The following is a 129,602-nucleotide window of genomic DNA, read 5'->3' on the forward strand; positions in this document are numbered from 1 at the left end:
TCAGCTCTGGGCCAACAATTAAGTAAAGAAACTTGTAATTTAGTGTTATATGATGTGATAGATAGATGAAATGCAAAGATTTTTGTTCTTCGTGCCACAGGTGCAGATAGCAGCAACTGCAGCTGTTCTTTCATGTCAAAACATGCAGCGTATATTCCTTTTTAGTTCCAGTCCCTGCAGTACAATTATTTTAGACCCTCGATTCACTCACACATTAGTGCCAGCCATATAACACGGCACAGATGGCGGAGAGCATGGTTGGATTTCCCAGTCACTTCAGTCTCTGCATAGTTTTCCAGCACGTCCAGTAGAGCTTTCCACAAAGACAAAGAAAACCACCTCAAGCAGCAGACGAATCATTTCCATACTTTCTGTTTGTATCTGCTGTACCATGTATCCTGCATGTGTGGTCCCAGGCCTGGGGGGTTTTGGCCCTGTCCTGAGACCATCCTTCCCTGTGGTCATCTTGTCTCCAGCACAATGTAACTACTGGGCAGAAACCCAAACACTCCAAAGACCATCACTAGCCAACAAGGGACACCAATAGAAGCATATGTTCACAGCGCAAAAAGAGGGGAAGGGAGGATAAAGAAACAGAGAGTATTTGTTAGCCACAAATATATTTAGAAGCTAATGACATATTACATCATTTAATGATATCAAATGACATGCGTAATGAAGTATGTAAGACCCATACATTAATGTGCTTTTATTAGACATATGTGGCAGCATCATCTGTTATCTCTGTGTCATTTTGAAGGCAAAGGGTGATTAAAATCAGCTTTTTTGTGACAAATTAAATCCTGCAAAATGCAATGTTTGCTAATCATGAGCTGATCCTCTTTTGTGTTTACTGCAGTTTACATAGTTAAAGCCCTTGCTGTAAAAACAAATATGCAAAGGCTTTATTTGCCGAAGCACATCTGAAAGTAAAAACAACCATTAGGAACTGTGCAACTGTGTGGTTCGATCCACGGCTCCTCCAGTCTGCATATCAAAGTGTCCTTGGGCAACATACTGAAGCCTCTGATGCATTTGTCTGTATGTGAATGCATGATAGGTAAAAAAGTGTGTAAAGGATATATAAAATGCGTTGTGAATGAGTGGATGCGGCTCATAGAGTACAAATGCACTATTTATATATTGATAATAATTGAATATGTCTAATTGTAGAAAAATTGATCAGTGCTATCTTCCACATTATTGAAATATTCACCACATTTGGTTTGATACAATATTATGATTTGCTTTTGTTTATACAGTAGTTGTTAGAGGATGTCAGTCAACACACGCGCGCACACACACACACACACACACACACACACACACACACACACACACACACACACACACACACACACACACGGAGTTATAATCTATTCACTGTACACTGGGTATTGGAGAGGATCAGTGGTGTGCGACTGCATATTTCTGCAGAGAGACATTATTTCTTCCCTCAGTTCCTCCTGGCAGAGATCTGAGTGTTTGACCTTTTTAAAATGCAAAGCGATTCTTCTACTCCAGAGAGTGAACGGGAGGCTCATGATTGTGCTACTAAATTTGAGGGACTTAATGCAGTAACTCAAAGAGAGGGAGAGCTGTTCTGCACCTGCTGAATTCTGACTTGGTTATGGGGATACAATAACACCTCCAAGGGTTATGTTAATCTTTAAAGGCGGGTTATTCTTATGCTGCTTCACTCTTTACCTCATTTGAATGAATATTTCACTGCAACCTTGACTCAGTCTCTCATGCTTAAATCACCTTATTGCATAGCATTTCCTTTTACTGGCTCTTGATGCTGTGTGCGTACTATAATACTTGGCTCTTTTGATTTATATGTCTTCTAATATCAACATAAACTGTGAAGATCTTTATTCATTCAGTCCATGCATCCAATATGTTGCTATTCAAAAATAACCTTGTATAAATCAGTGTGCATAACTCCGCTACTTTTACACTGGCTACATCATTTACATCTTTCGTCCTTCCCGAGGAGGAGAAGTGCATTTAATTTAAGTTCAACTTCACCACTAGAAGACTTTATCCACAGCTAAAATGTGGAGATCATGTTAAATTGAGATTTTAACAACTTGTGACACATTCCACACATTGTAATGAGCGGCTCATGGCAGTGTAATTTACATTTGATAATAATGTCAGATTCATGGGAATATGCCATTGTACACTTAGTAGACACACAGTGAAGCAGTTTGTGCTTTTTAGATGGCACAAAATCTCATGATAATAACAATGGCCACACTCACATCTAATTATATTTCTCTGCATTAAGGCTTCTGTCATATCCGTTAAAGGACATAAGAATGCCTTCATTGCCTCATATTTATGCCTTCAATAGAATGCAAATGAGGCAGATTTACCCGTTTGACTGGAAAATAAGTGTGAAAACGGTTAATTAGACTTGTTGTGAGGTCTGCAGCAGGAAATAGAATGCTGTGATTATGAGATGTTGAAGCAGTTTTCAGGGCTGACTATATAAACAGTTACATACAGTATGCGGCGGGGCTGAAAGCAGGAAGTTACACAGGCTCTCTGTCGGAGCAGAAAATAGAATCTCCGTATTTTAGCTGTGTCACTTTGCTCTTCCTATGAGAAGACTGAGGCAGCCTTCACTTGTTGACATATTTTTGATCAGCTTCCTGTATGAATGACCCCCTTTTGTTCAAGTATGAAACACTGCATAAGCACTCTTGGATGTGTGTGTGTGGCCTATCTCTGGTTCTGTACATTGCATTATGCCTTTTACTAATGAGATTAAAATGTGGTTATGAAGGAGCAGTGTGGTGGAACTAAGAGGTGGAGCTTCTTAAGCAGTGATGAAACACTTGGTAACATTGTGCACATGCAGCAATCGAGTCAAAGCTTTTGGGGCTATAAAAGTGTGTTTCTGAAGAAAACTATCCTCTGTGGTTTGTGCATTGTTTCCCCTTATTTTAAATATATAACAAAAGACAAAAAATCAAGAATGCATAAGGCTTATTTTGCTTGAAAAACAGCTCATTTTTCTTCATGTTGCTATTTAATTACAGATACAACAGCTATGAATGCCTTCATGTAAAGCATGCATTATAAATTCATCCATCCTTGTATAAACTACTTGCTTGTTCTTTCTCTGGTGGGATACTTGAACAGACTGCTGCTTGTAGGTCTTTGTTTACAACCAGGCTAATGTAATTATTCTCACCACCTACGCACAAATTAACATGCAAGCCTTGTCGGAGGTTTGAAAAATGCATGGGGGAATGTGATTTAATGCAAGGATAGGCCTGATCTTTTGAGGCAGCGTCTCGATCGGAGCCTGGCGGACCTCACAGCTGCAGCACAGAAAAGAACTGCAGCTAACATGCTCCAAAGTACTCTGTTAAGGCACACATGCACAGTGCAAAGACACACACACTCAGGCAAACACAGAGCTTCCCAGCTGGGTTTTAGCAGGGGAACTCTTATCTCAACTGAACAAACTCTTCAAGTGATGGGAATGTTCTCAGGATGTTATCTAGTCCTCTGTGGAAATGAGATAGCCAGCCACCTTTATCACCACCCTCAGACTCAGGAGGGCCCCTGACCGTTACTGCAACAAGGACCACTAAGGCTGCCAGGGGACACCAACCAACTGGCTGCTGAAAAAATAACACTGCCAGGGAATTGGAAGCACTGCAAGAGAAATGACTGACAGGAGATTGGAAGGAGTCTTAAAGTTTGGGTGTAGTTTAACCCAGCCAATTCGAAAGACTTTTGGACTCTATAGTTGCTGTTTAGACTATGTGCTGAGTGTTTGAACAAGATTAAGTGTTAGGCATAAGGAAAAGTCCTACTGTGAGCCTTGACATCGTATCAAAAAAGATATTGAAAGTGGGGTGAAAAATCGAAAGAAGTCAAGATAGCTAGACGTAGTTATAATTGGCAAAAGAATAAACAGAAATAAAAAATCTTTGAGATATGCGATTTAACCGCAGCATCTCCATAGCAACTCTCTTTCAAGTTACATCTTTAATGAATAGGTAATGCACAAAATGAAAAATGCACAACTTCATAATGTCAGAACGGATGCCAAAACTGATGTGGGATTTACAAAAAAAGGAAGGTAGATCTTGTTTGACAAAAACCAATTTTGCTGCACACACAACAGAATGTGTCAAAACAGCGCAGCAGCCTTTTTTTGAAAAGAAAACACACAAGCACACACGCATACACGCACACAATGTACCATGGCAACACAAATCTTCCTTCTGTTGCTGTTATTTTGACTGTCTGGCAAATCCACCTCTTGTTTTCAAAGCATTTTTTTCTCTAACAGGTGCAAAACCTCTCAACTCAACACATCAAAGAGACACATGCACCTGTGAATAAATCACAGCAAATGGTAAGAATCCAGACTAGGGCCTCCACCAACACCAAAGAGGTAGGATTCAAAGTGACTGATTTAATATTCATGAAGTGCAAGGCTTTGGTGGTTGAATGCTTGTTTACTGAGATGTGCCTTTTGTCCTTGGGAGAAGGATTGATTTTCTACCATGCAACTGTATTTACATATACTTGCCGGCTACGTGATGTAACAGGCATGCAGTAACACACTAAACATGGCACATACAGTACGCACGGCCTGACACGACTAATGATTGGCATGTTATTTCAGCGTTCTCACTCTTCTGTCGAGTATTAAAAGCCTTACTGCTCTTCTGACAGAGCTAATGAGACTTTATGATTTTGAAGTGTTGGTGGCTTCTGTGCGGAGGAGTTGTTCAAGTTGTGGCAAGTCCAAAGAAAAGTGCAGTCTGCGAAATGCACCCACAGGGACAGAGGTGCCAGACAACCAGTCGAGACCAGGAACAACCAACCGTCAAACCAGAGCACAGGTGTTTTTCCTTAATAAGCGCTTCTTTCTCTCTCATCAGCAACACTGCTGGCCTTCACAAAATATTTGACAATAGTTTAGGCAAAATAGCAAAATGCTCCAGGCTGTTGTCTCAGTGACATGGCAGAAATAGGGTTAAAACAGACCTGGAAACCATCAAAAGTAATCTCCTCATCAGACATCCCCCTCCTAATTGTGCACCTGCATCAGGGGATCGTTTTTTCTGACGGCGATGTGCCAGATAATCTCAAAGTGAAATCACAAAAGGCCCACAGATTCACACAAACATCTCTCAACCATCTTGTCTGAGAAAAGACTGAGGTCTGCTTCACCTTTTAAAAGTGAAACAAACGCCTACAAGGTCAGCGTGGTATGTGGATCAGCTAATTACAACAGCTGAAAGAAAGCTTGTGAGAAAAATCCATCTCCCCGGTGAGTATTTAAAGAAAGAAAGCAGCTGGTCAGAGCATGCTCTGGAGAAAACATCAGCTATTGGAGAGAGTGGTCGGGGACACTCTTCACTTAAGTGCTTTTCTCTGAGCAGTGCTCGCTGTCATTGGCTCCCACGCTTCCTCCTCTCTCTTTATGGGCTGCACACACACATATCCATCCTTTTCATCCCCTGGGGTGAAACAAGCCCATGCATTATGACTCAAATCAAACTTAATTTATTTCGCATGCTCTAATTGAATATCTCCATGTTGATATGTATTGAATAAAAATAGCAGGATCATTTTTCTAATTATTCCTCCCCCCCTCCCACATTTTCTCTCACAGAACATGCATATTACACAGGGGTTTTGTGGCTATTACATTTTTCATACAACTTGGCCCTTGAACAATGAACAACTCACTGGCTAGGCAGGCCAAATGGCTCATGTAGACCTGCTGCCCTCTGCTGGCAAAACTGTGAACCACCAACAGTCCTCACGTAGACTAATAGTGGCACTCAAATCAGGCCTGTGCACACTGATGTTCAGATGCATCCATAGCTACTTTAACTCAGCGTATGCTAACTTGAGTTCAAATAACATTGTGCTACATTGCTATATTGCGTTTATGAAATGTTTGTAGCAACTTTGGCATATTTAATAGAGTCAACATTAGCTGATAGTTCATTCTTCTGCCTGAGGCTGACTGAACTCTCAACAGTTGAGATACAAAAAGTACCTGCCATTGATTCTGATCATTTTATCACCAGCCTTACAATATTAGAAATACAGAGATAAAATCACTTAAGTACTAGCAAAAGTATTGAAGTAGTTTTTGCAGGTTCTAAACTTTGAAAGTAATCACTTTGCATAGTTTCTATGCAATAAATGTTACTTAAACTATGTTAATGCTTTTTCCAATCTTGGAACATTTGATATTGAGTATGCTGTGGGATAAATCTTGGTTCACAATTTTTAATGGATTACAGCTCATATGCAAGTGAAGGAAGCTCTGTGCATGCTATGGCCCCTAATGATGCCATCTGGGCATTAAATGTAAGAATATCTTAAGGCTTGAATGGTGTTGAGCAGTTGGTAGCCGCCAGCACTTGCAGGGTGTCAGACTGGTCAGAATCGTCTCGTCCGAACCACATAAACGTCTCCCCCGCCTGTGCCAAAGCTGCCTCTGCAGACTTCTGCCTGTGGTTGTGAGGGAAGCGCCTGTTTCTGGATGCAGAGTCAACAACCTCCTTCACTATGAAGTCACTCTGGTAGGCTGTGGCGTTCCCTCGAGTCTCTTTGGTGCTATTGTCAGTTCCACCATGGCACAGGCAGAAACGGGAGATATGCTGTCTGCGATCATCAAGACACTTCCTTCTTCCCACACTCTGAAGTACATCAACATAGAATAGACACGGTCCCCTTTTAAAGGTATAATGTGGTGAATCTTGTGTTCAGCAAAACCTTGAACCTTTCACTACATACTTACATGAGAGAATACAATGACGTCGTCTTTTAAGGCGTGCTTGTTGTCATGGTCTGAGAAGGGATACTCTCTGGATTTCTGCAAGTTAACCCATAAAACTCATACTGGGAGAGCAACTAAATACAGAACTGTGATAGCAAGTCCAAGAAAAACTATCAAGGCCACTGGCAGTGACTATGATATCAAAAGCAGTAAGGCCATGCCTTATCTACATACACACCTGCTGACTTTTCCATTTAGGATAGCGTTGAAAGTTTAAAGCCTGAGGCAACGATGACTTCACTTGAGTCAGCATGATCCCAGTGCTTGTACAGTTCTCTCCAGTCTTTGTCTCATTTTCTGATAAACCTGGATGAGCAAACTGGGAACAAAATGAAAGAAAACCTAATTACACATCTAGGTTTAGAATGCTATGATTTAATTAAACCAATGAAATGAAGACTTCTTACCCATTTGCAATCAGTGCTCACTGAAAAATGCCGCTTTCCGCCTTTTACCATTTTTCCACTACAGCTTGAGGTGTTTAGACCACAATCAGTAAAACCAAACACGCACTCCACAAACTGTGCAACTTAACTACTAATGCCAACACTGTGGTGACCATGGAAACAGGCAGCAAACAAACTGCAATCAGATCCTAGAGATCAGAAACTGAATTCTGATGATTAAAACAAAACAAAAAACAACCCCAAAACATTTTGAAATATTTCAGATTTGTAATCAAACAGAATGAGAAATACACCACAATGAAATTCTTAGTATTTAATCAGTTAAGGAATACAACATGCAATGTTTAAAATAATAGTCTTTGTTCAGGAGAGGGGATTTAAAAAAAAAAAAAAAGTCTCTTTATTTTCTTTTACAGGTGATAAAGAAGACAGTAACACATAATTACATACAAGAGTGTGCAGTAAACTAACACTGAGCTTGATTTTTCAAAATTACTAAATGTTTAATTCGTTGAACAGTAATTAAAATGTTAAAAAAAAAAAAAAACAACTGAAAACTATATGAAGTTGTTTCAAAGGTTAACTGATTAAAAGAATAATAATCGTAGAACCGGAAGGGTTTGATGCATTGATCATGAAGATGATGTCCACATGTGATCAGCTAAACTTCAGGGTGACTTGTGATGTGAAACTAGGCACTCTAACTATACGTCACAAACAAATTTGCATAGTATAGTGGATCTTTAAATATATTTTTAGATAAATAATAAAAATAGATCCATGTGAGCAATTTGTCCTAACATTTGCAAAGAAAAACCAACTACATTTTCATTATTTATGTCATCATTTCATCTATAAGCACTGGGGAGAAAAAAAGTGTTCTCCCTGCGATCTGAAGGGAATATTAGGCCTGTGGTGGACCTGAGATGTGACACTGGTCTGGGAGTCCACTGTGCATATCTGTTGGATTATTGATCCCTGAGGACAAGATAGGCAGACACAAAACAATTACCACTGATTCTTTTGACCAAACATTGAATTAAAGGTCTTGAGCTGTAGATTAAAGTGGTGGGGGAAAAAAAGACTTTAATGTATTCGCTATTATTGCAACATTCATACATTTTAGAATTCATTTTAAAATCTTGGTACTGACTTTTAAACCTTTGAATTGTGATGCCCCTGCCTACATTTCTGATCTGTTAGAACCCCACGCTCCCTCTCGCAGCCTGAGATCATCTAATCAAAGGCTGCTGCTAGTCCCACGAACACGTTTTAAGACCAGAGGAGAGAGATCTTTTAGAGCGGTGGCCTCCAGGTTGTGGAATGCTCTCCCTCCATCATTACGTTGCATTGATTGCATTTATTCTTTTAAAAAGCAGCTTAAGACTCATTTATTTAGACTGGCTTTTAATTAGATTTGTGTTGAATGTTTGATTGTGCTATTTTTTTTGTTTACCTGTTTTTATTTTACTGTGAAGGACTTTGTAGTTTTTATGCTGTGAAGAGTGCTATATAAATAAATTGAATTGGAAAAAAAATCTTGCTCAAAAATAGCATTATATCAAAGTGGTTGCATATGAATTTCCTATTAAATCCTTAACTACCATTAGATTTTATTAGTAGCTGGGTCCAAGAGTTCATATTCAGTACTTCATGTACTGTAACTCTTATGAAGTTGCCACTGCTATCTAGTTAGATGGTTAAAAGCAAACAAACAAAAAAATAGCATTTTGCACTATTGTCTCATTTTTTCATTAGCCTTTTGTGTATCATATTACCAGCTCACCACTAAGACACACTTGTCTTTAACCTACGACCTAAAGCTTCTTAATTTAAAGAGCAAAAAGGACGGCCTAAAAGTCAGCCATTTGTTTGCATCTAATGTGTGTTAATATCTATATGCAGATTCTTACTCTGAATGGCTGATGTAGACTGTGCTGCATCACTTGAAGAATTGGTCGGCGTGGGCTCATGCTCTTTCCCCACACCTTTCTGGAGGTGCTTCTTCAGATGTTTGGTCAAATGTTGCCACCTGGTAAAAGGGAGCAGTCCCAGACAACTTTTAAGCTTTAAAGTGTGACCATGCTATCATATAAAGTTAACATATTTAAATTTTTGAGCTTTGCAAGTCACACAGAAACTCCTGAACTCATTATCTCACCTTGCCTGAGTGACGTTGTAATTATTCAGCCTGTCTGCTTCCTTTATTTTCTCCTCCATCCATCGCTGTAATAGCCGTTCTTTCTCTCTCAGTGCATCTGCAAGAGCTTCCTTTAGGCACTGCTGATCCACACGCAGGGCTGCTAACTCTTTGGATTGACACTCTATGGTGAACTCATATTCTGAAAGGGCTTCCTTCAGGGTGTTACTCCCTTTAGCCAGAGTAAGTGCCTCTTGATGGAACTGAGACACACTGTAACAGCAAAGTATTATAATGGTGACGAACTGATCCCTTATATTCTGAATACAAAATCCCAGCAATCGGCCTAACCTGGAAAATTATACTTCTTTATTTCAGTGGTTCAGTATTCCTACGAATATAAAATAAATTTATTATATGACCAAATTAACTGTTTACTACTCTAGGATTCATTGGCAACATATTGACTAATTATGGGGAAACTCAATTTGAAAAATACCTTTACTAGATCTGAAATATACCGTGAATTAACACTTTCCTCAATCTGGTCCATCATGTGTTGCTTTTACATTGTCTGTGTCACCTAGTGTGTTTTTTTAATCTTGGAATCATAGTCAGTACTAACCAAGGTATTTGAATTACCGTGATTGCCAATACTGTAGTTCATCTTCTTTGAGATGGAGGACGGTGGTAAGGTCGGAGACAGTTTGAGATAACTGGGTAGGCAAAACAAAGGGTGAAGTGACCCTTTGATCAAAAGCAGACAACAGCACACACCCATTAAAGATGATTATTAAAGTATTTTCTCCACTCCTCTGAACCAGTTGCAATAATGAATGTTTATTTATTTATTCTTTTTTTTAAAATAAAGGTCAAATGCTCTGAAAGTTGTTTCATATTGTGAGATGTGGTGTTCATGCATATCAGTGCAAATATGCTGCTCTGCATTTTACGTAAACGTCTTCCCTGTAGTAGAAAGTTTGAGCCGCTGGGGCGTTTAATCATTGGATTACTCCTCATTTAACCCACCTTATCTACCAGGTGCTCACTCTCTCTCAGCCGGAGTCGAAGCAGTGTGGCGTTTCCCCCAACCTCAACTCCATGTCTTTCTAAACTGAAAATAAAAACAAGTGTGCAGATTTAAAATACTTTACAAAAAAAAAAAAAAAAAAAAAGCAGAGGACAAACCGATCAGCGCAAACGCCAGATGTAGGGTAAGTTAAATTCTGCATTTCTAACCTCTGAGACTGAACATCAGCCAAAATCTCGTCGCGAAGTTCAAAGCGTTCCTCCAGCTGAGACACTAAAAGAAAACAGGCAGACGTCCTTAGGCTCTGATAGAGAGAACAACATCAAGAGAGGCAGAGAAAAGTTAATCTTACAGCTTGTGAAAACGCCAACAAAGGGGAGCTTTTCTCTGTGGTCTCTATGCTGCAGCCCTTGGCGCACGTGATTCTTCCAACTTCCCATTATAATGGACACTTTAAGGAAAAACCTGTCACGTTTGCGCATCCAGTATAGACTATACTAAAGCAGTTGGATCACAGCGTCTTCTGCCCTCACATGAAGTCTGTGTCATCCACGCAGGAATTAAATGCACTCAGCAAAGTTTCACAGCTCCTCCCTTTTCACTCACCAGCTTGACATTCCACTACTGGCTAGACATTCTTACAAGGATCCCTATTATATTATATTATATTATATTATATTATGGACAGCAGAAACATTAGTACTCGAATATAATCATTACTTAGATGCTTAAATTGTCCCTCCACTGCTAATATTTTCATGACTTATCATCTCATAATTTATAAAAATATCCCTGCACCTAAATGCTTTTGTTTGAGATGCTTTTTTACATATTTAAAAAAGTATCACAACTTTTTACAGGTTTTTAACAGCTAAATACCTGAACAGAATTGCACTGGAATTGTTTGCGTACCTCACACTGAATCAAATTGTTTAAAAAGAGAAAAGTCACACCACATGCAAAGCTCACGTTAAATTAAAAACAATGGTGTGAACAGGGAATTTCAGAATAAAAGCTATCAGAAGAATGTGCTCCACTTTTCCAGAAAGAACTTATGAAAACACTTCCGGTTCATCTATTTTTCACAATAAATCGTTTCAGATAAAATATTTTTCCTTTACTAAAACAAATATCTAAAGTTATAGCTTTAAAATGTAAATGTAAAGATGTTATTATTATTGAAAAGTTTTATTCTTCGAAACAACTGATAAAATTAGTTTTGTAACTCTTTTTGCCTTGAAACAGGAAGTTGTTGTTGGCTTATTGCTAGCGCTTGCGACTGCTCTGTCAATAGACTGGCTGCAGGCTACAGGCTTGTGTAAGTAGTCACGGAGCTAAGAGCTAAACATTAGTCGTTTACAAAGCAATGAAAACTGTTCGCCTTCGTGTCGTTTAGGTTTAATTAGTCTAGTGAAACTTCCATTTTACAGCTTTACGTGCCAGGGTTTCTTTATCGAGGAGCTAGCTTGTCAAGCTAACTAACTTTGCCAACATGTTGACTTACCTCATTCGTTATTCGACTGATGTATAGACGGTCCACGGCTTGTCGAAGCCATGGACATGTTATTTGTTTATTAAATCGGAGTTGTTTGGTGAATTAGATCTTTGTATGTTCAGTATGAGCGCATCAGCTGGAGACGGAGAGCCTTGCACCCCCTTGGATAATGCAAAGGAAGAAGTCAGTGGTCCTACCTGCACTGGAGACAACAGTAAACATGTAAGTAACTAGTCTGCAAGGATAATCTACCATGTAGTATGTTGTCATGTATAACACTCTTTAATTAGTATTTGAAGTGCTAATGTTGAGTTAGGCTACAGTGGATTTATAGTGCCATCTGTAAACATCCTATAACTTTAGTGAGAGTGGGAAGCAGGTGAAGGAGAGCCTGATGAGGTGGATGAATGCTCTGGAGAGAAGAATGAAGGTCAAGAAAAGCAAGACATAATACATGTGAGTGAATAAGAGCGAGACAGGTGACAGGGGAGCGAGACAGTGTAGATGAAAGGAGCAGAAGTAGTGAAGGTAAAGGATTCCATATGCCTGGGGTCATCATCATCAAGTAACGGACAGTACACAAGAGCATTGAAGAAGTGAGTGCAAACAGGGTGGAGTGGGTGAAGAGGAGTTCCAGGTGTGATTAGTGATAAAAGGACATCAAAAAGGCCTACAAACCTACTGTGATATATGGTTTGGAGACCGCGACACTGACAAAAAGGGCATTTGGGCATTTGCAGGAGAGAGATAGTGGATTTACTGGGCAAAAGATGTTAAATATGGAGCTGGAGAAAAAAAAGACAACCAATGAGATTTGTGGAAGCAGTAAAGGAGGAAATGCAGAGAGTTGGTTTGACAGAGTATAATGGTACAGATGGGTTGAAAGGAGGCAGACGATCCACTGTGGTGATCCTAAAAGGGTGCAGCTGACAGAAGAACATCAGTGTGCATACTATACTCATGATAATCAACTGCCAGACATATCCTTATTTAAATGTTACTCTGTCAGTGCTGTCCATTCATTCTCACAAGCTTGATATTGTTATTTTTAGGAATCATCAATATGCTCAGGCAGCAGTGAAATAAAAAGCCGTGCTGTGGTCAAGTACTGCGCAGCCCCACCACCTACCAGCTATGCCCTCCTGCAGGAGAAGACCGACTTGAAGCTACCTCCTGCCAACTGGCTGAGAGAAAACCCCCAGCTGGGCAGCGCTGGGACCACTATATTAGGATCTAGCAGCAAGAGCAAGCCCTTTTCCAGGTATAATTTAGAAAAGGGGGCACGGGTTTAATTTTTATGGGAAAGATTGAATTTGAATTGGTGTCGAGCTCATGATTGAGGTAGATAGGCACCACTTTTATCATTACACCAAGTATTAAATCTTTTGCTTAAATGTAATTTGCGAAATGGTTAACTATATGGCAAAAATAACTAAAGAGGGCACAGCATGAGTCAGAACCAAATGCAGTTAAAATTATGGATAGGTACACACTGGACAATGCAAATGCCCAATGTATACTTTGGCTTTCACAACCACTGGTGTGGGTGTGTCTGAATGAAATCATAAGAAACAAGAAATTAAGAAAAAAATGTTAGTTATATCTTATTACCTTATTTAAAAAAAATGGTTTACTTCTCAAGATTACATTTATGAGGATATGCAGCTTTAATACATTCAGTTCTATTTCTTCGAGATGTTGCGACTATGTCTGGATGAGAGAAGAAACTAGGTAAAGTTTCTATTAGCAGCAGATATTCTTTTCCTAATTGTGAAAATCTGCTTAGCAGATCACCTGTGTTACTGGTCCTTATGCACTTGTGGAGACCCATGAAGACTGATACTCTATCCGCAATAAACGAGGTGTGGAATGGAGTATTGCTTAGTTGCAAAACTATGGTTCAAACTCACAGTGGAGGACTTTTCACTACATAATTCAAAGTACTAAAACCCCCCAAGCTGCTGCACTTTCATTTAGGATGTGAGTGGGTAAATTATGGATGCGCTTGAAGATGAAGACTTTAATTATTGCTATGCAGTTAGTTTGTATTGAGTAAACTGTTTTTCTTCTTTTGCAGTTTTGGGATGGCGTACGAGTTCATCGACTGCATCGGAGATGATGTTGATGTGGTTTCAGACTCAGAGGTTTGTGGAGCTGCTGCAGAGCTATTTCTTTGTTAGCTTCAGAGGCATGCAGTTGATGTTAACAGAATTCTTTTTTTACCTTCAGAACATCAAGAAGCTTTTGAAAATTCCCTACAGCAAGTCTCATCTGAGTATGGCAGTTCATCGTGTGGGGAGGACTTTGCTTTTAGATGAGCTGGACATTCAAGAGCTTTTCATGAGATCCTCTCAGGTACAGCCGAGCGACACCTTTTAAAATCAAGAGGATATTGCCTCCATTATTAATATTGACTGTGAAGTAACTGGCATCTATCAATGTTTAACATAAAAGCTTGATGAATAGGGAGTCCCAATGGATATTTTTCCAGTGATTGATTTATTTATTTTTGTGTTATTTATTTCCTGTTCCTGTTTCAGAGAAAATACATTTTTACAGAACTCTAAAACTGATGTTTTAGATTTAGTAAAAACATTTCACCCTGTGCAAAATTGATGTGACACAACAGATTAGTATCGCCCACTGAAATGTGTAAATGCAATTTTATTTGACAATATGCTGATGGAAGTGAATATTGGCCAGTACCAATATTAAAATTATTATTATTGTTATTAATCATGGTAGTAACTGTTAAATGAATATATTATTTAACTCTCAATGCAACTTATGTGTTGTAGACAGGAGACTGGACATGGCTGAAGGAGTTTTACCAGCGGCTAATAGATCAGAAGTGGCAGAGAAAAAAGAAGAGTAAAGAGCACTGGTATCAAAAAGCAATCCTGTCAAAGTTTCTCTATTATAGGTGAGGAGTTGGCTTTGCTCGAATAAATGCTGGAGTTGAACGAGAGTTATTCTTCAATCTGATAGTAAAACAACTTTTTTGTTTTCGTTATTGTTTTGTTTCTTGCAGTATAAATGGTGATGGGGCTGCTGAGCCTCAATCAGATGGCCTGAATGAAGGAGAGGAGGACAGTGGTGCTGATGAGTTCAGCTCTTCATGGCCTACAGCCTTCACTAGCACGTCTAATGCAGAAGAATCAGAAGCTCCCAAACAGGTAAGTTAAGCTTTTAGTCATCTCTGGAATTAAATTTTGTATTTGTTCCACATTCAAAAGTATTTTGTGTCACATGAGATGAAATAAAAATGAAGTGTGCTGTTAAATGTGCAGGAAAGTGTTACCGTCGACAGCAGTTTTGCTTTGGGCCAGGTGACCTCTGTTCCTAAAGAGCAAAACCTCCCGACAATCTTCAACGAAGGAGAGAACGGCCAGGTAACACAATCTTTTCATCCTTTCTTAATAGTATAATACTACAGCTAATAGCACATGCCCTGTGTCTACATGTATCTTCTGATTTTTTATTTTTTATTTTTTTACACTTTGATGTCCCTTGCATGACAGGGTTTAAGAAATGACTTTGTACGAAACATCATGTGGACTTTTGAAGACATACACATGTTGGTTGGGTCCAACATGCCTATTTTCGGTGGTGGTCGTTATCCTGCCGTCAGTCTGAGACTCAGGTAGGATTTTAATTCATTGGTTCCTACCCAGGATCTGAAATTAGCACTCGTTAGGAGCTAAATGACAGTGCAGTCATGCATTTTAATTGTATTTCAATTTGATTCTTTTAGCTCCTTCTGGGTATTTGTCTCACCAACATAATGTTAAAGTATTCTTATGACATAATGAAACAGTTATGTAATAGGTTGGTACTAGTTTTATTTTGTTGTATTTATCCGTGACACCTTAAAGGCTGGTCCGTGAAAATATTGTCGGGCATAAACGGGTCCGTGGCACATAAAAGGTTGGAGACTGCTGATGTAGGGCATCATAGCATGTATATATTGTTCCTAGAGTCATCTTTTAATTTAGGATAACTGACTTTAAGAGGTGAACCAGCATCATTGGATTCATCCTGCTACATCCTTCCTGCTCAGTCTCAAACATCGAACTCTGTGTTTTGTTTTTGTTTTTTTTTTTCCAGGGACAACAATAAACCAATCAACATTCTGACAGGTATCGACTACTGGCTTGATAATCTGATGTGTAACGTCCCAGAACTTGTCATGTGTTTTCACGTTAATGGCATTGTTCAGGTAAGCTAAAATATTTCATACAGTAGCCATGCCTAATAGAAAATGATTAGATAAGATGATGGTACTTGGTTGGTCTTGGTTATTTTATTACAATTTTAATATTGATTTGTTCATCTGAGTGGTGGCTGCTGGAATAAAGCTATTTGCATAATGTGTTTTTGAGAATTTGGGACTATAAGGCTTCATCCAGAAGGAGGAGACTGTAACTCGCTGCGCAGAGATATTTGAAATTGTTCTATACTGTATGTAAGAATATAATACAACAGCACAAGAGACATTAAGGGTGCAGTGGTAAATAAAATCCTGCTTGTCCTTTTGAGATTTAATTTAAGAAGGCCTCCACAGCTTAACAATCAGCAGGCTTATGGCTTCTTTTAATCAATAACACATGTTCATTAATTAAGTTCATTTTGTGTGTCGGGTCTAAGCTGCAAATGTCATTGGGGAGTAAAACACAAACCACAAGCCTAGGCAGTGCCTGTGCCTGTATGTAATGCACTTGGTCGATGTTTCCACCAAGTTTCACTAAAGAGCAGTGTGTACAGCATATATGATCCAATTAGTTTTTGGAGCAAATCTCTGCATAAATTAGTTTTTTAAATCAGGGGAAAAATTGCCCTTAGACTTAGTCTACAAGTTCAAAACGATTTCACATTAAAAGACAAACATGTTGGAATGAAAAATCTGTTAAATGTGAGCTAATTGGTTTAATTAAAAGGATATGTGTGAATGTAATATAGTGAGAGGAATACATAGTTCAACTTCATGCTTACGCAAGAGGTTCTCCCATATGCAATTGGTGATCCAATTAAATGGTGGTAATCCTTACTGAAACAATTTGCATATTAATTAGGATAAAGTTTTTCTTTGCTTGTGGGAAAAATAAATAAATAAATAAAACAACAAGTATTGTGAGCATAAGCAGTTTGTGCTGTGGTGCTCATGGTGGGAAATTTTCTCATTGTTTTTGATTTTTACTTCAGAAATACGAGATGATAAAAACAGAGGACATCCCTCATCTGGAGAACTCGACTTTCTCCACGAGAGTCGTGAAAGACATCGCCCAAAATGTCCTTTCTTTTCTGAAGTCCAACTGCACTAAGGAGGGTCACACGTACTGGCTTTTCAAAGGTGGGGGGAAAAGTGAGCAGGAATGATCTAAAAGTTGTATTATTTGAAAAAGTGTTTTCTAAAGTAATTTCTTAAATCCACAGCCAGTGGGAGTGACATAGTGAAGCTTTATGATCTTACAACTCTGTGTGAGGAGGCTGAGGAAGAGAAATATCAGAATCCCTTCACTCTTCCTGTGGCTGTATTATTATACAAGTAAGTATCTAAGACAGACAATACGAGCGGCCTTGTGTTGTAGGAGTCCTGCAGCTGTGAAAAGTGGTTGTAAAGTTTGAAGTGTGGGGGTGGGTGTTTGGATAGCACTTGACACCTCACGGCGAGAAGATTCAGGGTGTAAACCAGTTGAATAGATGTGTGGAGTTCGCCTGTTGTCACGTGACTGCAGTTTTTATCCAGGTGCAGTTTAACAGCTGTCATGTTAGTTTGATTTCTTCTAAATTGGCCGGAGATGAGGATGTGAATGACATCTGTCTCTGTGTGATAGCCCTTTGATAAACTGTTGAGCTTTGTAAGGTGTAAATCAAATTAAACCAGTAGTTACCGGGCATGCTAGTACGTCAGTGTGTTCTTGTTGTTTTAACTTTATGTTCATGTGTGTGTGACACAGAGTGGCCAGCAACTTGATGCTAAAAGCGCGACAAAACAGAAAGCACTATGGCACAATCAGAACTCTGCTGCTAAACTGTGTCAAACTTCTACATCAAGACAGACATCCTCAGGTAGGTGCAGATTTTCAGACAAATGAGAAAGTCGATACTCTTTCCAAGTTAATAACAGGTTGTTTTACGGTGGCCCTGAAAGGTCAAATGAACTGCAACTTAAGAAAACACCAGCAAAATAGAAAAAATGCTGCAAAAGGTGACAAAGCACAACAGAAGTTGAATAAAACACAAAGGAAGTAGAAAAAACCTGCGACAGACTGGCCACCTGTTCAGGTGTACCCTGCCTCTCGCCCTAAGACAGCTGGGATAGGCTCCATCACCCCCGAGACCCTGAAAAGGATGAGCGGAAGAGAATTGATGGATGGAAGTAGACAAAACAATGGAAGTGTTTCTGAAGGACTGCACTGAGACACGGTTAAAAGAAGCAGAGGCTTCATGAATGTTGTGAGGGAGAAGAAGTGTGCTTTTGCAGTGTTTTTCTATTTGCTGGTGTTTTCTTAAGTTAAAAATAATATTTAAATTTAATACTAAACACTAACAGTGTGAGCCTCTTAAAATGTGGAGCGATGGACTTGTGGTATAAAGAGGCAAATTTTAGATGACTTTGTCCAACTATTAATGGATCTAAGTCCTTACTATCTTCCTACTATCTTTCTCCTGCTTCTTCTTTGATATTCTTATTTTCGTATCTATATTCAAACAGTGGAGAAAATGCAATGTGAAACCACTTGACTAACTCTGAGTATTCCATTACTTAGATTTGATTGAACTTGACTTCAGCCCTGATCTCCTCTGTCTTCTGTCTGCTCAGATCATTGCCTCTGCCCACTATATGCTGTCAGAGCTGTTCCAGCTCGACGAGCCTCTTGAAGAAGATGGAGGGGAGTCGCTGCGGGCCGGTGGTTCAGAGGACAGCTACAGTGACGAAGACAGGGAGGAGGAAGAAGAGGAGGATCTGACGGAGGACAGCGATGATGATGGTTCCTACAGTAACTGCTCCAGCCCGCAGGATGATAGCAAAGCGGTGGCTGTGATCCGCTCTGTAGGGGAGCTCTCAGTCCCGGAGAAGTATAGATCCACTCACCAGATCAGAGTGAGTGAATCTGTAAAAGTTTCCACAGCCTTCTTAGCATCGACTGAATGGTGGAAAGTGGAGTACAGAAATAAATATCTTTATATACATAAAAACTAATATTTTCTTTTTCTTTTTTTTAAACTTCTTCAGCCAAGTTGTGCTTTCCCCGTTTCTCAAGACAAGGAAGAGAGATGCAGACTTGTCCTGAGCTATGTGCTTAAGGTGACTTTCTAAATGTTTAATGTGAATGTTTGTTTGCCTGCAGTGCAAAAAAAAATGTGACTTTTCAAAAAGTTTGACATTCTCTTCTATATTAAAGAGCAAATACACCTACACACATTTACACATCAAAGTCTCCTTGCAGCTCTTGGTTTATAAACTGTTTTGTTAAACTGCCTGAAGTGATCTCAGTGTCTGTTTGGTTTGTCTGATGTTTAAAAATGTGGGGGGGGAAGTGTGGTTTTGAAAAGAAGTGAGGTTGTCAGATGTCTGTAGACGGTGTCCCATCTCTGCTACAGACAAGCAGCTTCAGGCTACAATAACTGCTACTGCCTGGATCTGTTATTGGACTGTTGGTGGTCAAGATGCATTATGTATAAAAGTCTAGGTGTCAATTTGGACACGTCGAAACGATATGTTACTAAATTGATTGGATACAGTTTTGTAATGCTGTAACATAATCCACAGGGATTAAAGGCGGTGGATGGCAGCATCAAGAAAGAGAGCGATCTTCCAGCTGCTGACCCCAACACACCCATCCCTCTCAAATATGAAGACAGAAGTGCTACTGGAGCCTGTGCAACTGAGAAAGGCATCTCTCTCCTGCTTGAAAGGGGTAAAAACAACTTATAATACTGCAGAAAAAAACGTGACATAGACAAACATGGTTTTCACTGAGGCTTCCTTTTTCTGTCTTCTTGCTTTTTAAGCAGCAGGTCCCTTGCAAGGGGAGCAGAAGCACACAACACGCTCAGGGATGATCCCCGGCTCCTGGCAGCATCATATGAAGCTGAAACTCTTCTTCAAAGCCTCAAAGGCCTACTACGTCCTCTCTGATGCGGCCACTAACTTACTGAAGTATGGGCGAGCGTTGCGTTACATCAAGCTATCTCTGCAGTGTTATGGTGAGGTTCTTTAACTGTTTCATAATCAATTAATTGAAACTTAAACTACATTTCTTTGTTGTTTAATTTTAATCTCGACAGTGACAAGTTTCTTCAAAATTGTCTTCTTCCATCCCCTCATCTTCCAGATGCCTATTGTTCAGTGAGCGGTACACTGCACCCACATGTGCTGCTGTTTCACAGCCAGTGCCTGTCTCTGTGTGGGGACATCCAGCTGATGTTGGCTCAAAATGCAAACAACAGAGCAGCTTACCTGGAGGAATACAGCTACCAGACCAAAGAGGACCAGGAGATTCTGCACAGCCTGCACAGAGAGAGCAGCTGCCAGGGTCAGTCTCTAAAGAGAAATTCAGTATATTGATATTCCTGCTGCAATGGTGTGCAGTGTCTTAAATATTTCACTGTCTTCAAAGTCATTCACAATAAATTGTTTAGCAAAATGTCCTAAAAAGTATTCCATTCCTTTTATTCTCTATCTACTAGCCTTCAGCATGGCAACAGACCTAGCGATGGACCCAGAGTACCAGCTGTTTGTTAGCAGCAAGTGCTATGAGGCAGCATATGAACTACTTGTCTCTGAGCCTTTGAAAGATCTTACTTCAGATCAGCTGAGTCAGGTTCTCAAACGACTGGGGAACATACGCAATGAGATGGGAGTCTATTACATGAACCAGGCTGCAGCCATGCAGGCTGAGAAAGAGGGTAAGTTACATTACAGCAAATGCAGTTTGTTTAAAAGAGCACGGCGAGAGTTATTCTTTCTTTCTTTTTTTTTGTTTTTTTTGTAGTATATCACCAGCATTTTTATTCTCCTGTTCCCCTTCTAGTGAAGAAGTCTGTGTCTGCAGCAGAGCAGGAGATGTGGAAAAAGAGCTTTGGCTTCTTTGAGAAAGGGATGAAGGACTTTGAAGCCATTGGGGACAGCACTAACACAGCCTTACTGCTGTGTAATACTGGCAGGCTGATGAGAATCTGTGCCCAGGCCCACTGTAACCTCTCTGGCAATGAAGGCAGAGGAGAGTTTTCACCTGAAGAGGCTCTTTACTACAACAAGGTGCCACGCTGACGTTTTCTTAAATTCTTGATTAAGTGTTCTTACTAACACTCTGCTTTTTTTGTTTTTTCAATCATCTGTCTCACTGCATCTTGACTGTGCCTAATCATACTATCTTTGCAATATTACCTCAGGCTATAGACTACTACCTGCAGGCCATGAAAGCTTTGTCAAGCAGAGAGAAGCACTCAGCAGTGTGGGACAGTGTAAACTGGGAATTGTCCACTACGTACTTCACACTGGCCACCCTTCTGCAGGACTATGCCCCAGTATCCAGGAAGGCCCAGGAACAGGTGGGTTTCAACACATTTGGAGCTAGGTAGAATATTAAGGCTTTAACACATTTTACATTATTAAGGATATCAAAATCGTACTTGCATATATTTTTGGCTAGTTTACACGGTACATGCAATTTATATGCACTGCAGTTCTCCCTCTTTTGCTAATGATGCATGTGTGGACACCTTCCCTTTGTTATCAGATCACTTTGGTCTACTTGTCTGACTTGTAGCCTTTTTGTGTCAGGACCATGTCAGGACTCTGCGCTGATAAAGGGACACACACTGTGCATGAATTGGGTCAGCAAACACCACACACCCCACTTGAATAATCATTATAGTGAATCTTTGGCTGGAAAATGATTTCAGTCCATTAGTCACTCTTGTTGGTAGCACTTCAGTTTACAGCTTTATCCTTGCTATGCTGAATCTCTCACACTTGCAGCTGAGAAAGAATTCCTCATTTCGCCAAAAAAAGCAAGGACAAGATTTTTTTGGGGGGGTTATTTTTGTTTATCTGCTTTGTTTTGTTGTTTGTTTGTTTTTATCATATTGTATTATACCTGATATCATCATTTCTCAGCCATGAAAGTAAATAAATAGTGTTTTAATCATATTTTGATCACATTTACAAGTACATTTTATTTCTTATTTTTCATACACAGTAATTTTTTATTTATCCATTCCTGTTTGTCTTACCAGATTGAGCGAGAGGTGACCGAAGCAATGATGAAGTCTCTCAAGTATTGCGACCTGCAGACTGACTCTGCTCGGCAGCCACTCTACCAGTACAGAGCCGCCACCATCCACCACCGCTTGGCTTCTATGTACCACAGCTGTTTTCGCAATCAGGTGGGAAGTTATGTAAAATTATAGAACAGTAGAAAACCATTCTCCTTTCCAATGTCTTGGATGCTCTTTGTGTTAATAATTGGCATTTCTTGGCTCAATGCTTTTTGTGCATGCCAAAAATAAAATATGTGACTCTGGGTAAGGAAACGACGTTCACGCTGACTAGAAAAGAACAGAAGTGGGATACGCTGCCTGTCTTTATACTTGTAGCGGTATAATGAGCTGATGGATGTCTGTGTTTCTGGCTGTAATTGTGTGACAGGTGGGGGATGAACACTTGAGAAAGCAGCATCGGAGCTTGGCAGAGCTTCACTACAGCAAGGCTGTCAGTTTATTCCTCAGCCTCAAAGACGCACCCTGCGAGCTGCTCCGCACGTTGCTGGAGAGGGTGGCTTTTGCTGAGTTTACGATGGCAGGTGCGCAGCTATTCATTATGATGACTATCAAAATGTTGGCTGCAATGTTTTGTTTTATTTTTGTCAGATGAGGGTTGAATTGGAAAAACGGTGTTTCTTTTCAAAGCCTCTTTTGATAATTCTTCATGTTGTTTGTCCACAGGTCAGAACAGCAGCACAGCTAAGCTGAAGAGCCTGACTGGGGCAATAGAGATCATGACAGAAACCCGCCATGCTTTCCAGCTGATTCATAAAGAACTACAGGAGGAGCAGACAGAGGTGAGTTTCACAGTAGCTCATGGAGGATTTTTCCTGGCTCAGGGGTGTGATTTATGCACTTAAGCATACAGCACAGGCAGGGAGTTTCAAATTCCTTATTTAACAAAAATCTAAGTGTTTTCTGACCATTTAATAAATCGAATGAGTGTATATTATGTTAATGAAGCCCCAGTAACCCCATTACAGCTAAATTCTTCTGAGTAGTAAAAATAACTTGGTGGAAATGACTGAATTTGTAAAGCTTTGGTAACATACAGTCTTCTCCTTCTACTTCTTGTTCCATAGTTGAATGAACCAGATTCTGCTGAGTCAGCAGAGTCTTCCGACGTAGCCAATGGCCCAATGGCAGGACTGAACCTCCAGGAAGTGATGAAGTTAATTGGTGTATTTGAGCCCAGTTTCTCCTTCCTGCTCCTGCAGGTGATCAAACTGATGACGACAGCGAAACGTAAACCAAGGTGAGCTCCAGTATGAAAGCTGGTTAGGATATCTACTTAAATTTTACACAGACCTTTATTTTAATATCAGTCTTTAATGTCACTGCCTTATTGCTTACCATCATGAGATGGCAAGAAGCTATTGCTGTAAAACAGCCATAAAATAATAAAAGAAACCCATTGGGACTGGATCAAACTTTAATTGTGAATTTAAGCAACTTTTTCATCTGCCATTTTGAACTCTTTCATCTTTATTGCAGCAATAAGGACGAGGAGCTGCTGAAAACCTATAAGAATGTATACTCCAAGCTGCTTCGTGCTGAGAAAAACGCTCCTCTTGTCAGCCGCGTCGAACTCTACGTTGAGCTCCTGCAGCAGCTGATGCAGCGGACAGGAAGTGACGACACAGGCACACGCAAGCCATAACAAGGAAGACGCTCAAGAATCTGACTCTGCTCTCTGGACCTCGCCGAACTTCCAGGGTACATTTTGGAGAAGACTTGACATCCTCAAAGATGCGATGATATAAAATAATGGCTCGTAGTCACAATAACAGGCAAACACTCAGGCAACCTGTCTTACTCTGAATTACAGTCTCAAGGCTAACTTCACCTCCAGCGCCTTCATCTTTTTCTAACATTTGCATCACAGGTTTTAAACTGTACATTTTTGTGAAGACTTGTAAATTCAGATGCTATTATTTAATTTTATGATGGCTTAGCTAGTTTTAGGTCACTTCTAAAGCTCTTACGCATTTATGACTGTACCAAACATCTAAAATTATTATTATTTTATTTTTTTCTACAGACACAAAAAAAATGTGATGACAATTTAAAAGCGGTTATTACCAAATGTAAATGCAACACAAAGGAGCTTAAAAATAACAAGCTTAGCAAAATATTCTTTTCAATTTAATTGGCGTTTTTGATATTCAATAATGCCAGTGAAGCTGTGAATAAAATAAACTGATGTGTGACAGGCTTAAATAAGCTAAAACGTGTTATTTGCTTTTCCAAAAACTAGAATGTGCAATAAATTGGAAGCATACAGTGGAAGCTTTAGAGGTTAGTTCGTCCACAGTGCTGTTGAGGTTTTTTTTTTTTTTTTTTTTGGTTTGTTTTTAAACCAGCATGGTTTGCTGTGGGATGATAATAATAAAATGTTTTTGAATTTCATACTGTGATATATTGTTTCTCTTAAAATGTTGCTTGGCTAACGATATGCATTTAACACCAGTTTGCAAAAGTACTGTATCTCTGGGGGGGAAAAAAAAAAAAAAAAAGTACAGTGTGCTTTGCCATCAAACTAGCCCCTGCAATTTTCAAGGCAGCATGGCACCCTGTGGGTTATGGTCAGCCGTCCTTGATGCGCTGTTCAAGCCCACCAAAGAGGTGAAAGATGTTTTCACTGTGGTGTCAGTGAACTGGGTCAGCCCTCTGGTGTCAGCTATATTCACACCAGATGGAGCTGCAGACATGTCCAGACTGCTACTGCAACTCATTAATCAGGCCGGGGACACAGTGCTATCTGTCTGATGGCTGAAGAGAGATGAGGAGGAAGGGAAGTCAGAAAATCTTTAAAGGACTCGATGGCAATGTAAAAAATCTTGAACACGTATAAATGCGAATAATCAGGGCTTAAAAAGAGCAATATTTTTATTTCATATATTAGTTCATTTTGTATAGCTAATCAAATATAACATACAAAGACTATATTGGGATTGGGGGTTAGGGCACAGTAACTGTGCCACAAAAAAGTAATACAATTATAGGATTCTTTACTTGATGATCCAGTCTCTTTCTGTACTATATTGTGCAAAACTTGAAACAGTGGCTCCATCAGTCACTGTATAACACAGCGGTCAGAAGTCTGATCCTCATGGGATTCCTTTTGTGTTGCTGGTGGTTTCTCTTCTTGGTACTGAGAAGCCCCGTGGTTCAAAATGTTTTGCAGGATGTCTTTGCTCTCACTCGATGGTAAGTTGTAGAAAAAGTACTGTGGTGCCATCTGAATGAACCTAACGAAGGAGAGAATATTTTAGTGTTCTGTGCACTGAAAAAACAACTGTAGACCTTCTAATTTGTGATGAATTTAACTAATGCAAACTTAATTTCAATTTGCAAAGCTGTTTTCGATCTCATTTAGTGCTGAGCGGCACACGCCTTTGTTGGAAAGAAGACTTACGGTGTGTCTGCTCCTCATATTCGAGCTACAGTGAACGGATTTGCACATGCTCAGGATGTGAAACGTAAGACGGCATGAGAAAGGCTATAGAGCTTTCTCTCCCTCCATTAAGCTGCAGCTCCACATTCTTAGAGATCTGTGCAATCCATAATCCCTTCTTCAACTAGCAGATACTTAGAAAGCAGGATTATAGGACCTCCCTCCACAACCAGCATGACCAGTCTGAGCTGAACTAGGCCTTTAAATACATACGGTTCAAAGGGGAAGGGGAATGTGTCCATCTGATTACATTTAAGCCTCCCTCAGAAGGGTGGTCTAAAAAAAAAAACTGCATCTAGTCATTTATGCAAATGTTAAAGAAGTCAACGAATGAAAATGTTAAAGGAAGGAAATGGAAACAAGGCTGAGACTTACTCCTGTGGTGTTATGTGGGTTACGGTGCGGAGGCAGTTGTCCTCTGAAAAGGAGTGTTCGTGGAACAACACCCACTCAGGCAGGCCCAGCTTGGGACTCTTGGCTCCGTAGCCAGACAGAGGATGGATCTGCGCTATGTGCTTGTGGGTTATAATAAAGTAGTTCCCAGATCCATCCACATCACGTGCCACCTGGGAAAAAGAGTTGGTGCAGGATGTGATTTCATACTTGTCATTTTTACCTTTAAATAATACAGTTTTTAAAAATAAAAACCATAGTAAATGACACACAAAAAAGCTGAATTCACACTCACAATCTGGCAGTCTATATGCAAATATGGAAATACGTTGAAAGGGAAGGGGCGGTTAAATAAGCAGTGAGTGAAGTCAAATTTAAAGACGAGGAGTTAAAGAGTCTGATGAGGTGTTAAGATTGACAGAAGCTGAAATGTGAGCTCGAGCCAAAGCGACGTGATGAACGCAACTGAAGTGTGTGGTTAGAATTAAAAAATAAATACAGCTAAGTTCAATAACTGAAGTTAGTGTGCAAAGAAGCGAAGATGCAAACCAGTGAAGTCTTTAATTAATCAGTCAAAATCTGTATTCAAAGCTGAAGGCAACATGGTGGTAAAGCTGTTGGGGCTAAATAATATAATGATAATGTTTGTCAGCTTTGATTGTTTAAATTAGTCATAAAAAGCAAATTATTCAGCATGTCTTTAATCACCTACATGCTAAATAAATGGAAATGCATTAATATTCGAAATGGGCCCCATTCTTTGACCATTAATTATGGAGACTAAACTCTGAGTGAAATTACACATGATTAAAACACCCTTCATAATGCTGCCATTAGTTCCACTCAGGAGAGTTTAATGTTTTTAAGAGTCTTTAGAAGGACTGTGGGTGTTTGTTGTAAGCAGAGTATTTAAATTCTCACTGCAGATCGAATACAGTTGCTGTGCTTTTTGGGCTGGAATAAAAAAACAACAACAAGAAAACAGGATTTCTAACTTAACAGTTTATTCCAATATGGCCGTGTGCATGGATGGGTGCAGGATTCTCCCTACCTCCCTTGTGACCTTGACTCTGAAAAGCAGTAATGAAAATGGGAGGATGGACGCTAATAAATTACATTTTCTGACCTGCATGAAGAAACCTGCTAAGAGGGCTCTCTTAATGTTGACCGTGTTACTTCGGGAACCAAAGGCAGGCACTGAAATGGGCAGCTCGATCCTCTTCAGGGTGTCGGTGAGCTCACTGCGAATCCCGTCGGCCATCAACAAAGCATTGTGGTCCAGATAAAAGTCTTGACACCACTTCTCTATATTACAGTCTGACAAAACAGGAAGATGGGTTTGAATTACTGAATCGGTGGCAGTAATTAAACTCTTAAAACTGCCATGTGTTTAGTTTTTCTGCCTACTGTCTAAACCAGGGAAGTCGAGCTCATCTTACACTGTGGTTCAGCCCACTTTGATGTTAAATGGGCCAAACCAGTGAAACACCTCTTTCTGTCAGTGTAAAAAAGTTTAACTACACATTTAATCCAGGCGATATTTTAATATAAGAAAAAGACGTGCAGTTTCAAAAATAAATCTCACTTTTTCTACTTGATTAAAAAAATGTAATCGTAAGAAATAAATGTGTAATATTACAGAAAAAACATGTCAGCTCATTTTACACAGTCTAATAGAAAGCTGTGTTTTACATTTTTATAATTTTTTATCATTTTAAAATTTTATATTATTCATAACTTTTACTGTGAACCCACTGTAAAAATCCCAAATTTCTATAGTAGATGGTAAAAACACCAGAATCTTTCTGTTATTCATTTGTTTATCTATTACTTTTTTACTTTTAGTGTTGTATAAGCTGCCATGTAGGAAAAGCTGTAAAACTTATATAAATGCAATAAAAAGTCTAAAATTCATGTCCTTCCTCACATGCTCCAACAATGTTCAGTGGGCCAGAATGGAATCTTTGGCGAGCTGATTTTGGCCCCTGGACCTTATGTTTGACACCGTTGGTCTAAACTGTAGGAAACTTATCACTGGTATAAACATTATGAGATTGTGCGTGGCGATGCTCTGCTCACTCACATGGATCCTGCTGGCACTGTTTAAAGGCCTTGTAGATATTAATCAGGGTGAAGTGGTCTCCCTCTGGGTGCTGGAACTTCATGTAGCACTGGGTCGCCTCTGGTTTCAGCTCCACAGAAGGAACCATGAAGCAAGATGGCGCTAAAAGAATCCAAAAACAAAAAGCAAAGCACGGTTTTGTAGATCTACATGACTCTTTATAGCATATTTGTGCTAAAAAGCCACACAGTCACATTACCTGATAGCATAGCAGCAATGATGACCACCTCGCTGACGCAGTCAAACTCACAGGAGGCGAGCACGGTCTTTGCCATCTGTGGCTCCAATGAGAACTCAGACATGATGATGCCCATCTCAGACAGGTTGCCGTCATTATCCAGAGCTGCTAGGTAGTCGAGCTCCTCCAAAGCCTGCATGAGGCCTGCAGGATCTGGGTTGGACAGTGTTTTGGATTAAGCACCATAAAAAAAACATATGAGATAATTAATTACATTGAAATACATGTTGAGTAAAAGTGTTGTGTGCCATTTTTTCATGCCGTCCAGATAGTAATCCAAAGCACCAGGACAGCCCCCCACAGTGTACTGGCACCCCAGTGGGAATGCTTGGAGTGAATGGGCAGCAGCAGATTAGGATTTTATAATCTTCACCAACATCTGCCGTGTATCACTATGCAAAATAAAGCTGTTTATTTATTTTTTATTTTCTTTTTTAAACAAATGCATTTTTTCCCCTATAGAAATACAAACACGGACCTCAAGACAAAATGAGAGGAAGGGAAAAATTATGAAACCACAGCTGTCTATTATCTTGTGTTGTCCTTCATACCAACTCCGCCATGTCTGTGCTCTAATCAGCTAATGTGAGGCTCAGTGTCTGTGTGTTTGTGTGTTTGTGGGGGTGAATAAATCCGGGGGAACAAAAGCAAACGAAAGCAGGTCAGCTCTAAAAGGATGCACGCAGAACAGGAGCTGTCAGTTTAGCTGAAGCATGGCTCACTGCCCTCCAATACAAAAAGTTCCTGTGTGCTGGAACAAAAGGCAAAGAACTGACTGAACCCGAATTTTTAATTAAGTTAGGGAACAATGGTTCAGACAAAAATCAGTTTTTCTACAGTCATTTTATGCAGAGCTCACCTGGTCTGTCTATGAATTCGCAGTGACCCAGTCCGGCGATCTCCATCCTCTTCAAGAACAGCACAGTGGATGTGATGTCAGACTCCACAATATGCGGGCGTATCTGAGTAGGAAGTTGTCTATCCTTTGGATACAGACGGAAACACTTGCCTACAGGAAGCAAACATAATTTTTTAGATGGGACAGCTGCAGTGAAGTAGCAGCCACAGATTTTGTAGCATTTTAACTTCTCACCTGCCGGACCTGCCAGTTGCCTTCGACTCTCGGTTTGACCGGTGCTGATAGGCTGAATGATGACTGAGTTTGTTCTGATCCTGGGGTTGTAGACCTGCAACAGCACAGCGGGCTGTTAACCTTGATTTAAGTTAACGAAGCTACATTTTGATGGCAAATATTTTCACCCCAAATAACAAAGAAGTATCTAAAAAATAATTTGAGAAAGACTGATGATTTAAATTGTTATCTTCACATGTCAAAGCTGGTATAAACCAAACAACACATGCTATGTAACACTGACAAGAGGCTAAAATTAAAACTTGATTTATTGTCTCTATTGTGTTGTGCTATAATATAAGATGTACCTTGTTTTCCAGACCAAAGCTTAAGCTTTAACATTTTTTTGTGAGACTTCTCTCATTTTCTTTCTGCATAGGAAGTCCCACACAATGCATTCAAATCTCTGCTTTTTCAACACATGAAACTCTCTAATTAATCAGCAACTGGGTCTCTGCATCAGCGATGTAATTTTTAACCCTGGAAATCAGCCTTCATGTAAGTGCTGATTTAAATAATGCAAATAACAACCAACTTACATATCTTTTCTCAAGCCCGGCATCAATAACAAAGCTTATCGAGTTAACAGCCCAGAAAAAGTCCTCATTTGGGCTTGAACTGAGGAACACTCGGCGGGTCTGGCTGGTGTCCTCTTCCCCCAGGACAGGCAGACTCCCAGGCTGCCCAGGGTGCACAGCTATTGGCAGTAGCTCACCCAGATCGATGGGTAAGCTCTTCCTCTCATGGGACAGGATGTTGTGGGCCAGATCTATCTCCTGGTAGAGAGTTAACAAAAAGGAAAATCAGAGAAAGACGTGCATTAGTTTCAGGCTTCTGAATCTACTGGTCATGCGGTGATGTTTTGGGTTTTTTGGGGTTTTTTTTTACCTGCGTTGTCACCAAAAACACAACCACATCCCCCTTCTCTCTGGAGCGATGGATCTCCAGCACGAGACGGAGAGCAGAGCAGAAATAGCCGTCGCCTGTGCTGCTGTACACCACCTCCCCTGCACCCGTGGTCTCCAGGTGAATCAAACGCGCTGCCGACCCGGTAAAGTGGGCCAGGTGCTTGGGGCTGGGTGGGAAAGCTGTAAGGAGGACCACACGGAGCTCTGGCCTCTGCAGGACGATGTCCTTCAGCAGACCCAGGAGAACATCAGTGGCTACAGTCCTCTGGTGGGCCTGATCCACGACCACAACACCGTAGTGTGCGAGCAAAGGGTCTGACATCATCTCCCTCAGAAGCATGTCATCCGTGCAGTATCTTTAAAAGGCCATAAAATGATGCTTGACATTAGGAAAGAGCAAGTAAATGTACGCACAGACACACTGTATCTATTTTGATATAACATGAAATTAATCTTTTCTATAATGTAAGCCTGCATGCTTAAACCAGTATGTTAAAAGAAAATCCATTCAGCATCCCTGAAGGTGGAAACTTAATGAAAAACACTTTGTCTACACTTCAGCTTTGCTGCCATTAGTGTAATTTACTCTAATAATTAGTCTGAGGAGGGGGATCCTTGCCGGGTGCCTGTTTATCTTGTCTCCCTCCCCTTAATGTGCTTAGTTTCATTGTTTCCTAGCTAACCTATGAGGGACCCACATGAGGGAGTGTGACATATGGGGAGACGGGGAGCCGGGCAGCTGTGGACGAACTGCTGAAAAGAGCCTCTCAAGCCTTTTGTTCACCTCCCCTTTGAGAAGAAGAAAAGGCGGGGTGATTTAGCTTTGTGTGTCATGACCGTGCATTACTATAGCCGCCATGCTGAGAGAAAGACTCTGAGAAAGAAACATTGGATGTATAAAGTGGGAAACGTAGGAAGTGCTGCTGTACCACACCTGAGGACTGTGTCAGTAGTGCAGCAACTTTCAAGAGGGATGCTGTACCCAACTTCGTGACCGATGTTGACATCCATCTCGTCAGCCACTCTGAGGGCGAGATCTACAGCCTGTTGTGCATGTATCTGGGTACAAACCACCATGCCGTGCTGGAACTGGACTGACAGGCAGAATTCAGCACACCACTGAGGTATCTGTTTCAGAGTAAGATCAACAAGACAAATTGCTTACATTACAGATGCTTCCAGAAAAATGACTTAAATGTCTTGCTGTAAAAAAAAGAAAAACCATCCAGTGCTGAAGTGTTGAATACCCCACAGTACTCACTTGAGAGCTCCTACCAGTTTTGGCAGAGCCACTGACAACAACAAACTGTTCTTTGGCCAAAGTGTCCATGAATTCACACTTTGCTTTCCACACTGGCAGTTCCTTCCTTTCTTTCAGCAGTTTGTAAAACCTGGAGGAATAAGGCAGTCCATCAAACTGATTAAGCTCCAAGATGTCGTCATATTCTTTGTCTCCTTCGTTCAAAGCTCCTGTGTCTGAACAACAGGGTGATTTCCCCTCTAAATAGTCCTCTCCAGTTAAAGTTGTAACGTCCTGCGCCATCACAACTAGGCTCTGGGTCTGTCAGGTTTACACTTCATTTACAGAGCCACAGAAATTGAGTTTGTAGGTCTCCAGCTCTCAGTAAACTGTTGGACAGCACTCAGCCCGCCTCCGCAAGTGAAGCCAAATGAAAGGCTCACTAGGCGGCCAGCCCAGTGTTGTCATGTGGCCACTAATCTCACAGAAGTGCGGACACCAACAGATGACACACACACACACACACACACACACACACACACACACACACACACACACACACACACACACACACAGATCTGTGGGCAGAGATTCAGAGTGGTCTGGTGTTTACAATGAAATCTGGCTGCGACACAAAGATCACAACTTGTGCGCAGTTTAAAATGCATTTATTTATCAACTGTGGTGTAATTTAGAAATTGATTTCATCAGTGGTCATCCTACTCAAATTAAATGAACAAAAGTGCCATCAAATGAAGAACCGTAAGCAGTCAGCCCTACTTCTGTCAAATCTACTGTCTCACATTGTTAAAACTGCACTAACTGTAAGGAAAAGCACTACAAATTTATTAAGATAAAATGTTAAAAAAGATCTTTGAAATATGGGTCTAATGATTTGGATCACTGCTATTCATCATTTGGCTTTAATCTTTAACTTCTTGAAAGGCAACCAACCAATCAACTGAAAAAAAATCTTGAATAAACCACATATAATTATTTTAGCTACATTTTACATACATGAAATGACATTTCTACAAAGATCAACACTGCAGTCAGCATTTAAATAGGTCCAAACTTTCCAAATTAAAAGAAAACAAATTTATATATCAGACAAAAAAGGAAATTTGAGGAGCTCGGTGCAACCAGGAAATAACCTTGATGTCCAGTGATTTGTGTGAACTGTTTCGCATTTGGTGACCGATTGCAATTAGGTCCTGTGACCACTCTAGGCGACTACTTTAGAGATTGCAGGGGTTGCCAGTCTCAAAGCAGACTGACTTACAGTCTCTGGCAGGTTGGGAAAGGGTTGTAAATAACTAGTGGTGTTAACAAGTGCTGGGGGAGCTGACCTTTAATCAACTTCAGCCTGTAGTTCGAGCACATTATGGCAAGATAACGAGCTGAACCCCAGAGAGGGAGGCGCTGCAGTTGTTGTAATGAGCCATGTTTTCCAGCAGGTGGCACTGTTGAACAACTAAGATCAACTGCTGAAGCAGTGCAGGACTTCATGAGGTACCTGAAAGGACCTGCATAAAAGACGTCACTGAGAAAATGAGCCATATCTCAGTCTTGCTCCTTTAAGTGACACAAAGAAACCCTGCTAACAGATTTCTGCTTAATAGAACGAAAAATAAAAGAAAGGACATTTGATGTCTTTCTTTTCATATTTGCTGCTTTCATCAGAGTAATATATTCAGCCACTTTATTGGTTCACCTGTTCAAGGGTTCTCTAATGCAGTGATATCTAATCAGTGAATCGCATGGCAACAACTCAGTGCATCTAGGTATGCAGATATGGTAAAAATGACCTCCCGAAGTTTACACTGAGCATCAGAAAGGTGATGCTTTTTAGTGCCGGCCTGAGTATTCCAGAAATCGATGATTTACTAGGAGTTTCCCACACAATGGTGCGGAAAAGAGAAAATATATTTTGTTTGCATTGAGGTCCAAATGACAACAAGAGCAACTCAAATAACCGCTTGTTACCACCAGAGTTTTTTCAATCTTTTTAAAAATCATAATGAATAATAAAAAAAGTTTAATTTTAGCTTTCAATGTTGAAAATGTTTAGTTTTAGTAGTTTTTAATTAGTATTGTAAGCAGGGCATAATAAATAAAAACAGACCTTTCTGAAAGCAGTTCACTCACAGTCTTGTACGCGTTCAAAATCTCAATAAACACTTCCATTAAAGGCTCATCGGGCAAGCTGCAATAAAACTGTAAAAATAAAAATTACAATTTTTTTTAATATACTAAAAAATAGATACAACTATGGTATTGATTTCAAAATCCTACATCAGTTTTCAGAAAATGTGATCTCTGACATTTTAAAGTAAACGAAATTCAAACTTCCCAGAGGTTTTTAGCAGAAACCATCCATGGTATCAGCTTTAAACTCCTACGTCGCTTTGTTCTCAAGTCATTGCATTCACAAACTTGGCTGTTCAAGTTTAGTTTTTATTTTTATTTTATGTAACTAAAATGGTTTTTTCACATCTAGTTTTAGCTTTAAAACTAACTTGGTTACAACCAAGATTTGCAGAAGAACATCTCCTTTTAAAGCAGATAGGCTATAGCAGTAGAACACCGCACCGGTTACCACGCCTGTCAGCTCAGAACAGGAAACTGAGGCTACAGTTTACACAGACTCACCAAAATTGTACAATAGTAGAAAAATGGCAAAATGTTTCCTGTTCTAATGAGTCTTGTAATTTCTACTGCGACATTTGGATGGTAGGAACATAATTTGGCATAAACAGCATGAAAACATGGATCAATCCTGCCTCATATGACCCCTTCAGACTGCTGCTGGTGGAGGTTTAATGTCTTGGCACACTTTGGGTCCTAAATGCCACAGCCTGCCTGAGTATTGCTGTTGACCATGTCCATCCCTTTATGATCTCTGTGTACCCGTCTTCTGATGGCTGCTCCCAGCAGGTTAATGCGCCATGCCGTGTTAAGCTCACATCATCTCAAAGTGGTTTCTTGAACCTGACAGTGAGTTCAGTGTACTCAAAAGTTCTCCACAGGTACCACGGTCTCAATCCACTTTTAAGTGCACTTTTAAGTGGTGGAACAGGAGATTAATTTTGTGGATGTTCAGCAGACAAATCTGCAGCAACTGTTCGATGCTGTCATGTCAATATGGATCAGAATACCTGAGAAATGTTTCCAGCACCTTGCTGAATCTACGCCATGAAAAGTTAAGGCAGTTCAGTTGCTAGTTGGTCAGTCGGTTTATTGCATCGTCCTTATTGGTCATGGTGGCTTCTTTGTGGATTTTAATGTGGTGTGTTGCATTCTTATAGTCATAAATCAAAGTATGAATGAAATTAAAACACCGTCTTGTAAACAGGGGACATTTAATTGGCTCTGATGTCTTCTCACAGCTTAAATGTAATCCTGACACCTTTGTCATTCTGTTAAAACGTTGGAAATCGTCCAACACCATGTTTTCACCTCCTAATGTAATAGTGGCAACGTCTCAAAGCAGTTCTTTACATTTCTGTGCTTTAAAAAAATTTAGAAGAAAACAACAACAAAAAAAAGAAAGAAAAACTGACATTTACACTTTACAATGGTTTTTAAACATGTTACACTTAAAATTGAATAAACAGTACATTTAGGTTTTTACAGATGGCATAAACATTGAACAGCTAATTGACACAGCAATAAGACATATTTTCCAGCAGAGCGGTGACTGTTGAACACATCTGAACACATCCAAAACAAGGGAAATAAAGCATCATTTAGATACTACAAAAACACAATGCAGGTATGCAGGGCGTGACTGGCTTCAGTTATTCTGCAGCAGCGATTGAACAAGCACTGCATTCGGAAACACTGCAAGTACAAAATGCCTTATGCAAACACTGACACGTTGCGCTGTGAAGTTAACAATTGAATCCCTCAAGTCAACAACTAACACTGAGAAAAAAAGAAGAAAAAGAGCCTGACTCGTGCTCTGGGGTGCAATGAACGCCGCTGTGAATGAGTGAGTGAGCTCGGCGTTCGACAACAGTGAAGTCATAGAAACTCCAAAAGGAATGTTGTGAAAGCAACAAAAAGAACAGGACGGATACGGTAAAACATCTCGCTGGAAAGCTCGTGGCGTCATCCGGCTTGGCTCGCCCTCTCAAGGACGAGGTGAGCGCAAACGTTAAACATACAAACGCCAGTATTGATGTTGAATCATTCGGCGGTGGTGTAATTCTCTGGAACACAGTCAGTCTGTCAAGTCTGTTGACACTCCACAGCACTTGCCAGTATCAGGAGAAAACATGTCTAGAGTCCAACGCATGCCCCGAGCAGTATGTCAGAGGCAGGCTGAGGTGTGTGAAAATTACTTTCCTCTTTGTACTTTCCTGCAAAAATGAACTTATAAGGAATAAAAGAGCCTGGTGCACAGACTGTAAAGTGAGCGGATTAATGCCACAATAAAAATGTAGCCTACGTCTTAAAAGGGAATCAAATTCTTTTTATCCAGCGTTTAGATGATTCATGAAGAAAATAGCTGTATTTTCACGAAAATAGGAGATTTTTTTTTAGCACTGAGGCAACAAGGACATAGAGGACTTATTTGGTGTTCAGTACGTGATAAAAAATGAAAAACTGGAGAAATAACATTGCGCCACTACTTACCGACTCGTCCTCTATCTCCATTTATCATCATCCAAGTCAAAAAACAAAATGCTTTGCACTTTGATCATTCAAGCAACGTGACGAGTTATAAAAAAGACTTTATATTTCAGCATTTTGCTTAGAAGAAAATGTATAAAAACAATCACAGAATGCAAAAACGAAGTGTCCGTAATGACGCCTCGCGTTCGTCTTTTCCTCGAGTTTCCCACGAAGAGAATCATCCCTCATCAGAGTCCTCTTTGCACAAACCGGTAGTATCCTAGTTAAATAGTTAAATAGATAAATAGTTCACTGGTACCTGAGCAAGGATGACAAAGCACCTTTTAGAGGCGTAGCATCAAGGTTTGATGTTAGCCCCCGTTTTTGCTGGGAACTCTGTGACACTTCCAATTGTCCCAAAGGTCTAACAGAGTCTCAGAAATTAGTGCAAATTAAGAAAGTCTCCATCTATTAGTCGGAGATCTACATGTCCATGAAGTTGAGAGCTCAACAGTCCTTTTGAATCTTTGGTGGTCTGTATGGCAGTGCCGGTGCAGGTCTGAAGAGTGAACACAACACAAATAGATTACAACATTACAATGGTAATAATAAGTAACTATATAAATATCTCCTTTCAGACAGGTTGGTCTAATTTCTGAAAATGTATATTATCTAAAACATGATGATAATCTGTCCAGTTTGAATGGATCTCTAAATTCAGAGAGAAGTCAAATGGAAAACATCTTTGCTTCAGCTTATCAATAATAGATACACGGAGAGATGAATGACACCATTAGGTTCTCTTTAAGCGTCTCTTTCACTGTGCACTTCAGCTCACCACCAGTTGTGAAATCTGCTTGAGAAACGGAGCCTGGATTGCTCAGCCCACACTGGAAAAGGATAGCGCTTTTGTTTTGTAGGGTATCGTTTCCAGTAACTAAAGTGGTCGATGCTGGAAACTGGACTGACTGTGAAAATGTAACTTGGCAAAAGAAGAATAATCTCATTGTCGATAATGACATCACTCAGAAAGAGATAATAGCATTATTTTTATTACTAGATTGGAGACAAGAAGTATATTCAGGTCTATAAGTTTTGAGTAAAGACACAGTTTTTACAGTTTTTGTAGTTTTGCCTCTGTACAGCACCAAAGATTCTTTTAAATCAACTACGCACTCGATACGCACTAGACAGTTGACTTGACAGGCAGTTGTCTGGCCATGTCTTGTTCCCTGGCTGTGTTGTGACAAGTGAAGCAGGCATAATATCTGAAGTCAATTCAAAGTTTTCAATTTATATTTTATACTTTTCCACTGTAATTTTAAATATGAGGCTCAAAGAAACGTCAGTGTAAGTGAAGGAGGCCATCACTAGGTTAAAAAACAAAACAAATCTATCAGTGAGAGAACAAAAGCTTTACAAGTCACCAAATAAACAATCTGGGGTACTCGGAGCTCAGTAACACTAAACCAACACAAACTCAGCATCGCTGTACAATCGAGAGATGCCTTCATGAATAGAAATATAGAGTTTACATCAAGAAGGACAGATTAGACTTTGCTCGAAAAAATATAAGAATCTGCAAAGTTAAAAAAAGAGCCTTTGATCGAAATGAAAAGAAACTAATTCAGCCAAGCTGGATTTGTGACTCGCGTTTATTGATGATGCGACTGCCGATAGAAGTAGCAGGATGAATTCTGAAGTGTTCAAGGCTATACTCTCTGCTCAGATTCAGCCAGATTGGACAGTGCTTCACAGTGCAAATGGATAATGGCCCAAAGCATACTCCAAAAGACTCCCAAGAGTTTTTCAGGGGAAAGGAAATGGGACATTCTTCTTCTTCTATTCAACAGCCAGCTCAGTCACCTGATCCCAACAAAATAGAGTATGCTTTTCAGTTATTAAACTGGAGGAAGAGAAAGCCACAAACAAGAAGCAACTGAAGCCAGCTGCAGTACAGGTCTAGCGATATTAGACTTAAGACAATCATTGACTGCAAAGGCTTTTCATCAGATTATTAAAAACTTTCCTTATATTTAAGATTATGTCAGTTTGTCCAATTAATTTTGAGTCTCTCAAAATGTGGGACTGTATCTAAAAATGTCAGTAATCCCCTTAAATTAAAGCTTAAAGGCTGCACTTCAATAAAACAGTGTATATTTGATTTAAATTCCAGTGTGGTGGTTTTCAGAGGCAAAACTGCAAGAAATATGACTTTTACTAGTAAACTAACTATAAGTAATCCAGAGGAATGAATAAATCCAAACTAGTTGTGCATTCTGCATGATGGTGACGTACAACTGAAATTTAATGCTGTTGCGTTAAAAGCATGCTTTGTTTGCTTCAGTATATCAAATCCTCCACTTCACTGCTTTTGTGTACAGCGATAATAAAAGTGGTTTAATAAAACAGGAAGCATCACAAATGCAAAAAGTTTATGCAGCGAAAAACAATTTTTTATTTGCCCTCATGCTTTGGGACAGAAGAGGTAATAATCCTTGTATAACCACCGTAATAGCCAGGCTAGCACTCCCAACTATAAGGAGGAAGTTATGAATATCCAACAGCATACTTCACACAGAGCGCGTCAGCAAAGCTGAATTTAATGAGTGTTGTGAGAGTTGAAAATGATGAGGTTGGTGAACAAATTTGTCAAAAGATTCACAAGTAAATGAGCGTCCCTCGCGCTCACAACAATCATTAATTAGCCTTTAATCACAAAATAACTTGAACTCCATTAGTGATGCAGCCTGTGACAGAAAAGATGACATTACTCTTTTCCCGAACTGCTACGGCTTCTTCTTAGGTGCAAAATGTCACGCAAGAATTAAGTCTCTTTAAATAAACTACCAAAAACTAAGTGACAAAAAAAGCCATCAATTTAACAGAGAGATGAAGACGTCTGAAAAGGCCTTTTAAGTAGTGTATTTTTTTGTCATGCTCCACAGACCTGCTTGGTAAAGGGATGGAGGGTGGAGGCCTTGGCACAGTGGGGATAGGTATGGGAAGGGCCGCTTTCCCGGGGATGTGCCCCCCTGCTGTTGCGACACTGTTACCCAGTCGAGAGCTCCTCCCAAGTGGGTCTGCAGGTAGGGGCTTCTGGGGTGGACTGGGTTTCTCAAAGTCCTATAAAAAGAACACAAAAAGTACCAATTTAGTTCATGTACTAATTTAAAAAACACCACAAAGCACGTCAGTCTTATCTTGAGTCAGTGCACAGAGCAAGTGACCTTCTAAGCTTTTTTTCCAGTATGGATTAGTTGTGCAGCAGCTATCTGAACACAGACGCAAATGCGTTTCACTAGAGGGCACTGTGTTATCATTATCTCCTCTGAATTCCCACAGCTAACATGAGATGAATCCCAAACCTCCCCCTGCTCGTCTCCACCACCTCTGTGGCAGTGCTGTGAGAGGGTAGAAGGTTATCTGGATGAGGTGTCATCATGTGGTACTAATCTACACAGAGGGAGCGCGCAGTTGATAAACATCTGCTACCAGCTGCCTGGCTGCTATCACACACACACACACACACAAACGGACATGCACAAAACCTTCCCACAACTGCCCACGCCATGGCACACGCACGCAGGTTTACATGAGCAAACTTTAAGTAATCTGCACGTGGAAGAAGAAAAAAATCCCCACATCATGCATGGATAAGACTCAGAAAGCTGGATGGTTTAAAACATTCATGAATGCAGCCAAGATGTGACCGAGTTTGTCACATCTACATGCAAGAGTTATAAACCTGTGTGTTCACTGCTGCGCAACCCAGGCGCCTCAAATGTGACAATCTTTCATGGCAACACTAAAGCGATATTCATTATTATTTAACTGCATGTATGCTTTTTTTCTTCGTTTTTTTTTTTTTTAACATAAATTGCAATAAAGAAATTCAAATGCAGTGATACTTTAAACTCACCAGACACAGTTAAAGTTTAAACTGAGCATCAGAATGAGGAAGAAAGATGATTTGAGTAACTTAGATTTTTGGTTTCAGACAGGGTGGTCTGAATATTTCAGAAACTGCTCATCTGCTGGCATTTTCCCAGGCAAACATCTCTAGGGTTTCCAGAGATTAGTCCAATCCCCCCAACCCCCACCCAAAAAAAAAAAAAAAGCAGCTGGGTGATTGTTGATTTCAAAGGTCAGAGGAAAATGACCAGTCTCCTTCAAGCTGACAGGAAGGCAACAATATCTAACTCCTGTTAGCCGAGGACAGGAAACTCAGGGTGCAATTTGCACTGCCTCACCAAAACTAGACTCGATTAGAAGACTGGAAAAATCAGGTCTGTCTGGTTTGATGTGTCTCAGTTTATGCTGTGACATTTGCATGGGATTCAGAAATTAGTATAAACAAGATGAAGTGATGCTGCATCTTACCCTGTATCAAAAATTCAGGCTGCCGCTGGTGGTGGTGTGCTGTGGCTGAGCTTTGCTTTAACAGCGCAGCCTACCTGAGTATTGTTGCTGACCATGTTCATCCCTCTATGACAACAGAGTAGCATCATTTGATGGCTGCTTCCAGCAAGTCACAAAGCTCAAACCAGTTTAAACTGGTTTCATGAACCTGACAAATGGCCTTGAATAGAAAAGCTGCTCCAGTAAACTTGCTACCACAAGGGTAGTTGTGAAGGCCAAAGGGGGTTTAACCTGGTACTAGCAAGATCAACCTAATAAAATATCCAGTGAATGTTTATATAATAGAAAAACCCCACAAAATTTATGGCATGATTGAGGGGAACACACGATTCATAAAAATGAGTTGAATAGTTTTGTGTGTGAGAACTGACTAGCTTGTGTATCAGTCCCTGACCTCAACCCCATCCACCTTAAATGGAGATATGAGTCAGACCTTACCTAGTGTTGATGATTGAATGGATGTAAATCTATGCAGGCAAGCTCCAAAAATCGTGTGTCTATTCTTACTCACCCTGCACTTTGTCCATGGAGTGTATGTTAGTGTGTTGCTGCAGGTTGAAATAAGCAAGGAGAAACTAATATTACAGCAGCAAATACCAAATGTTTTCTTTTTTGGCAGAATAATCTGCGGTTTAATTTCTGGATAAAACCAGAAATGAAGCTGGTCCATAAAACGTCAGAAAATAAATAAAATCCTCCTAACAATTTTTCTTGCCAGTCTTTTCCAACCAGCAGTCCAAAATAAAAGCTTTACAACAGCTTTGCTGACATCTGCTCGGCCACAACAAGAGTCATGTCTGCAAGAAGCAGTTAGAACAAGAAGAGCTCTTTTCATTTACTGCATGTTGTTAAAGACAGTCATGTGAAAAAGGAAGTCTTCATAGGACATCATGCAGCCCTGTGAAAAACACACCCTTTGGCTCAAAAGCTTATCGAACCACCTTTAGCAAGAATGAAGTGAAGTTATCTGTGTGATCACTGTTAAATCACAGTTAGATCACAGTTAAAGTGCTGATCACTGCAGCACTTTAACTTTTTCCTTTTCGGCATTCTGCTGCCGTACCTGGGATTATTTTCCTGTTTTATGACCTGGCCAAGCTTAAGCCGACAGACAGATAGCCTCGTATTTGAGTCCACGGTACTTTGGTATACAGAGGAATTCATGGTTGACTCAGTGACTGGAAGGTCACATGGCTGAAAAACAAGCCCATATTAATGCTGTGTTTGGTTTTTGCCTAACGTGGGGCGAGTTATCATGGCCAAACATCGCCTGTTTGGTCTGGTGGTCTATCCAAAGGACATTGTTGCTGCAGTCTTGTTGTTTGTTCAGATGCAAGGCTTTGTCTTGGCAGCCCTTCCAAACAAACTGTACTTGTTCAGTCTTTTACTAATTATACTCTCATGAACTTTAACATCCTAACTGAGGTCTGTAGAGTCTGAGATGCAGCTCTTGTGTTTTTCTGAGCTTTGGACGGTCTGAACTTGGAGTGAATTTGCTGGGATTACCACTTCTGTGCATAATCAAGTGCATTTGAATAGCACCACCTGGCTTCTACTTACCGGCTTAATTCTCGTGGAAGCGGTAATAGTATTCTTAAATTTTCACAGGACTGCATAGAGCTCCTTTGTGGCCAAAGCACTTTGAGCAAGCAGTAGTGCTTGCTCATAGGGGGTCATATGATTGTTGGGTTTTTCTCTGTATGTATTATTGTAGGGTCTACCTTACAATATAAAGTGCCTTTAGGCGACTTTTGTTGTGATTTGGGGCTGTATAAAAAACATTGAATTTAATCGAATTTCCTTAATTATGTAGTGTTTGTGGTAATAACGTGTATACAGTGGGATTTTTATGCGATCCAATTTGAGATATCTGTGTGAATATTGTGTATCACCCACTGTGTCCTTTCCTGTGAGCGTCGTTCCACTACTGCCAAGCTTCTACATGAAGTTAAGTTTAAGTGAAGACCAACTCTTTAAGGGAAGAAAATCAGGCTGTTTTCCAGGGAAAAGCAGAAAAAACTAAGATGTAAATAGACAGATGCATCCACTGTAATGCAAGATTAATCCAAGATGTGCATTGTAATACCACTCTTGGCAGAAAACCTCAAACTGTAACTGGAAACTTGGTGGTGTTCACATGTCTTAATTCACAATGAAGGATTGCGCCGTCCTCTGTGGCTTGAGAAAGATCTATGAGCCCTGAGCCTACAAGCACCTTTCAAAACCCACCGGAGGAACTGAAAAATGCGCGGTCGTCTTGCCAAAAACAAAACTATTTTTCTAGGTTCCTTAAAAGATGACATTTTGGAAAGGCACGATTTTCACTCCTCGCCAGTGTGACGCTGCAGTATACTCGTGCAGTGCAACAAAACTGATCTGTTTCATATTTATTGGACTCTACGGGTATCTGATTTGTATTTTTCCTTCAGCAAGACTAGATAAAAAAACAAACGGGTCCCACGCAGTTTTGTTGTCATCGCAACAAACGTGGGATAAAATTTACTGCCCTGGAAACACCTTGATATTAATGGACTGCGCTCGGCACAAAGAGAAACACTGCAAGACAAGGCGCTGTTTAAAATAAGACATACTGGCACAGAGAGCGGAGGTTGGGGTTTGTGTCAAGTCTTACAATAAACTTGTTAAACGCTTTCTTTTTAAGGACTGATGTCCTGTTCGTCCTTGTTGGCCTGCTATTAAATGTCAGCAGAACTCTGTCTTCTGTTTCTGACCCACATGTGCCATCTCTACTTCGCCCATCTGTTTCATTGCAATGAAACGAGCTAACAGATATTAGCAGGTAGCGGGATTTCACTGTTTTGGCAGGCAGTGAGCAGCCAATTTATAGAGCAAACAGTGGCCTTTCAGCTAAAGTACATCTTTAGTTGGCACGCAGTCATTGCAATCAAGGGTAATATGCTGCAAAGCTTAACATGGACACCACATAACCATCCAGAAGTGGATGCGATGCCAGGTGTTTCTGCTGCTCACTAATGCAAAAGTAGCCAATGCTTTAATATATATTTAAAATACACTTACATTGTATAAAGTAATTTATGTATGTAAAAAAGCAGAAGCATCTCTTGCATGGTCAGGCATTATTATGACTGAAATATAACCGTTAGTACAGAGTCATCAATGTATAAGTGGCAGTAACAGATATTGATGGTTTTAACTACTACCCCACATAAAGTTGATCTAATAAAGGTAGTAGCTCCTTTGATTGCATATGATCATCAGGTGATTTATGGCAGAAATTTATGAAAGTTCTGCTACAAAACTTTTCTCTCGTTTTTTTGCTCTTATGTGGGATAATTGTATGTTTTTGGGACAGCAAATACAATACTTGAAATAAAGTGATTTAGGAAGCCTACAGGGGATATGCCTCTATTATAAAAACTGCAGAAGGAGGCATTTGAAAGTGTTTGGCAAATCGCTGCATTTTAAAAACCTGATCCCATTCTTGAGACAATCTATTTGTGTCTACTAATCTCAAAAAAGCTTGAGCACATGTGCTCATTTAATTTCCACCATGTTATCCTCGGAGGTATACAAACCGGACCTTTCTCCGTGCTCTGCTTTAACATCTGGGACTATGTTCTAACGCAAACAGAGAAACAGATGCAAAACGAATGTCTTCCTCCTTATTTTTCTATTTTAAACAGACAGACACATCTGCCAATTTCCCTTGCACCCCGCTGTGGCTCACAAAGCGCCGTCATCCAGCACAGCTCTCCTCGCTGTGCTACTCCGGGAACAAATCGGGATTTGGATCCACCACCAGAGCGGACAGATGGATTTACTATCTCCACCGACTCTGATTCTGCCGGCTCAGCAGAAAGCAGCACCTTACTCAGGAGCTGGGTCACCGTGAGGGAGACAGATTGAATTTGTTGTCGATATGTGGGCAGGCGAACCCACTGCAGTGCAGAAATCCAGCAGGTTCTGTTATCCAACATTTAGCTACAGCCTTTAAAAATGACGACACAGGTGGCTGTTCAAGTTTTAGGCCATTAGCTACAATTTGCATATATTTTACATTACTGTGGAGCATTTTTTAAGGGTACATAGCTTTTCATATTAATTCTTACCCTACAATCCATTGGTTTCTGTTACTTTTAGTAGGTTCTGAGACTTAAAATGCACTTTTCATCTGCCACAGCGAGCTCTATTCTGCTTTGTTTATTGTTGAAGTTACATTTCTATAAAACGTATCAAAGAAACCAAAAGAGAAAAAAAGTAAATCATCATGCATAACAAAATCATGCATAACAATTTCATAACACCACTGCTTCTGATTCTGATCTCCAAGCACACACACATTTATCTCAGCACAATATCTGGACCTTTCAGCCGCACCACATGAATCTTCCTCTGCAGATGGAGTCTGCCCTGTAATCATCGAACTGTGGATATTCAAATTAAGGACCGTAAGGACTTCTGATTGAGTCAGCGACTTTTTTTCCAAGGTAAAGAATTTAGCTTTTACAGATGAGGTGGGCTTAAAGTGCTTAGAAAACGTGAAATTTGAGCATCTGCTATTCCATAAGTGCTAAGCAAACTTCATCTGCTGAGGAAGATTGCTTCTTTTTTGCAAACTGACTCAAATCTAAGCTGTCACAGTGTCCTTAAATGCCAGGGATTCATTGCAATTGACTGAGGATGTAACTTTAACAAAAAAAAATACCTGAATGTTCACCGTGACCTATTTCAGGGAGGCTTCAGGTCTTGGCAGGTTACTTTGGCACTTTACTGAAATGTAATAAAATTGATGGCGGCCTAGATATTGTGGAAAATAAGTGTAGAAATGTGTGGCGTGGTTGAGAATATAGTCTGGAGTAATGTAGAGGAACATATACACAACTTGAATTTAATGGGCTGTTGAGAATGTACGGTCCATTAAAGCTGTGGTCAACAAAAATAAATTGCAATTTTAAACTTTACAGTAACAATTTAAGACGAGGGCAAAGATAAAGCTTGTGAGATCAAAGGAAGTCCATTAAACCTGTTTCACGACAGCAATTATGCCATGAAGTGGCAGGTAAACAGAAGTGTTAGCGATGATATTAAACACACTTCTGTGTGAGTCACGCTGTGCTGTGAAAAAAGGGTCTGTCAGTGTTTAAATAAATAAAAGCATTTATCAACGGTTTGGTTTTTTTTTCCACACTAACCTGGTCCACTCTGTACGACGACTGATGGCGTGGCAGGCTGAGAAAAGGTTGCACCCTAGGTGGCGGGGAGCTGGACGCGTGCGTCGGCAGGACTTTGTAGTGTGCCGGCAGAAGAGGCAGGGTGGGCTGCCCCACACTGAGAGACACCGGCATGGGCTGACTGATGTGGAGGGGCTGGTAGAGGGGCAGTCTGCGCAGGCTGTGAGAGTGGAAGTTGTGCGGTGGGAGAAGAGGCTCTGCACTCAGGAGAGATGGCTGAAAAGAGATCGCACACGTTATTTCCAGTAATACGTAAATTGTAGTGAGCTGTGACAGGTAGCATACATAATAAAATGATCCTGAAACTAAAACTTAGAAATCAAACTGATTTTATACATTATGTTCAGGGACTGCGGCCAAATCTGGAACAAGGCATCTTTTCTCTCATGAGATCACAGTTTTTATATTTAGTCTTTGACAGATAAAGAATGAAACTATAACTAAATTAAACTTTACCTGCTTTTTTAAATATAACATATGCAAATGTGAAAATTCTCATCTGACAGGCTTTTACCTTCCACTCTCTCTTACCAAGATTATTTTCTAAACCCCTGCAATTTAGTCTTGTTGGTGCTAAAATAATTAGAATGTGTGAACCGCAGACAGGCATTTTGATGATTCATTTTCTCTTATTAAGCAAAAAATGTCACAAATATTTCAGCTGCAGCTTCTGAACTGTGAGGACATTTCCACCCATCCATCGACGTTCTCGGGTCAGCCGAGAAACGTAACCTCATTTCCTCCCACTTCTACGACACGCTGAAATGACCTCACCTAGGAGCCACTTCGGCTGAATCCAGATCCTCGCACCAGCTTAACTGCCTCCTTTTGATAAACATTACATGTTGAAAAGCTCAAGCAGCAACTGAAAGTATTTAGGAATGGTTGCCACATGCTGTATCTGGGTCAGGTTTGTATGTTAATTCTGGATCCACGTGGACTCATTAGCGAGTCTCACTGCACACAGAACATCATCAAAATATATTTCTGAGGTGACACAAAGACTACAAAATGTCTCACACACTTTGGATTAAGTCTTACTACCCTCTAGACTATATTAGATGGTGTCCTATGGCCTTTCGGCTCATGCCTCTCTTTAAAAAACAGTTATTGATGTCTGGCCCCGGTTGGTTTCACAGATCCTAAATTAAAGGTCCCATATTACACCCCTTATTAGCCAGTTAATTCAGGTCTCACATGTCCCTAGAAGGTGTCTTTCAAGTTTCAGCTTAAAATACCACACAGGTTGTTCAGTGTGCCACTGCTGCGTACCCATTTGTTTAAAGTCTGCTCCAAAAGGACTGTTTGAAGCACTGATCTGTTGCTGGCCAATAGCTGATGGTTTGACGGTTATTTTCACTATATTCTGAACCTTTCAGACCCTTTCAGACATGAAAATAATCAAACACACAATCTGCACAATGAAGTCATTAGGTGCAGCCTAATTTTGTCTAATGGTTCTAAAAGCTGAAGCCTGTGATATTAGGGTGAAACTGAGGTAACATAAAAGTAAAACCCAACTTTAGTCATAAAGTCTCATTAGCGTCAGAAAGCTGATGTCAGAATCAGCCATAAAACTGGAAAACAATATTATTAGATGTGATGTTGTGAAATTGTAAAAGTCTGACAACATGTCCTGACCAGCTGTTCACCCTCCGCTCCAGAAAAAACGAAAATAAAAAAACCCAATAACACCAAAAATGGCCATAAAGGATTTGGCTGCTGGACAGCACACATGCACATAAAGAGAAAATGCAGATGTGTTCAAAGACAGCTGACTGACATCTGGACTTCTGACAACTGGCTGAAGTAATCAGAATAACGAGAACAGACAGACAGATCGACCTCACTCAGTTATTATATTTAATATAACAATTTTTGCACATTTTTTGCAGATACTGGTGAGTGCAAACACAAACCAGATCCACACACCCACGATAAATAAATGCAAGTGCCTTTATTCTGGCACACAAACACAAGTGATAGGCAATCTCCTTCTGTGCTTATCGTTTCCAACAAACAAATCAAAGCCTATTTTCTTCCTCTGCCTGAATCAATCACCTCTGCTTCATTCTCACAGCGAAACAAACAAACAACTATTAAAGAGGCTCAAATAACAACATTACAATCTCTCATAGATAGTGTAATCTTTCAATTAAAGTTTCTCCGCCTCCTTTCAACAACGACACTGTAATTAATACTGCTTCGAGTGAGAGATAGAGTGAGGCCGAATCGATTAGCCGGCATGCCATCATCTTGTTTTGTCAACGAGCATGGAAGCGTTACGGCTCTACGCCGAGGCCTGACTGCATGTTAGTGAAGTGCTCTAAGAAAATGTCATCATTACAAAAGAAACCAAACGGCCTGTGACAGAAATGAGCGCGCACACGCTCATATAGAGGAATTTCACGGTTGTATGAAGACACGGTGTAGGCCGACACGCATAAAGAAAGCTGTCTGACAGACACATTATGGAGACACTGACCTTAAAAATGTTAGCCCCGGAGGGTTTGGGGGGAGGCTTGCGCTGCGGTGTGGGTCTGTACATGGACTCGCTTCTGATGGGGCTGGTTGGCCTGGTAGCTTCCATGGATCTATGAGCACAGTGTAAGCAGTTTTTTAAATTTAGACATTTATATTTATATTTCACTACATGCCTCCTGCTATGGTATGATATAGGGAAGGTAGAGCACATTAGAAATGAAGCCTTTTCTTGTTTCTCAGTGCAGAAATATTACCCATATCAACAAAAAAGAGCGAAAAATGATAGTTGCCTGCCTATTTATACTTCCACACTCCTGCTACCACTGCTGTATTTGTATCTAACAGTGCGATCACACCCCTGATGAAGCAGATCAACTTAGAAAATCACAGTTTCAAGTTTGTAAATCTGTTACTCATTTGCTTTTAGCTCTGCTGGTGCTTTAAAAACTCCTGAGGGAAATATCAGCCTTGTCAGCAGTGAAATGATTTATAACGTTCACCAGCTTTCACTGACTGTGTTTGTTTGAGGTTTGGTGACAAATATGTGGCACGGTGGGTAAACTGTCCAGAAAAGATCGGTGGCTAAGTTCAAATATATGCACATTAGGTTAATTGAGGATTGCTTATTGGCTGTAGGTGTGACTGTGAGTGTGAATAGATCGGTTTAATCCTGAGATGGAACAGACTCCTTGCCCACATGACCCTGAATTATATAAGCAGTTATGAAAATTGTCAACTATGTATATTTTGTGTACAAGTTTCCCATAAATAAACTTGCAAGAAAACAAAAATGCAAATTTTTATGAAATTTTCTTCTTCTTACGGGTTTTCAGAGGGAAATGTTACCTGAGTTTCTCCAAGGTGCTCTTCTTATTGGTGAAGAGGAAGCGCAGCAGAGTCTTCCTCTTCAGAAAGATGATTACGGTGGCTACCATTAGACTCACCAGGGTGACCAGGATTGCCACAGTAATCAGCACGCTGTCAGCTGATGCCATATATGACAACACGCACATTAATACACACACACGCACATCTACAGCACGGAACAATGACAGGACATAACGTAAAGACCGTTACAGCTCGGCCATGGCCAGCAGTTCACACAGTTCACATTTCTCTGCTCATTTCTGCTTCTCACTCTATTCCTTCTTTTTCTTTTTTTTTTAATAAAAACTGTTTACAGTAGAATGTATTACAGGGTGGAAAGGGAGTTGTGTTGCACTAGGAAAGTTACACTTTAGTCCAAACCACACATTAATCCAGAAATGACTCTGCAAGAAAGAGACGTATAAGGAGCTTTGTGTTCCTGCTTATTTCTGAGTTAGTGTTGTTGTTTGTCTGCCTAGATGAGTGACGATAGAACTTAAACTGTCCACACTACCTGCAGCTCTCATTGGCCCGCTGTCAATGCTCCCACCAAAGCCGGCTGTCTCGCAAAACGGCGGTGCCCAATGTGCTTCACAGTGGCAGTTCTTCTTGTTGTTGCAAACCTGTAAACAAGGTACTTTTAGTGTGTATTAGATGCAATATTGACTATTTCTTTTGTCTCCGGCATCAAATAGTATCAAACGGCCTTAGATCTAACAGCAAAATAACAAGGTGCAAACTAAATTGGTCATAAACCATTAAATAAAGCAATCCAACAGAGCACTGACTGTGCTTGTGTGTGTACACTTATAATAGATAAAGCATGTGGAAGGGAGAGACTGTCCCCTAAAGCCTCGAGTTTCCAGTGCAGAAGTTTGATCCAGGAGGATTCCCTGGTGAAATAACGCAGTCCAGCTGTCAGGTGGATAGAAGAGGAGACAAATAGAGAGCTGAGCAGCTGTAGGGGATTAACATAGCACAGACGTACAGTCCAGAGACTTCCCTGCCTCCAGGCCATGGACACTCCTTTGCATCAACTGATAGGGTTAAGAGGCACTTGGGGGGTTGAGAGGGAGTTATGGATTGAGCGAGATTTATATTTGTGCAAAGGGAAATGTTACCATAATGCGTCATGAATAAAAACTGAAGCAGATGTGTGAAAGATGTGCGAAATCTAAGTAGGCATCAAATTCTTTAAAACTCTGTGGGGCAGCTATAGAGAAATGGATTACATCTCCTATATGCGCACATGTAAAAGCCATTAATTACTTTTAAAAGTCTAAGAACATCTATGTGCTTGAAATGGTAATTAGATGAAACCACAATCAGCTACTCTGGTGCACACAGACACACATTTTGATCCGATTATTTATAGAAAACGTGGCATTGATCTGTGTTTAAAAGGTGCAGAAAAAAAGCCCCCAAAGTGCTTTTTTACCTGCTAAATAAGTAACAAAAAATAGATTCCAGCGTCAATACAGCGCATGCATTGTGAGATAAAGCAAGAGGACTTGCAGGCAAGCTCCTAAGGTAAATTCAGAGCATTACTGCTTTCCCAGTCAGGTCTCGTACTGTGCGAGGTGTTTGACAAAATGGTAGGCAAATTATTCTTGGCAGATATTTCTGCAGGAGGGGAGATGCAGCTCTACTTCGCACAGTGGGAAAATAATTTTCTCAAATTCCCCCACAAAGTCATTTTTAATGTGATTATTTTTGAGCCAATCAACACGCGGCTACAATATTTTGTTTGTTGCTGTTATTTTCCATTTACAAGCTAATTTGTTTCACAGACATTTAGCAAATTATAAGAGGATAAAAAAAAATATCTCAGAATCATAGCTTTGATTTCTTGTTGCACAAAATCTCGGTGCTTTACGATGCCGTAATTGAGTTGGTGTCTGTAAATTCATCTCGCCTGCGGTGAATGTTTGATTCACAGAACTAAACAACAAACTAAATAAATCATAAAAGCACCCTTTGCTGAATTATTAATAAGAGAAAAGGGTGATCATTTTAGAGCAGTGCGAGCTGCTTTTATGCTGCAAAAAAAGGACTATTGTGTGCAGGTGGACACCCTGACGTGCTGCACTGGCTCTTCTCCCTTTGTGTAGTAAAAAAGATGATGGACAACAATTTAAGTAGCCCCTAAATGATGCTGTAAAAGTGATTGATTTAACTTCGGTGGAACAATGAAGATTGATTGTACATAATAGGAGAAGCTGCCATAAGTCAAAGGCTGTATCGTAAATACATTGTTGCTCTGCTGTTGTTTGCAATTACGGGGTATATGTAGCTGTTCCAAATGCAACTGAATAGATAAATACAGAGTTCTCACAGGCTTTTGACACTGTTTCAAAGGCTACAGTGTATAATTTAACACTAAAATTTGAGCTAATAGGTACTTGCACTCACCCCACGTCCACTGCACTTTCCCGAGCACTCATGCACACCAAAGACGCTGACATTCTGGCATTGCCGATTCAGGCACACCTATAAAGAGAAAAGCACCATTAAATATTTCAGGAGGTGCTGAATTCAAGAGTCCATGAAGATGAGCAGAAATACTAAGAATAAGAAGAAGGGTTTATACTTCTGCAGAACAGCTGGAAAATATCTTATTTATGGACATCATAAAGGAGCATCATTGATGCCTGCTGCTAACTCAAACAGAAGAGTGCAGCTGCCCTGTGAATTTTTATCAAACGGTCTTGAAGTTGAAATTAACATGATCAATTAAAACTACAAATGCTGCATATAAATGTCATGATTAGGCTAACATCTGAAGAGACGTCTGTGGGAGATTTACAGCGAAATAAGCAATTTCCCACTCAGGTGGAAGTGCCGAATGCTGCTCAGGTAGCTGCAATGCGGTGCGGGGCTGAAGAGGCAAAAATCACAATAAGCTTTCTATTCTTTAGATCAAACAAAAACATCAGAATGTAAAAAAGACGGTTGCTTTTATGTAGAAAATAAGGCCTGCATTAGGCAAGCAGCTCTCATCTTATTCACTGCTACACAGCAAAATCTCCAGTGTTAATTTAACACTGGTGATTTTGCTGTGTATTGCTGTGCAGGCTGTGAGCTGCTAACTTAATACCCTGATTGGCATGGAAATACAAATCCTTTTTTTAGAGAACAAAGGCACATGACAAACAGCCACCTCCAGGCCATCAAAGTTTCCAGGGCGCTAAGTCATGACTTGGGAGACTGTAGCCAGGAGACAAACTAACCTGGCTGACGTCCATTTTGCACACACAGCTCAATGGGGAAGGTACAAAGGCACCAAGGTACGTCCCCGGAGGCAACTGAAAAAGCACACTTGTAGACCCTATTATTTAGTTCCACTGCTTGTAAGAGAAACACAGCTATTTGAAACACTTTTTATACGCAACCTTATGCAATACAGTAAATGTCTCCTGTGTTAAGAACAACCGTGTGAAACCTGGTTATTTTCTTTTGTGACACAGCCCTCACACGTTTAGCCAAGTTTCAATCACAAATGACTTTCACAAGTCCAAATCCACAGCTCTGGGGGGATTTGGTAAATGCAATCATCTAAAAATGCCTGAGAACTCCTGAGCAGGCATCAAGAATATCTGCAAGGATTTAATGCTCAATGACCTATTCTGACTTGTAGGAGCTTCACCAATCAAGTCAAGTGATAACTCCAACACCTACTATGTCCATAAAAATAATTTCAGATCATGCATACTGGCCTTAAACCCCTCCCAAAACCTGATATGACTCGAGGATCAAAAGGCATGAAAAAGGCATCGTTCTGGGGTCCAATGAAGAGTCCATGTGGTCCCAGCATGTCACTCAAAGCATTTGCTGCCAGCATCTTGGTGCCAGAAACCATGGGCCAAGCCAAGCATTTGTGACCCTGCCCCAATGGGTCAAAGCTGTTTTGGCAATATGGAAACAGATCTACTCAATAATAGGAAGGTGGGTTTAATGTCCTGGCAGATCAGTGTGTGCTCCCTCAACCGATTATCATCAAATCAGCAAATGTTGTAGATTGAAGAGGCAGTTAGGTCGGTAAGTTATCCACTCGAAAGCTATTAGCCTCCTACTTGGCAGGAGTAGGGACTGATGTCAGTGATGTGGTGAGAGAAGTTTGGAGAGGAACAAAAAGACAGAGAAAAGTTGAGAGACACACCTAATAAAACCAAGAGCTCAAAAAAAAGTCTTATTCAGCCCTAAGCAAGATGTGCAAAAATGCTCAGTGGATTCACACAGTTAGCTTTATTGGCCATTTTCTATAGGAAGTGAAAACCTTGCTGTACGGTCGGGTACTCCTCAAGGGAATGCAACTTCAGGTTCATGCACTTGCGAGCCTTTTAGCATCTCTAGAGAATATGAATTAAACTGCATCCTGTTTTTATAGGACAACAAACAACAAGCTAACCGATACTGTAGTTAATGAAAAAAAAGAAAAGAACAATATTATAAAATTCTGCTGTAGATACTGGGGTATAATGTTGAGCAGTACTCGATTCATTACATTAAATCTTGAATATAAATAAAGTTTTAACGGTTGAATTGAAGGCCTTTATATTACTGATCACTCACCATGTTGTCTCCACACTTTGTGCCAGCCAGCACCAGTCCAGGGTCAGGCATGTCATCGCCCAGGTAAACATGTGTTCCTCGACACAGAATACGTCCTCCTTCTTGCAGAGGGATGTTAGTTTCAATGGAAACGGCATTTGTTCCGATCACTGGGCGGTTGGCTCCACCCTGGCACTGGATTTTACCACACTTTGCATCACTGCATGGAGCACATACACATACAGAAACACACACACATAGTACAACTTAAAAAAAAAATCCATAATGCTGCTCTGTCAATCACAGTGGAAGATCAGTAACTGCAGAGGAGGATGAGAGAGTGCTGAAGGGGCCTGCAGTGATTCAGTCCTCCGGTCATCAAAGCAATTACATCAATTAACAAAAAGCTTGATTACAGAATTTACCAGAAGGGAGAAGATCTTAAGAACAATTAACTGACAAAAATAGAATAAATTGATTCATGAATACTTTCTTAATTAGCTGCTATCTTTCTGAAATTACATTATTCAGCCATGCAAACTTTAGATTGAAGATCACGTCACAGCATAATGATGATTGCCAATGACACTACGTGAGCTAATTAGCTTTGTTTTCCACAGTAAATTCTCTTTACCTTTACCACATCAGTGCAGCCGCAGCATTACCTTGCATCACATTTGGCAAAGGAGCCTTTGGAGTCCTTCCCGCAGTTCCCGTAAGGATCGCCTGCAGAGTTGACTCTCTCAAAGCAGATCCCAGGGGCGGGCTTTGCTCCTTTGTACAGAGACAAACAAGAAACCACCCCCCACAATGTAATCATGAAAATGAAACAATGTTTTACCTTAGAAAAGCAAAGATTATGCATAAATTTGCAGGTGGCAAGCATCCACTGATTTACCTGCTCCCCACAGAGTGATGCATTGCTGCTCGTGAGTCTGGCAGATGCCATTGTAGCAGTAGCCGTCAACGTTGTGGCAGGCATGTCCATCATGTAGATAAACGTTGGCTGGGCAGTGAGGGCTGGCACCAGTACAGAACTCTGGCAGGTCACATGAGTTACTGGTTTCCCGGCAAAGGGTGCCAGCAGGTTTGAGCTGTGAATATATAGAGTGCTGTACATTAGACCCCCTTTTACAGTAGATAAACACTGGCTCATTGAACAGCAGCTTTATTTAGCTCTTTTTTGCTTTTGGGCTTTGTAAATGTTCCGCATAGCTATGGAAGTGGTGGACAGGAGGGCATTTCAATCTATGAAGCTATGCCAGTCTGCATCAATAAAGGGTTTTAAAGGTGATATTTGCAGGTTAAGGCTTAATTAATGAAAGACGTGACCATAAACCCTGGCTTTTCTCTTGTGGATCTGCCAAACGCAAGATAATCTCTAAAAGGAATTTAAAGAAGATTTGAGGTCGACTCCAGTTTAATTTGTTTTTGCTCTCATCTATTGTGTTGCGAGTTTCTGTTTTGTGCTGTAATCAAAAGTTTTATCAAGTGTTGGAAATATTGGGATGATCACTGTTATTACTGGTTGAAAACATCAAAGCTTTTGGATGCTGAAATAAAACCAGTAAGATTGTTTAACAGTTTAAAAGTGTCTGGAAGGGCTTAAATCTGAAAATGAAATGAAAAACTACAAGGTCATATACATGCCCAAAAATAGCTTTAAATATAATACTGTGCAAGAGTCTCGATTAGCCCCTTATTTCTCTATATTTGACCAGGAAAATGGGAAATTGGTAAAACAATTTAAACATGGGAAAACATATATGAAAACTTAGGAAAGCTTTCTTGTAATATCTTCAAGTAGTCTTCAGGAATAGTTCTCCAGGTTTCTTGTAGGACATTCAAAGCTTTTCTTTGGATGCTATGTTCTGGGTCAGGATGATCCCACACTCCTTCAATAACGTTGAGGTCTAGGCTCTGGAGAGACCAATCTATGACTGATGGTGTTATTTTCCTTACCCAGGTATGTTTTTACTCCATTGGCCGTGTGTTTGAGATCATTATCATGCTGGCAGGTGAAGCCATTGCCAACCAAACACTTTCAAGATGGTGATGCATGGTGGTTCACAGTCTGACGGTACCTTTCTGTGCTAATTATTGCATCAATTTTAACAAGATCTCCAACACCACAACTAAAATGTGCAATGCAGTCCAAACCCTGACAGAGCCTCTCCTGACCTACTCCGTCCATACTGATGATGAGTTAAACTAAAAATTTGGATCAAATTTGGATCTCTCAATGACTTTAGTTGCCTCTAATTTTCAGTCCAGTTCTTCTGTAATCTGGTCGACCTCAGCCTTTTCTCCATGTTTCTGTTCCTGAAGAATGGCTTCTTAACAGCCACTCTTTCACTGAGACCATTTCTAATGAGTCTTTTGGTGAACAGTAGATGCATCAACTGAAAGGCCAGAAGCATCTCTTGCGTTCTTGGTCAGGTCATTGACGAATCTGTTCCTATTTCTTAAGGACATGATTTTCAGATACTGTCCATTTGTTGGAGATAGATTTTTTTGGTCGTCACTTCTTTCGTCCTGCATTTGTTTATTTCAGGACATACTGCACACCATACGGAGGTATGCCAAGCTTTCAGGTAATAGCTCTCTGGGAAACACCTTGTTGGTGCAAAAATGCTATTTTATACCTGTCTGAGTTATCTTTGGCATTTGTGATTGATTTAAGTAAAGAAATAGGAGCACATTGGGTTTTTTGTGACAGGCTGCTGGTAACAAAGTGACTAAAGGTATTCGGTTAAGCTGTCTGTTATGTGCAGACACAACACTGATTCACCCTTTGGGTTGGTAAGTTTTTATGCTTGTAATAATTCATAGGTCAGTGTTAAACAACAACAAACAACAACAACCACCACAAACATCCCTCTGAAAGCAATTAGGTTAAAGGACTGAAAATAAGAGAAAAAGCAGCCGAGGTTTGACGAAAAACTTTGAAATACCTTTGGAAAGTAGCTCTAGATTATTGTACAGTACTGTACTTATGCAGCAAAAACAAAACATGAAGCTGTATCTTGTGAATAACACTTTGCAGTACTTATATCTTAAGATATATAATTCTGCAAGGCCATCAATGGCTCTCTAAATGCAATCCTTCGAATACATTTTCAACAAGTACTTTTTTTGAAAAGAGAAGACCAAAGATAACATAAAATGATTTCCATGGCAAACAAAAACCATAAATATTTAAGACGAAGCAAATCTTAGGCTATCCAACTTGAACTTGAATTTAATTGAAGACTTCCTATTGATGTAAGATATACAAATTTGGAATAAAATCACTCGAGATATGAAATTATACAAACAAGAAGACTCACACCAGTAATAACCTTCTGCCGAGAATTAAGAGTTTTAGAAAGTTTTTATAAAAAGTGAAGCTCTGAAAAGCTTTTACAGAATTTATTTGGCTCTTAGGAACGTATGAGTGCATGTAAATTAAAAACAGTTGAAGGACAAAGTGAAAAAGACCAAGAACTGCATGAAATCTCTTACTCTGCAGCCTTCACAGCACTGTCCGTGGGCACACACAGCATCTTCCTTCAGGGTGCATGTGGTGGCATTGCAGCACGGGTTCATGCATTCCTGGAGGAAAAGAAAAGAAAATAGTTAACAACATGCGGACCTGATCACTTCCCTGAAGATCCACTGCTGACTGCTCCCTGTCAGATAAAGACTTCCAGGTCAGGGGAGATGTCCGGAGATTCCTACCCTGACCTGCAGACCCTCGAAGGGACACATATAAACTCAGGCTCATATGTTTTGGATTTGGCAAATTCTTTAGACATTTAGAGTAGTGAAAAAAAAAAGGAAAAAAAAAAGGAAAGGAACATGTTTAATGCAATACGCCCCCTCAAAAAAACAGAAGACAAGCAAGAGATAGAAATCAGATGAAGCTCTTAAGAGGGCGTGTGTTAAAACCTCCACTGAGATTTGATGCAGATAACAGAAACGTGTTTCGGAGTTGACTATTAGGGCATCGTGGCCAGAAGCAGAAACGGGATTTGAAGATTGTAGACACTTTACCACAATGACAAGATCAGCTTGCAGAAAATGAGCCGATAGAGCATGTGTCAGGAGGAGCTGGATGGGGAGTAACGCCGTAACAAAAATCCCCAGTGAGGCGTTTATCTGTCGATGTTTATCTTTTATTGAATCCCAAAACACATCAGCTTTGTGCAAGCAGTGCTAGAAAGCACACTATTTCACAAAAACAAACAACATAGCTGTTTAGCCTGTGGGGCCCTAAGGTAATGACAAGATGTGTTGAAGGTGGAAGGTGGAGGCAGGCGAGTTGTTGGATGTCTAATTTTCAGTGTATGTGAGGTTTTATGATTATGGCTGTTTACCTCTTGGCTCTGATGTAGGCCTTTTTTTTAAGAGGGAAGAAGAAAGTTGCTTTCATCTCTTGGACTAAGTGGGTCGGCAGATCTAACAAGCACAAGCCCGTGTGCTGACATCATGGAGCTTACAAAGAGGTAAACTAGCAGAGATGGAACTACCGAATGGAAAATTTATGGTTAGTTTGTTGGTGGTCAAACATAACGACTTCACCGAAATACAATCTGCTGCCATCTAAATGATGGAGAACACAGCAGCACTAATCGAACAAACGCAATGTTGAGTCAGTCGAAGTTCAGCGAGTTGAAAACAGAAAAAAAAGCAGTCATTTAATTGGAAAAAGCATCAACTCGAAGACTGTCCTGGCGATTACATCGTGTCAACTTCAGTAAAAACTATTTGAACTTTTCTGCTTAACATGTCAGTATTTTAAGCTTATTAGCCTAATGGCTCTATATTTGGATCTCTAGAGTAAACAGAGCTTGCGAAAAACAAGGTATAAAATCCACTAGGCAATAAATGTCATTTAAATCTACCAGATTACAGATTGTTATCAACAATTCATATCTCATTTTATAGCTGCAGTTGGTAAATGTTAATTAAGCTGCCACAAAACTCTACGCTGCTTCTGGCTTTTCAGACAACTAAAGGTCAAAACTCACCTGAATGTTTGAATTTAAGTTGAAATTCTAATTATTTGCAAATGTAACGGCAAAACATATAAGCTTATGCACAAGTTCCGTAACAAAAAGAAAAAAACAAAAACAAAACATCTGTATTGACTCGTCAGCCTTGATTGCTGGGAATTTGGGCTGCCAGTCTATTCTTTGCATCACTCCAGCCTTCCCACGCAGTCAAACTAAATTCTGTCGTCATCACTCTGGTCCAACCGTTTATTTCCTGTCTTGAGCCTTGTAAGCCTCCACCTCATCTCCAACTGCATCAAGTCTGCCACCACCAGCTTCTGGACTCTAGGGGTTCCTGTCCCAATCGTGTAGGATGATCAGAGTTTAACTGCCAAACAGTTCACTACTCAAACTCTGTCCTTCAATAAATCACTCTGTCCAAATGATCTGTCCTTACTGAAATCCACACTGCTCAAAAAAATTAAAGGATCACTTTTTAATCAGAGTATAGCATTCAGTCAGTTAAACGTCTGGGATATTGATCTGTTGAGTTAAGTAGCAGAGGGGGTTATTAATCAATTTCAGCAGCTTTGGTGTTAATGAAATTACCACAGGTTGATTTTTTTTAAGCTAATTTTGGATTTGCATTTGTCACCGCTGGTAACATGAGGATGGCACAGTAATATTCGATAAAATTATTAATCCCTCGAGTGGGTTCCTCCGGGAAATTTAGTAATGTGTCATTACTAGAAAGTTTGTTTTGTCTCTAACAGAGTCTCACGATCATGGAGGAGGCAATTACTCTAGGGGAGCTAGACAGGGCCGTAGAAAGTCTGTAACCCACGAGCAGCTCCTCCGTGAAAGGAGGAAGAGGAAAAGCATTGCCACAGCTCTACAAAATGACCTGCTGCAGGCAATTGTTGTGAGTGTTTCTGATCAAAAAATCTGAAACAAACTTCATGAAGGTGGACTGTGGGCTTCATGTCCTTTAGTGGGTCATGTGCTCACTGCCTAGCAGCCTTACTGACATTTGCCACAGAATCCCAGAATTGGTAGGTCCACCACTATTGTCCTTTTCACAGATAAGAGCAGGCTTACTATCAGCACCTCCGACAGACATGAAAAGGTCTGGAGAAGCTGTGGAGAGCGTTATGCTGCCATCATTTAGCAAGACTGGTTTGGTGGTGGGTCAGTGACTTTCTGGGGAGGCACACCCACGGAGGGATCCACAGATTTCTATAAGCATTTTAATAAAGTTATAAAAGTACATAACGGGCATCAAGGTTGCGGAACGGTTAGCACCACCGCCTCACAACAGGAAGGTTAGCGAGGGGATCATGTCTACGTTGAGTTTGCATGACCTCTCTGTGCCGGTCTTCTCTCCAGTTACTCTGGCATCCTCCCAGAGTCCAAAGTCATGCATGTTAGCTTAATTGGATGTAGATGTGAATGTGACCTGTACATGTACCCTCTCTCTTAAACTAAGTAGGTAATTTTTTTTTGTAAAGTGCCTTTCACAGAGAGGCAGTCACAAGGTAAATTAAAGTAGACTAAAATACATAAAAACCACAATAAAATACAATAGAGTACAGTAAAGTGCCACTGACAGCAAAACAAGAATAAATTAAAGTGCAGAACAAAAGAAAAACAAGTTTGAAACTGCTTTTTAAATGAGTTATTTGTAGTAGGAGACTGTTTTCAAGTCTTGATGTCACAGACTGAAAGGCACCACCCCCTCAGTTTCTGATTTTATGCGAGGAACAGCAAAAAAAATTCTGAGCCTGCGTTCAGCGCTGGGATCAACAGTCTGGAGCCTGTCCAGTTAATGCTCTTTATCCGAGTACAAGAATTTTAAATTTACGGATCCTAAATGCTACTGGGAGTAATGTGAGCTTGCTTATTAGAACATCTTAGCAGTCTGGCAACGACATTTCGTACAGCTTGAACATGTGAAAGAGATTGTTTATCTAAGCTGGACTAACTCATAAATCATTTTCTCCAATTAAGCCGAGGAGAGCATCGTCACAATTTATAAGGGAATTCCTTAAGTGAAAGAAACAGGAATGAAACACAGATTTTACGCAGAAGTCGAAGCCCAGAGAGGAATCAAATATTACGCTAAGATTTTGCAGCAAAAGGAAGCAAGGGTTTTTTTAGGATATAACTTGGAAGAGGCTATAATCACGGTGTCAGTCTGATTGGAGTTTAAAACAAGCTAATTGTTGGAGAGCCATATTAAAGGCTGGGGTAGACTCCAGCGCTCATGCAATCCTGAATTTGATTAACAGTTCAGAAATGGATGACTGAGAAGTACATCATTAGATATGGGGCAATAATATGTGCAGGATGTAGATATGATAGTTCATTTATAAGGAAAGTGACAAGCATTTAGTGGCTCCAGCTTCTCAAGATGACTTTCTGCACTGTACAAAGATAATTAATGGACTTAGCAAATGCCTCTGAAGGGCATTTGTCACTATTTTCATTGTATATTGAGCAGGAATTTCAAGTGATATATTCCTCACTATATTTCCTGTGATTTCCAAGCAGCTGGGTTGGCTACAACAGAGTGTTACCTGCTTCCCACATGCGATTTTCACTTCCCTTCACAGGGTAGTGTATCCTGCTGTGCACACGAGAAAGAAACAATGTGTGCACGGATGCGTGCATCAGACTTTAGCTGGTACAGCCAAAGAAAATGTGTTTCAGCCTCGACCTGATTTGTTTGTTTCCTTTGTCACACTGTTATACAGTGGTTTGATTAATGGGCCTTCAGCGGGGATATGGCATCAGCCGAGTGGCCTGTCAGAGCCTCGCTCCACACATGTGGGAAATCAAGAGAAGGTGTGATGTAAATAAAACACTTACACAGGAAGCCTTGGGTAGCTTGCTGGTTTTTGGGTTGGTATTTTTTTTTCCAGCTTACTAGATTTCTCTGCTTTTAAGTCATAAAAACACATTTCAGGGTCAAGAGAAAGTTTAACTTGGAAGTTTGTTGTGGTTTGTTTTAGGGGTCTGAGTGCGTGGCTGAGACTTTCAGTGGTTCTGGATGATTGCTTATAGGACAGTAACATTGTTTCCATAAAGCACAGTTTGCAAGGGAAATGTCAAGTAAGACAAGTGCACAAAAGTTGTTTTGTTTTTTTTGCATTATTCATTCACAACCAGTCATTTCTTACATTTGGGAATAAACATATTGATTTGAAGACATGGTTTACTATAAGCAGAGAATATTTTGGGAGGTTTTTGGGCATCTTGGAGAAAGGGATACTCTTTTATTTGTCTGAATTCCGATTCTCCAAACTCACCAAGGGGAAGATTGACTGAAAACATTTGCTTTCTATGCACTTTCACATTTAGCTTTACATGCCCTGTTCAGTGGTAACCACACAGGTGGAGATTGATCCACTCCAATGGTGCAGGTGTGGTTGAATGCCTTTTGCGTTGACCTTACCTCTGGCTCCCCGCAGTCACACTCTTCTCCCTCCTCCACATAGCCATTGCCGCATTTTTGGCCTCCGTAAAGCACCTTGACCTCGGGCATGTTGTACAAACACATTCCCACGCCTTTCTCCAGACTGGCGGCAAGGTCCTTCTTACTGCATGTGCTGAACACGGTTGGAAAGGGATACCTGCAACAAGAATGTAGGAACAAGGCTGAACAAAATGAAAGAATGGAGAGCATTAATACAAATTCCACAAAGATAAAACTCCTTGATGTGTGCCTTTAACAAAAAATATGTCAAGAAAAGTGAACTCAATCACTCTGCCTTCATTGCAGCCTTTGTTCAATCTGCTCACTCGAGAGGTCTTTTCACACAAATTTAATGGTCTACTGGCATTATATGAACTCCATCTCGATGGATTTTCTATCCTACATGATACATAAATGGTCCTTGAGATGTCCAATATAAACATTTTCTCTGGCAGCTACATTTTCAAGAGTCATATCCTGGTTAGAGAGGGACAATTTAAGCAACTGATTGGATGGAAGAGGTGTGGTGTGCTGGGATGTGGATGATTTGTGTCTGAGCATGTGTGCATGTGAAACCTTTATGAAATACCAAGCCCGAAACCATATCATTTCTACCGCATTAATTTCATTCCCTAGTATCACTTACCTGAAGTGCTGACTAACGTCTAATTTAGCGAGGAAAGAAATGGAATTTCTTATAGAAAGGAAGAAAGTGTTATGACTTTAAAGATGAAACTGCGTGATATGCCAATAACAGCTGTGAAGCCCGGGGAAACGGCCCCTCCTGTTGGAGTGAGTTCCTGCGACTCCACAAACCAAAGAGATAAATAGGGCATTGAAGGAGGTGAGGGACTGACACTGAAAAAAAAGAAAATAAATAAAATGCAGAAAAGTAGGACAGAGGAAAGGATTCGTGCACAGTGTTGCCAGAAACAGACCAAAGGAGAGTGGACAAATAGTGGAAAAAAACTAGAGGGAGATCAGGAATAAATAAATCGTGGACTAGAAGATAAAAATCTTGCTGTTTAGACAGGAGTGGGGACAGAGATTTGGTCACGAGTGGCAAAAAGCCTGCAAAGAGGCAGCAACCAACCATGAAGACGCAAAGAAAGTGACATAAAACATCTAAACAGATCCCAAATGGCTAAAAAAGAAAAAAGGCAGGGAATGATTAAAACAGGACAAACCAGTTCAAAATGACCCTCAAGACTTGCAAAACAATAAAAAATAGACATTTTAATCATTTTATATGCCCTGTGTCAAGTTTGGACTCTCAGTTAAGGCTTGAATAGTAAACATGCTAACAGAATAAAACACAACCCAGAGGATATATTGCATTACAACCCAGCATACAATAGCAACATAACCGAGACTCCGGCTACATTCTTCATGCCAGCAAACAAACAGGAACAGCATCACAAAAACACTCAGAGAAAGGCAGGCTTTGGGGTGTAAAATGGATATCTCAGAGCTCACACAGCTCATCGAGGGACACACTCGAGCTTCAATAAAAAAAGAGGACAAGAGGAGGATATGGGGTGGCAGGGAGCGATGGCTAGCGGAGAGGATTGGCAGACGTGGCACGGAGAAAAGGAGCTGGCATTGGATGCTTGAAAAGCTTGACATCAGAAAGAAACATGTCACACACGTACTTATGCAGCGATAGACTGACTGGGGTCTTCAAACGCAACGGGGTGTGGAGGCTGTCTGCAAAGCTTGAGGCTTGACAGGGCAGATTTGTGAAAATTCAACATTACACAGAATATGTTTGTGGAGCCTGGCAGTGGACAGAGGTGGGGGGTAGGGATGTGTGATGCTTTGCCTTTGCCTAAGGGGGATTTGGCTGTTGCAACTGCATGGATATTTCACTGTTGTTAGTTGACTCCTCCTGAGGGGGCTTGAGATAAGGGTGGAGGCATTCAATGGAAATGGACTCTGCATATATATATATATATATATATATATATGCACATAAATATTTCTGAAGAACACAGAAAATCAGTCAATCCTGGGTGAAGATGCTACTTCCACTACACTTACACTGTTCACCTTTGAATGTCGACCGCTTTCATTTCTGACACACCACAGGCCAATCAGCCTGTCTCTGTCCACCCTTGTCTGCTCACGTAAGCCACTTGTTAGAGTCTTTTTACCACCATAAGGTACTCAGAAAACAAGCTCTGCTGTCCTGTGTGTGGATAACCATGCATGAAATCAAGGACAGACAGGCTATGCAGTTCAAACCACACAGCACAGTGCAGACCAAGCCCCCTGTAAATAGCACAGTCTGCTTCTGATAACAGAACGCAGGCTTGCTTCAGGAAAGGAGACGGAGTGTACATGAGGGGTAAGGAGAGCCTGTTCTCAATAAATTGGCATTAATGGAAAAAGCTGGGACAGTTGTCAGCAGCATTTCTTCATGGAGGAAAATACAGCTTCTCTGGATCAAATTAGACCCACATGGAAAGTATTAGAAAAACCCAGAGGATAAATGTAATGTCAAGAAAATAGGAGTGAGAACCAGTGTGTCTACAGCTATGCTTTGTCTGAGACAAAAGCTTGATCATTGATTATTCTCGTAACTGAAAACACACTTTATTATCCCTGAAGCCTAAAGCTTGTGTCTGCTATCATTACTAAAAAACACTGATTAGCCCTCCCACCGGTTAAATAATAAAATAGAATAAAAACTACACAGTGAACGTGAGCTAGAAAGAGAGCCTAATGTAATCTTATTGATGGGGGTTAGAATAAGTAGAATGACATTTAAGCCATTTAAATGCAACTCTGTGCAAGATGCGCTCCGTCATTTATAAGCTTGACTATTTAAAGTAAAGGGCACCTCGAGCGGGCATAGTGGGAGCCAAGAAATTGCTCTAAATTATCTGCCTTTAAGTGATGTCTAACGTGGCCAATGATGTGTATCAGCAGGGCTTTGATAATTGAGCTGTGACGCTAATCTGTAGCTGACATTCCTCCAGGTAACAGCTGCCCACTCCATCCTGGCAACAGATGCAGTGTCAACCCGACAGGGTGCCCAAGGATGCTGTGAGAATATCTCTGTCACCCACGGCCCGATGCGGCTCTTTATGACAATGAACAGAAACAACAAAGCGGCATCCTGTCCAGACGCAGATGAGCACGAATGCACAATCAAAGACAGAATCTGTGGCGACGCCTCTCAAGTGTTTCTGTGCCTCTGGGTGAATGTCTGCGACTTTCAACCAGAGAACGGAAATTAATTTATGTGAACAGGAAAAGAAAACATTAAATTACTGTTCACTGGGTATGTGATGCAGGCAAGAAGCAGAGAAAATGTTTCAGTGCAGTGGCTCGCTCGTGAACTTTATGTAAAACTCTTAAAAATGTGGTTTCAAATATATTATTTCTCTTCAGTGTTAAATAAACTACGCTACATAAGAAAAAATCTAAGATCAAGTTGAGAGGAAAAAAAAACGTCCTTAGTGAAGTTTTTAAGGCTAAAATCTCTGCTGCACTTGCAATAAATTGTTTCTTCCTCTATATATTTTTTGTGCACCCTCACTGCTTCTGCAGCTCTGTGTAAGGAGCACAGTAAAAAAATACTTCAATAATAGGTAATCGAACCGAGTAAGGTCAACAGAAGCATGCAAGTAGTTTTCTGTAAACCTACTCTGGGAATGGCTCCACTGAGCAGATCTTAGTTTGCAACAGATCCACATCAAACGTATGCAGTATTACAGCTGAGACCACACGGCTGCTCCGCTGTCCAAGAAATTAGCCGAGCAGAGAGTGTAGGTTTCCCTGGACAATACTGGTTTAAAGCCCTGCACCCTCTCCAGGTGTAGTTTGCTGGGGTGGAACTAATTTGGCTGCTCATAAGAGTTATACAAAATCTAATTAGTCACATGCTTTCTGGCTGTCATTACTGTTTGAAAGGCAAATATGTCATTTGCAATGTGAATACCACACACTGTTAAAGATCCTAATCTCATCAGTGTTGTACAGCCTTGTGAATCTTTGCTTCTGACTGAGGAAAATACATCTCACTGACGAGCAGTAGCAGTGTCATCATCAGTGAGAGGGATGAAAACATCTAGTGTTTTTATTGTGGCAAAGCAGTTACGGTTAATCTAATAAAAATCTAATAACAACACGTATCATTTTCTGTCTCATGCCTCTTTTATTATAAGAGAGGATTTGTTTATTTCTCAACTTATAGCTTTTGATTTCAGAGCACGTAGAAGGGTTAGAAATATGTCCCTCTGGTAATTTAGTGTCTTTAGTTGTTGCCTGAGCTTAATTGCTGTTTGTTCAGATCTAATCTATGAATAAAGGCATGCCTGGGGTAGCTTTGCAGACACACACCACTCTTGCTAGACCTCATCATGCTCTTCTACCTGACGTTTTGACACATTGGTGGTAGAATATGAGATTAGAAAAAATTGAAATAACACATATCCGTCTATCAGCACTCCAAAGACACTAACAGCAGCATCTTGTCTGTTCACAGCCTCGAGATTTGAATTCTAATTTTATCTTTTGCAATTTATTTAAAGTCCTCTGTTACAAGAGATTACTTTAAGATGAACATGAGGTGCAATCTGGGATCTTCAGGTAGGTCAGAGATGTCAAACTCATTTTCCATCATGGGCCACATACAGTTCACTTTGATCTTAAGTAGGCTGAGAAGTTTAACGTATAAAGACGTTTAACTACACATTAAATCCTAATTCATATAAGAATAAGAAATGCAGTTTCAACAGTGTATCTCAGTTTTTCTACATGCTAAAAATAAATCCACTTAACGTGTGCAGTGACGAGGAGCTGATTGAGGTTTTAATTCTGATGAGAACTTACTAAATGCTGCACCTGATCTGTTCGGTCGCTCTCCATATTGATCAAACTAGCTAAACCATCTAAAACATCAGCAATTACTTTGCTGTATACCAACATTTTTTGAATAGCAAGCTGGATGAATTTTCTTTTAGTAAAAAAATGTCTTTCATTACTTTATTCACTCAGGAGATTTTTCCACTTCTCTTCAAAACATTTTCTGAGCCCAGGTCAGAATAATAATTTTATTCACTGCTTTTACTTGATTGTTATCAAGTTCGACTGAATGGCAGCCAGTATATTTGTGCTGACTGTACAGGTCTTTCAAGCATCCTGTCTTTTCTTTTCTTTTGATCCTCCACAGTCACTGCAAATCAGATATGACAAATTAGCAAGACGGTGCACAGTGCCAGGTGACTGCCATGGTCACACGTGTTACTCTACTCACTTAAAAGACTGGAACTAGCAACGATCATCTTAGTAATCAAGGCCAAGCTAAGTAAAAGCCCGTTTTTGCAATCGGCCTTTTAACTCTTGCTCTTTCAGTGCAGGTAAACAAACTGTATATATAAACAAAGCATTGGAAGATTAGAAGGTAAAAAAAGGAGCAAATTAAGATTTTCCCATTTCTCCTTGTGGTAACAGTTTATCTGCAGGCACTAAATGTGTGAGCATGCTGTACATGAATAAAGCATGAATCTAGTGCAGAGCTTCTTTACCCTTCCTTCCTCCACTCATCAGTGTTCAGTCACTCGGTACTTAGAGGACTTAATGATGTACGTGATCCAGTGATCTGCCTTATGCCCAACATGAATGACAGGCCCACTTATCAAGTGAAACACTGGATTGACGTAAAGATGCAACACAGTGATTTAGTGTTGCATTTCTAAAAAGCCCGGGGAATAAACTTTCCCCCTTACTGTGTGGTCTAAGCCTGTTTGAAGTGGAGGTTTTCATTCGTGAGAGAAATGTAGCAAAATCTATGGCTGGAAATCCAAAACAGCAACTCTTGATTACACTGGAAGATACGTCCAAGGATGGCTGATTTGCTGACTAAAGACAGCCTGCAGCAAAAGTCAAGACGCAGTCAGAAATTTAGAGCCGAATAATCCCAATGTGAATGCCGCTACGCTCCATGTCTACAAACCATCCAATCAGAACACAGCGTAAAACGACCAATTACAACGACAGACGACATTTTATATAAACCAAACAGATTCAAAACTGGCAGAAAAATCCACGTCTCCACCACTTCCTCATTATCTCTAGCACATGTCATTCACCACCGCACTATCTGGTAGCACAGTCTGACACAGATTTCATGAGACTGATCTTACAGAGTGTCAAACTCAATGAAAGTACAGAGAATTGTCAAAACTAAAGCAGCAAATTGACACGACAAATTGACATGTCACATTTTTTTAACCCAGTAAGGCTCAAGCTCCAAAATGACTAAAGCCTACTTTCCCAATAATGCAACTTAATAGCACAAAATTGGTGCTTCGAAATTAGCCAGGCCAAAGGATTCCTGGCGACCGCTGCACAGTGCATACCGATTAGATTTCTGTCGGACTTGAGCAATCAGGCTGGCTGATTTATACATGGCTGCAAAAATGATACGATTGCTACTTTACACGAGAATTCCTGAAAAACTGAGTTTACTGATTGCATATAAAGCATTTTAAATGACCCTTTTTAAATTAAAAGATTCCAAAATGGCACACAAGCTGATTAGTCTAAGAAGATTTTAATTGAGATGAGATCTAATACGGTGTGAATGCTTGCCTGGCTTCCAGTAAAACCTGCTGGAAACCTTTAACACAAAAAAATTGCTCACTTAAAAGGTAAGAAAAGGAGCAAAAATTGTAGCTTTTTTTCATTCTGAGTTACAAAATGGTTCGACACTGTAGTGAGTTAAAGGTAGACCATCTTTAGTACATGAAGGAGCTTTTTTTGGAATGTGGCGAGCGGATGATTCCTGCCTGATCATGTCAGAAGGTTGAGGAAATGTCAGTCAGGTGCTGGACTTAGGAAGGTCTGTAGATGGAAGAGGCACTGGTTAAATGAAGGCTATGAAGGGCTCTACTGTTTATGGGGCCTTTGACTGACACTGGACTGTCTCTGCATTGCAGACTGACATGCATCTAGCCCAGGCTAAACAGGAGAGACATGTTTGACCTTTTGGGAAATGTTAAGCTGCTATTCCAGACGGAGCCTACTGTGATTAAAAATCCAGAAAACAAACAAAGCACAAGCCACACTTCCTACATTTACCCACTAGCACTCTTACCAGCTTTCTCTCTCTTTCTTCAGATTTTCTGTACTGTCCCACTTCACCCCAGTTTTGGACTCTTCTACTTAGAGTGACAAAAGTCACACAAGGTCCTTCGTATTATCTTGACAAAGCAGTCACCTCTTGGCCTCAAAATCCAGCCACAGTACCCCTGCTGTGCTTCATCAGTCTACCCAGTAACACATATAGACACAGGAAAGTACTTCTGAGCTTTCTGTCCACGTTCATATGATGCAACTCTTGGCTCAATTTCTAAAGAAGACACCCCTGCTTCAAAACGTCCATGCAAAACTCTCCTCTCCTCAGCACCTCAGTTTCACTTGTTAAGACACAAATCTCCCACGGCCAGTCTCTATGGCTCACAAGCCTGTCACTGGTTTTCATGTTTACCCAAAATAATTCCTTCATTGTCATCTTTTTAATGTTTGTCTTTTGCTCTCCCCTCTATCTCTCTTTGTGCTTCCCTTCTTGCTTTGCCACTGAGGGAGATAAAAGACAAATGAAACCGCAGCTCTCCTGCTCCGCCCGTCTATCCATGCATAAAGCACCTCTCTGCGGATCTCTCTCTGTGTGCCCTGGCCCTGATTGCAGCTGGCAGCGTCACTGATAATCACGTCATTTAGATGCAGCCTGTCTTCTCCTCCATTAGCAAGTCTAACATGAGACTATCCCAAACACACAGTCAAACAGCCTACACTGCTTTACAATGATGCGCTTAACATTCTGGAGGCATATGAACCAAGGGTCAAAGGAGGCTGCTAATATTAAAAAACAAAACCAGATCTGTGATGGGGGGAAATGAGATCTAGATTGGTTTGTGAAATTATTGGTTTTGTTAACAGGAAACTGAATTTGGGCTGATAGTTTAGGAAATTCAATTTAGGAGATAGCTGGCTAAGTCATGCTTGAACTTGGGTAACTTCATAATTTTTATATTCGAAGCAGGCTCGCAAACGCTGGCAAAACGTTTCCCATGACAAACTTCAGACTACGAGCAGAGACAGATGCTGCAGAACGGATGCTGTCAGGACAGAAATGCTGTGTAGGCAACAGAGTTAATCACCCTTAATATTACATGCAAATTAATTGGAGTCTATGTAGAAACTTTTTATGAGTTTGAAGCACTTATGCAGTTTTGGCTTTGGAAGGAGCAGAATAATAAGAAACACAATACTGATGATCCTAAACATTTCTAGCCAGCACGTGGAGAGCAACATTTATTTGGAGAAGGTAACAAGGCGACTCAACATGTCCTCTCCTTTTAGCTAAAGTTTGGTCTCCACCAAAAATAGGAGACTCTTGAGCTCTTTAGCTAATAGTTAGTTCTTTACTTTGTTTGGGCAATGAATTCACATTAAATTAGGCAGATAAGGTGAAAGCTGGTTAATTCAGGTTTTTTATAAAATCCTATAAAGAACACAATTTTCGACTTGTTGTTGTCATTTATTTAAAGATGTGTTTTGGGGTAATTTTTGCTGAACAGGACAGTGATGCAAAAAGGAAAGGAAGGGTAGAGAGCAGGGGAATAACATGCAGAGAACATCTCAGGGCCTCTGCGGTGGCCTTATGGGATTTGGGCTGCCTACTCGACCCGGCAAACTAAAGCGGCACCCTGGGATGTCTTCTTTTAGAAGTCACATTTTAACCAAATCTCATCTTTTTTTGGTGGCTGAATAGATTTAGCCCAGAAAATAAAATAAACTACAAAAAAAATGAAGTGAACACTTATGAGCTTGATCATCAGACATCAGTCTGTCCAGTTGGTAAACACACCCATTTAATCCGTTGCTTTGGTGCAAATGAAAGTACCCCCAGACATACAAAGGAGCAGATATCGGTCCTTCTCTGGGCTCATGATGCAAGGGTCTGTCTCCTGCTGTCTCCTCCTCACGCGTAAGATTAGACTCGGAGACACAGCAAACCTTATTTCAGCATGTATAGGTGCTGGACAACTTGTGCAACCTGAATGGGCTCCAGGTACTATCTTATGCTACGACTACTGACAAGGACACTACCAAAAATGCAAAACTAGAGAAAATCAGTCAGAAGAGATAAGGAGAAAACATGGTCTGCAAAACCATTTTCTTTCTGGGAAACACTTGCTGTCACCTTCACTTACACCAGGGGTCAGCAACCTTTAAGACTCAAAGAGCCATTTGGACCTGGTTTCCACGCATAAGAAAACACTGGGAGCCGCAAAAACTTTTTGACATCGAAAATGAAGATAACACTGTATATATTGTTTTTTACTTTTATGCTTTGTGTGAACAACTAAGGTGTGTTGCTTATGAAATCCATGAAGTGCTACAGAGAAAATTACATTTTATTTATGTAATTAACACATTTTGAACTCTTAAAGAAATAAAACAAAAGGAAAGACACCCAGCTGAACTAAAATGATCCATGTAGCAAAGAAAAACTGTTGTGAGCCGCCACCCTTATATTGCCTTTGGGCTTTTGGAGCCTTGACCTGACTTTTAAAAAATACTTGGAAAAAAAGTACTATGCTGCTAAAAAATGAAAAATAGATATTTGCAAAATTCTGCCTAAATATGTATTTTACCAGGTTAATGTGTGTGGCGGGGCGTGGTCTGCAGCGCCGCTGCGGGGGAGGAGGACGCACCTGAGCGGCAACCGCAATCACGCCTCCCCGCCTTAACGTCTGTGCTATCTATGCTGTTGTGTTGGTGTGTGTCGGGCTGTGAGCTGCAAAGCTACAGCCGGCTGTATGCGTACAGCAACCGTGTGTGAAAAGGGGTCAATAAAGAGATGCTGAAAAGCGTGTTCATGGAAATCGTCGGGTCTGCCATGACACGTTTACAATGGGACTTCTGCTCCTGAACCTCTGCGCACAGCGTCTGCAAATCGGGGCTGTACGAAGTCACTTTCATCTTTACACACAACTGTAAGCTGTCATCTGTGAGGCGTGAGCTGTGTTTGTTTGTAATATAGTTCATGGTGGAGAATAGTTGCTGACATAATGTGGATCCAAAGATCCATAATAGTAATGGTTGAAAGTCTCGATAAATGCACGGCGTTTCGGCGGGTACACTAGCTTCCGCGAGTGTGACGCTTATTTTGAGAGATGAAAAACTAATAGAATATAATTTTATTTTTTTATTTCAATATCACAATAATCTTCCAATTTAGAACTACAAGTTAAAAAAGAACTAACATAAATAAAATACACTTCAGCTAAATACTCCAAATTTATTTTCCCAAACCATGCGGAGCCACAGTATAAGGACTAAAGAGCCGCATGCGGCTCCGGAGCCGCAGGTTGCCGACCCCTGACTTACACCAAAGCAGATGAAATAGGTCCCTGCAGTTTAACTGGCTTTATGTTATCCTGTGATAAACTGTTCCCTTAATTTTTTTGACACGTGTTCATGGACACAGTGCTTCATAGGGTGCCACTGTTACATTATTATTTTAAAAGCTAAATATTGATACATTGTGTCAGTGTATCAACACAAAATCGGCATGCAAAATGTCAGCGGATCAAGGCGTGTGCATTTATTCCACATGGTTGGCAAACAGAGGAGCGGGTAACAGAGTAAAAGGTCACTAATCATCACTCTCAACTACTAATGTAACTCAGTGCTGATAAGTGGGGTTTTGCTTAATTAAGTTATTTATTTATTTATTTAGAAAATGCGGTATGGTAATTTTCTGAAATTCTCGGCATGACATCACTAGAAGATGTTGTCAGTATGCTGGGGTCTGACATGCACTGCATTAAAAAGTTTCGCTCTAATAGATGTTCTAGCACGAAACAGCAGGATGAGGCCAGAGGTTGCACGAATGCAATGTTTTTGACAACTTCTCCCTCCTTTCAATTTATATGGTAAGAGGTCATTCAGGTTTTCTGGGAACAGTTCTGGCAAACATTATACAAGTTACATTATTTGTGTGCCTGTTATCAGATTTCATGGATTTTATTGTCTGCAGTTTGTTTCTTCTTGTCTCTGCTTAGTCCTAGAAATTATTTAAAAAAAAATTTGGCTTAGTTTTTAATGCCAAAAGGTCAAAACAACTGTCAGTAAAATTATTTAGACAAAAATTCATCCTAATGTGCTTGTTGCTTCAAACTCAGAGCCTCCGTTTCTCCTGTCATTTCAAATACACGACAAACTGCAAACAACTGTGTTTAATTAATCTTTCTGTTTTGTGTTGTCATCCATTTATCCACGTGCAGTCTTTATTCAATTTCTTGACTTTTCTTGTGTTTATGCTGCCCTTTGCTGCAATTGTTAGCTGTGATTATACCCATATTAAACCATCCCTTCCTAATGCCCTTTCAGTGTGAGGTAATGGGGGAGGGCAGAATATTCCTGTTCTGTGTGCTGTAAAAAAAGCATTTCAAAGTTTATCTGAATCTAATTTTAAGCTTCAACAGCACGTTTTATAAGGCTTGGCAACCTTTCCTGCAATATTCTCCACGGACAAATCCACAGCCCCATGTGTGTATGATTTAACTCCCCCAGAGATAATGTGTGCAACAGATTGGGTTATTGTCGGCATGTGGGTTTATTTTAGTTTTTTTTTCTTTGTTTGTAGTTTGGAAACTCTATAAGAATATTTGAATAATAACAGTTATGATGCATTTCAGGGTTTTGTCTTCTTCACAGTGTATTCATGCCGATTCATCTGTGGCTTGCGGGATTCACCATCAGACAAACCAGACTGGCACCAGACCAAGGGTGAAATCTGGTATTGAGCTCTGGGTTCGCCTTATCTGCTCGCTGTTTACTAACAGTCACAGAGTCCATCTCTTGCAGCAGCTCTGTTATCTCAGCGACCCAGGCAACACGAGCAGAATGCTAGAGCAGCTGCTCTAGTCTCAGGCCAAAGTGTGTGCATGTGTGTCTCTCTGTGGATGTGATTTAAACCTTTTCTCATTCATCAACTTATAAACAATGGAGCATCATGTACAGATGAAAACAAACCCACCCATGCAAGTACTGCAGTGAATGCTTTGTGATTGGTTCAGGTACAAAGGAAGCTAGGCTGATAAACATTTTGATCTTGTATCCCAGCTGTGGCCACAACAGAGAGCAAAAACCCAAGTCCCAATTTTAAAAGTTTATCTAAATTTGTGTTTTTTCAAATTAAAACCCACGTTTTCAAAAACTAATTTGTCAGAGAACACGACAGAATGAGCACTTAAACTGTAAGTGGACAGTTAAACCCCAAATCAGTTTGACATATTTTACCCCCTGGCCTTTAACAATATTTATCCATTTAGATTATTTTGGTGTCAGTTGCCCAGCTTTGAGAATATCTGCTGTGGAAATGTCTGCCTTCTCTTGATACTATTGAACTAAATGGGATTCAAAGTTGTGGTGCCAAAAATACATGAAAAAAAACCACAACACAAACCCTCAGCAGCAGGGCTTATTTCCAGAAATCATGACTCTGTTACGAAAAAATAAAATACACAAACTTTGCTGTGAGGAGCTTCATGTCGGAACCGTTTTCTCTTTTATTGAACAATACGCCAAACATCACTGTGCAGAAGAAAGAGCCCATATCCTCACGTTGAAAGGCACTTCCTAGTTTAAGCGTGACAGGATGTAAACATTAACCCCCACTCCTCGCCCCCTCAGCAGAGCGCTGATGTAAGCTAGCCCCAAACTTCTTTAGGTTGGTGTATGTAGACAACAGAAAGAAAATAGTTCCTACATGAAACTGCTCACGAGTTTTCATTTTTTTTGCTTTTTGAGTAACTAGGTCATGAGTTCTGGAAAAAAAAAAAGACATTGCTGCTGAGATGTTTAAAAGTATTTTTATTGGCACTTGGTGAAATACAAGCCAAGTACTATCTCTTTCCATTACACTCAAGAGAAGGCAGACATTCCTACAGTGAATAACTGTAGAATGACTGGGCTTCTCAAGCAAAACAGTCTAGATGGATAAATGCAGGTGCAGGGGAAAAAACATGTCATATGGATTTTGGCGGGACAAATCAGCTTAAAGCTACAATCTAAATGCAAGTGTAACATTGTAATACAACTGAGGATTAAAAAAACCCAATTAAAATAAAAAAGGTGGCAAAAATCTTACCCTGTGGAGGGGGTCATGATGCAGCCTCCGCGATCAACGGTCATCCTGCAGCCGCAGCCGCGCTCTGGGGTGTCATGGTTCATGCCAAAATTGTGACCCAGCTCATGTGCTAAAGTCACGGCTGCACCCAGCGGGTTGTCGGAGTGATCCTATAATGGACAAAAAAGTGAATCCAACATGGTAAATGTGTACAATTTTGTGCGTTTGACTATGCCTGAAGTTATTTAGGGAAGCTATAAGCGAAGAAAAACAACAAAAAAGTGAACTGAAGTGAATTATCCCTCACAAAAAAAAGCAAAGAAAAGAGGAGAGTTGTCAAAGAAGACCGTTTTTAAGCTGCAGTTTCAAAAAACAGTAACTGTCCACCTTGCTCCTTTTGTCCTTCTCCTATTACTCATTCTCCTCATGGAGGCCTGAATTCATCTGCCATTCCGCTACCCCTGCAGACCCAATCATACCTGCTGCCAGTGGAGACAGCTTCTGCAGGAAGTCCCTATAAACCTATCTCTGTGTGACTTGGTGCTGCATTGATAAGCGAGACAAGGGAGACAGAGATGGAGAATGACACGCGCGAAAGAGGAGGAAGTTTCACTTTCTGCTAGTTTTATAGACAGACTTGGTGGGAAGAGCCAGACAGAGATGGGGGGCATTTGGAGGGTAACCGAGATATTAAGTCAGTGTAGTGTATAAAGCATGTGTGCCAAGGTGAAAGGGAATGGTAGTAAACAATGACAAATGACTACAATCAAAATGTGTTATTACTTTGCCAAAATTCTGCTGTTAGATAAAATACATCATTTTCCGAAAACTGTAACAAAAAAAAGAAAAGAAAATCACTAACAGGTTTTGACAATCTCCTTTCATTCAGCGCAAAACAGACACATTTTCATGCACAGACTAATGGGCAGCATACATTTCTCACAATGTTATCTGAAAAATGAAACTGATATTACCATTATTTTTCTTTCTGTTAGAAAAAGAAAAAAACACTGATATCAATCTCATGAATGTATAGTACACATGATATAAGCAACAGTAACTCATAAGCTTTATTTTGCATAAAGAAGGAAAACAAAGGGAAAACAGTTCGCCTGACTCTGCCCAAAGGTAGAAAAAATAAGAGAAAAATCACCGACTGTATCATGCATTTTTTCCCAGCTGTGACTCTGAATACAGATTCCTCACTGCATGCCTATGTATGAGTGCCACTAATGCCAAGCAATACATTAACCTCTCTGCAGGTTTACACAGAGATAAGTAATGTAGGTGACTGCTGGCTGCCGATGAGCCTACGCACAAACCTCCAGTATCTCAATATGCTGTGCAGACCAGAGCATTGAGCAGGCAAATTGGTTAATCCAACTTCTGCCATGAGGAGTGCTTGAAATGGGAAAGAAATGTTAGGATAAATGTTTAAACTAAAAGAAAATACAGAAATATCTGTGACAGCAGATAAAACACCACTGATGAATTTTGTAATATTCCTTGAAATGTCTGTGTGTTAATGTGCAAGATTCAGAATTTGTAATTAAGCAAACCTCAGGGAAAAAGAAGGAAGGAAAGAAAGGCTGCCAATTTACTACTGTGCATCTTACCATAGTTCTCTGCCATGCAGCTTATATGAGAAAAATGTCATGCTTCCCTCGAGGACAAGGTCATATGTCAATGTTAAGGACAAGATGAACCACTTCCTGCTGTGATTAAAGATCAGCATCATGGGGAGCTGCACCCTGCTTTTTCACAGCAAGGATGGGAAAACTTTCCTTTGCTACTGTCATGTTTACCAGTGGGTTAGTGCATCTACACTGTGTCTGTGTGTGTGTGTGTGTGTGTGTGTGTACGTGTAATTCATAGCTGAGTGCTCCCTCACAAAAAAAGTGTAATATGAGAGTCAACAGCCACAGCCATTACTTTGAAGCTGCTACGAGCTGCTGTTGTAATGGTGAGAATTTGTGGAGATGGTTGCAACCAAGAAATGCTATGATGGGTGTGAAAATAACTCTCAGACGACAATACTGTACCACATAAAAATCATTTACAAAAAGACTTAGGAAGAAAAAAAACATAGCATTGTGCTAAAACAAAAAAGTGAGGCTGCACTGAGGAAGATTAATACATTGTAGCGTACGGTTTGAGAAACAGTTCATCTCCTCTTACTGTCCCCTAACTGCTTACGTGGCCCTTTAATCTTGGTCCAGACCATCTGCTGTATGTAAGTGATGGGGAAACCAAACATCTGGAGAATCCTCAGTACGGCCACGGCCAGAGGAAAACATCTCCATTAATGGGGGACACATCTGGGATGAGGCATAATGGCACTGGGATGATAACCGCTTTGTGATTTGGCGCGGATATCAAGTGCTGTAAAAGGCAGAGGAGCCTAACAGGCGGCTAATTTACTACATGTCGAAATTCAGTGCACCAGGGGTGCGACACAGTCGTGGGTAAAAATGGATTTTTGATTCAAATGCATGCTGTGTAAGAGCTGACATTCACTCACAGATAGATCAATTCATCACATAAAAATGTAAATGCGGTTCTGTTCGAAAGTCGAGGTCCTTTGATTTAATCCTGTGCCCCACCAATTCTACTAGCAACTCTTCATTGGCACCCTGTTAGCTCTGGAAATTAATTTAAAATCCTTCTCCCCACATACAAGGCCTTGAATAATCAATCAACAATCTTAAATGCCTCTTAGTACCATATTACCCCAATAGAGCACCTTGCTGTCAGACTGCAGGCTTTCTCATGGTTCCTGGAGGTTTTAAACGTAGCTATCAGGCCCCTCTCCTCTGGAAACAGCTCCCAGTTTGGATTCAGGAGACAGCATAAAGCATATAGTTAGGGCTGCTATAGACTTAGGCCTCCTATGATACACTGAGCATTGACTTGACTCCACTTGACTCTTTTCATTCCCCAGGTGAGAATGCCATTAAGTTTTTTCTTTTCTCTCACATAGTTTGCATTTTGTCCCGTTTCTTTATGCTATCCTTTGTTTTTTCTCTATCCCATCACAAACAGTCACAGCAGATGGCTGCCCCTCACCGAGTCTGCTTCTGATGGATGGTGTCTTCCTGTTAAAGGGGAGTTTTTCCTTCCCACCATCGCCTAATGGTTGCTTATAGCAGATCACCTGATTGTTAGTGTTTCTCTTTAACAGAATGATTCACAGCACCTTGTGACAAATGCCGTTGTGATTTGATGCTATATAGATAGAAAGTGAACTTTCAGCCTGCACTGGACTCATTCAGGAGTGACCCCTGCTTGTCATTGCAAACAGAAGCTCCACACACATCACTGATAAACTGGAGAGTCACACTGAAAACGTCTAGTAATTACCACATAAAAGAGCAGCATCAGTTTAACCTTCCGCCCACCTTTACTCATGTTCCCTCATTGATAACTGTCCTCTCTTTCATTCCAGTAGCTGAAATGACATTTAGCCACTGGTATCACTGAATTTCTTTCCATTTGTGATCAAAACACCAGGTCACCAAAGCTTTCAGTACCTGTCCAGCTTTAGAAGAATTTTACGACGGATTGTTGTTTGATGAATGCTGACCTTGACAGAAAGCCAGTTTAACACGTGGGTCTGAAAGAGGCATTTGAGTTGCAGCGCAAAAGATTGATTGCACGACTGTTAGACTTCAAATAGCAACAGTGTGCGTGCCTGCAGAGCCATCCTTCTAAGAGTACACATTTTACATATTGTTATGTGCAAGCTGATGTTTGTGGTAATGTTAATGTAAGGGAGGGCCAACACAAATGTCATTATGTTTTAAAGCAAGACTTCCTGGCAGTCTTGTCTGCAAGTGCCCTTCCAGCAAACAATGAACACCTTTTCTGTGTAAATCGGGGCTGGATTGTGTTAGCTTAGTGAATCTGAACAATGTCAACACTGATACAATCAGGCTACGCAGAGGAAAGGGAGGGTGGAGGCATGCTGGGAGTAGTAGGAAGATTTTACACTCACCATGACAATACCTCCAGACTGCTCAGCAGTGCACATACTCATAATGGGTGCCATGCCAATGGTGGTGCCCTGGAAGTAAACCCCACTGCCAAGGAGAGAAGTAGGAGACAGAACTTTTAGAGGAGAAAACTGCTGTTACATGTTTATAGTAATGGTATAAGTGAAAAACTTCAATTTTACCAATTAGTTTTCCAAATATCAGGCCAGATATGATTGTTTAATCATATCACACCTGTCAGGAGAATATGTCATTGTTTCAGTCTGTCTTTTTGTTAGCAGCACTGTTAAATTCTACTAACAAATTCAATGCATTACATTTTCAATCCAGGAATTTATGCCCTAACATAACCAGGTAGGCTATCATATCTTCTTAACCACCAAATGGAAATAGTAAAAACAGGGAAATATAAGCTTGATGTGAAAATGAAAGGATTCAGATGAAAATCTCAATCCTGATTTCTGTTTGGGTCCATTCCCTGGTGGATGTATGTGGTCTCACCCCTACATCATGCAGTCTAGGTGCAAATATTGGACTCATTACATTTAATAATTTAGATGTCCACCTTATAAGTTGAGCATTGTCGTGAGGTTTCTGGGGAAGCAGTTTGACTTTCCTCCAGTCTAAGAACTCGTGCAGGGTGGTGAAAGGATCTTGGGTGATGGGACATTTATCAGAGTCGCTCCACACCTCCAGACCCACAAGGGCCACCCGGATGTTCAGGGCCCTGTAGAACTGCACAGAAGATTTTAATAAGAATGGAAAAGCATGGAGAAAACACAAATGTCCATAAGACTGTTACATAAGTGAGACTGTTTACTGGGGTTTTACCTTTGTTCACTCAATTAATTGATGTATGATTCTTTTCATCCTAGCAAGCCTAATCAATCACACGTTGCCTTATTTTTCTGACAGTATAAGATCATGTCTTTGCCATTTCCTTAAAGTAAATCTATCTGCCTACGCAGCGTGTAAGCTATAGAGACACAGCTCAGGCAGTGGTGTTAGGCAGACTAAAGTCAGCTGCTTTAGTAGGAAATTAATATATCACGCAGACGTGCCATTAATCTCTGCTGCCAAAAATATTTCTATTTTAAAAAGGTGATTTATCCCTCCTGTGCAAAGGGGTGGAGGATGTTTTACCTTGTCCACATAATTGGCTATCTCTACCAGTCTCTGCTTCACCTTCTCCAAGTCCTTTCCTTGTTTCTGAAACTGAAAACAAAAATGCATGTAATCAGTGGAAGAAATTACACTCGCAAATTGTGAGTGTTTCATGAGGACATAAGAGACCGTCATTTCCAGAACATAGAAAAAAATCCTCAAACCACAACAAAGGACACAGAAAAGCAGTGATTTGTATGAATGAGTTGGAATATTCACTGGCACTACATTTTTCTGCGTGTTGGGCAGGTTGTCAAGCTGTGACCATCTGGATCTAGAAAAATCTCCTAGTGTTAGAGAGGCGAATGGCATGGCCACAGGGAGCAGGTATGCTGGCAGATACGACAGCTTGCAAAGCTTTGGATCCAAATTGCAGCTCAAGTCAGACCTTCCAGTTTTACCCTTCTGTGCATCCAACTGCACCGATGCTGGACTGTATATCTAAGCCTAACAACATACTTGATCCCTTATCCTTCCTTTCATTTCCTTTCCTCCCATTCAGGTCAGTGGCATTAGCAGAGGGCTGTCAGGAGGAAGCCCCACAAATAGCTCTTCAGTGCTTATGGGAGACTATTCACTATCCGCATGGTTTTTCCCCGTTTCCTGTCTGCTCTGCTGGGAAATTGAAAAAAGAACTTCCTGTCAGAAAAGAGACCACACTGCTTGTTGCACACTCATCCCTCTCTGCAGCTCCAGTGGGATCTATTCCATAGTTACTACAGCTCATGCTTATACCACAAAAGGATTGTGGGCTTTCAGTGTGTCGTCTCTGCTGGTCAAAAACTGCATTTGCGAAAAGAGGCAAGTAGGTGCATTACCTCTCTGTTGTCTGCAACAATGATCAGCTCGACATATTTGGTTGTCTTCTGAGCATGCCTTTTATGCTGTGATAAAAACAAAGATGGGAAAAGTTCGACAGTTATTAGGAAATGCGTAGAAGATCAAGACACCATTTCTGTCATTTCTTACCGCTTCTACTTAAAAGACTTAAGATGAACCTTTAAAAACTGCAACAGCTAAAAAAAGGTATTTTATTTACATTCTTGCCAAGAGATAGATGAGAAGATAACACTTAAACGTCTGTTCACTAAATATAAAGATATAACCTGGTATCTATCCTGGTATCTGGTTTTAGCCTGCAGGCTAAAACACTGCAAATCAGGCTTTGTCCCAGCTGATATTCAGAAATATTTCCTTTAAAAAAAACAAACAAAGATGAGATAATCTATCTAATTAAGTACTGTATATAGGCAAGTTTCACTCCCTAAGTCAGACAGAGTTCTTAATGCTTGGAAATAGGGGCAGATGGATGCTGCACCTGCTCAATGCAAAGCACTGGCCAAACCTTCTGCATGAGCCCTTGACTCTGTGCTCCCAACGCTGATAAAATGAGTGTCAAACCCAAGGCAACACCCTGAGGGAACTCATCCAGACAAGAATGCTTGCCAATATACTCATCTTGGTCAAACGCCCATTTATCTTTGATCAGTTCAATGATAGGCCTAACCTTCAGACTCACTTAATGGTGAAAAACTGCAAACCAATAATGTAGCCCTTAGTCGCTTTATCCAGTGACACTGTGATAAAAAAGAAAAACCCAGTAATAATCTCACCCTTGTGTGGAAGGACTTGAAGGGGCTTTCAATGTGGTTTTCAACTGAGGACGTGTTGAAGCTGTGGCCGCATGTTCCGGGGGTCAGTCTGAGCTCTTCCACTCGGTAAATGAAGTGAACTCCGGTGTCATCGCCAGACACAGGCTCGATGATAAATGTCTTGTTTTCAAGTGCGATGAAGCCTCTGCGGAGACAACAGGATAAGTCGGAAAATAAAACCTCAAAGCATGACCAGTCTCTCAAATGCAGAGTTTGATTAAATGGGCTCTCTCTAATGGAATACATAACTGGGGCGGCTCTTTTCCTGCAATCCCGCTTTTACTAAAACCAGATGTTGTTTTGTTTGAGAAAAAGACATTTTTTTTAAAGACTCACATCTTTTAATGTCAGATCAGAAATATATACCACACATTAATAACCAAACAAATCTAAGTGGTCCTTATGGGGAAACTTAATATTTTCTGTTCCCAAAATGCTTCCTTGCTGTTGGATTAAGCAGAACAGATGAAAATGTGCATGCCTAATACTTCAGTTTAAATACAACTTTAGATTGTGGTTCATTTTGTAGCAACAGCAAGATTATAATTACTGCCCAAATGAGTCCAGACATTTACTGGATCCCACCGTGAGTAAAGACAATGAGGTGTGACATTTCACCAATTCCTACGAGTCACACCAACTCACTGACAGCACGCTTAAGGGCTTAAGAGAGATGGGCTGCTGTGCTGAGCGACTTAAATAAATATAAACATTGGAGTGACAAATAGCACTTAAAGGGCAGTGTAGTGATGCTGCTTGAATGCAAAATGATGCCTGAGATTCTTACCGAAGGCCTGAGCAGGCACTGAGGGTAACGTCAGAGCTGGGATGCGCCTGCACTTCCCCGTGGTAGTAGCAGTGATTCTAAAAGAGAGTTTTTTTTTGTTACATGTTAGAAATAAGAAACACTTTTAAAGAAACAAAGTGTGATATAAAATGTGTCATGCTAAAAAAAGCAGAAGAAGAAAGCAGCTTGTCACATTCCTCTCGCTGTACTGACGCTCTTACCTGACTTCAAAAGAGCAATACAGTACAAAAGACACTGGGACTATGCTGATGCTGTCCCAACTCGTGTTCATTTAAATTAGCATGCTCTGAAGAAATCTGTCTACACTCCCTCTCTATAAAAACAGGCCATTTAAAATTAATGCAACTTATAAAGTTGAAGAGAAAGCAGAAAAAATTGGCACGCATGGGAGGTGACAGTAACATGGTAATTGTTCGCCTTTCGTTAATCCATCAGACTGCTCTAGTGGAAGGAAATGGGGACATTTAAGGCTCCTCAGAAACAGTGAAAACGCTGTTGTCTGACCACAAGGAGAACAGAGGAAATGACTCTCATTAAGAGGGAATACAGACCTCCATTTACTGTCTGGTAGCACTCAAGCCCTTTTAAATCAACTGTCATTCCCCACTACACTGACCATTTCTCATTCCCTGTACTGAACTCCAGTAGGAAGAAATCTGGGATGGGATTTTTACAAAAAGATGAAGTGAAGAAACTCCCATTTAACAAGTTCACTACAAGGTAATGAACTGGTAATGGATTTGAGAATCATTAGATTAAGGATAAAAATAGAACAGCTATAAAGGCTCTGTGCTCAGGCTGTGTTTGACCTAGCAAGGTTCACCTTTTACAAAGGATAACATCAGGTACAGTTAGTGACTGTCTCTGTGTCTCTGACGTTTTTACAGCAGCTAAATGTTGAGTGACTAAATACTCAAATGAAAATACAGAACAGATAATACGGTCATATGAAAAACAAAGTTTTCACCTTAAGCTTTAATTTGTATCATATTTCATATATCCAGGATTTTTTTGGCAACTTATTCCTTAAAACTGTATTATGTCATTTATTTAAGTTTTTGGGGAAAACAATGACACTGATGATGTAGATATCTAAAAACTGATGCATTAAATATAATACGCTGGGCATTAAGAGGTTAAAAACATGGAATAACATCCTTTGGACACCTGAAACCAAAGTGGAGATGTTTTCTTACGGTGTTTGGTGAAAACCAAACACGGCGTATCAACACAAACACCCCATAGCAGCTGGCAAACAATAGTGGATGGGTGATGATTTGAGCTTTTTCTTTCCAGCCACATGACCTGTGCGCTTTGCAGTCGCTGAGTTTAGCATGAATTCCTCTGTATACCAAAGTGTTCTAGAGTCAAACGTGAGGCCATTTGTCTGACAGCTAAAGCTTTGAAAGTGGGTCATGCAACAGGGCAGTGATCCCAAGCAGTGCAGCAAAGCTACAACAGAATGTCTGAAAAAGAAAAGAATCAATGCGTTGCAATGGTCAATGTGCAGACCTCAACCGGACCTGAAATGCTGGGGCAGGACCTTAAGTGTGCTGTGCATAAACCAATACCCACGAACCTCAATGAACTGAAGCAAGACTGTAAAGAAGACTTATTGCTGGTTCTACAAGCCTTTGAATCATTGGTGTACTTATTTATTCACAGTGCTACATAAATCCCTGTGAAATCTTTCTTTTTCACATGACTGTAAATCACAGTCAACCTCTTGGTATCTAAGTTATTCATTTCCTTAAAGTTGTTAGCTGACATGCACTGCATTGTTCCAAATCGAGTTAGGTATTCTAACCAAAGACAGACAAGAACTGAATAATGTTTTGTTAAGCAGCATGAAATAATGACCCACTGCTAAGCTGCTTAAGGAGTCAATTTACATCCTAAATTAGAGGTCAGATCAGGTTTAGGTGTGGGCTTGCATGCTAGAAGAGTAGCAAATGTTTTTAAATCATTTGCATATGAAAAAATATAGAAATGCAGGTTCAGTACAGCACATTCATTGCCACTGAATCGGGTAACACTTGTTCAGCAGGTACTGAAGGTCTCCAGTCTGTTAGAATTCTTCTTACATCCACCAATGAAGGATTAAATGATAAAAATTTAAACTGTGGGGAAACTGGCTAAAAAGTGTCCCCAGTGTCCACGAACCAACTAGGCAGCAAAAAGGGCAAGAGGTTGTGAACTATGTTAAAAACAAAATAAAACAGCTTTTTTATAAAGGATCAGTTGTGCTATTTTTTTTCCTGAGCCACATAAACTGATTTCAACCATCCATGTGTCACACTAAAAAGCCTTGAGAAGTACTTTCTCTGTTTCCAAAGACTAGCGAGCACTTCGCCTCGCACAGCTAGCATGAACACAGCATAAAACAAGCAGTCAAGAATAAACCATCTGCTAAAAGGGGATTCCATAATAAAATCCTGATGGCAATGTTGGCTGAAAAACTACCAGCATGAAACACAGCTTATCATCAAGTAGGCCACGGGATAGAGTGTGTTCACCAACAGTGGGAGGCTTTCAAATACAAACTCGACCACATGGAAGCAATTAAAAAAAAAAAAAACGACAACAAAACTCATTTCTGTCCTAGATTTGATTTTAAATGAGTATAGCTGATTCTCTGGAAAAAGAAAAAACTCGTCTGTCTTTGTGAGTTTTTAAAGGGTCACTTTTTACAACGTGACTGTGCAGCATCGCTGAACATCAACTTGACCATAAATGTCAAAAGCACTCCAACGCTGCCCTACCGTGAAGTTGTGAGCACCGGTGACTGCACTTCCATCCTCCCGGTAATGTGTCTCGGTGTAATGGCTGGCAAAAAGACCCCTAAGAAGAGAACATGACAAGAGCATAAAAAACCCATTTATTTACTCATCGATTAGAAAAAAGAAGACTTTGTTTTCAGACTACCGAGAGGACTTGACCCTCAGTTGACTTTATATGTAGATTGCTTGTAAGGATTTGGGGGATGATGTGGATGAAACACTTAGCAGTCCGAGGCGGGGAGAGACTTGATTTTCTGTAAATTTATTATGTGATTCATAAGTGTCCTTGAATCCCCTGGCATACAGCATGAACAAGTTGAACCAAATGCTGATGTCATTTCTCAGCATGCGTGAGTGTGTATCTGTGCATATCTTTTCAACTGTGTGTCACTTGTGTGTGTGTGTGTGTGAGAGAGAGAGAGTGGGTGTGCTTTCCTCTACAGGCCATGAACAGATGGACATGGAGAGACCCACCCTGAGCATTGGCAAAGGAGCAGCAGGAACACCCATTTTTTGCAGCTGTATACTCAGATTGACATCAGGCAGGATGATCTCAGGATGTGTGTGTGTTAGAGTGCATTAGAAGAAGAGAGGGAGGTGGAAATACCCAGAAAACAAACAATACGTTTTGCAAGTCTGACGTGTATTATCCTAAAGGTGATTATATGGCAAAAAAGTAACAGAGGAGACTTAAAAACTAGATCACACACATACCCCACAGTGCTGTGCCAGCTCACGCAAATCGCATGTACCACAAACCAGAATTAGATGAGACGAGTGGCAACGGTGAGGCATTAAGCCAATAGTGGGTTTTTTTCTTCCGTTCTTCAGGTCCATTTAATGTCTTATCTGGATATTTACAGTTAATTATTTTATCACCCGTTTATAGGAAGATCAATCCTCTGTGCCCCGAGCCTGACCACATTTAAACTTCATTAAATACTTATTATCGCTTTAATGTGCCTTATCACGCCATTAGCAAGCTCTAAACCAAATCTGATAAGCCGAGCGGCCAGTAATCACTTTGAAGAGCCCGGTACGTCTCATAAAAATTTGATGACACATCAGAGGATGCTGCATGCTTCTCGAAAAAGCCCAAAATATATATCTTAATAGTGAACGTTTAACAGTGGCGCTCGGAAACAGCCACAGCACAATTATAGGAAACGAAACGGCTCAGTTTGCCGTAAAGATGGGATTTGTGTCACGTGAGCGGTAATTCCAAGCAAATGCTCTCGTGCTGTATTTTTTTGGGACATGTTGGGAAAGCCAGCTTAGGGGCAGTGTGGCCGCCGGGACTGAGACACACGCTGCGGAAAAGCTGCAGGATTTACATGATGGAATCTCCCTGTAATCAACTTGTTGGCAAGAGTACACAGAGTTTATGAGGCCATGAATGTTTACTGTGCGTTTGCAGAGAATTTCCTCACTGGTTATCTTGCAGCTCAGTTGGTGCGTATCTGTGTATCTTACACTGCTGAAGACCGTTTCATGCTTCTGATTCTCACTGTCGCAGCTCTCTAATGTTGTGTCGTGTATCTGACCCAGTACGCAGAATACTCATGTTTGTAACTAAAACACAGCTACCTAAGGAAGAAAGTGTACACTTCCATATAATTAAGCAATTTTTACTGGCCACCTCTGTCGTCGATCAATTTTCCATGATTATGCTGCAAAAGACAAAGTGTTGACATTTTTGAATCATGTGGAAAATAAATACATCTTTTACTTGTCCTTATTCCACATGAGAAAAATGACGGCATACTGTGAGGACTGATAATTTATTCCGTAGCTGTTACTGATGAATAAGTTGCAGGATGTTTTATGCTCTGCGGGATGACTCTGTGTCTACACCACTATATTACACCTCCACAAAGAAAAACACATTTTCTTTTTCATTTTCATTCCTGTAATTGTTTAAGTCAATAACCACAGATTCTGTGGTCCTAACTGTGTGTTGCGATTCATTAGACACAGTGTCGTATCTAATTAACAGCCCACTAATGGCCGCCCAGGTTAATTGTGATAAATGACGGGCTGTTTAACAGCACCCCTGGGAGGCAGAAAATAATATTTGTCTTAAAGAATAATCTCCCATCTTACATGCGCCTCCTTAGATTTAATTTAACTTTTCTGAAATAACTGCATGAATTATTGATTGTCTCTAAAAAGCCAGATGAATAGCTTTCCACAGCTGCCTTTTGAGGCTAGAGTGCTGCTCATGCGTGTGATGTTTAAATATAATTAGGAGCATGATTCACTATTTGGAAAGGACCTTCCAGTAAATCTAAATCAAGACTCCCACATATGTTTGCAAGAACGCTCATTGTGTTGCTGAAATAGCCGATCTGGCCTTCGAAATCTGACGTCCCGCGACGTCTCTGATGAACATACAGCACTTTTGTGTTTCCATTCCATCTGCTGGCATAAGTGGAACGCTACACTATATCTTACACAACAACTGAGGCTGGCAGAGATAGGACTAGCACAATGCAGGGACAATACAGACAAGGACAGCATAAAAACTCATTACGGCAGACCACAGAGGACCCTTCTTCATTTTAGAGGCATAAAACAAACTGGCAGATGTTATTTTCTGCCATATCTGAAATTACAGGAGATAGAACTATTGTTGTCTCTGAATTGAGCAAGTATTTTGATGAGTTTTATTTAAAAAGAACAAATCAAATCAAACAGACAAAGAGTCGCTACAACGGTGTGATCGATGAACCGGAAACTAAATGCATCACTCGCCGTTTACACAGATCGATGTTTATAATAACATCTTTCGCTCTTGATCCAGCCAGTACGACGTTCTGTGCAAGTGCAGAAACTCATTTACATACATGTGACTGTGTCTCATGTAATAATTCACCATTACACAAATCCCCTTGAGCATGGAACCATTTGAGAGCAATGTAGCTCCTCTTGCAGCCTCTCTACTTCCTTTGAAGAGTGCTAACTTCAGTGATTTCTTTTAATCCCCTCTCCCCCACAAGCCTAACCCCTAAGCCTTCCTATAGCTGCTACTTATGGTAGCATATGCTAAACTCCAAAAAGAGCAGACTACTACAGAAGCAGAGGCAGATGAAGACGAGAGAGGAACTAAAGAGGTGTGGCTGACAAGTCTAATTCTATTTCCACATACGGCTGCGTTCCAAATTGATTTACATACAGCTCAGTGTGCCTTCAGCTAAGGCTTGGCCGTGGCTGTGGCTGTGAGTGCACCGGAGTGTACAAGCCAGCAAAACCAGAGAAAACTAGGGAGAGACAGTGGTGAGGGTGGGAGGAGTGAGGGAAGCAAACAAACAAAAAAATTCCCTGAACTACATAATTAAAGAAAAGCCTTCCTTTAATCTTCTTTACTGGCTTCATAAAAGAGTCATCGTGTCCATTTCTGCATTACTTTCATCTTTGTTGTCTCACTGAAATTTAAGGTGTCGGGTCAAAATGTGGGTGAGGATATCATTAACGTTGGGGGGTACGGAGAAATTTAAAATGACATCTGATAATAGCATCTGATGATTCGGAAAAATGCCAAACTTATTACATATTCAACTTTGGGGAAGAGGACTGTCTGTTCAGAAATTGATGCGAGCCATGTAATAGCTGTTGAGACATTTCGCACTGAAATAAAAATGACCTAAGATAATGTGTGGGCAACATTTGTGCAGCATTTTAGAGCTGTGTAATAATCTTAGTTTGTGTGTTTCCAGTGTTATTGTGATAATGTTTGCTAACTTTACAGGTGCTGCTACTGTAGGTCAAATATTTTCTTCTTTAATTGCAGATCACAATGGAAGCTAATCTAATGAACTGGTACTTATATAGTGTATTTCTAGCACTTTCTTACTTCATGCCTCATTCATCCATTCACACACACATTCATAAAAGTGCTTTTTCCTAACCTAACATTCACACACTCACACCCTGATGGGGTTCAGCATCTTGTCCTTTCCTTGGAAGAGCCAGGGATTGAAGCACCAACCTTCCGATTAGCAGATGACTAAATCAAACAGACAAAGACTCTAAATCCTGAGTCCGAGTCACCCCAATCTAATCTAATTTATAAGGATTCATCACCAGGGAAAAATAAATATCCGTGCCAAACTTTGTGCCAATTCAACAAGCAGCTGTTAGGATATTTTGATGCCAAGAGGTCATTTATATGGATCAATATCCATACAGACTTTCATGACAAACTACCTTATATTTCTTAAAGTTATTAAACTAAAAAGATCCAACCAGCATACGTTGAGACTCTTACCAGCCGGGCAAAGGATTGGGTCTCATAGTAACACTTACAGTACCACCATAAGCGAAACTAAAGAGTCACATTCATGGATGAGCAGACTAAGATTTTCCATTATATATGCTCCAGCAGGCACTGGATGAATATCAAACATGCTGGCTGATGGGGCAGGCCTATTTAAATATTGACTGACCAAAGCAAAGATAGCTCCTTAATGAGTCAAGATCTCTCTTTGCTTAGGAAGAAGTCACAGAGGGAGCAGCTGCTTGACTATTAAAGAAATCCTGCAGCGAGTCCTCAGAGGTCTGCATGATGACACTTTTTCCTAAAGTGCCCCTGCACATACAAATGATTAAATCGCCGAGTGGCCGTGTCCACAACTTACAAGCAAAGTTGATTTTTCATATCTGAATACTCTTTCATCCTTCTCCGTTGCCAAGATGGTTCAGACAGCCCTGCCTGTCTGTCTGTGTCCCTCACCTCAGGCTTCATGGCATTGTGTGCTCAAAGTGGTGCCTAAGGCAACTGAAGTCATCACATCAGTAAAGTAAACCGCAGAGGGAAAAACATTATTCCCTGTGCTTGAAAGCAGAGGAGGGTGATGAATCATGGCAGGGGCACAGTTAGTAAAGGTTGCCACTCTTGCTCTCACACGCTCTAAAAATAACAGAAATCACAGGTAAAAAAACAGAAATATCTCATAATAAACTCTAAGAAACTTTTTCCTGAACATGACACTTCAATTGCCATACAGTTTCTTTCCCGACTGTTTGAGTTGTTACCCGAGAAAACGAGGATTGTAGGCTGAATAAATGAGGAATATCAGACACGAATAAGAGGAAATAATGGTAAAGCTGTCTTATCTGTTTCCTTGGGGAATAAGAGAAGTCGGGGGGGTTGGTGACTGATGGGAAATGGAGAGGCTCTTTAAAAAAAATGTCTCTGATCACACAAATTCATACAGATATCCATACTGGATTAACCCCCTCTCCTGATCACTTTAAAGCATGAGTGAAAGGTGATCGTATTACTGTGCAGCAGGTGAGGTTTTTAAGCACTCAGTGATAATGGAGTCACTTTCTTCATTCTGAATAAGCTTCTCCCTCTGAAACCCAGCATGTCCTTTTCAACTCTAAAGGGTTTTATTTTCTTTTATAGCCTGATGAAGGGTAACCTTATCTTTCATGCTTCCGGATATTTCCTCTTTTTAACCACCCATTGCTTTTTTCTTCTTTTTTCCTTGGCATTGCATTTTTTTTACTGCTACGGAGTCTTATGAAATGATAACAGAATTTGGATAAAAATGAAAGGCTGCAGGTGCAAAACAAGGATTAAAACGGCTACGGTGTCAAACCCCAAACCTTTTGATATTTCTAATGAAAGCACACTTCAGTTTGGGTGGGAAACATTGCAATTTCTGCTGAAGCGATATCACTGTTATTATTTTTCCTCGCTTGTGAACATAACGCCAAGCACCAGAGCTAACAGGCACAGCAGGGCTGTTAAAGAATGAACTGTTTCACTGCTGCTGGCCCACACGTTCGGAATTTTTAATACCAAAAAATAATTCCCACACTAAACATATTTTTCCTCATAACTGTACAAAGAGCATGATGTCATACTCTCCCTGCTCCCATTAAAGGGGGAATACATTTTCAAATCAGTGTGAGGGGAAAAGTGCTCATCTACAGCACAGCAAGAGTGAGCCCTGTGCACAATTTCAGGGCAGTCCTCTAACTTCTCTCTGGCTATGGTTTGCTGCTAAAGTGCAGGCCCGACCTGTCCATCTTATGCAATATTAGCCTCTGGTGTTTGCATCTTCTCTACATATCGCGCCACTGAGGCTGTTTGTTGTAATTAATGCACCGAGTTCACGCAGCTAAACATTAGACTGCTTGTGAAATGTGCGGCTAAAGGAGCTCATGAATTCTTTATAACCCTAACAAAGGAGTACAGATTATTTCTGGGCACGAGATGATGATGGCACAAACTCAAAATGCTTGGAGGCAAGATCTGTGCCACCAATGTGCAGCGAGCCATAAACACTTTATATCATAAGATGTTAGCAAAATATGCTTTCAGTGGAAGAGCATATAGAGATTATATGTTAAAAATCCATTCTTAACATCCTTGTGACCAGAGGATTTGAAGTGTTTTGTGCATTTAGGGGGAAAAAAGTAATAACTTTATAATGTTATTTTCATTCTACTATTTTTCATTCTGCTTTTATTTTTCCTGCTTATCCAGGTCTATGATTCGGGGGTATCAGTCTAGGCAGAAATGCTCAGACCTCCCGCTCCACAGCCAGCTCTTGCCAGCAGAGCAATATAATCTCTCCGGCCTATCATGGGTCTATACTGGGATCATACCCCAGTTGCCTGAAACACCTCATCCAGAACGTATGCTAGTCATATCCCCCCAATTGGCTCCTTTCAGTGTTGAGGAATGGCAGCTCTAATCTAAGCTCCTCCTGAATGACTTTGTTTCTCTCTCTATCTCTAAGAGAAATCCCAGACAGCCTCCTGAGCAACTTCAGTTGCCCTAGTTTAAGTCACTACTCACACTCTGTGGCAATAGTTGAGTGTAGAAATGTAGATTGACCACTGGATGGACTTGTACAGCATCTACATTAGTGCACACCCCAAAATACCCAAACTCTTCTACTTAGTGCAGCAAGTCACTCCCAACCCAGAGAGAACTCTCCACCCTTTTCTAACTGAGAACCCAGAATACAAGCTGGAGACCATCTGTCAATGAAGCCGACAAAACTACATCATCTGGAAAAGGAAAGACAAGATGCTGAGACCACAGACACCCTCCGCCTCTTGGCTGCACCTAGAAAATTCTGTCCATAAAGGATGTGAAAAGAAACGGTGAAGAAAGGAAACCCTGGAGTGGTACACTCAGTGGGAAGGGCTCTGACTTATTGCCAACAATGCCAAGCTATTTTTCCCTGAAGAGCTCCATAACAATGGACCCATACTACTGAAGCACCACCCAAAGGACACCTCAAGAGACACAGACTTCTCCAAGTCCAAAAAAGACCAGTAGGTTGGTTGGGAAAGAGCTGGTGTACTTACTTCAGCTTTCTATAGTTAGTGTGTGCCATTTTCTATAAGAAAAGAGAGCAGGGAGTAAAACAGTGAAAGCAGAAATGTGTCAAATATATCTTACGAAACTTTATGTGAGCATTATCATTCAAATAGATGAGGGATAGTAGAAAAAAAAACCCTAAATAACATCAAAAAATGTAAATAAAAAATGTCTGAATATCTGATAACTGATGACTCAAAATCTCAATTTGTAAATTGTGTCTTTAGCATTTGTCCCAACAAAACACCAAAAAGCCTTCTTCAACATTCCCTCTGGATAGTGAAGCTAATAATATAGATAATTGATGTACATGTACAGAAGCTCACAATCTCCATTAAAAGTTGTGAAAATAAAATGTTCTGAACTCTCTCTGGAAATACTTTTTGTATTCCTGCCCAGAACGGCGATGAACTCTTCGTTTACTGCTTCAATATTCCCATCCATAACAAACTACAAACTGGAACTAATGAGAGAGTAGGGATCTTCAAGGGAGGTGGCCTATTATTATTCATTGAAAAAGAGTAAACAAATGCATAAATGTTAATGTCAGAGGCTTCCTATCTGTCCAATTAATCTATGGTGGTTCCCCTGGGCAGCCTCATTGTTCAGCCATACTTTTTTTGCCTTCAGGGGAAATTTGCAATTAAGAGCTGAGCAGAAAAGACATTAAAGATGTCTTTCATTTTTCCCCTCCCTTTGATTTCTGTCTTCTTCAGCCATTTCTTTCGTAAAAAAAAGAAGAAGAAATAACTGGTGCATATCATCATCAGCTCCTGCTCTCCCACAATCACATTCATCCATCACATCTGGCACTTTTCCTCCTTTCTTAAATCTAAAAGTTGAGAGGAAGAAAACTTTAAACTATAAGCTGCAAGGGGCACGTGTGGTGCATTAGGCAACTACTTTATTATAACATGGTCCACTGACTACACATGTCCCAGACCATCATCTCTCCAGTCCCAGACTGCATGAGGCATTCTTCCCCTCCTCTTAAAAAACGTCTCACGTCATTAAACCCACTCTTTACACTTCCACAGATCCTATACTGATTCTCCAATAAGATAATAGCATGCAATCTTTCATTCTCCAGCCCATTACCCTGCAAACATGGTGGAGTTGGTAACTTTCACTTGGCACGGATGTATCAGTTTAACATAAGGATCGGGGTGAACGGTCTGTCACTGACGCTGATGCAGGGTAACATAAGGCGTCATGGTTGCTGGGTATTGAGCAGAAGACGCCAATTATTGTATGGGCTACGGGTGGTAAAACAATGAAGTGCTTTTAACTTAATCACATCTCCTTTTCTGAGTTTCAGTGGTTCACTGATACCTAGAGTACAGAAAGTGAGAGCACTCTGGAGCATGCCTGCGTTTTAAATATATTTAATGCACCACGATTCATCACTCACTGACCACAGGGCACAGACGCCATAAAAGTAGCTGTCGCTACAAAAAAACCCAAGCAAGGACGGTAAAAGGATTTAAAAAATATCACTGATCTTATATCACTAAAAAATAAATGTAAAGTAGTAATAAGCTTAAAAGATTAAGCACTGTTTATTAAGTCTTTGGCCATCATCTTCAGTATTTATATGAAACTGTCACAATAAAGAGGCTAAATTAATTGCAGAGATTTGGGAACACATTGCTAAGATAAACAGGGCAGAGTGTTCAGCATTACACAAAAATTCATTCAGCCCAACTGTAAACATAAATATTTTACTTCCATTCATTATTTCATTAAATTAAATTTTCTAAATTTGATCAGTATTTAAAAAGGCTCGCCAGCATGAAATGTTTGAGAATTAAACTCCCCAAAGAGCTTGGAGAGTCAAACGAAATGTAAAAGCTATCCACTCACTGAACACTGTGTTAGGTACACTGTGATAGTACTGGGTTAGACCCTCTTCTGCCTTCAGACCTGCCCTAATCCTTTGTGACACAGATTCAATAAGGTGCTGGAAACACTCCTCAGCGATTTTGGCCTGTATTGATTTGATAGCATCACAAAGCTGCTGCAGATGTTTCAGCTGCACGTCATTGATGTGAACTTCCTGTTTCACCACATCAAAAAGGTACTTTATTGGACAGCAACAATACATTGAACTCAGAGACGTGTTCAAGAAAACAGCTGATTTGAGCTTTCTGACTACTGGAAGCAACCATCAGAACACGGCCATAAAGGGACAGACATGTGCAGCAGTAATATACCAATAAACTTGATATCAGGCAGGATGGATCCATGCTTCCATCCTGTTTATTCCAAGTTCTGATTCTACCATCCGAATGTCAAAGCAGAAATCAAGACTCGTCAGATCAAGCAATATCCTTCCAATCTTTTGTATGTAGCACAATCTCACTTTCCTGCGCCCACTGTGGTCTTCTGCTACTAATGTCCATTTGATTCAAGGCTCCTTATGTTGTGGATTCAAAGATGCTCTTCTGCATACCTTGGTTGGTTGGTTATACCAATTAGTTGAGTTACTGTAGCATTGCAACAACGTATTTTTTTCCCAGTCAACTGCTACTAACTGGATATTTTCTCAGTACATCAGCAGTTTCTGAAATACTCAGACCAGCCCACCTGACACCGACAACTATGACAAGTAACATTAAGTTGCTGCCATGTGACAATTAAAGTGTTTTACCTAACAAGGTGGCCAGCAAAGACCCGTTTCTATCAATCTACATGTGTCAACTTCATCTTTTAAGGAGCCCTCTGGTAACTTAAACTAAGCCTGCTGTAAATGGCTCAACTCTGAGATGCACACAGTCACTCTAATGGATAGACACCTGCAGCATTATGACTGAGTATGTTCCTCATACGTGTTTCTATGTTCACTTACTTTAAAAAAAAGAAAATAAAACCATAGCAGTTTTGGATTATTCTCCAAACAGCAACAACATGCGCATAAAAAGTGCTTATCTCACAAACTCAGCTTCTTATTTGCAATACGATTAAGACGTGTCAGTGATTAATTTCTGCTATTCCCAATTCAGAAGAGAGGCTGCAGTACATGCTTCTGAAAACAAACAGCACACACACACACAGACATGCAAAGCTTACTTTTAATAACAATGTTTGTAAGAAAATGATTTTCAGTAAACCGAAAAGTTTTACTACAAGAAAAATACATCTTAAAATGAATATTGAAATGAATCAGATTATTTGCTTGCATGTAGTTTTTTTTATTGTTAACAACAACAACAACTTGTGTTTTAACCAATAAAAAATGACACTCTAGTCTAGTTATTATAAGATATAAACACATTTTAAGAATCATTACTAAGAATCTACATTTAACCAAATAAAACACAATAGTTTTGAAATGCATAAATTCTACACTTACAAATTTGTATTGTATACACTAGTGTACATACACATTTTAGAAAGGAAGACATTAAACTGAATGGATCTGCAATGTTAATGACAATACCCGCTTAAACTGCTGCACGCCTAGTGCTGAAGCAGCATCAGGAATTAAAAAACAACAACTCTATATTCCATATCTTATATTACCTGCAGTGACTGATGGCGTTCTGAGTCTTATTGCTGGCAATAAGCATATCAGATAAACACCCATGAGATTGTAAAACAGCTGCTGAGCTGTTCTGTCTCAGTCCTTATTTCTCATGGGTCTGCTACAATTGACCCATTCTCTATTCCTTGCTGAGATATGGCATAGGATGTGAATCATGCACAAAGCAATGTCTGCTTTGAAAAAGATTTCTCATTAAAGCCTTTACACCAGGCTTTTATGGCTAAGGGTTTTGAAAGGTTGTGTGTGAAACGTTATTATGATATACTCTGCAGGTTGAGTCCCTGGCCTAGAAACTGAAATCCGATGACAAACTGTACACTAATGGCTGTATCCTGCCGTAGACAAATATATGAATGTGCATGATAATGTACAAATCGCACATGCATTTCATTATCTTGAGCAATCTATTGATGTACAGTGAGGTAATGTAATCGCTCATATAGCACACTCTCCAGGACATATTTCCTGCTGATGCAGATAAATGATGCCCAGGATAAATGTGGATATTATGCATCAACATCTGTAGCCCCACTCCACATATCAAAAACTCCAACACAGATAATAGATTTTCTGCTCACCGACACCGAGGCAACAGTTCATTCCACTGATGCCCTACTGAGTATATCACAGAGCGTAATTTAAAACAAAAAAGGTTTGCGAACAAGGCTGCAAATGCATCACCCCTTTGGTCTCATTAGGAGCCTCTTACTCTCTGCAAAGCGCCTCGAAACTAAATAGTGAATTGCTTACATTCACAGGATGCTAAGTGTTCTCCTAACTAGCTCCGTTGACAGGTGACCATTCTCTATTTTCTGTATGGTATGTTTAAGGTTCCACTATATCCCCTTACATAAATGAGAAATTACAATACAAAGAGAGAGAGACCAACACGACCATATTAGTTAAGTGCTATGACAACAACCTCAGCATCCTCTCTGCTGCTGCAGACACCTAAAAATAGGTCTGCAGCAGGAGCAAATAGATGATACCATGTGCTGATAGACTGCATTAGTGCATTAAACTTTTTCAGCGAAAGCCCAATCACAACAATACCTGGAACACATTTTCAAATTATTCACCAACATACCAGACTTCATCTGTTTCAGTCCAGCAACAGTTTTAGGCAGTCGAATTGTAAGATAAGTGCTCTATTCAACAAGTGCAAGCTGCAAAATATGTGTCTACAGTGGGAACTATGTGATTTTCTTTACGCACAGTTAATTATTAATCACACAAATTTAACAAGGTACTGGAAACCTTCCTCAGAGATTTTGTTCCATTTTGAAAGAAAAACATGACACAGCACAGATATGTCAGCTGCACATCCATGATTTGACTCTCCTGTTCCAACACATCCTGAAGGTGTACTATTGGATTACGATCTGGTGGCTCTGGGGGCCATCTGACTACAGTGAATGCATTGTCATGCTGAAGAAACCAATTTGAGATCATCTGAGTTTTGTGGCATGGTGTGCTATCCTTCTGTAAGAAGCTATCAGAAGACAGGTACACTGTGCTCTTAAACTAATGAACATGGTCACCAAAAATACTCAGGTAGGCTGTGGTAATTCAGTTGGTACTGAGGGGTTTAAAGTGTGCCAAGAAAATGTCACCCACACCATTACACCACCATCACTAGCCTGAACTGTTGATACAAGGCAAAATGGATTCATGCTTCTGTGTTATTTACGCCAAATTCTGATCCTACCAACCGAATGTGAAATAAAGCAACATTTTTCCAATCTTCTATTTTTTCATTTTGGTGAGCCAATGCAATTGCAGTTTCCTGTTCTTAGCTGACAGGAGTGGCACTTGATGCAGTCCCCTGCTGCTGTAGCCTCAGTTTCTTGCACACACTGTCGTCTGCTGCTCCTGTAGACATTCTGCTTCAAGGTTTCTCACTTGTGCATTCAGAGACGTTCTTATGTTTACCTTGGCTGTAATGAGTTACTACTACCTTCCTGTCAGTTCGTCCCTGACCACTATATGTAAACCTAGAGATGGTTGTGTGGGAAAATCCCAGTACATCAGCAGTTTCTGAAATACTCAGACCACCCTGACCAGCACAACACCATGTCACAAATCACCTTCTTTTTCCATTCTGATGCTCGGTTTGAACTTTAGCAGGTCTATGCCTACATGCCTAAATGCACTGTCGCTGTCATGTGATTGGATAATTGTTGGATGACATCAAATTGGATGATTTGATGTCTTGGCTCAGTACTAACCTCAGATTTCTAACTATTTCTAAGTAGAGGAAAAAAGTGTCGAATGTGAGCGTCTTTGAGCGAGCTTGGCTTTGACCCAGTGTTCAAAAAAAAAAAAAGAAGAAAAAAAAGCAACACCTAAAATTACCCTCCCTCTCTCTCCTTTTCATAGTGTCATTCAAGATTTGGGCAACTGTCCCCAAGGACGATCTGCATTATCCACAAACTGTTCAGCTAACTAATTAAAGATGGCAGGAGGCAAAATGTGATTACTATGCGCTCCAAGCTTAACAAAAACTACAAATGCAATGTCAGAGAGGTAGAATTCACAATCGGATCAATACTCAAACAAACTGGATGTGTGTTTCGGGATACTCGTCAATGTATAGACCCGACTGCCAAAGTATTTTGTTTTTCTGGCTGACCAAGCAGCAGGAAAAGGGACCCATTGTTACTGCAGTTGACCTGCATGAAACAAGAGAAAACAGATATCCTGGCTCTGTCGAAAGGCAACAAAAATAACCTTCCAATGCCACTGAACAAAATAAAATACAATGTTCCACCGTGTTTAATCCCTATGAAAACAAAGTCTGAGAACAACTATTTAACTGAACGGAGCAAAGAAAGCCGCTAACCCAAATCCTCTGTAGGTGTTTAACCTAATAATGCCTGAATTAATTGTGACAGGCACAACAAAATGGCTTGGCATCCAAAGACAAAGTCATACAGAGAGTTGGCACCAAAGTACAAGTACACATGCGTTGGCACCAAACAGCAGCCTGGGGTCCAACGTTTCCCACCGGTGGCTTTGACAGGGTCTCAGGTTGCGTGGTGACAGATTAGCTGCCACCAGTGAAAACACAAGCGAGCATGTGGGGAGCGTGGGAGGAGAGGATAGGAAGAGATAGCATAAGAAGGGGGTGTTTGGGGTTGGTGGCAGTGGGGGGACCTGAATATAGCCAGAGAAACAGAGAGACATGTGACAGGAAGCAAGCATCGCTACAACTCGATCACAGACTCACTGGAGCAGAGGAAGTGGGAGTGATAGAAGAGTTGGTGCAGGAAGAACCCAGTAGAGGAAGTTTGCTGCTGTTTTCAACTTCCAAGATCCAGTTTCTGACCCGTTAACTGATGTGCTTACTTAGAATGCCTGAAAACACATTACTACTTATTATCACTGAGTAGTTACACATGCAGTCCCTAATACAGGCCTGCTTAGGTACCAGAGCTGACACCCAAACACATGGGTATTGCATAAAGTTCAACTTATCTCATAGTCGACAGTAACCTGGGATCACTTTTTTCTTCTTTTGCCAAAAACTCTCCACAGTGAATGGACTGCGTAATAATATATCTGCTCTGTGGTGCACGAAGAGAGAGATGTTGGCATTGTCAGCTGTGTTATTGAAATAGAGTGCATCTTCTTTCCCCTGGAAAACACACTGAGGATGTTGCTATGGGGATTTTTTTGTCAAAAGCATAATGATGTTGTTTAGATGTGGCCATGTGTTTCAAAAGGCCTCTTTCCTCTTTTCTTTCCTGCCAGAGAAGAATGAAAGGAAATGTTCTCAATGGGAAATGCATGGTCTTGTGTAGTGAGCTAGTTAGAATATGGACACATCAAGCTCATTGTGTTTCAAGAAGAAAAGCTGAAAAGATGTATTTTATTAAAAATCATAGTGAAGCACAATAATCATACCTAGCCTATGTGTTCACTATTTAAATTGTAAAAAAAGAGAACTCCATTCTCTAAACAAATGTATTAAATCACGTTTTGCAAAAACTTAGACAAAACTAACAGATTTGATCAAATCTTCATGCAAAACTCTAAAAACACACTCGCTAAAACAGATTATGAACTTGTGATACATAATGTTAACCACATGCAGAAGAATTTAAACATATAGCACATAGCTTCCACACAATAGCTCAAAATTATCCACAATTGTTGAAAATGATGTCACGAACCCAGTTCAGAGTCCACAAACAGCTCAGTGATTTGAAGACTGACCCCAGTGATGATAGAAGCAACCAATGTGCAAGAGGTGATGGATGATGAAGAGTAAGAACAAGAGCAGCAATTTTAGATAAAATCTGAGGAACTGCGATACACGTCGCTCATGGAATGACAATGAAGGAGGCAGGGCAAAGAGTGCAACCCAATCACAGCTGATTCTCCGTGGCCACTACGAACAGGAGATCAAAAGAAGAGAACAGGCCATTTAGTTTGTGGATCATCAGGTTTTTACTGACGCTTCAGTACATCATGTTGCCAATATAAATATGTGCATGAGTGCCTGCGTGCGTCCTCTTTGTCACTGTTCCCTTTTTGTAAATGGCCACATAATGGTACCATGTCCTGAATGCCATATTTTCTATTTTTTCCAATGAAGTGCACCATGAATGTTCAGTAGACTTTTTCCCCCATGTGCTTCTTTTATTTTTCTAAAAAAAAGAGTCGTTATGAGTGTTTCACTGTTTGGTCTAAGTGGTTTTAGGAATGCAGCTTGAAAATTGTTGTGTGTTTACTGCTTAAGAAAAGGGCCCAAGTGTTCAAGAGTTTACTCAGATCTCTTCTGAGTAAACTCCATTCAACAGCATCGGGAAAACCTTTCAAAATAGGAAATATTTGAATTTCATTGAGTACTTATTTTCTCAGCAACTCTGTTGCAGGTCAACAGTTTACATTATTTGGCATTTTAATATTCCTACATTTACTTGTTCAGAAGACGGAATGATCCAGTACCGAAATCCCAATAGGTTTTTTTCTTTTTAGAGTAAATGTGGTAATCGCTGTATTTTAAGTTTAACTCATTTTCCAAAAAGACAACACAAAATACACAGTTGTACATGAATCTGACTCTTAGTTTTCTGCATATATAGTGAACGTATAATGCAACAGCCCCAACATTTTCAGTTATGTATCCATGACTTCAGAGACTTTATGACTTAATTTCACTGATTTGCATTCATTTATGGGAACGTACTTTATCTTTAATCAAAAATCATTAATACTACTTGGTTAACCTAATTTAACCTCAAATTTCATCCATGCATTATAATTATTTACAATGCAGCAACATTTGTCTCCATAAAATGGTAAATAGAGTGCTGGTTATAAAGTGTATTTCACATATAAAGCTATAATTAGCTTTAATATTCATACAGCACTGTATTTTATGTCTTTATGAACACGTGTGGACTCGAGGAACCAGGAATAGAAGCAGTAGCCTTCCGATTGTCAGATGATCCTCTCTACCTTCTAACCCATATCCCCATAATGCCTCAGTCCCCAAAGCATTAGTAATACCTAAACTACAACACAACACACACACACACACACACACGCACACACACACAGAAGTATCTTTGTCCCCCAGACAGTGCTATTGAAGTCTTTAATCAAGACTAATGTGTAATGTCCCGTATGACCACCATTAATCATTTAAAGCCGGGCAACAGTGCTATTGATCAATGCTATACTTCAAAGCAGCCACTGCTGGCAAAGGTGTGCATGTCTGTCTAACACAGTTTGCTCTGTACAACAGGTCAAGCCTTAAATATCATATATGATGATGTTCATGTTGCTTTTATGAAAATGGGGATATAATGTCTCCTCTGTCTCTGTTTTACTGCCAACTTTGAATGAACTGTGATGGAAAGGAAAAATGATATGGTATGGCATTCAAGAGAGGCTGAACTAACTCTCTGATATATATGTTGCATGGGTACAAAAGTAATAAAAGCCAAAATACAGTGTACAGTGCAAAAGTACTAAGACTTCCACAGAAGTGACTCTTTTTTGGAGCCAATATTCACAAAGAGGAATATTCTGAAAATAAGCTGTGCAGGGCTCTTCTTTCAAAAGCTATGATGACGGACTGACAAAAGAATGTAAAATCTATGCTGCTTACATTTTGAATTCAGACAGTTTGGTCCTCATGGCTGGCAAGAACACAAAAGAGATAGCCTCTAACATCAGGGGAAAACAAATTTAGCTGAAGCTCAGGTGTTTGTGCAGTAACACTTCATTTACAAGTTGTACAAATATAAAGGGACTTTGACTCTGCATACAGGCATTGTGCATGCCGCCTAAGAAATACACACAGGCAAACAGAAGATCTCCTCTGATTTCTTCCTCAGTAGATTTGTACTTGTCCTGCTACAGCCAAGTTTGCATGGGACAGCGCCAAGCAGCTAACAACCAGCAGTTTATTAATTGGATCTGGTAGCTTGTTTATATCGGTAAGGACTGAGATCATTTCACACTTGCCATGGAACAGGTGTGCTCTGCAGCAGTGCCAAATGAGCAAACTGCACGGGCTCAGCACATTGAAGCAAAAAAAAATTAAAAAATAAAATTAAAAAATGAGCTTTCACCAAAAACATGCAATAACTCAGCAAAAAGAGGAAACACTACTGAGATCTAGGGCTCTCCTCATTCAGATGTATCCGATTCCTGAATACCAGCACTAAATTGTTCTTCTTCTTATTTGCTTCATTCTGGAAATTTCACTCCATTTAATGTTTTTACTACATTTCCCCTCTAATTAAATTCAGTTGTGTGAAGGCTTGCTAGACGAACCGCCTTTACTTTGATTATAATCTTCAAATCTTAAGCGTGATTTTGAAAAATTATACAAAAGACTAAATTTCAGATGCACTAGACATGAGCCCAAGGATATTCCCTGGAGTTTTTTTTGTTAAAAATCATTATGAGTTGGATAGAAATGAAAAGGCCCTGAGGGTCTAAACATTGCTTGGGACAGACACTGACTGCTGTTTTTGAAAATGAGCTATACCTTTAAACAGTCATATCCTGATGTCCCCTATCAGAGACAATCACAGAATAAATATCTGCAAAGTTCAATCCTATTTCTAATCCTATGGCCTCTGATGACTATCTGGTGAAGAAATATGTACTGACAAGCACTATGCAGATTTGGGTAAAAAAAAAAAGTTAATTTGCACAGCACCTCAGAAGCGCATGTTGTGTCTGCCTCCACCAAACGCCGGAAGCAGAGACGATGTGTCTGAATCTTAAATATTGCTAAAAAACCTCAAGGACTTCACTAAACCACAAACATACTTTTTGTCCTAAGCGCCCTCATCTTTCCTCCTACCCCAGACTCAACGGATGCGCCCTCGACATAACAGGCACACGTAGAGGTCAGAGACCACCTGTTCTGAGCTGGCTGAACTGCTGAAGCGATATCAGAGGACACATCTGGCCTGACACGCCGGATGGGAAAGGCAGCTTGCTTCCAGGCTGGTGACAGCCGGTGACAGATGACTCACAGCTGATGCTGAGGTTACAGGAGGTCACATGGTGAGCAAGGAACGGAAGGGTTAGTTGGGACAGTGTTTTTCTAAGGAGCGTTTAGCTTCTAGAGAGGAGCATGAGCTGATTTCTAGTTTGTTTTGCAAGTGTTTTGAATTATCGAAGCGTGGAGTGGCAGAGTACCTAGGGGATGTACGCTAACTCATTTGTTCATCTGCTCACATAATAGACCACTTGCTGAAATCGCTCCTTAAAATGGAGAATAAAGATGTGAATCGATATTTGATTTCTAAATTTCGACAACAGTTATTGGTTTTCATTTTCCGTCTCACACACAGCTCTGCATTTTGAATCTCGAAAGTCCAATTTGAGTTTGTTCTGAGAGTTAGCAGTGACAAGGGGCCTCACCAGTTCTGAACAAAGTCTATCAATTCAATGTCAATATCCGTATCCCAAAGCAGCAGAGTAAAATATTATGTCTCCACTCCGTCTGAATAACAAATATTGACAGACACAAGACCTGAATCGGTAATGCAATCATTCTTGTAAGATTCTAAATTTCCCCCGGACATGTAACCTGGTTTTTCTTTTGGCTTTACAGCTATCCTTCTTGCCTCTCTCTATATATATTTCTTCTCAGTGTATTTCAGTTTGAGCGTGACTTTGTGTGGCTATATTTACATATTTATGAACTCTACATGATCCTCACCCCTCGTTCCAGAGTTCACAGCGTTATTTTCCACAGTATGGAAGGGAGAGAAGTGATGAGAGATGCTGAAAAGCAAAGAAGGGGAGGACGAGCATGTCCTCTGAGCTCTGTGCTGCCTTATTCTTTATCAGCTTTCATCTCTTAGCCCTTCCAAGAGACTGAACCATAAAAGAATCCAATCACAAGGGGACATATTATTTTCTCCCTCCTTGAATACACTATACCGTATCCTAGACCCACACAATGTCTTGTCCTCTTGCATATGTAACTCGAGGAAGCAATGGTCAGGAGCATGGTTTATCTATTGACTCTGTGTGTGATTAGCATACTAAACATGCAGTTTCTTCTAACTCAACGCACCCAGTGAGTATTAAAATGAGTCATAAGAAAAAACTCACTCATTTTTCTCCAGCAACAGGATCAGCTGTTCACCTTCTGCGGGCACCAGCAGCTGCAGCGATGCAGGATATCTCTGAAACACAAAAAGATATGAGGTCATGCCCAGAAATCACCAATCCTGCCTGTGGACGTGCGTGAAGGTTCAGCTGACGTTTTCGTGCACAAAGCAGGATGGGGCAAGGCACAATAGTGCTAGAGGAACAGGAAGAAAACTTCCACATCATTCACTTCCCAAATCTGGAATCAACTTCCATTTATACCATGACAATCCTTATGCCTTTAATGGAAACAAATCCACTGAATAGAATTACAATGAATAATATAGTGTAGGGATTTGTTACTGTTACTGAGGAAACTGTACTGTTGCTGTTTAATGTTTCACAGCATATTGAGACAACTCAGGAAACAGTGTATTTTTCAGCATGAAGATGTGTCTAAAAACAGACAATGTTAAGATGCTTTGACAGTGGATTGGTTTAGGTTTTGCAAAAGAATAATGGAACAAGGAGGAGGACTAATTAATGGTGTTGTGTGGGAAACCACATGTCACTCAATGACATGTTGCTTCTTTGCTTCTGACAAGGTTTGTTTGCAATAAATTGATAAAGACTCAGTTAAAATGGGACTTTTTGTCACTGGTGTATAAAAATACAAAATCTGCAATAATGTATTTTGACAGTATTTCAGACTTGGTCCAAAACGTAAGCTTGATTTTTTTTGGAAGAGAAAAAGTGCCGCAACAGCTGTAATGATTACGTGACGTGAGCGGTTTGGTGTTAATGACGAATGGCTGCAAGTGTCATTTAAAAATTGAATCCTCTATCAAATATTAAAATGTCAATTTCCAAAATATAGCTTTAAGATGAGTTAATGCTTTTCTGAAAATTAGCATCATCCTTAAGGCAAAACAGAGGCAAAGAAGTTCCATGCTTTAGAGCCTCAGTTTTGTAAAAAAGGATTCATGAACGTAAGCTAGCAGAGAGGAAAAAGGGTCAGACATGTTCACACTAAGCAGAAATGGATTTATATTTCATCAGCTGATATTTTAGATGAACAGAGTGCTCTTTCACAGTGACATTTCTTAGGATAGCTGACCGATGCCTTCGGGGAAATACTCTGCTGGCCAGTCTGAAGCTGTGTGTCTGCAAGTATGTGTGTGGACAATTCATGTCATGTCTACTGTGCAACAAAGACAATGTGTCATAATTCTGCAATACTTTACAGCTCCAAGAAAACTTCTACTTGGCACACAAGGCAGGTATACCGTAGCTGACCATTTTACACCTGTTCAGCTGCGTATCGATATAAATGTGTAATATACATCTAAGCAGAGCCTGAAGATGCCTGTGAAAATGTGAGAATGCCTTGTTGATGGCAGATGTCAGCAGACTATTACCAGCAGTAAGATAACATCTCTCAGATAGGCTACAGCAACAGAAGACCACAAGTATTGTGACTCCTGCAGGTAAGAACAGGAAACTAATGCTACAATGCACAACGGCTCCCAAAACCTGAACAATAAAAGACTAGAAAATATTGCCTGGTCTGATGAATAGATTTCTGCTACAACATTCAGAAGATGGGGTCAGACATTGGTATGAGCAACATGAAAGCATGGATCCATGCTGCCTTGTATCAACAGTTCAGGCTGCTGCTGTTTGCATGATTTGTGGGAGATATTTCTGGCACTCTTCGGGCCCCTCAGTACCAGCTGAGCTGCTTAAATGCCACAGCTTCCTTGAATATTGCTGCTTCTAGCAGGACAACACACCACATCACAAAGCTCAAATTGTCTCAAACTGGTTTCTTGATCATGACAGTGAATCCAGTGCAGTCAAACGGCCTGCACAGTCATCAGCTCTAAATCCACAAGAGCATCACTATGAGGTGATGGAAGAGGAATTTACAACAAGGCTGATAAATCTAGGGCAGAGTGTGATGCTATGATGTCAATATTGACCAAAATCTCTGATGAAATGATCAATGTTTCCAACACCTTGTTTAATTTGTGCCATGAAGAATTTAGGCACGACTGAAGACAATAGGAACAGCGAAGTATACCCAACAAAATGACCAGTGTGTGCATAAATCTGCCTCTGTGTTGTGACTTTTACTGTAGTCTCTGATAAGACAATCACAAGTTACCCTTGTAGTAAGTTTAATATGGGACAGCAGGCTGCTTTAACTATTGTCTCGCCTTAACAAAAATGCCTTATATCAGCACCGTAGGTGATAGAAAAATATGGCTAATGTAGCTCAAAATGATTAAGGCTATAAAACGTAGTTTCACTTCCCCACAGTATGTGACATTTTTGTGATGACTGACTGTGAGGCAGGCACATAACGCTGGGAAAAAAATCCTAAACAAAACAAATCGTTCAGATGGTGACTTCCCTGCACGAGGAAAAGTGTTTGATTGCTCAGGGAGTTCTGAACACCTACACATTTCCCTCCTCTGGAAAGTTTCCTTAAGTTGCGGTAGAGATGCCAAATTTCAAACATTTCCCTTTCCAGCTGTAGTAAGTGGAACAGACAGGGTTTCATAGCCTGAGAAGGCATGTTTAGAGAAACCAGAGAGGGATGATTTGTATATATCTTTTAATCTAGCTTATAACCTGTAGTACATGAACGAAATGACACTCTTTACAAGCTGTTACAGAGCTTTTAGCAATAATTTCACAATATGTTGTGTCTAGTGTGTGGCAAGCTCATATTTAACAAAGAAATGAGGACATGTTCAAAACAAAGCCGATAGCATGGAAGGAGAAGAACTACAAAAAGGGGTATGACATGGAGGGAAAACATAGCAAAAGAGGGGACTTCTCTACCAAAAGAAATTAAATAGACAGGCAACAGATGGAGGCAACAGAGGAAGGAATCATATACTGTGGTTATGTTAAACAAAAAGCCAGACATCTATACTTGGCTGCACTCTGAAAAGCACACTGACATTAGCTCAGAATCTGGCTGAGTCAGCTTATTACCAATAAGCTATTTCTGCTAAATGGTTTTGAGAGTATTTACCCCAGATGTGAGTTGGCTGAGAGGTCTGCGCTCTTTGCCCTTCAGCAACAGAGGTATGGCGGTCTCGTAAGTTTGCGGTCTGGTTGCCTCCCCGCTCTGTTCGGCCTTGTCTGGACTACTTCCTGTGAAAAGATCATCAGCACAGATTAGCTTGAAATTTAGCATCAAGCTACAAACAATACAGATTGCAAACAAAGGGGTCAGAAATGTGGGTCAAAGCTGCTGTGTAATATCCTCAATAATTCAAGGACACCATTAATGCAACAAAAGCTTGGAAGGCTCAGACACACAGCAGAGCAGAACACTATTAAAGACTGTGGTCGGTGCTGCAGAGAAAGAGTAAAAGCTCACTCCTGTTCCTGCGAGTAGATATGCTATCCCCCAAAGGACCCTTGCAACAAGACCACAGCCACAGACAGAGCATCAATAATAGATGCTCTCACGCAGTTTATAACTCTTCTTCTGCAATATTTCCCCAGATGGGAATGGGGTTTTTTTTCTAAAAAAGGTAGGATGAAATTGTCTTTCCCATTTCTTATATTATATATATATATATATGTCCAACTTTGTATAGTAGTTCAGGAACGAGCACCATACTGTGCTGTTTCCTCCTCTTTTCCACATATCATTTTACTCCTCTTCCAAACTTGTAATAGAGCTAAATTACCAAAGTAAGAAACTGGTTAAGCTAATTAGTTTTTAAAAGATTGCTCTTTTGGGACAGAAAGAAACCTACTGTGTATAGCATAAGATGAAGTATAGTAAGCCATATCAATGCTTGGAGCAAAATGTGGGAATCAGTCACAATTCCCTCTGCTCTCTCAGTGTCTCTCTCAGCTCCACAGAAGACTTGGCTGTCCCTAACGGCCTTACAGAGCATGTCTGTGCTGTTGCTAGCCCAGCAGGATTCCTGTGTAGCCCAATAAATGTTACAAACCCATAGAGGATTGAATAGAGAGTGTTAAAAGGGGAGGGGAGAGGCTGTTTGAGGTTTCACGCTATCAACAAAGTAAAACTGAGAGTGAGTGCGCCGCCTCTATTTACTATACATCTAAAGTTTCGGCATATTCTCTAATCCTTGGAGATTTGCAGTAAAGCATCCGCGTGTCTGCATGTGCATGTGTAACATCATACACAGTGCAACAAGAGTTCAGCAGTACACTGAGCAGAAATGCTACAATCCCACATATTTTGTTGCTCCTCCTCCCGCCTGGAGGTGTTTTGATTTTCAGGTACGTTTGTCTCTTCAAAGGGTGACGATTCTTGTCTTTGAAGACTGACTCCTGTGCCACCGTGACTACGCTTCATACAACTTCAAACTGTCTGTGACGGCGGCTTGTCTGTGTTCTCAGCGTGGCCCACACTCTCAACTTAGCCACAGTACATAATAAGCTAACAAGGGCATAAAAGGGACCTCCTACATTTAATGGGATATTTGAACATATGCCGATGGTAGTTTGTTGGTTTTAGTGGTGCACGAAAACCACGTTAGACAGACGGAGCAGCATGACTGAGACCACAGGCTGCGGCTAGAGTGCCATTAAAAAAGAGCTATAAAAGGAAAGCCAGGCAGACGTCTTGTTAATTAAAGACTTCATCACTTCCACCAGGGTCCCTCACAAATCATTTAGAGCTCTCTGACACTAAATGAGTTTGCGATCCTTAAACAATATCAGTTTGGAGTGGAGACTTCAAGCCTGGGTGAGCTCAAAACAAACTAGTTAGTACAATGTGTTTTCAGCCCACATCTAAGCGTTTCTAATTCTTCTGTAAAGCCACATTCTAACGAGCTTGCCATCATAAAGAGCAACATACGGAAAATCTTTCCTTGAAGGCATCCATCTCGTTACATTTGTCTCTACACAAAAAGAGACAAAGGGAGTTTTGTGAAATCTAATCCTGCCCATTTTCTCTCCTCCACACACAGGGCCAGTCTCTGGGTAAAGTAAGCGTGCTCACTCAATGTTGGACGTAGCCTCCCTAATTCGGGGGGGTTTAGATGCCGTTTGATGTTCTGGTAAGCGCTTTGTTTGAAGTACAGTGACCCCTTTAATATGTGAATTAATGAGTTTTTGTAGCATTTTGTGTGTGCTAGGCTTCAGTTTGCAACATCTGCCAAAGCAAACTTAAAAGAAAGTTCCCTTCAAACAGCAGAGAAATATGACATTCATCATCATTCTCACGGGTTTTATCCTCTTTGGGAACCTTTTAAATTCAAACTAAAACTGGGTTAATCCCGTATGTTTTCTGAGAGCTCCATGACTGCTAAGCCAACCACAGTTGTACCCCCATATTGGACACAAGGCAGAATTATCTGTGGGTCACACATGAAAAACACAAGTTCTGTTTTGCAGCCAAGATCATCTTTCCCCCACGCTCTCTTTAAATAGCCTCATAACCCAGATTTCTTTTAAAGACAACTCTGTTTTGATGATCTAACAAATATATTTTTCTTTCTGCCACTATTTCATATTCTGCACAGCTGAGTATTACTGGTAGGAAATGGGAATTCAAACAGAGGCCGATGTCCACTTTTCTCAGCAGGGCAGTGAAACAGCCAAAAACATAAACAAACAAAATGAGCCACAATTACTGCAGTCAAATCGAAGAGGCTGCTGGACTCTGGGAAAAACTCTACCTCATTACATAGACTTGGTATTTTACCTGCTGCAACAAAAGGCTTCTCTGATAACTTTCACATCTTTTTGTCCATTTATCTTTTTGATTGAGAAAGGTGTTTATATTGTGGAGGGATTTAAGCAAAGCAGCCAAAGCAGCATGGATCACCTTTTGAAAAATGCATATGTCTGGCTGCTTTTGTATCTGATCAACAAGCAATTTTATTATAGGGTCCCTCTAGTGAGATGGATAAGAGAATACAAAACATAAGGTCAAAACGAGTTTACGAAGGACATTTAGCAATCTATAAGCAAAATGTTCAAGGAAACACAAGAGAAGATGAACACCACAGCGGGACTTGAGAGACCTTCTGCAATCAGATTAGCGTCAAACAACATATGCATACAAACTAAGTGTAACTTAACGTCTTTATGTTTTGCTGGGAAAACAGGAAATAAGGCTGTGTTTGCCTTTTTACCTAAAAAAGAGTTTATACAATTCTAACACGCTTAAAAGTCAATATTTGGTACAACCATCTTTATCTTTAAGGTACAGTAGCCACAGCTTCTTAGTAAGAGTCTTCTATAAATAATTCACTGCAAATCAACTTATTATTAAGTTGTTTATTATATATATTATATGTTGTATAGTAAAAAGCTGTAAAAATATTCATTATTATGCAAACAGAAGAATCACAAAGTGAAGAGCTGCGAAATATTTCAGACAACGTGACACAAAGAGAAAAAGTCATAAAGCAGGAACTCTTTGAGCAGAGTTAAAAATAAAATCAAGGAAACACAACAAAGCCTGAAGACATGACTTCAGTTATTTCTCAACACAGAGAAGAGACCTTTAATGGCAGCTGATCAAAGGATAAGAACTCTGATTATGGATTTGATAATGGTGAAGATTTATTGGTCAATATCTGCACAGCGGCTGCAAAACCAACCCTCTAAGCCTCCAATCATCTGTAAATGCCCTCAGAAAGGTGAATCTTGGCCAACAGTGAATCACTGAAGAGGCTTTTAGCTTGAAAAAGGAAAATGACAGTACCCAGCGCATACACAGGGACAACTGCCAAAACGCTGATAAGAAACACACAGCATAGGTGAGTTCAACTGTTACAATTGGATTTGATGGAAATCTGGATCTGATCCAGAACCATTTCTGGGAGTGATTACTGTATTGACTTTCCTTATTGATTACAAAATGGTAAGACATTGACCCAAACTAAAATCCCTGCGTGAGCGTGAGATGAGCGTTGTTATAAGTGTAGGCAGGCTGGCTTTTTTCATCCTTAACTGATATGAAATCAAATAAAGAAGTGTTTCTCTGAATGAAATACCGAGGCCATTTCCACCTTTGTACATTACACATTATAAGCTTTCAAAGAGGGATATTTTTCATTTTTTATTATGTATTTTTCATCTCTATCACGCATGTACATTTACACAAGTACTAAAGTAGTTCCTTTCTTCCTTAGAGTTAGAGGAAGGCATCAATATCAATCTCATCTTTGTTAAATATGAAGCTATAACCAGCAGATAGTTAGCTTAGTTTAGCTGAGTGGACTGGAGATCAGGGGAATGTGAAAGGAATTAAACCAGATGGTTTTACAGAGTTTCATGTGTGAGACAATTTCTTGGCCAGACGTTGTAACGTCTTATGGTCCTGTCATCACAATGAGTTTGCCTGGAAAACAGGTGTGAAGTTACCATGCACAGCCAAAAGTAACTCCCCTTAGAGAGCCACAGTGTCATAGTACTGGGTCTTTGACCCAGTGTTTCTATGTTTCCGGACTTAATAGTATTTGCTGATTTCTAAATATATAATTGCTTGCCTAGAAAGAAAGTGCTTTATAAAAAATGGTGGATGAGGCCGCTATACACAATAATAGGTCTCAATATAAAGAAACACATTAAAAAGTGAGGTTGTGCTAGCACTTATTTAATCAGAAGTTTCTCAGAAAAATATAATACCATCAATACATCTTTGTGACCGTCTACCATATTACAGCTTATTCAGTAAGACTTATTGCAGAACTCAGCGCTACAGCTGTTATTTCCTTTTACAACGCATTTCTTTTTAACACATCAAAGGGAGCATTTTACAGTTCCTACTTCAATATTATGTTCGTAGACAAATAAAAGACATTCAAAAGTAGTAATGGCATTGTTTAAAAAAAAAGGAGCGCTGTAGCTCTCGGAGGTGCTAGATTCTTTCCTGCATATGAATTAATGTTTGATGGTGGAAGCAACTTCAAAGAAAAGACTTTCAATGGAAAATAAGTCACTCGGTGAACAGACAGGCTTCTCTTATAGAGATTAATGTACAAATGTATATTTCAATTTGGTGTTTTATCTTGAGCAGTATAACTGGCCTGCTTGCTCAACATTAGTTCACATTGTCCCAGAATGGAAGTGCATTAAACAAGAAAGCTGAAGCTACAGCATAATTTCCACACATTTGCAATGTTCAAAAGCAAACTATGAACGCCTTCCTAGAAATTACACTTTTATCTTGAAGAAAATGTAATAAGTTATAGTAGTAAATACTAAGATAAGATAAGATAAAACTTTATTAATCCCCCGAATTTCCCAGAGGAACCCACCCGAGGGATTAATAAAGTTTTATCTTATCTTATCTTATCTTAGTATTTAGTAAATAAAAATGTCTTTACACACACACACACACACACACACACACACACACACACACACACACACACACACACACACACACACTACTGGGACCCCACCCGGGCCCAGCAGTGCAGGGCCTACATGTGCCACTGCATTTCACGCCAGTACTGGGGCCCACAGTAAGCTGCCCATTCACAATGGGTCACCGCAGCAGGTAGCACCACATTTTGGATTTGGCAGATTTTTACACTGGATGCCTTTAACAGTGTAACGCACAGTGGATTTGTCGTTCCTCCCAGACTTGGACTGGAGATATATCCTTGATATACAAACATGTATTTGTCTATCAAGCACTCTCCCTAACAGTCTAATATTTTCATTTGAGTTCTTTTGCAGTATATCAATAAGATCCAGTCTAACTTCCAATTTACCGAGGTTTTAAATCAGCTGCTTTTTCCACTTCCCTGTATAGTGTTTTCTTATTGCAAACAGTTTTGCAGCAAATACTCCTGTGCAGACCCACAGTGGGTGGTGTAGATGAACGGTGGGGCTGTGCAGACAGGGAAACCTGAGTGGGTTTGACCACACAGGTCAGACAAAAGTCAGGCTTTTAGGAGCCCTATATGGGTTTTCTATGGGCAAGCCCAGAAGAGGTTGCTCACAAAAATAGGGGCCTTCATGTACTTTTACCTGTGAGGTAAAAGTACTATGGGGCCTGCATGGGCTAACCCACAGCATGGCCAACAAGGATTTTCTGTGGGCAATCTCACTATGGGTGGCTTTGAACCCAGGATCTTGCTGCTGCGCAAAGTACAGCATACAGCTGAGACAGGCAGGACTGTCCTTACTTTAGCAAGTACTTTTAGTCATAATCCAATCCATCTTGGATATATAAGTCGATGCGGTTGGTGATCTGACAGCTCTTGGTGTAAAAGTAAAAAGCGATTGCATCACTTGTTCTTTTGAGCAGCATGGATATCTGGACCACAGGTCATGCCAATAAATTAAAATGCTCTCATGACATTTTACATAAAACTAAAAATATCAACCTCATGGTACCATTATAAAAAATTTTATTATAACATTATAAAAAAAATTGCCTAGAGGTTGTATCAGCAGGATGTAACCTCAGGAGCCATGAAAACCGCCACAGAACTACAATCAGAAAGTTGTTGAAATATTTTATTCTGAACCAAACCAGTGGACCAAATAAATAATGAAAGGACAAGCCAGCATTGCTGTAACTAGAGCCATGCCTCGAGCACTGGTTAAAAAAAAAAGACTTCAAAAAAACAAACAAAAAATTCTTTGAGATCAAAATAAAGCACTGATGTTCTTTTTACAGGAGAAAAAAACCCCCCCAACAAATTTCTGTTTAAACAATGCATCAAAAGATTTACCCAGCACTCTGAGTAAGACTGACTAGTTTTTCAGCCCTGCAATTTTTCTTCTATGATTTCTAAGGGAAAAAATAAATGGGCTTAAAATGTAACAAAGAGGAAAAGCATTATGAGCTTTTTAGACACAGTGAAAGAGACCACTCTAAAGTGTCCCAGGGTCTTTTGCAGGGGAAGATAACTACAATGTTACCTCATTACCAACAATTCAACAGTGCCTCCTATCAGTTCCCACATTGCACACTCTTCCTGTGATAACAAACTGGTGTAATTAGTGCTGAAGGTGTTAATCCTGGATGTGTTACCTCCTAGATCCATTCCAAACACACATCATTATTGTTCTGATCAAGCAATCACTGGCTCAGAGTGAAATGATGGTAATACAAGATTTCTCAGCGTGGTTTAGTGAGATTTACTCGTGTGTCTTATTCACATCCTGTGGGAGCAACAGTGGAGAAGCCAATTCCCGTCTTGTCTTGCACAGATTTGGGCATTATGTCTCAGAGCTATAGGGATTTCAGCTCGGGGGATTTAGGGATTAACTGGAACTTATCACACATCCTGGGTCACCCAAAAGCCATCAGCAGGGGAGACAAGGTTTAACAAAATATCAGTAATGCTAGCAGCTTGTTATTACAATGATAATCTTAGTCAATTGGTCAGTCGGTCAGTTCCTTAATCACTGACCCTATTCCTGTCTACAACTCCTGAAATGATTAATAGTAACCAGAGAGCGATTCTACTGATTCTGGTGATCTCCTGACTTTAATCTCCAAGCACCGCTTCAGTGAGACTGTAGTATAGTATATAATGTCTATAACAAGCTAAATTCTATTTCTTCTGTGTCTTCGACATTTTTTAATTTTCCTTTATTGGTTGTCATAAACGGCATATATATGGTACCACATATACATGTACCAGCAAATAGCTGCTATCTATAGCTATATTTTTGGGGCTCTGACAAATACGATGACTGAGCAACATAAGGCTAAGGCTAACTCCTTAGCAGCCATTTCAGCCTTTCAAAATAAGAGCAAGGATGCTATCCCTCTCAGTTTCCAGTTTTCCCGATTGTGTCAAAAATCTGGTGTAAAATCCCAAAACAAACATGAAGAGAAACCTGCTCTGACGACCACTTGTGACAAGGAAGCAGCCGAAAATAACTTTCTATGTAGCGTTAATCTTATGACACATGCATTTTTTTTACCCTGTTATCCAGCTAATGGGGCAATTGGAGCCTTTCCTAGCTTCTATAAGATGAAAGGCAGGCTACACATTAGGCCTAACATCACAGGTCTAACATGCAATTCTTTCAGATTATTAAAAAAATAACATTTCAGACCTTTCACAGTGCATATTTGGGTGGCCATTAATATACCTAAGCAGCCCACTCTATGTGTGGAAAGGACTGAATGATTGTATTCATTCAGAATATGCAATTATGTAATCAGTGATTCAACGTGTGCTAAATTTTTACCAAAAACAAAACACTCAGCAAAACCTTTTGTGTTCTTGAAGGAAGGAAATTCAAGTATGGGCACTCCAATAAGACAAAGATCAAGAGGTCCCAAATTCTGTGGAGAAAGCAGAGCCAATTCTGCTTCACATGTCTCTAAAAAAAAAGTGTTCTTCATATACTATTCTCTCAAAACACCTTCAATTCCTTCCATGAAAAGCTTCAGGATATAATGGCTATTGGCTGAAGAGCATGACTGGATCCAATAACCAACATCCCAAGGTAAACAGGCTGACATGGAGGTGTGATGACCTTTCTGTTGTGAAATTATTGATGTAGGGCAACCTGATGGTTCAGCCTGCTGTGCAGCTGCGTGAGTCTCAAACCTGAATCATGTTGTTGCATCAGTCCACTTCCTTGCTTCTCTCATCTGAGTGAAACCTAATATTTCTTCAGAGGGATGGTTGGTCAAAGGAAAAGAAACAAACAAGGAACCGCTGCTCTCAAGAAATCATATGTTCACTAGCTCTTTTGTACACTTCCCATTTGTGCTACACTTCCAGCCAGCCACGCATTCATTATGGACGCGAGCAGAGACGACTGCATGTTTAAACTTCTCAGAAATCTGTCATTCTTCTGCATTCTAGCATAAATAACAGCTCGCTGTTCACAGTGGTGACAAGAGCGACTCCATGCTCCCATCCTATTTTGCACCTATTCAGTATTCCTTTCTTCCTCTCTTTGCTCCACTATAAAGATTTTTTCCTTCAGTGCAGGGGAAAGTGTCCCACTAAAATATGTAAGCATCACAGGCGGTCTGACACATCCAATCACTGCGGTAAATGTAGGTGACTGACTGCTTTCTCACCTGTCTCAGTGTCTTTTTTTTTGGTTCTCTAAAGGATAATGCAGACTGGAGAGAAATGCACCCACTCTTATCCATCACACACATGACTGACTGCTGTTTGTCAGAGCTCTTTAGGTGGTAGTCTGTAGCTCTGATGCTGTCTAACACCCAGATTTCTCACAGTTTCACAATACATCGCTCACATAGTCTCTTTTTTTTTTCACCCTGTTCTTTCTTAATAAAATCAGGAATTATTCCATGTATACATATTCGATTCCGAGTCGCTTGTGACTGCTGTTTTTTGTGTACCGCTGTGTTAAGTTGCCTTCGCATGACATCAGCATATCTATTATGTATCTGTAGCATCCACAGGCAGAGCAGGAGGAAGCTAAATCACACTGATGGCTATAATGACCAATGATGCTTAACAGAGGGAGACAACTCTAACTGTGCGTGGCCTTCCCTCGCGGCCAACAGATCAATGCCAGCCTGTCCTCAAAATGTCAAGTGACAGCTTATGGAGGGGCTTGAGAGACAGACCAGGATGAGGTTATTTCCTAAATGGATTTTACAGAAACCTGTTGTTTTTTTCCCCACACAGACGATAGTCAGCATTCCACCACAGACTGGAGAATGGGCTAGAGCTACTTCCCAGGAAACTGTTCTGAAAGGTGACCGATGCTCCTCGGAGACCAAGGAGACTGTGCATACATTATTGTGTGTTTCAGGGCACTCGGGGTAGGTTTTATTCTCCCCGCTGTCTGTTTGTTTAGACAAAACAGACATTTTAATCTTTCTAATTAATTCTGTCTGAAGCTGCAGTCAGTCTGACCAGCTGATATCCTCAAATCTAATCCAGGTCATTTGGTTCTGTCTCTAATTATTTATTGAGTTTCCTCCACCCGGAAAAAGGGGGAAAAAAAAGACCCTTAGAAAACCAGTTGATATGCAGACGAGAGACAAAGAAAGTCAGGCAGAGAGAGAAAGCAATAGACAGAACGATTCATCAAAGATTTACAAACACGGCCTGCTTGATTCTCGCCCTTATGGGACTTTTATTTTATTTCTGCTATAAAAGTTCAGAAGACAACTGAGCCCTGAAGGGCCGTAGCACTTCACACAAGAAAACACAAATGGTTATTCAAACATACTCAATATTCCAGTCATAAATATAAACAAGCTTTCCGAAGGCTAACAAGCAGAAGGCTGAGTCAACTACTGATAACCTGAGTTTTACTTTGTAGGCTTGTTAAACACTGTGCAACCAAAATTTAATTACAGCTACTTTCACAAAGAAGCTGATCTCCCAGCTTAAACATGAAATATGTTACTATTCTAATCACTTCCTGAGCTGTCAGTCAAAGTTTTAATCAGAGGGGATGGGAGTATGACAAAGCAAATGATTATACAGTACGATGAAAGACTGCATTCATAGCACAAAACCTTTAAACAGATTAATTTTAATCTGCGGAACTTAAATGTAAAGTTTTTGACACTTTTTCCCTACTTTTTGGTGAATATTACTATTTTATTTGTAGCACATGTCTTCAAATATGCATTATTACTGGCTTCAAAGCCTTGGACATGCTCGCTCAGGCGCTTTCAAAACCAATACAGAGAATGTCCTCATTATCTAATGCATCACTTATTTCACTAAATGACAACACAACAGTTTCTGAACTCTGTCCAGGTTGCTGATTGCAGCTGAGTGTTGGCACAGGAAGGCCGAATGTCAGTCAGTGCTGATCTGATCCATATAGGACTGCCAGATTTGGCAACAGAGGTACTAGCCGCAGTTTTTTTTTTCCGGGGGGGTACAGAAAAGGATTGAGTCAGTTTCAGTCAGCAGCAACACTAAGGCTAGCACTGGAGAAGTGTGAAATCACTCCACTGGCATAAGTTTGACCGATTCTGGCAGGGCTCATCACAAATCTGGCTTAAGTCAAGTATCCAGTTATGATGGATTTAGGCCACTGTTAAGCCAAACCATTTTGACTAAATGGATATTTATGACATGATTTTTGTGTCCGGCCAATGTGACAATCTTTTACTGACAGTGCACGCCTACGTAATTTGTTATTTCCACATAAGAACAACAAAACAGGACAACATTTCTTTACAAAAAAAAAGAAAACAAAATAATCATTTAAAGTGGGGAGGCACTGGTTAAAAGAGATTCATGTGACTGTTAGGAAGTGGGAAGCAAACATCAGTATCCCATGTCAAAGGTCAATATTTTGTCAACCCAACCAGTCCTTTCTAAATCCTTCCTTTCTGGACTTTGTAGCTGTATAACACCTTCACACTATTTCCTTTTTTTTGCTACCAATCTGAGAATAGACATAACAGCTACTGGATGGAGAACATGACTACAGCACATCTGGTCTTCTTTTTACCACCATAAATAACAAAATAAATAAAAAATTCAGAAGTCAAAAATTGTGTTGTGCATGTTTATATCATAATTTTTAATAGGATAGACCAAGTCTATCCTAGTCTATCCCAATTTTGGGAGAACATGAAAAGAGTCTGCTACAAAAAAAAACCCCTCTCTGCCTCCATTCGAACAAACTGTAGTATGACTAAAAGCGCTGTAGCAAGAGCCCCCACCAAGGTGGGGGGAGACTGTGACAAACGTTTCACATAGAGGCTGAAGTCAATATCCAACATTACTGTATCTGACTGCTGCCACAAAAGAGCCTGCCCTAGTTCAACGCTCACGCAACCCATTACAACTGTTTTACTCTCTGCATTTCTGTTTTAACTAACCCAGTGTGTGGCAGCTTTAATGATCCAACAGCTGGCTGATGTGGACAGCAAACAACTCATGAGCTGAATCTTTCTACTTCTCTTTCATGAAAGCTTATTATTGACTTGTTGGCACTGTACATCTGTATTAGCTGCTCCAGCTGTGATGGTAGCATGTCGTATTGTTTCAGTAGTGCACCTTTAACCTTATATGGCCTGTATTTTCTTATTTATCACTTCAGCATGCTTGATCACCTCAAAAATATCTATATTTGAATAGCTCCTTATGTTTAACAGTGGGTGGCATTTATTTTTGTTCCTTTCCCTTTTCTCTTACTACATCCACACGCACAAATTTGTACTGTGTCACGTGCTCAATCCCATACACAGACTACCCCATAATCAGTGGCTGATTCATTCAGGAGACATCCTGTTTGGGTTTATGTTTACAGGCTAAAGATGAAGCTGCATCCTCCTGGATGTCAAACTATCTGTTCATCCGCAGCAGTCTGACTTCCTTTTATTGTTTTTCCATCTGAGTACGAAAACTGATGTTAAAAAAACCAATTTCCTTTCTGCCCAGCCTATGTGTAAAATGCGCAGCTTGAGACTAGGAAACGGCTTTTTTTGTAAAGAGAGAAATAAATAAAATGTGCAAACACTGAAAATCACGTTACCAGACTGTGGCTGAGCATCTGCAGCTGTACATGACAATGAGCCCGCTGAGTGATAGCACTGATATTCACAATAAAGATATCCACTCACCCCTCTCTATGTTGTAAACCATGCTGTCAGCATGTTTTGCTGCCGTGGACAGGCACCAGACTCGGAGAGCGAGGATCAGCAAGCCAAAGTTCTTCCGCCGCCTCCAGGTTCGCATCATGCCCGGGTTCGGTAGGGTGAAATGAGGAAAAGCGCTCCGGTCAGACTGCGTTATTAACGTAGCTACCACCAGATGCTTCAACACTGGTGACAGGATGGAGATACGGGTCAAAGCAGTTCACAGTGAGTGTGAGGGAAAAAGAAAAGGGAGGAAAACAGACTTCACCACCCAGACTCCCAACAAGATGCGGCAGGCTGTCACTCCAAGAAAGAAGCTCTCATAAACTTTTCCATGCAACACCAAACATATGGTGGACAACGGTGAGGGGGGAAACGAGAGATAAGCGGCAAGTGTTAGCTAAATGTTTCTGGGAAAGGGTGTTGCTGATGTGAGGAGGGTGTTAGAAAGCGACAGCACAGACAGAATGAGAGGAGACTGTTGGAGAGTATAGTGAAGCGGACTTGCCATCCCCTCTAGACCCAGAGCAGCTACAGTTTGCCATGTGCTCTTCACACGCCTCTGGGTCCTAAAGTCTATCTGCGTATAAGACCGCTGTCGTTCTTTGTTTCCCTTTACCTACAACGGAGTCAAACGTAATCCATTGACCAGTGGTTCTTGAACTTTTTCACAATAGAAACCGAAACGAGTTCACCCCAAAACCAATCATTAACCATTTTAATGAGTTTGCTGCCAGCCCACTGAAATTATCTGATAGTTTCGCCCATAAAAATCATATTCATTCAACTAAGTCTATTCTGGACATTCAAGGACATTTTTTTTCTTAAGCAGCAATAGCCACTTGTGAAACCTGGAGATTAAAAATAAAAAAAAATAATTATATTAGCATAATCTTTTATAAAAATCGGCGATATATAGCACTGTATAATAACTGCGTATTTTGACAGGTGAAAACAGCTTTCAGGCACATGATTGTACACACACTTCTGTAGTATTTCATGCAGCTGTTTTTCTTAGATTTATAGTGTACATATTATTTATTAATGCAGTTTGCACTATTCTCTCACACAATGTTAGTTTTACTGGTGGACTGGGATTGGTCTGTATAAGCAAATATATTTACTAATAGCAGTATCATATACGTTTTTGCGCTTTCTGTTCAGAGAACATTCGAGTGGATAATGTAAATCAATGAATGCATAGATTTTCCCCCTGAACTCTGCAGGGGGGGATGCTGGTTAGTTATAGTTTTTCTTTCTTTTCCTTTTTTGCCCTATATGTGTCTGTGATAGTTAATTAGCTTGTTGTCAACAAAGAGTAGGTGAATTTAAAGGAGAAAAAAAACATATTGACATATGGCCAGCCTTACAATGACAAAACATGTTATTCAGGAAAAAATACAACTAGAGCAACAAACGAATAAGGAGGAAAAAAATATATGAACGTTTATAATAAAAAAAAGGGAATTTACATAAAATTGTGAAATTAATGAATTGAGTTACAAGTCTAAAGAAATCAGACAGCCTTGTCTTGAACAGTCTGCTTCTGAGAAGGAATGTGCGTAGGCTGTAAAGAAAAGATTTTGCAGAGAATATAATGTAACCTACTGTGCATATCTTCCTCTTATTAATCTTCAAGCTCTCTTTTGCTGGCTTCTCGCAACTTAACAGGAAACATAAAAACCAGATCAGTGTGTTTGATTTTCTGTATATTTCTCAGAGCATGTTACCAGGATACACAAATGTGGCTTTTCTCCAACCGCTTCTGCATGGAAGTAATCTGCACATTTAAACATTTCTTTATATGTCAGCGACAAATAATTGCAGACAGATTTAAACCAATTAATTCCATGAACACAACAAATATTGATCTTGCTTATTTAGTCTTAGTCCTCCTACTCAGCCTTGAAACACAGACAAATGTCTTCTTTCATCTAGCGGGGTGAATTAGGATGACTGGCTTTTTTCTGACTTTCTCAAGCATGTGATGATAGAGCGGCTGAGATACACACAAGTGAGATACAGAACTCAGCTCTGAAAAGGGCAGAGCCCAAGGGAGGTTAGCGAGTTTTACCACAGCATCGCTTGGGATGTAATTTGTTGGAAATGATCGTGAGAAATTCTGTGATGAGTTGTGTAGAAGAAAATCTTTGAATGCAGACTCATGTGGTTTCTGAGCTGACATTTTTAAAACACCAAGCCTTTTAAACCTGTTGTGCCCTGATATGCTCCTATAAGTTTTCTGTCTTTTTTTTTGCGTGGCAAACTTTGAAGTAAGATTTGAAATAATGTGGCATTAAACCATAGACCTAGCTATCTGCACAACTTATAATTGTAATGACTGATGGAATAAATGTAAGACCTTGACCGAACTAGCATGATTCAATTTCTCAGAAAAATCTATATTAAAAAATATGAGTCACCTATCATCTCCTCTTCCTGTTTCACTCCGTCTCTGTGCCCAGGCACACAAACCGCCATAAATCAGGCCCCATCTGTGTTCTGCACAGGCTACCTGGTGTGGTTTAGCCTAATCTTTTTTAGTGAGTGTGCTGCAGGCAAAAAAGTCACAGATGTATCTCTGCGCAGGCGTCATTTCACTTCACATTTCCACTGAGGTTACAAACTGAAAAAGAAAAAAGAAAAACTGAGAGCAAGGGAGAAAGAGGAAGAATTTCATCGCTTTGCCTGAGCTGACTGGAGTTATGTCTGCGTTAGGTCTAGTTTTGCCTTTTTAAATGACTACCTATTGTTCAGCCTGAGATTCTTTGATGGCTTTAACGCCTTAATACACCTAAATATAAAAACACATGATGTCATTGAGGCTAGATGTTCAAATAGTATGCCTGCTAGGGATATGCCTAATGACTAAACGCTTGTAATGAGTGGCTTTACATGCACATACACATTTAGCACTGTAAGCTCACTTCTTTCTAAGCCTGCCATATCAGTCTTACCCCTCAGGGCTGTTGAGTCAGTCAAAGCCATTGGGAAGCCAGCTGAGGGGCCTCAGAGCACATAGTACACATTCTGCGGAGATAACGCTGTGACATACAGACACATGATGCCTCAGAGAGAGACGGGCTGACTGACAAGCACTCGTCTCCTCTTATACGACTGCCTGTCAGTATGTGTTCATCAACTGGAACCAGTCTACATGGCAGGAGGACATTTCTCCCATGCACATTACTTTTGCAAAATGACTTTGCTGACCTGACAACACAGGCAGGAGTAAAGTCAGTAGTTATTGATGCTGTTTACTGCACCTAAGGGCCTTAATTAATCACTTTAATCCTAGTGGAGAATGAAATACAGCAGTAAGCAAATTTAACCTTTATTAAACATTTAACGTAACATTTTGCATTTACTCCAAAGCAACTGACTCACCAAAGAATTTACTCTTTGAATATACTGTGTTTTTCCTGCAGCACTTGTCCTTCCCGTCTTCTCTCCTCATCCCAGCAGGCACTGTTTAAATGCCACAGAGTTGTCAGTCACCTTTACAAGGTATATGTGGTCTGCGGTCCCAGGCTGTGCTCAGGAGTCTCCTCTCTTATTACAATGTCATCTTTGGTTTGGAGCTGTGTGACAAAGGCCCCTTTCACGGGTGCTGCAAGTCTCCTGAGTTCGATTAGCTTGAAATTCCACTGTTCCGGATGGGAGGTTCCACAGGCCTCCAGGCACATGTGAAGTCAATGACGAAACGTAGCCTCCCTCTCCTGCTTTATGAACACCTACTGTACAGTAACAATGACAGCCAAGGTTTTCTGGTTAAAGCACCAAGGCTTGACTTCCTGTAAAATAACTTTAACGCAGAATGTCCGAGGGATACATTCAGTTTATTTTGCAGCCCTTGAGCGACATTTGTGGAAAAAGATATATCCAATGAAGAAAACCATCAGGAACGAAACTGCTCAATTTAGATGATTATGTCTGTTTTGTTTGACTACTGCATGTTTATTTGACCAGCAAAAAAGACCTGACAACTGACAAACTCATCACATTTGTCGGTAATGAGCAATTGTCGGTGGTAGGTGGGGTGTGTGGGCTTTGTTATTGTTTGCACACAATTGATCTCACACAGATTTCACTTCATGCAATTTCCACCTGCAGACTACTTTTACAAAATTGCCTATTTAATAATAATCTGGCATCTCTGTTTAGTGTCAGATTGAATCATATCAGTAACAGATAATAGCCAAAATACATTATCCTCAACTAATAAAAGCCTGGTGACAATATCTGCAATATCGTTTTTTTTCTGGTTACAGGATGCAAAATACAACATCAAATGACATACATGTAGCATGACTTAAGTAAGAAATTAAAGGAGTTATACAGTAATTATTATTGCAAAGTGTTAAGCTTGAAGATGCAGTAAGTGGTCAGTGAAGTATCCCCATTCGCCGGTGTCCGATTTATCTTTGCAGGACCTGATCCAGAATTTTCTGCAAGACAAGAAAAACAACAATGCTACGCTAGCTCCTGAAGATCAAAAACATATCTGTCTACTCTTAGACCTCCCTTCTCTTTTAAGAACAGCTCAGCATCACTCAGGTAAGACGCAGGCTGCCAAATTGGCTTTCACTTCCATCAGCTTCACCACTGAGAAGGCTAAGCTCAGGTAGGGGGAATAATTATAGCTTGCTTCCTGACCATACACCCCTGCTATGCAATCATGCTTCTCTTACAGTACTACACAACAGCTGAAATGAAATTTCAGCCAGCATTCACAACCAGCCACCCTCTACACTGTGCTATCAGACCCTGCTGTGAGTCTTAGCTGGGCTCCCCCCTGTGTGTGCATGTATATATGTGTGTGTGTGTGTGGGTTGGAGAATTTCTGATGAAATGAAACCTCTAAAGCACACAGTGTTTGTTAGGGTGAACACACTCCTTTTCTCTCAGTCTCTGTGGTTGGGCCCAGCTAATGGCTTCATTTGAGAGGTGGGAAGGTCACACTGGCATCATAACTGCTCCATTTCACCAGGAAATAAAATATTCTCTTACAGAGCGATTTGACATCACACTTTCTTCTACAGTTGCTCGCTGTGTCAGTAAACCACACGACTGTGATTTACTGTAGATTCACAGTTTTCTTAAAAATGAAAGGGAGGCCTAAGGCAAAATGGTTCCCAGCATGCCTACACAGTGGCAAAGAAGAAATAAGCCTTTCAATTTTAGCTCATATTGAATAAGATCATGGAAAAACACGTGCACACACCGTTTCGCTCTCTCTCTCTGTCTCTGTCTGTCTTTTGTGCGCACACACACACACACCGAGACTGTCATAATTGTGTAATTATCTGTAAGAGATTGGAGACATCTCTTCACATTTTTCACATCTCACCTGACTGACAGTGAATTCATTGTTCTGGTTATGTTAGAGACTGAAGGCTCGATCATAAGGGAAGCCAAATGGATCTGTCTGACATCGCATGTCCTAAATATATCATTCATTCGCCACAGGCCCCTAACAGCTGAAGGATGTGGATGCTTCCACATCCTTCAGCTGTGCTGCATCATGTCAGCATTGCCTAATGGATATAAGCTTTTGTAGTGCTAGATTTTTCTGTAGCAGTGAAAGCCAAAACGACATGGTCGTGTAAAGGATGAAACAGGCTTAGCTGTAATGCAGTAATGATTTTGTTCTGGCATGACTGATAAGAAGGTTCTTTAATGCTTTCTGATTTTTGAACACACCGCAAATAACAGATTTCAAGCAAATATGAGGATTTGTGTTTAGATAGACCTTAATGTTGAATTCATACACTGGCGATACTCCACAGTGAGAAGCGACAGAAACATCAGCAGTTGAGCAGTGACCTCTGGTGGACAAGGATCAAACCACGCTTCATTTTTAGATGCGGACACTATATTCATTAATCAAGATACAATTGCAGATGGTTAAAGACATCTGAACATATATATTATATTTTGTCTAAGTTGGTTTTTCTGTGAAATGGTTTTCTTTTAGCTTTTCTGAGAAATATGCTAAAACATGTTAGCATGCTGAAGAATGACTGGCCTCTTGTTTTTTTTTGGCTGTGTGTGCTTATGTTTCCATTAATTAATCCAGTCAAATACAACTGAAAATACTGAAACATTACTTGAGTATACAGTACTGTGCAAAAGTCTTGAGCCACCCCTCATTTATTTATATTTTGCTTTAAAGGAGCCAGACTTGTACATTTTTTTTTTGAGTGGTCTTGAGCAACAGTTCTCCACGCTCTCAGAAAGACTTTAAAAGCTTTTCTGCGGACGGTGACTGCCTTTTTTTTTTTTTTACTCATTTTCAGTCCAGCAGCTTAACACTTACCTAAGAATCATTCAAAACGGCACTTAAGTCAAATGAACCAGGGTTGTGTATACATTTTTGCAAAGAACCAATTTTAAATAATATCTTTAGGCACTTTATTACTTGACACCTGCCATTAAAGTCATACTTTGTTTCTTTCATTGAAAAATGCCAAAGATAACACAATTTGACAAGCATAAACATGTATTTTTGGACCAACAAGGTAAATCCTAATGAGCTATTGTCTGAAAATGTGTTATATCTCAGCATGATGTGCAGTGTGTCCTTAAAAACTGAGAAAACTGGACAACTGGAGGACAAAAGAGAAAGTGGCAGTTCTGAAAAACTACAGTAGTATCTGAAAATCATGACCTAAAGAAATTTGGTGAAAAACATTTACAGGACCTGAGAGGTGGACCTACACCTTCAACCGTCTCAACAATCTACTTTTCAACAAAGTCTGATTACAAATGGTCTCAGTGAGAAAGAAAGGGAAAACAGGGAGACAAGACTAATGTATGTCAATTAAATTGGATTGAAAATCAGTGGCAACAGGTCTTATGGAGTGATGAACCAAATTTTTACACTTTGTCTCAAATTGTTAATATGTATGGAGGGGGTCAGGAGAGAGATACAACAGTGAGTGTCTCCATCTGTAAAACAGAGTGTACGCTATGCATTTCAGTACTTTTAGATTTTGATCCACCATGCAATACCATCCAGAAAGCATCTGAATGGTACTGCCAGTACAATAAAAGCATAGCTGGATAGAAAAACACACAAGTGTCATGGATTGACCTCCAAGCAACTGAGCTTCTACATTGTTGAAGCAATATGAGATCATCTTGACAGAGAACAGAACAAAAGGCAGCCAACATCCAAGAAAGAGCAAGAGACCTGGAGAACTATTCCTGAAGACTACTTAGAGCGATTCAAAGAAAGCTTACCTAAAAGAGTGAAGGCTGTGTTGAAGAATAAAGGTGGTCATACCAAAAAAAAATGAATTTTTAAGCTTGTTAGAGCTGTACAAACTCAGTTTTCAGTTCTTTGCATTCGGTTCAATACATTGTTGCATCTGTAATGTTAAACAGCACAAAATATGTATTTAAAAATGAGCAGTTTTGGGGTTGTATGGGTACAACTATCAAACTAGAGAGTGGGGCTGGAGCCTATACCAGGTGGAGTTGAGCTAGAGGCAGGGTACATGCTGGACTAGTTGCCAGTCCATCCGTAGGCTAACACAGAGAGTTCCTCACAACCGCAGCCAAATTAGAAACACTAATTAATTTCACGCAAATGTCGCTCAACTGTGGGGGAAGTGAGGCTATCCAAAACCAGAACAAAGACTTCCCACCTGACTAGCAGGTCACAATCCAAAATGTTCTTGCTGTGAGTTGACGCTATACTAATCTGTGCCCCACCATGCCATCCTTTGGATCAACCCTTCTTGTGTTTTCTTTTGTACTTCAGGAGTATTTTTAATGTTGACAGTTTTCATGCACAATAATCAGTGTTCAGGACTGATTTTTATACCAAAATCACCCAAGCACTACCTTTTTAAAGACTTCGGCCCGCAGTCTGTTGGCTTGAGATACAGCCCTTCTTTTTTCCTCCTCCTTTCTCTTTGTCACCTCTGGCAGCATGTTGTAAATCCTACAGACAGAAAAACGCATATTCATACGCAGCAGGGGAATATAGTATCAGAAGTTTGAGGGTGGCTGAGCCATGCCAGCAGACTGGCATACTAGAGATGAGGTTTTATCTAGTGAGACCACAGCCAGTGAAAAACCTGGATCCATTGATAAACAGGTCTCGCTCAGACTACTTTTTCATTCCCGCAACTACAGCCAATTTGTCAAGAGATCCTCCAAGCCAGATAATGTTGCTTTTGAAAAAAAATTACAATGGGCAGCCATCATCTGATCAGGTGTGCCTTTCCAGATAAGGGAAGAAAAAAAAAATAGATAAGATATACAGAGGAAAGCTCATATCTCCTGCCAAGACATTTGGGCATCAAAGATCTATTGTATCTATACAGCATGCATATGTGTGAATGTGCATTGTGTGGATGCATCCAGATATGACAAACAAGGGTGATGGATTGTGCTGAATTAAAAAAAAAGCAAAGTGCAACAAGAAGAAGAGTGACAATGTCTGACTCGGGTTTGATCTGAGAACTCACCGTCTGGACCTCAGCTGCATCTCTCTACTCGATATAGACCTCTCTCTAGGCTTGAAAAGGTTATCTAAGACACCCACACACACACACACACACACACACACACACACACACACACACACACACACACACACACACACACACACACACAGGAATAACAAATAAGAATTAAAATGTAAATGAATCTCGCATATGTAAATGAACACTGAGGGCTGTGTGTGATCTCTGTTTCAGACAGTTACACACACACACACACAGGCACACACACACACACACACACACACACACACACACACACACA

General features: G+C 40.3%; 5 protein-coding genes across 9 annotated transcripts; 1 reads left to right on the forward strand and 4 right to left on the reverse strand.

Moving 5' to 3' along the window:
- Window positions 1-6,266: 6,266 nt before the first annotated feature.
- Window positions 6,267-7,400, reverse strand: tex36 (testis expressed 36). Its single transcript, XM_005727435.1, has 4 exons — window positions 7,243-7,400; window positions 7,014-7,154; window positions 6,797-6,871; window positions 6,267-6,695 (listed from the first exon to the last, which is right to left on the reverse strand). Exons 1-4 carry the CDS (start codon window positions 7,291-7,293, stop codon window positions 6,375-6,377), a joined length of 588 nt encoding a protein of 195 aa, XP_005727492.1. The 5' UTR covers window positions 7,294-7,400; the 3' UTR covers window positions 6,267-6,374.
- A 221-nt stretch (window positions 7,401-7,621) lies between these two features.
- On the reverse strand, window positions 7,622-11,013 carry LOC102202374 (autophagy-related protein 16-1). The gene is made up of 7 exons (XM_005727440.2): window positions 10,765-11,013; window positions 10,622-10,685; window positions 10,412-10,496; window positions 10,025-10,098; window positions 9,404-9,655; window positions 9,156-9,274; window positions 7,622-8,220 (listed from the first exon to the last, which is right to left on the reverse strand). The coding sequence occupies exons 1-7, from the start codon at window positions 10,892-10,894 to the stop codon at window positions 8,147-8,149; spliced, it is 798 nt and encodes a 265-aa protein (XP_005727497.1). The 5' UTR covers window positions 10,895-11,013; the 3' UTR covers window positions 7,622-8,146.
- edrf1 (erythroid differentiation regulatory factor 1) lies at window positions 10,521-23,963 on the forward strand. Of its 3 annotated transcripts, none has more exons than XM_005727437.1 (26): window positions 10,521-10,596; window positions 12,030-12,129; window positions 12,960-13,168; window positions 13,985-14,051; window positions 14,137-14,262; window positions 14,706-14,830; window positions 14,939-15,083; window positions 15,198-15,299; window positions 15,429-15,550; window positions 16,015-16,126; window positions 17,110-17,257; window positions 17,341-17,452; window positions 17,865-17,976; window positions 18,731-19,012; window positions 19,145-19,216; window positions 19,682-19,829; window positions 19,924-20,118; window positions 20,247-20,447; window positions 20,602-20,820; window positions 20,946-21,172; window positions 21,307-21,465; window positions 22,153-22,302; window positions 22,565-22,718; window positions 22,861-22,976; window positions 23,262-23,434; window positions 23,674-23,963. In XM_005727437.1, exons 2-26 carry the CDS (start codon window positions 12,031-12,033, stop codon window positions 23,837-23,839), a joined length of 3,741 nt encoding a protein of 1,246 aa, XP_005727494.1. In that variant the 5' UTR covers window positions 10,521-10,596; window position 12,030; the 3' UTR covers window positions 23,840-23,963. The 3 variants fall into 3 exon arrangements, with proteins under 3 accessions (XP_005727494.1, XP_005727493.1, XP_005727495.1); XM_005727436.1 differs by lacking the exon at window positions 10,521-10,596 and adding an exon at window positions 11,677-11,730; XM_005727438.1 differs by lacking the exon at window positions 10,521-10,596 and adding an exon at window positions 11,677-11,730 and having other exon boundaries at window positions 19,927-20,118.
- A 1,092-nt stretch (window positions 23,964-25,055) lies between these two features.
- Window positions 25,056-32,084, reverse strand: dhx32b (DEAH (Asp-Glu-Ala-His) box polypeptide 32b). 2 transcript variants are annotated; one of them, XM_005727441.1, is made up of 11 exons: window positions 31,691-32,084; window positions 31,364-31,557; window positions 30,410-30,785; window positions 30,061-30,297; window positions 29,483-29,576; window positions 29,249-29,398; window positions 28,351-28,542; window positions 28,113-28,253; window positions 27,156-27,346; window positions 26,012-26,202; window positions 25,056-25,430 (listed from the first exon to the last, which is right to left on the reverse strand). In XM_005727441.1, the coding sequence occupies exons 1-11, from the start codon at window positions 31,970-31,972 to the stop codon at window positions 25,256-25,258; spliced, it is 2,223 nt and encodes a 740-aa protein (XP_005727498.1). In that variant the 5' UTR covers window positions 31,973-32,084; the 3' UTR covers window positions 25,056-25,255. The 2 variants fall into 2 exon arrangements, with proteins under 2 accessions (XP_005727498.1, XP_005727499.1); XM_005727442.1 differs by having other exon boundaries at window positions 25,372-25,912.
- A 3,158-nt stretch (window positions 32,085-35,242) lies between these two features.
- adam12b (ADAM metallopeptidase domain 12b) lies at window positions 35,243-121,305 on the reverse strand. 2 transcript variants are annotated; one of them, XM_005727443.2, is made up of 23 exons: window positions 120,810-121,305; window positions 108,336-108,457; window positions 105,311-105,384; window positions 85,809-85,887; window positions 83,026-83,102; window positions 82,200-82,383; window positions 81,405-81,470; window positions 80,566-80,637; window positions 79,988-80,157; window positions 79,425-79,509; window positions 75,452-75,600; window positions 62,257-62,434; window positions 57,331-57,420; window positions 54,725-54,920; window positions 54,492-54,600; window positions 53,848-54,046; window positions 51,688-51,765; window positions 49,790-49,898; window positions 49,255-49,393; window positions 48,410-48,518; window positions 45,886-46,140; window positions 39,240-39,415; window positions 35,243-36,848 (listed from the first exon to the last, which is right to left on the reverse strand). In XM_005727443.2, the coding sequence occupies exons 1-23, from the start codon at window positions 120,925-120,927 to the stop codon at window positions 36,797-36,799; spliced, it is 2,886 nt and encodes a 961-aa protein (XP_005727500.1). In that variant the 5' UTR covers window positions 120,928-121,305; the 3' UTR covers window positions 35,243-36,796. The 2 variants fall into 2 exon arrangements, with proteins under 2 accessions (XP_005727500.1, XP_013764836.1); XM_013909382.1 differs by having other exon boundaries at window positions 49,255-49,441.
- Window positions 121,306-129,602: the final 8,297 nt, after the last annotated feature.

Source organism: Pundamilia nyererei, unplaced genomic scaffold, assembly GCF_000239375.1.
Source record: "Pundamilia nyererei isolate P.nyererei 1_Seehausen unplaced genomic scaffold, PunNye1.0 scaffold00024, whole genome shotgun sequence".
Lineage (NCBI taxonomy): Eukaryota > Metazoa > Chordata > Actinopteri > Cichliformes > Cichlidae > Pundamilia > Pundamilia nyererei.

Coding starts and splice junctions, on each gene's coding strand:
- tex36 (XM_005727435.1), bottom strand. CDS start 7,293: ATGGTAAAAGGCGGAAAGCGGCATTTTTCAGTGAGCACTGATTGCAAA. Junction 6,872..7,013: donor CTAAATGGAAAAGTCAGCAG/GTGTGTATGTAG, acceptor GTTAACTTGCAG/AAATCCAGAGAGTATCCCTT. Junction 6,696..6,796: donor ACGTCATTGTATTCTCTCAT/GTAAGTATGTAG, acceptor GATGTACTTCAG/AGTGTGGGAAGAAGGAAGTG.
- LOC102202374 (XM_005727440.2), bottom strand. CDS start 10,894: ATGCGCAAACGTGACAGGTTTTTCCTTAAAGTGTCCATTATAATGGGA. Junction 9,656..10,024: donor CTACAGTATTGGCAATCACG/GTAATTCAAATA, acceptor TTGCTGTTACAG/TGTGTCTCAGTTCCATCAAG. Junction 8,221..9,155: donor GTCTACATCAGCCATTCAGA/GTAAGAATCTGC, acceptor TCTTGTCCTCAG/GGATCAATAATCCAACAGAT.
- edrf1 (XM_005727437.1), top strand. CDS start 12,031: ATGAGCGCATCAGCTGGAGACGGAGAGCCTTGCACCCCCTTGGATAAT. Junction 16,127..17,109: donor ACGTTAATGGCATTGTTCAG/GTAAGCTAAAAT, acceptor TTTTTACTTCAG/AAATACGAGATGATAAAAAC. Junction 20,119..20,246: donor GCTATCTCTGCAGTGTTATG/GTGAGGTTCTTT, acceptor CTCATCTTCCAG/ATGCCTATTGTTCAGTGAGC.
- dhx32b (XM_005727441.1), bottom strand. CDS start 31,972: ATGGCGCAGGACGTTACAACTTTAACTGGAGAGGACTATTTAGAGGGG. Junction 28,543..29,248: donor CGAATTCATAGACAGACCAG/GTGAGCTCTGCA, acceptor TGTCCAACCCAG/ATCCTGCAGGCCTCATGCAG. Junction 25,431..26,011: donor ACCCACATAACACCACAGGA/GTAAGTCTCAGC, acceptor CTCCTTCGTTAG/GTTCATTCAGATGGCACCAC.
- adam12b (XM_013909382.1), bottom strand. CDS start 120,927: ATGATGCGAACCTGGAGGCGGCGGAAGAACTTTGGCTTGCTGATCCTC. Junction 82,384..83,025: donor AGTGCCTGCTCAGGCCTTCG/GTAAGAATCTCA, acceptor TTGTCTCCGCAG/AGGCTTCATCGCACTTGAAA. Junction 49,442..49,789: donor CGGGCCAATGAGAGCTGCAG/GTAGTGTGGACA, acceptor TCCGTGCTGTAG/ATGTGCGTGTGTGTGTATTA.